This window comes from Canis aureus, chromosome 26 (assembly GCF_053574225.1).
Source record: "Canis aureus isolate CA01 chromosome 26, VMU_Caureus_v.1.0, whole genome shotgun sequence".
NCBI classification, from domain to species: Eukaryota; Metazoa; Chordata; class Mammalia; order Carnivora; family Canidae; genus Canis; species Canis aureus.
In genome coordinates, this window is record NC_135636.1 from 21,832,083 (window position 1) to 21,975,421 (window position 143,339).

The window sequence follows — 143,339 nt, forward strand, 5'->3', positions numbered from 1 at the left end:
GTTTTTTCCACCCTGTCATGACCTTTAGATACCAAAAGGCAGGGATGCCTGGGTGGCTCAGTGGTTGTCTGCCTTCGGCTCAGGTCATGATCCCAGTGTCCTGGGATCAAGTCCCACATCTTGCTCCCTGCAGGGAGCCTGCTTCTCTCTCTGCTTATGTCTCTGCCTCTCTCTCTCTCTGTCTCTCATAAATACATAAATAAAATCTTAAAAAAAAAAAGGCAGCCATTCCTTCTGTAGGCATATGGCAGGACAGTAATTAATTCCCCTGCCCCTTTCTCTCTGTGTACCTGTGGTCTGTGCCTGGCCCAGGCAGGAGGACATCCCACCCTCGCTGCCCTGGACAGTGCTGTGACACCACATCAGCACTACATCATCCCCACCCCTACCACTCCCAGGAACCCAGATGCACACAGTTGGAGGAACATTGGGTGATGGTAGGGGTGAAGGAGGGAATCCTGAATTGACCAAGTTGAAATCTGAAATGATCAAAACTTTTCAAGTGGGATGCCTGGGTGGCTCAGTAATTGAGTATCTGCCTTCAGCTCGGGGTGTGATCTCTGGTCCAGGGATTGAGTCCCACACTGGGCTCCCTGAGAGGAGCCTGCTTCTCCCTCTGCCTATGTCTCTGCCTCTCTCTGTGTGTCTTCATGAATAAATAAAATCTTTAAAATTTTTTTCAAGTAACTTTATTTACCTGAAAAATAACTAGATTAAATTTTACGTATTCAGGTGGGAAGTGAGGCTGTGTTGGCTTGGCCTCTTCTAGAAGCAGACCGCAAGGTGGCTTATTTAGGGGTGGTGTCAGAAGATCCCCGTAGGAGAGTGGGGAAGGAGACAGCAAAGAGAGAGTGGCTCACAAAGAATGTGTCAATGAGCAGATGCCCATCATCAGTGAGAATGAGGAAAGTGGGCCAGTCGATGGTTGAGTCTTCCCTCAGGCCAGCTCCTTGGATCTACCAGCCGATGCTGTCCTACAGGAGTAGCCAGAGAATATCCCCAGGGGAGAAGGTGTAGGAAGCTGTAGGGTTAGCTGGCACTAGAACAATGAATGTGAGGTGGCATGTGGGAGTGGGCATCAACAGTGTCTTCTACAGAGGCCCCAAATGACTGAGTTCATCGTTAGAAAACAAAGGAAATTTCAATTTTGCACTCCTGAGTTCTGTGGCCTTGAAATATAGTTTCAGGTTCACAGCAAAATCAACAGAAAGGACAGAGTTCCCGTATACCTCGAGCCCCCGCGCATGCCCAGTCTCCCCCATTGTCAACCCAGAATTGTCCTCTTGTTACAGCTGATGAACCCACCTGGACACATCACTGCCACCCAAAGGGCATAGTTTATATCAGCATTCACTCTTGATGTTGTATATTCTGTGAGTTTAGACAAACGTATAAGACACATATCCACCACCACAGGATGGTTTCGCTGCCCTAAAAAGCTTCTGTGCTCTGTTTACTCATCTCTCCCTCCCCCCAGGCCCCTGGCAACTGCTGATCCTTTTACAATCCCCATACGTCTGCCTTTTCCAAGGGTGTCATGTAGTTGGAATCACTACAAGATGCAGTCTTTTCAGATTGGCTTCTTTCACTCAGTAATATGCATTCAGTAAATTTTTTTAATAAATAAAAATTTTTTAAAAATGTCTTTTTCCTGGCCTGTCTTTCCCCATGTCTTTTCCTGGCCTGAGAGTTCATTTCAGTAAGATTCCATTGTCTGGGTGGACCACAGTTTATCCTCTCACCTACTACAGGAACACCCTGGGTACTTCTGAATTTGGACAATGAGTAAATGAATAAAGCTGCTGCGAACATCCATGTGCAGATTTTTGTGTGGATGTATGTTTGCAGCTCCTTTGGGTAAATGCCAAGGAGCATGATTGCCGGCTTGTATGGTAAGAATATGTTTAGTTTTGTGGGAAGATGCCATACCGTCTTCCCAAGTGTCTGTACCATTTTACATTTCCACCAGCAAAGAAATTAGAGTTTCTGTCACCCCACAACTTTGCCAGCATTTCCTCTTGTCGGTGTTCTGGATTTGGGCCATTCTAATAGTTGTGCAGTTGCATTTTAGTTATTTCATACTAATTTTCAATTTAATCGTTAATGTAATTTAAATTTTTAAAAATATTTCCGGGCATTAAATGTCTCCTCCTTAAGTGAAGGAGAAAGCTGGCCTCTGTCCTCCACATAAGAATTAAATGTAAGGGGGCACCTGGATGGCTCAGTGGTTGAGCATCTGCTCAGGTTGTGATCCGGGGTCCTAGGATCAAGTGCCACATCAGGCTACCCAAAGGGCGCCTGCTTCTCTCTCTGCCTATGTCTCTGCCTCTTTCTCTGTCTGTCTCTTACCAATAAATAAATAAAAATCTTCAACAAAATAATTAAATGTAAGAAGGGCACCCTAAGCCTGAGGGGTTATAGGAGAGGGCAGGAGGCATGCCCTCCCCACAGAACAGCTGGTTCCACCTTTTGGCTTCACCCTCCCTCTGCCTTCCCTCCTCCAACTGCCACTCAGAGGCTAACATTTATAGAACAGTTACCATACACCAGATCCAACAGATGTTAAGTATCACGATTATATTATTATCCCAGAACATTGCAAAACATTTGAAAACAACTCTAAATAGAAACTCAATGTATTTTAAGTGGCTCCATAAGGAGACAGTGAAAACAGATGCTCATCGGGAGAAAGTGCCCGGTAGACAATTTAGCAACATGATTCCATTCCAGAGTCCTCTGCTGTTTGTGGGTGACATCAAGTTATTGAAACTGCATTTGATCCACCAGCAAGTGAGCAGTGTTAATGCAGGCATTCGTGTGCTCCCAAGGACGCCTCCCTGGTTTGTGATCTGAAAAGCCTGGAGAGTTCACTGGCAGGTCAAGGGGCTAAATCACCAGCTCCTCAACCGCTGCTGGATGTGTATATGCACAGTAAAAGAAACGGCAGCAAGTTTGCATAAATTTTCAACTTGGTGGGCACCTGGTGGCTCAGAGGTTGAGCATCTGCCTTCGGCTCTGGTCGTGATCCCGGGGTCCTGGGATGGAGTCCCCGCATTAGGCTCCCCGAGGGGAGCTTGCTTCTCCCTTTGCCTATGTCTCTGCCTCTCCCTGTGTGTCCCTCATGAATAAATTAATCAATCAATCAATCAATTAATTAATTAATTAATATATTTTTCAACTTTGTAACCCTCTCAATTTTAAAAATTATAAGTGTGGGAAGAATATATACAAGAATGTGCATACACAAACAGACACATATACATACATACAGGGTTCATTGACAATTACTTTATTAAAACAAGATCACCTTATATATATGCTTTTCTACATCTAATTTTTCTCATTCATCAGGACCTTGGGGAGATACCTCCAAACCACCTGCATAACTCTGATAGACTCCTTTTAATGATGGCACAATATTCCCCAGCACAACCACACCATAGTCAAGCATGCCTCCATTTGTGGGCATTTACTTTATTCCCAGTTTCTTTGGGCACAACAAACAATATTGTGATAAGCACCTTGTTTTATACAGACTGGTGGTTTTAGTTCATGGGATAGAATTCTAGGAGAGTATTACTGGGCAAAAGTACATGTATTTCAGTAAAGCACACAGTTTCTTGAGTGCCTGACTCAAGAAATTTTTAAAGTAGAAATATTTTTTAATTGTAATAGATGTTGCCACGTTGCTGTTTTTAATTCACATGTCCACAGCAGTGAGGGAAAGTGCCTTTTGCCCTCACATCCCTCCCTGTTTTATCCAGTCTGTTGGGTACAAAGTGACACTTATTACATTAAACTGTATTTCACTGGTTGCTGGTGAGTTTCAGCATCTTGTCCCATGTAAGTTGACCACTTGAATTTGCTGTTCTGTGAATCATCTCTTATGATCCATTGCCCGTCTTTTTTCCCTTTGGGTGCTTTGATCTTATCCTTGTGGATTTAATAAAGCGTTTTTGAATATTAACAGTTTTAATTATGTCATGCGCATTATTGATATTTTTTAATCTATCATTTATCTACTAACATTTTCAATGGTTGTTTTTTTTTTCCATAGAAGCCTATTAACAATTAAGGGGAGGGGCAGTATATAAACACACAAGAAGGAAGAGGGAAGGGACAAGTGAAAAGGGGAAAAAAAAAAGACTGCATTTGAAATAAACCCTGTGCATTTATATAAAATTATGTATAAGTTTAAAGAAATTAAATACAGAGATAAAAATATTTTTAAAAGACATAGTGATACTGCTTTTCTTTATTTTTTTAAATATTTTATTTATTTACTCATGAGAGACACACAGAGAGAGGCAGAGACATAGGCAGCGGGAGAAGCAGGCTCCATGCAGGGAGCTTTATGCAATTGCAAGAAATTATACAGGTTCAAAATACCCTTTATCCTGTTTACCCCAATAATAACATTTTGCAAAACTATAGTAAAATATCACCAGGGGACACCTTCTATGTGCTAGACATGGTGTCAGGTGATGCAAAGAGGGGGAATAAGACACTTTCAGTGTTGACAAATTTGTGGAAGAGACAGTAAGAGAACAAAGCAGTGGGGCACCTGGGTGGCACAGTCAGTTAGGCATCTAACTCTTCAATTTGGCTCTGGTCATGATCTCAGGATCATGAAATCAAGCCTCACATCAGGCTCCACGCTTAGCACAGAGCCTGCTTGGGATTCTCTCTGCCTCTCCCTCTGCCCCTCTTGCTCCTACTCATATGCTCGCTCTCTCTCTCTCTCTCTCCTCAAATAAATAAATCTTTTAGAAAGGAGGGGGCACCTGGGTGGCTCAGTGGTTGAGCATCTGCCTTTGGCTCAAGTCATGATCCTGGGGTCCTGGGATCAAGTCCCACATCAGGCTCCCCATGGGGAGCCTGCTTGTTCCTCTGCCTATGTCTCTGCCTCTCTCTCTCTCTGTGTCTCTCATGAATAAATAAAATCTTCAATAAATTAATTAATTAATTAATTAAAAGAGAGAGAGAAAACAAAGCAGTGATCATCCAGAGTGATGGGTAAGCGTGTTACCAGACAGAGACCCTGTTCCAAACTAAGGTCACCTGTTCAAAGCTTGAAAATCAACACTTTGAGAGACAAGTGACGGTGGGAAAGGAAATATTGCTTTATTCATGAAGCCAGCACCCTGGGAAGGTGGTGGACTAATGTCTCAAAGACCAACTTTCCTGTCCATGGGGAGCCAGAGGGCTTTAAAGGGGAAGGCATGAGGAAGGAGGGGGGCTGCATGCAGGAGGAGGTGTTTGGGCAGTTAGTCCGATGTTGACATGACCCTGCACAGACTTGGTGGCATCCGGGGCAGCCTTGTTCGAATGTGGTCAGGCCTTACCTTCTGGGAAAGTCTGGGCCTTTGCTCCTCAAGGCCGGTGGTCTGCAAATCTCAGAGTAAGTTAGTCCTACTACAGATCAAAGGACTTAGGTCAGCAACAGGGTGTGTAGCTTGAAGTTAGCTAACCCCTAACATGGGTTGGAGTGCTATTACAAGTAGAAGTGAAAGCATAGAACACCAAGTCTTTTTTTTAATTATTTATTTATTTATTCATGAGAGAGAGAGGCAGAGACACAGGCAGAGGAAGGAGCAGGCTCCATGCAGGGAGCCCTAAGTGGGACTCGATCCCGGGTCTTCAGGATCACCCCCTGGGCTGAAAGCGGCACTAAACCACTGAACCATCCGAGCTGCCCGAACACCAAGCCTTTTGTAGGATCATGGAGCCAAGTGCCAACCAATCCATCCCTTCCTCCTCTTGCAATGGCCCCCAGTGACACATCTTCAGTTTCCAGGGCCCTGTGTTTCTGTTTCTGGCTCTTCTATCAGGCTTCATCACTCCAGTTAACTCTTCCATGACAATATCGCACTGCCTTAACGGCTCTGAACTTTCAATGTTGCGATATGTAGTAGAGCCGGACCTCACACTACCTTGTTCTTCTCTGTCAAGAGTGTTTTGACTATTCTTGGCTCTTTACTTCTCCATGTAAAATTTCAAATCTTTTTTTTTTTTTTTTTGGAATTACATTGTATTTATAGCTCAGTTCTGAGGAGATTGAGGCACGTGTGGCACTGCATCTCCCTAGTCATAAACATGGCATTTTTAGCAATCACTTAGATATTCCTTAACATCTTTCAATAAAATTTTATCTTTCTCATCATAAATCTTGCTTTGACAAATGAAAAATCTGAGTTTATACAGAAAGCTTCCTTGTCTTAACTTCCATACTGCTTGGGATCCCTGGGTGGCGCAGCAGTTTAGCGCCTGCCTTTAGCCCAGGGTGCAATCCTGGAGACCCGGGATCGAATCCCACGTCAGGCTCCCGGTGCATGGAGCCTGCTTTTCCCTCTGCCTGTGTCTCTGCCTCTCTCTCTGTGTGTGTGACTATCATAAAAAAAAAATTTCCAAAATGCTCATCTAGTTAACACTGATTTTCATTAGTAAATTGGCTGCTGCTAAAGAACTTTGAGAGGAGCTCTTCAATCTGAGTTCTCATCAGTGAGAAGCAAAGGCTGGGTGGGGACACCATTCCTAGGAGATTCTTAATTAGTTAATTTTCTCATCCACTTGTTCAAGGGAAAGAAAATGTTCACTGCTTAGGCAGTGCTCCAGGACTTAAGTAGGTTTTTAAAAGTTATATCCTTTCATTTTTCCAACAGACACTTACACTCCATGTGCTTGGCACCATGCTACCAAGATGCAGGTGGGAAATATATTGTGGAAACCAAATATATTGGTTTCCTTCCTGTTCTCCCAGAATTTATAATGTCCCTATAGAGACAAGTCACCTCTGAGCTGTTCTTAACCCCACAGCCCAGAGCTTCAAGCATCCCAAACATTGATTTGTTTGTTCTTCTCATTTGGCCGAAGGCAAAGTGATGATGATGCCTAAAAATATGGTTCTTCTTTATCCCCACAATGTACATTTAAAAAAAATGGAACTACTGGTTTGCCTCTCCTTCATAGAGAAGGAGCCAGTGGTCCCCTCAATTCATGGACTGAATTTTTTTCTTAGTATGTGTCTTTCTTGTACTATGTCAGGTAGTGTTTCTATCACCAGCCTTTATCTCTAATTGGGGAACAAAAGACTTTGCTTGCTGTTAAAGGATTTTTTTTTTTTTTAGATTTTATTTATTTATTTGAGCAAGAGAAAGAGATAACACAAGCAGGGGAGGGGCAGAGAGACAAGCAGAACCCCACCAAGCAGGAAGCCTATCCCAGGACCCTGGGATCATGACCTGAGCTGAAGGCAGACATTTAACAGACTGAGTCATCCAGGCACCCCTGTTAAAGGAATTTTATGTCAGCATGGAAGGCAATTTTTTTGTAGGAGGGGATTTAACAAAGGGGAAGATAGAACTTGAAATCTAGAGGCCATATACAGCCCTGAAGAAAAAAAGACAAGTTGCCCTGCTTGCAGTGATGAAATTATACTTCTAGAATATGAGACTTTTTAAAAAGGGGAGGGGTGCATCTCCCCCTGCCTAAAACTTCTCAAAGGAAAAATAATGTGAAACTATGAAATATGATTAAACTGTCAAAAAAGTATCTTGCATACACCTTTTGTAGGTGGTAAGTTGTGACACATAAGTTATATTTCCATTCTGCAACAGCCCAGAAATGTTAAATCTTTCTTTAAGGTAAAAAAGAAAATGTAAGAGCACCTTGGTATAACTCAGCCACCTACATCGTTCAGATTATCCCATCTCTACATCCCTGTACTCGCTTACTTCTTCACATTGACACATGTGCAGTTCTCCATTGCCAGGCTCCTGTATTTCTTCTTTCCCTGTGGTCACTAAATATTTTAGGCATGTTTGGCTGTGGGTCCTTTCTAACACTGCAATGTCTCAATACAGTAGTCATTAGCCACCTGTGACCATTTAAATTTTAATTGATTTAAACAAAATTTAAAATTCAGTTCCTGAGTCACAATAGTGACATTTCAAGTGCTCAGTAGCTACATGTGACCAGGGTCAGATGGCGCAGATAGAGAACATTCTCTTCATCATGGAAAACTCTATGGTACAGTTGTTCTTGGTAATTGGAAGAATTTGAAAATCAAATTAAAATAAAAGTCTCTCTTTCCTCCCAGACTCCTCTCCTCCTCCCCCTTTCCTTCCTTTTCTACCATAGCCTCTTCCTACATCTGGTTCAGAATTCCTGGAAGAGATTGAACAGGATTCTCCAGGGTTTGTGAGCATGAATAAACTTTCCAGCAATGACCTCAAAGTTGTTATACATCAGTAAAAATACTGGAGCTGGAACCAAGAGAAATTTTAAAAGAATGAACTAAACAGGAAATCAATACTTAATAAATGTTTTTAGAAATTTATGAATAGGCCAATAGTTCTCATTAAAATGTTTATTATTATTTCGAATTAAACATAACCTGATTCACCTTAATTATTTTTGGTAATGACTTAACATTCTGTGTAATATAATTTGAAGGTAGGTCTATCTCTTTCAACATGTTTTTGATATCCATTGTAACCGAAAAAGTTTCCTCACAAGAAGTAAATGTCGTAAGGACATCATTGGATGTGCTCTCCTAAATTGCCATGCTTATTTTTTCTCTCTTCCACCATCAATTATGCAGAGACTCTTGTCGACACTCTGCAAGTAAATCACTCTGTTCCCTGAGGTTCTTGGAGACTAAAGAGAGGGTGTTGTGTTCTTATGTATTAACAAAATGTTTCAGTTCAAAACCTACTGAAATACTTCATGTGGAAGCTTTTAAACAGCTCAACTATTCTGTTCCCATCTTTTCCTCCGCTTTTTCTTATGTAAAAAAACACATAAAACTTCTCATTTTAACCGTTTTTAAGTGTATAGTTCAGTGGTGTTAAGTACATTCACATTGTTGCAAAGGGATCTCCAGGATTTTTTTTTATCTTGTAAATATGAAATTCCACAGCCATTAACTCCTTTTTTTCCCTCTCCCCTGCTCCTGGGAGCCACCTTTCCACTCTGTCTCTGAACTTGACTATTTTAGATGTCCTGTGTAAGTGGACTCAAGCATATTTATCTTTTTGTGACTTGCTTATTTCACCTAGCATAAAGTCCTCAAAGTTTATTCATGTGGTGGCATGTGATAGGATTTCTTTCCTTTTTAAGGCTGAGTAATGTGTGTGTGGGTGGGTGGGTGGTTATCACATTCTGTTTATCCATTCAACGGTTGGTAGGTGCTTGGGTTGCTTCTGTCTCTTAGCTACTGTGAACAGTGCTGCTGTGAACAGAAGTGTGCAAATACCTCTTCAAGATTCTGCTTTCCATTATTTTGGATGTACACTCAGAAATGGGATTGTGGCATCATATGATAGTTGTTTTTAATTTTTTGAGGAACCTCCACATTGCTTTCCATAGAAATTGCACCAGTTCATGATCCTACCACCTGTGCACTACGGTTCTAATTTCTCCACATCCTCCCCAACTTACCTCACCTAGCTCTACTGTTTTCTATCGTTGTTGTTTCTTATAGTAGTCATACTATTGAGTTTGAGGAGATATTTCATTATGGTTTTTTTTTTTTTTAAAGCAGGGACAACTTAGAAACTGGGTATCTTTATTTTATTTTTTTTTAATTTTTTTAAATTTATTTATGATAGTCACACAGAGAGAGAGAGAGGCAGAGACACAGGCAGAGGGAGAAGCAGGCTCCATGCACCGGGAGCCTGATGTGGGATTCGACCCCGGGTCTCCAGGATCACGCCCTGGGCCAAAGGCAGGCGCCAAACCACTGCGCCACCCAGGGATCCCTCGTTTTTTTTAATGATTTATTTATTTATTTGTGAAAGAGAGAGCATGTGCATGCAAGTGGGGGGAGGGGCAGAGGGAGAGAATCTTCAAGCAGACTCCTCACTGAACATGAAGCCCAATGTGGGGCACAATCTCACAACCCAGGAGATCATGACCTCAGCTGAAACCAAGAGTCAGATGCTCAACTGAATGAGCCACCCGGGTCCCCCTTCATCATGTTTTGATTTCCCTGCTGATTCATGATGTTGAGCATCTTTTAATATGCCTGTTGGCCATCTCTATATCATCTTTAGAGAAATATCTATTCAAGTCCTTTCCCCACTTTTAAATTGGGTTATTTAAATTTTTGTTTTTGAGTTGGAAGAGGTCTTTATATGTTCTGGATATTAATCCCTCATCAGGTATATGATTTGCAGATATTTTTTTCCTGTTCCATAGCTCACCTTATCACTCTGTTGATTGTGTCCTTTGATGCACAAAAGTTTTTAAGTTTAATGTAGTCCCATTTGTCTGTGTTTGCTTTTGTTGTTTGCTTTTGGTGTCATACCCAAGAAATCATTGTCAATGTCAGGAGCCTTTCCCCTATGTTTTCTTCTAGGAGTTTGACAGTTTTAAGCCTTAAGTTTAGATCTTTAATCAATTTTAATTTTCATATATGATGTAAGATAAAGGTCCAACATCATTCTTTTGCATGTGGATATCCAGTTTTTCCAGCACCATTTGTTCAGAAGACTGTCCTTTCCCCATTGAGTGGTCTTGGCATCTTTGTTAAACATCATTTGACCATATACACAAAGGTTTATTTCTGGGCTTTCTATTCTATTCCATTGTTCTATTTGTGTTTATGCCAATGCCATATTGTTTTAATTATTGTGGCTTTGTAATATGTTTTGAAATCAAGAAGTGTGAGCCCTCCAACTGTGTTCCTTTTCAAAATTGTTTTGACTAGTCAGGGCTCCTTGAGATTCTATATGAATTTAGAATGTATTTTGCTATTTCTATAAAAAAATGTCTTTGGGATTTTGATAGGGAGTGCACTGAATTTGTAGCCTGCTTTGGGTAGAATTGATATCTTTTTTTAAAAGATTTATTATTTATTTATTTATTTATTTATTTTTAGAGGGGGAGAGAGAATAAGTGGGACAGGCAGAGGGAGAGGGAGAGAAAATTCCAAGCAGACTCTGGCTGAGCGCGGACCCCGACACAGGGCTTGATCTCACAACCGTGAGTCGAACCCAAGAGTTGTAAGCTTAACCAGTTGCGCCACTCAGGCACCCCTAGAATTGATATCTTAATGATAGTAAGTCTTCCTATCCATAATACAAGAGCTCTTTGCATTTATTTGTCTTCTTTAGTTTCTTTCAATAATGTTTTATAGTTTTAAGGATAGGAGTCTTTCACCTCCCTGGTTAAGTTTATTCCAAAGTATTTTCTTCTTTTTATTGCTATTATAAATGAAGTTATTTTCTTTTTTAAGATTTTATTTATTTATTCATGAGAGAGGCAAAGACACAGGCAGAGGGAGAAGCAGCCTCCCTGAGGGGAGCCTAATGCAAAACTTGATACCAGGACCCTGGGATCAATGACTTGAGCCAAAGGCAGACGCTCAACCACTGAGCCACTCAGCTTCCCCAATCCTGTTTGTTATAAAAATTTTTATTATGAACATTTTCAAATGTATGGAAAAATAGAAAAAATAGTGCAACAATCTTCTATATATGCATTACCTAAACTTAACGACTGTTAACATTTTGCCAGATTTGCTTCATACTTTTTGCCAAAGTATTTATAATAAATTACAGACTGTGACATTTTACCTCATAATACTCTCATGTGCATCTTTAAAAATAAGGACTTTCCTACATAAACCTATACTACTGTACCTAACAAAATGTGCAATAATTATTTTACGTCACTTAGTACCCAGTCCATATTCAGATTTCTCTAATTATCACCATAACGTCTTTTGCAGTTGGTCTGTCTGAGCCAAGATCCACACAAGGACCACACATTGCATCTGCTTCGTAGGTCTCTGAAGTCCCTCTTAATCCAAAGACAGCTGGACAGCACTAAATTCTGGAATGTGTCTGGACAAGGCTGTTAGCTTAGGATCCAAAGGGGACAACAGAAGGCTGTGTTCATGGCTGAGGGTACTGGGACCTATAATAATATTTCATATCATAAACTCCAAGAGTGATGAGGTGCTTCTGGCTCCAGTATAAAATTTACTGTGCAAGTCTGGAGCCAAAGAGACAGGCTTCCAGAACGTCTGTTGGAATCCTTACTTGATCAGATTTTGTCATCTGACATTGTGTAGCCTGGGAGAAGATTTAGTGCACAAGTTTACACCTCCGTGTGGCTCAGTTAATGTTCCTAACCTCTTTGCAGTGAATTCTGACTATACCAACTCCCTTCTCCATCCATGAGATGAGTGAGCCTTGCTGATTTACCCGTCCATGATTGTTTCTTGGCTTTCTGCCAGGCTGAGCCCTCCCATGTCATTTGTCAATTCAATTGATTGATGGTTACTTGTCTTCCAAGAATAGGCTCCCAGATTTGAGACATTTGTCTTGTTTTCAAGGAAAACTGTGCAATTTATCTTTAAGTGAGAAGATCTTTAACATACTTTGCCACCAGATAACCCATGAATTCTCATGTAGTTACATGCTTTTCATGCTCATCCTCTTAAAAATCCTCTTTATTCAGGGCAGCCCTGGTGGCTCAGCAGTTTAGCGCCACCTTCAGCCCAGGGCCTGATTCTGGAGACCCGGGATCAAGTCCCACCTCGGGCTTCCTGCGTGGAGCCTGCCTCTGCCTGTGTCTCTGCCAATCTCTATCTCTCATGAATAAATAAATAAAATCTTAAAAAAAAAAAAAAAAACCTCCTTATTCAGCAAGCTATGTCAATGGAGCACTTCCTATTTGCACCTCTTCGCTGCAACACCTAGCCTCTGAAACAATGGTGAATGCATTCTTTAAGAGGTGTTCAAGATCCTCACGCCAAAATCCTTCCTGTTCCCCTCTCAAATCAAAGCAGATGATCCTTGGTGGCTACAGGTTTTGAGGGCTTTCCTTTTCATCAAATACTGGTTTTATTCAAAAAGTCATTACTGCTGAGACTATTTGTCTAGTTCATCTTTCCTTTCCTGCTCATTAAAAGACACCTCTTGCATTTTATTACTGACAGAATCTAATAACCACTATACCCTGGGACACATAAGGAACAGCTCTCTGTACTTGTATCAAACTACATTGCAAACTTCCCACCTGTGTCATTTGTTTTAACATTTTCCAAATCTCCAGGAGTATTTTCCAAGTGTCCTCCACATATTTTTTGACCAAGAACTGCATTTTAATTTTGCTACCACATTGGTTTCATGTATTCTTTTAATCATTTTATTTAGGATGAGATGTTTTTACACAATGGCATAGTGCTTTCCATCTCTAAACTCTTAAATAGGAAATATTAAAAGTGGCTATTTGCCGTGAAATTTCATAACATTTTGTTAAGTTCTGAGTCCTGTTTCCCATGATTTCAATAACAAAACAATGAAAAAGTAGATCATTTTGGATTAGGGCCCTATCTTATTTCAGTGTTACTTCACCCTAATTACATCTGCAAAGACCCTATTTCCAGGTAAGGCCATCTTCTGAGGTTCCAGGGGTTATGACTTCAACATATCTTTGGGGGGAACACAATCCAATCCATCACAGAGCTCTAAATAGTTGTTAGAGGAATAACTGCAGACCCTCTGAGCACTAACGTCTTATGTATCGAGAAATGAGATGGAGTGTTTTCAAAGCAAGAAGCTATACTTGGAGAGAACACAATGACTATGGGAAGTGTTGTCAAAGCAAGAAGCTACACATGGGAGAGCACAATGACTATGATTTGTTACAGTTGGTACGGGTGATGTCAACCAGAGATGTCATTGTGATCTCTGGCTCTGTCACCAGATTTGGCTTTCTTTCTTTTTTTTTTTTTTTTTCCTGTTAGTAAAGGTTTTGTTTTTTAATTTTTTTAAAATTTAAATTGCATTTGCCAACATATAGCATAACACCCAGTTCTCATCACATCACGTGCCCTCCTTAGTGCCCATCACCCAGTTACCCTCTCCCCATACCCACTTCCCCTCCTGCAACCAACTCTTTTGTTTATTTCCCAGAATTAGGAGTCTCTCATGGTTTGTCTTCCTCTCTGATTTTTCCCCACTCAGTTTCCCCTCCTTCTCTGATGGTCCCTTTCCCTATTTCTTATATTCCATATACAAGTGAAACCACATGATAATTGTCTTTCTCCGACTGATTCATTTCACTCAGCATAATTATTGGGATCTAGCCAGACTGGGTTCTGGCTGCTGTTAAATCAAAATGTGTAACTGCACTCTCTAGCCAGAGGAGTGCTCCATGCAGGGATATTTCCTCCCACCTGTAGAAGCAACTGATGTTCGTAATAAGAGTCCATGGCCCTGCATGGTCAGGAAGTATCTTATGAATGATACTTCAGTATGATGAAATTGTCTTCTGAAGAATGTTTCTGCTAAATGCATTTGAGTGATTTCATTGAAATTCAGTCTCAGGGTAAGTTCCTTAAAAGCAGAGATGGACACAGGATTCAGGTACACAATTTATTGAGGGGGACTCTCTGGAGAAGGGGAGAGAAAGAAGTAGGAGGCAGCAGGGGAAGCTGCCAAGCAGGGATGTGGTCTCAGCTGGAGCGTTGCGTCAGCCTGGTCCATAGGGAGCTCTAGAGTATGAACTGCACCACATGGTCAGTCCCGTATTGAAGCAAGGAGGCTGGACTTTGGTACCCAGTATCAGTCATCATTAGCTGTGGGCTGTCAGAGAGGGGGTATAACATCTCCCAGGGAAGTTCCTGGACAAAGAAAGTTCTGCATGGAAAGGGTCAACTGTGAACTACCAGTTGCCAACAGTACCAGCAAGTGAGAGAGAGCTATACCAGCCAGGAAAGGGAGCCCAGCACTTCTGTGCTCTTGGTGATGTGCATTGGAAAGAGAAAGGGTGGGTGCCTGGCTAGAGTCACTGTTGTGGGCTGAACTGTGTTCCCAACACCACCACCACCATCAAATTTCTATGTTGAGGTCCTAGGCTCCAGCACCTCAGAGTAACTGGATTTGGAGATAGGCTCTTTAAAAAGGTAATTAAGGGGCACCTGGGTGGTGCAATTAAGCATCTGACTCTTGGTTTCGGCTCCTATCATGATCTCAAAGTCATGAGATAGACCCCCGCGTCAGCCTCTGCACTCAGCTCCTTGCTCAGCATGGGGTCTGGTTGAGGTTCTCTCTCCCTCTCCCTGCTCCTCCTGCTTGTGCATGCTTGCTCTCTTTCTTTCTCTCTCAAATAAATAAATCTTTTTTTAAAAGTAAAAATAAATACATAAAAAGGTAATTAAGGTTAAATGAGGTTATTGTATGGTCCTTAATCTGATATAACTGGCATCCTTATAAGAGGAAATTAGGACACAGATGCACAGAGGGAGGGCCATGTGAAGTCACAGGAAGAAGATGGCCATCTGCAAGTCAGGGACAGAGGTTTCAGAATAAGCTCTGCTGACACTTTGATCTTCGACTTCTAACCCCCAGAACTGTGAAAAAATAAATTTCTGTTGGTTAAGCCACCCAGTCTGTGGTACTTTGTTATGGCAAACTAATAGTCTAATATGGCAAAAACAGCCACTGATATTCATTAGCTCTCCAAAGGCCAGGATGTTTGGTTCACTGGGAAATCTCACCTCCCAATACTGCTAGAAAACCCTGACCATAGGGTTTCATTTTCTCCAGTGCCCAGAGGCCACCAATAAAAACAAATTCATCTAAGCTCTCCCTCTGTGGAAACATACTTACATTCAGGCATCTCCTCAGTGTATTTTCCCATACCCCTACAGGCAGTTTATACAGCCAGGAAGCAGGCTTTGTTTTGCTAGGAATTATAAATGTGAGAGCTGCTGCATTAGGGTGGTTTGAATAACAGTGAGAGAGAAAAGCTATTAGCCCAGGCATGCTTGCTGTCTTCTGTTTATAGAACATCTTCACTCTGTAACGGTGTCAGGGGATATTAAAACGTCATCGATGGACAAAGGCTTTGTAACAATACCATCTTACGCAGAGGCTTATGGATTGTTGGATTACGATGGAGAAGTACTCAAAAAGCTATTGATCTCTGCTGTGTTGTTGTATGGGGAAAAACATTTAGTGCTCTGATTTTACCATCTTCTCCTAAACAATTGCCAATGAGCTGCTTTTTGGTAAGGATTGCTGAGTTTGGGTATATGTCACTATTTGGAAATAAAGTAACTTTTTAAAAAAGATTTATTTATTTTATAGAGAGAGAGAGGGAGGGAGGGAGCACAGGGTGCAGGGAGGGGCAGAGGGAGAGAGAGAATCCCAAGCAGACTCCCCACTGCATGTGGAGCCCAACACGGGGCTCAATTCCATGACCCTGAGATCATGAACTGAGCAGAAACCAAGAGTCAGATGCTTATTCAACTGAGCCACCCAGTTGCCCCTAAAGCTACTTCTTAATGACCTTTTCCATAAGGGTGACAAAGGCCAAGATGAAATTTCCACAAAGGCAATTTTTGTTCCTTTCCTCTCCCTTCCCCACACCCTTAAAGCAAACAACAATGTTGCCTCCTTGGAGTCTCTTCAGTCTTTTTTTTCTCTGTTACTATCAGTTAGTGGTAACTGGTGGAAATACCAATGAAGAAGTGAGGTGGCAGGCTCAAGGAGGCAGGAGAGAGAGATGCATATCACAAATCATTCAATTCTCATTTTACTCTAGACCTCAGCTTTGGAGCTCCATTAGGCCCAGTGGCCCAATGACTCTGGCATTCACCCCCAGAAACCCCAGCCAGCCTTCCTCACCTCTCAGTGTTGTTCATGGGTCCTTGGATAAAGCCCTCTATCTGAGGCAGCTGCTCACCACTGCCCAGAGGTAACCCCAACAGCTGCTCAGAATCTTCTCCCTGAGACAGAACATGGAAGACTCCTAACTCTGGGAAACGAACTAGGGGTGGTGGAAGGGGAGGTGGGCGGGAGGTGGGGTGACTGGGTGGCGGGCACTGAGGTGGACACTTGACGGGATGAGCACTGGGTGTTATTCTGTATGTTGGCAAATTGAACACCAATAAAAAATAAATTTATTATTTAAAAAAAAACAAAGACAAAAAAAAAGAAATCTTCTTCTTGAACTCTGGGGGCTGGGGGGATGGTAGCTTCACTCCCCAGGGGACATGTGACAATATGTGGAGGCATCACTGGCTGTCACACTGTGAGGAAAAGAGGGATCGCTACTAGTATTTAGTGTGTCGAGGCCAGGGGTGCTCTAAGTATCCAACGCACTGGACAGTACTCCCCACCCCCACCCAACATACACACACACACACACACACACACACACACACATATAAAAAAGAATTATCTGGACCAAAATGTCAACAGTGCTAAGTCTGAGAAACCCTGTTCTAACTACTTTTCATCAGAACCCCCTGCTCTAGCCTTGTATCCTGCCTTGACCTACATCATCCACCTATGCAGCTATCATTTGGTCTATAAACACTCAGCATGTTCCTTGTCTACGCCTGGAATTATACCATTTGCTTTCAAACACACATGGACACATGGAACCAGAAGGATAAAGTTTTCAACTGTAGCTCGGTAACTAATGAGGGCAATAATTCAGAGAGTGATTTGACTTGTAGATATGGAGGAATGTTGTGTGGGACAGATGGGGGATGGCTGGGCACCATGGTGCTGGCTGGGCTCCCTCGTGCACTGCAGTCAGCCCGTGGTCGATGACCTCACTCACATGTCTGCTGGGTGTCTGCCAGCAGGGGCCTTAAAGGTCTGTTTATCAGAGCATGTGTTGCTCATGCAGCAGCAGGCTCATTCACATGGCGTAGTAGTAGGGTTTCCGAGAGCACCATGAAAGGGTGAGCTCCCCTGTTGCAAGGGCTTTGGAAGTGCTCTGTTTGCAACACAGAGCAAGCCCAGTGGCCCAGCCCAATTTCCAGGAGTAAGAAATAAGCTCCACCTCTTCATGGGAGGAGCTACAAAGTTACACTGCCAGGGGGTGTAGATAAAAGGAGAGGAAGAAGTGGAGCTATTTTGCAATCAGTTTTGCAATGAGAGTGACTCATTATTAATCTTTTTTTCTGGTGCCTCTCCAAGACCAAATACTGAGTTCTTCCCATTGGTTTGGGTTAATACCATTTCTCATTTTCACTTCACTTAATGCTCACCCTAATCCCATGTGGGTTGGCCAAACAAGTTTGGTTTCTGTTGTTTCTGTTTTTACTTTATAAGTGCAAAATTTAAGTCTCAGAAAGACAGAGTTCTAGCCTAAGGTCAAAGGCTAGTAAGTGACAAAAGTAGACTAGAGTAATGACCACGATGTGGTGACCAACCAGCAGCTGTCGGGCACTGGGCCACAGACTTTCTTCACCCTCACAACAACCCCCTCATGGATCCTATTTTGTAGATGGGTAAAGTGAAGCTCAGAGAAGTTAAGTAACTTGCCCAAAATCACACAGCACATAGCGTTAAAACTCTAATGTAGGAGTTAAATCCAGCTTTTTCTGGTGTTAAGCCAAGTTATATCTCAGTGTAACAGGATCATTATAAAAACAGGCTGAGCCTTTGTTGAAGCAGTAGGTGGCTCTGTCTCCAGGGGTGATGCTATAGTTAGCTGGGGTCATCTCTGTACTAAGAGCAATTTCCCCATTGTCTAAGCTGACACACAGGACAATGAAGAGCTTATAACCATGGTCAGCGATGTGTTCTGACAAGACTTAGAGGGCACATTGCTGTTTCTTCATGGGGATAGAGACCCCATCTGTGAGTAGCCTACTTTCAGGTCCGCTGACCTTGACCAGCACCTCAGCCCAGGTAAACTATGTTAGGATGAATGACAGAGTCACATCTGGGGTTGAAAGAAAAGCAACTGGGAAAAGGAGTAGTCTTACTCAATCTGCATCAACAAGGGCGAAGACAATATTCTTTTTCTTGATGTATTTTTCTGTTTACCAAAAGAATATGGTCAATTAAAAATGCTGTGAAAATACACCGATAGTATCTTCCCCTATATGCCAAATCCCCCCTCCTTCCAATGTACCCATTATGAATACGGTCATGTCTACTCTCCCCATGTTTTGTATATGTAGTTTATATGTGTAAGTAATTTACATGTATAATACAAGCCCGTGTTGTGTGAATGGGAATAATTCACAAACATCTCTATAATTTGTATTTGCCTATATAATTTATCAAAATGAGGACTTTCTGTACATTCTGCCTTGCAGCTTGCAATCTATTGTGAGCATTTACCCCTGCATGTCGATATTCTCTAAAATATGACTGTAAGGGCTATGATGTATGGTTATAACTTGACCATCTCACTGGATCTCAGGGTTGGTTGTTTAGATGGACAGATCTGCAATTAGTTGAGTTTGGGATTTTGTTTTGTTTTGTTTTGCCCCTTAGCATTGAGACAAAGACATCTGGGGTGGCCAAATGGAGATAAGGGTGAGAAGGAAGGCAAAAACCTCTCTGGTCTGTGCTCTCTCCCCATGCCTCCTTCTCCTGCAGTCCCACACAGGGGCCCACAGTCCTTGAGTTAATTAAAAATGCTTGGGGGTGTACAGAGTGAGGGTAGCACATTACATCTCTAAGGCTCCACGAAGCATGATGTTGCGTGGGATTGTGGAATGCATTATTTATTTTCAAATCCACCTTGCCTCCAGGTAAGGCAATTCAGTATTTTCAGTGTGTCCATACTGCTGGTCTAGGACATGGAAGCCAGATATTCAAGAAAAATTATAGGCTCAAGTGCGTGCTTGAGGTTGATTGGCAATTTGAGGCTATATGCCAATTTCTAAAATAATACTACCCAGAGTCCTCATCATTCCTCTTTTAGAGAGATTCCAGGAAGAAGGAACATTATCTTCTTGTACAATTTGTATCTCTGCTTGTCATTCATGTGACCAATAGAGAATATGCCTTACCCTGAACACTGTGAACAAACAGGACTTTCCAGCTGTGGCTTTAAGTCTCCTTGGTGTACCTTGAGCTCACTTTTTCTCATCGTGCCAGATATAATGAGGAAAATACAGTTTTTAGACTGTTTGTAGTGTGAGTAACAGCTAACAGCCAGAGAAGTAAGCAAAATGTGCAGGGTGAGACTTATTGTTTTGTTTAGCCAAGCATCTTGTTAGGTAGGGTTGGTAGAGAAAGTCAAGATCCCTGTGGGCATTGCTTAGGTGAGAGAGAGAGAAGGATAAAAAATAATCAAATCATTCTGCATAATAATTTGGGATTCACCTGCTGGGCCTGTAAAACAGGGTAGAGACTATGGAAGGGGAAATGGGACCAAAGGGGTCTCAGCAATATGGTGGAAGGAAGGGACCAGAGATAGGATGATGAGGCCAGTCCTGACATCAGTCCCAGAGAAAGGAGGACCCACAGAGGCAGCAGGCATAATGAGTGACTGAGCAGAAGTCAGAGAGCAGTGTCTTGGGTGGTCCCCCGGAAACTGACCTGAGACAGGACCTGAGTGCAAGTAGATGATTAGGGAGGTGATTCCTCCGAAACGCTGGTTAGAGGAGTAGGGTGAGAGAAATAGAGGTGGCAGGAAGTAGCAACAAACAGGACACCCCCTGCACAACCAGGACTCAGTCTTGCTAGGCAGCTCCAGGAGAGAGCACAGAACACACCTCAGAGTTAGCCCAGTGGCAGGACAAAGGGGATGGGCTGTTTATCTGCCAACTCTTATACATCATCAGCTGAAGGCCATCCTGGGGAACACTTCCTCCTCAGAGCTTCCAGCCTCCTCACTGTGGAAAGAAAAGCCTTATGCAAAAAGGTACAGGGGCCTGCAGTAGAATGCAGTCAGCATGTCCTGCACTGGTGAGTGCCAAGAGTTGGGTTGGTCACTGGTGGGGTCTACTGTAGGCAGCTGAGATTGAGACTCACCAGTAGGAGTCACTAAATACCCTAACAGTTTTGTTGAAGGCTGGCCACAGAAAGGTAGAAATGGAAGGGGAAAAAAGTCTAAGATTTAGGAAACTAAATTTAGGATTTAGGAGCCCCAGGATCATTGAGCTCAAACCCATTATTTTACAGGAAAGCATAGCTCAAAGGATTTCCTGGCATTTCTTGTCCATACAGCAAGATAGAAGCAGGGGATTAGGAAGAGAGGCCAAAACATCTAACTTTTTACACACCTGGGAATCCAGGAGGGAAGTAATCCCAGGGGCCAGCTGGGATGGTTGCTGATCAATTCATAGAATAAGCACTGCTAGCTTCCCATTGTTCACATCTATCTGTATTGCAGGACACTTACTATGGCCCAGCACTGTTCTAGGAGATTAGGACACAACAGTGAACAAAATAGGCAAAAATATTTGCCTTCAGGAATCTCACCCTTGAGAAGGAGAGATAGATAATAAATAAGTAAAATATACAATATGTTCGTGATGAGCACTATGGAAAAAAATAAATTAGGAAAGAAGAAGGGGGTGGTCTGATGTAGGTGTGTGTGTGGCTAGACAGGTGGCCTGATGAAGCCCACTAAGGAGGAGACATTTGTATAAAGATCTGAAGGAGCCATGTGAACATCTGGGGTGAGGGCAATCTAAACAGAGGGAACAGCAAGTACAAAGGACCTGTGGAGGGACATGCTATTCTGGGGGGCCGGTATGGCTGGTACAGAGTGTACAGAGGACACAAGGAGGAAATGAAGCCAGATCATACAGGCATTGTAAGGACTTCTGCTTTTACTGAATGAGAAGAAAGCTCCTGTAGGGTTCTAGGCAGAGGAGGGATAGGATCTGAGTGGGCCAGGTCACTCTGGCAGCTGTGTTGATACTAGAGTGAAGAAAGGGACAGAGAAAGGGAAATCAGTTAGGAGGGTGGCTCATTCCACAGTGATAGCAAGGGGCAAGAAGAGATTGGATGCAAAGTACATCATTTTTAAGAGAAAGTAGAGGTAAAACATGCATTTGTGCCAGAAGTGATGTCCTAGATACCCATGCCATAAAAACCTAAATGGCAAGAAAAGAGCCAGACAGGGACACTGCCTATGTAAGGTATGGGCTGAGAGGCGCGGGGTGGCATCCAATCATTCAGCCAGCGCTTCCCTCCTTCCTCCTTTCCTCATGGCAAAGACCGTCTTTGAATTTTTACTATTTTCCCTACAGAAGGCCCACCCATAAGGCACCCAGAGTGAGAGTTCAGACTGCAACTTTCCTGTTACATTATTTAAGGCAACTAGCTCACTCTTGATATTGAACCGCAGGGGACTCTGAAGTCGGCATGGACTTGTTACTTCCACACACCTCCTGAAGCTGGTTAATACTGTGGACTTTTGGGACGCCTGGGTGGCTTAGTGGTTAAGCGTGTGCCTTAGGCTCAGGTTATGATCCCAGGGTCCAGGGATTGAGTCCCACATCAGGCTCCCTGCATGGAGCCTGCTTCTCCCTCTGCCTGGGTCTCTGCCTCTCTGTCTCTCATGAATAAATAAATAAAATCTTTTTAAAAGGACAAAAACAAAAAAACTATGGATGTGTGGTAGGCTCCTGTGTTTCTTTCTGCCTTTTTTTTGTAAAGTGGAGGAGTAAGTGGTTATTTGGTATTTGTTATTACTATTGTTTTGAAGTAAAAAGGGTTCTTAAGACAGCTGATGTAACTTTCCACTCAGTCCTTCTCGAGTTAACAGTTAAATGTCGGGCCAAGCGTCAGTGTCCTTTGGACTAATGTGGGAAGAAATACGGCAGGTCCCAGAACCATTACGACTCAACTTCACATCCACACTGAACACCAACCAATACAGTGCCTTCATTCTGCCCAACGGTTGCCTTAATGACATACTGTGGATGTAAATCACTCTTTTCTAAACTCACTTTTCCTCTATGGTGCCTCCGTTAACTCATATGGCAACTTTGTACAAATTAGAAGATACATCCTCCAGGCAGGTTACAGATTTGTGTCCAGGTGTATCCAGACTGGATGCAACTCCTTGCTGGATGTTGGAGACTAGGTGAATGTAGCTGTTCTGCCTTTTGACCCGCATCACCCAGCATCCTTGTGAAGCATGCAGTCTACTCTATAGTATCCAGCGGACCGAGCCCACATGAGTCAGGTATCAGTGAATTAAAGCAAGCTAATTATTCTAGATATTGCATTCATGAATTCCTGGGAAAGATCTGCCACACCCAACCCATACCTGCTGCAAGAGTTGCCTGGGCTACACACAAGGTGGCTATTTCAAAGAACAAAGAAGTTGAATGAAACAAAAAAATTAGTGGACTGTTTTGAGATGGAACTGTCATGGAAATTATCTTGCTACTGTTTATAATCTGTTGTGAGGATCTCAAACCATGAAACTGCCACAGGCAACGATGGTATCTTTTGTGTCATGCCGGGAAAGACTGCCCTGCCAGTCATGGCCTGAGGTCCAGCAGCCCTAATCTTCCCTGAAAGCTGTTGTAGCCCAGGACACCAGGGCCCACCCTTACCCCCTTGGCCCTCACCATTCCCAGCATGCAATGGCTTCCTACACAAGAGCTTTCAACTCATTGCTCGAGAGCTGCCTCTGGCTGCAGTGATGTTCTTAGCCCACTGCACAGTGGGTACAGTATGCTGGAGGATTCGATTCCCCCAGAAGCTCTCCTCAAGTGGTGACAAAACAGGTTGGAGGAACCTCCTCACCTTTTAGCAGTGCCAACCCTGAAGACTGTGCTTCTTGTAGTCTCATGGATTCCTCCAGGTGGATTGAGTCCCAGCTGCCCCCCTGGCAGGACCTTCTCATAGATACGTGCTTCTCTGTCTGCCTCCCCCACCACCGTGGGTTTGTCCTGAACATGCCCCCCGATGACCTCCCCGCTCTCAGGGTCTGCTCTGGAGAAGCCCAACCTACAGCAGCTGCTTAAAGGACTAGCTAAGTTGATTCTTCCTTCAGACCTTCTAGTCCTTCAGGCTCCAGTGTAGACGGGGAATAATTTTCACAGTGGAATTGAACACATGCAAATGACAGGCAAATCAATCACACTCAGTGGGGAGAATAAGAAGTATGGCTATTTCTGCAAACCTAATTATGCCAACGCCCACCAATGCCAGAAAGAGAGAGGCTGTTAAAACAAAGATAACAGAAACAAATGCACCAAAACAGCCAGCCCTGGTCCATGCTCTCAACTCTCAGAGGAGACCAAGAGACTTCACCATAAGAAGTTCTGATTTGCAAAGGTGGGGAGGGAAAGTGGAACCATCTCAAGGGTTTCTCCTCTGAAACATCCTTCACACCCTTTACCCAGTTATGTGCCCACTCCCTTGGATCTCTCCTGCTCCCCATGACCACCTCTGTCCTATGCTAAATAGTGAGACTTTTACCAGGAAACAATGGAACCGGGTCCACAATTATGGGAAAGACCATCCTTTCCCCACCGCACTAACCTTGGTCATAAATCAAGTGATCCTGAGTATACAGGTCTGTTTCCTTGCTCTTTTTTTTAAAGATTTTATTTATTCATAGAGACATACACAGAGAGAGAAAGAGAGGCAGAGACACAGGCAGAGGGAGAAGCAGGCTCCATGCAGGGGAGCCCAACTTGGGACTTGATCCCGGGACTCCAGGATCACACCCTGGGCTGCAAGCGGCGCCAAACCGCTGCGCCACCAGGGCTGCCCTGTTTCCTCGTTCTTCATCCTTTCACTTTATTTACCAATTTCAAAATTACTACCTAGGGTGCTAGTTGATTCATCTTCATGCAGCAGGTATTTGATTGCATTGGTATACAGTTTATTTAGAAAAGGCAGGATCAATGCTGGATTCTGCCCCTTTGTTTACAAGTTCCAGAAATAGATTTCATTGACTAGCATCTTTCAGTGGTGATCCATTGAGTGTAAGTATCATGCTGATACTTCCCAAGTATTTAAACATAATTAACATATAAAACATAATTGATGATGTTTCAGTCAGGACTCTTTCCAACTCCTAACTCATGTCACCCTCCCAACAATACCATGGGGTGGGGGCTCTCATCACCCCCATTTCACAGATGAGGAAATGAGCAAAGAAAGGTTAAAGGATTTGCCCAAAGCCACCAGGTCACATCAGGAAATGATGGAGTTAGGAGAAAAAGTTGCTCACTCTCCTGGCCACAATGAAAAGGAAGACCAGCCATTCCTCCTTTGTGGATCTGTGAAGGACTCCATGGAGGGGGAGGGGTGGTCGCAGCACCGGGTGGGACTCTGCACAATGCCCTGACATGCTCAGTTGGCACCCCAGTGAGAATTCAGATCTAACTGACTTTGGGATGCTCCGTTATAATTTTAGTTCCCCCTGCCTTCCTTCCCAAGAGCCTCCTTCCTTTTATTTTTTAAAGAGTGTATTTATTTGACAGAGAAAGAGAGAGAGAGAACAAGCAGGGGGAACAGCAGGCAGAGGGAGAGGGAGAAACAGGCTTCCAGCTGAGCAGGGTGCCCCATGTGGGGCTCTATCCCAGGATTCCGGGACCACAACCTGAGCCAAACAAAGGCAGATGCTTAACCAGTTGAGCCACCCAGGCACCCCAAGAGCCTCCTTCCTCGTCTGTGCATCAGCTTCAGTGTCCCACCGTGCTCCTCCCTTCACTGGAGCATGGGTGCCTTTCCTCTGCTTCCCCCAGAAATTCACTTCTCAGATCAAGGGGTAAGTCACAAATCAATTTCTGATGGATGAGTAGTAGGTGCTAGGTGCCAGACAAGTGCTTTGCAGGTTTGCTCAATTATCTCCATTTTGTAGAGGAGGAAGCTGAATGGTTGAGTTTCCTTCAAGTCACAAAGCTGCGGACCATTGGACCAGGATTCCACCCAGAGGGATCTCACACCAAAGCCCTGTGCCTCGCTTATGACCCACTGCTGCCCTCTGCTGGGCTTACGGCAGCACTGCCCCGCGTGATGCCCATGCCTCTTGAGTGATTGCATCTGACCAGGAAGTGATGGCAGCGGTGGCGGGACCTGAGAAGGGCAGGGATGGTATTTCTCATTCTCAAAGCTACTGTCAGAACCAGTGACAATGACAAATTGCATCAGTCAAAACTATATGTATTATTTTGCTATGAAGAACATTATTGGGATAATTGCTGAAATTTGAATAAGGTTACAGAACAGTAAAGGAGCATAATGTCTGTAATTTCAAACAATTTGAAAAAGTGTGCGTGGAGAGAGAAAGGGAATAATTGGCAAAATGCTAATATTTGAGGAATCTGGGTGAAGTCTGGGGGGGGCGGAATTCTTTACACTATTCTTATTTTTTTGTACATCTGAAATTATTTCAAATAAAAAGTTAAGTAATTGTACCTTCAATAAGCCACCAACTACATCTCTCCTGAGATGGTATCTGGCAACTGATGAAGTCTGTAGGAGACAAATTTATGATCCACAGGGCTCCATCCTCGGCTCCTCTTGATGACGATGATCACAATCACCGTAGGTACAGAGTACAGGGACCCTTGAGATGAGTAGAGGAAGAAGCTGCCTCTGAGGCAGTAGTGGCTAGGGGACTTCAGTTCTCATAGCACCCCATGTGCCGCCCCACCAATGCACATACCTATTTACAACTACAGGCAACAAGTAGAGACCCTCAAAAACCATAGGCCTGTCTGTGCCCAGACACTGGCACTGGTCAGCACAGTGAAGGAGCAGAAGGCATTTCTCATAGGAGAAAGAAGGGCATAAGATGGGACAGCTACAGAAGAGCAGCCTGGGTGGCAAGGGCAGGAGCCACCTGGGAGTACCCGGCAAATATTACAGGCATTTGTGAAGCGAAATAGATGAAGACTCAGTCTCTGAGATACAGGGAAAAGGAATGAGCACTAGGTGGAGGCATGTCATTCCACACTGTAGCCATGGTGGGCAACACCATTCCAGGGATTAATCCAGAAAGCTCACCTCAGGGACCCTGGGACTAGCGACTGGAGACACTCCCCCAAGAGGGCGAGGGGATGTCTGGGAGGGAATCAACTCACTGGAGGGAGTTTCAACCACCGGTTCTCAATCTTGGCCACACATTGGAATCAGCCAGAGAATTTCTTTCAAACACCCATGCCAGGGTCCCAGCCCCAGAGATTCTGAGGTAATTGGCTTGTGGTGCTGCCTGGGCATGGAGATTTTTTTTCAATTTCCTCAGGTGATTCTAATGTGCAGCCAAGCTTGAGAATCACTGGCTTAGAAAGCACTACCTTGGGCAGCCCAGGTGGCTCAGCACCGCCTTCGCCTCAGGTCCTGATCCTGGAGACTCGGGATCGAGTCCCACGTCAGGCTCCCTGCATGGGGCCTGCTTCTCCCTCTGCCTGTGTCTCTGCCCCTCTCTCTCTCTCTCATGAAGAAAAGAAAAGAAAAGAAAAGAAAAGAAAAGAAAAGAAAAGAAAAGAAAAGAAAAGAAAAGAAAAGAAAAGAAAAAGAAAAGAAAAAAAGCAAGCACTACCTCTAAGACTCTTGGAATCTCAGAGAAATCAGGACCACATGAATAAGATTGGAGGGCCCATCTTCACTGAAGGAATAACAACTTCAAACACCCTCAAATAGAAATCAGACTTAACCCTGAACCTAGTCTCCAACGCACGTACATTTGACCCTGAAAATGTGCTGGGCTTTCTTGTTAAAATTGAGAAGAGGCAGGAATTAAGGGAATGGCAACATGGTTTTATTCCATTTGACAGCAACCTGGGCTTTGATTTTGGAACTAGCAATGGCTTTTATGGGGAGGTAATGGCTTGTGATTATGTCACGGTCAGGCCATCAGTCCATTCTCTGGGCTTTCTATCCCAACTGCCTGTCCTCTGAACATCAGAATACAGAAGTCATTCTTGCTTTGTTTCCCTCTGCCACTTTCCCCCAAGAGGCCAAAAAAGTAATGGCACCCCTCCTTCTTGAGGAAAGGGCCTCTAAAATTCTGGCCCTCTTCCCCAGGAGGAAGTTAGCAGCCACTTCTGTTATCAGGTGGGAGGGGGCCATCCGAAGACAAACTCCATACAGGTCTTTGTCTTGGCTCAAATGCTGGATTGTCTGAGGCATGAGACCATCTCATAGAAGGCATGAGGGGAAGGGCCCCAGGTGAAAAGAAGTAGATCCCTAAGTCCAGAACAATGAACAGAGGGCTTGGCTTTGGATCTGAACTCCTTCCCATCAATTGTCTCACCTAGTCTCCTGGCTCCTGGTACAGAATAATATCCACATCCCCTGGATTGGACATCCCCACATGGATATTTCAAGGCACATCAGACCTACTGTATCCAAAACCAAACTCCTGATCTTCCCTCTCTGCCCCACCTCCTACCCCAAACCTATTCTCCTGCAGCCTTCTTCGGCCCCCCAAAATGGTGCCACCACTCTTCCAGTTGCCCAGGCCAACAGCATCATAGCCATCTTTCACTCCTCTCCCATGCTATATAAAATCATTCAGCAAATTCTGATGATTCTGTTTCTCACTATACCACCTCTCATGCTGAGTCACTGTCTTCTGCTGTCTCGATTGTTGTGTCCCTCGCTCTGGTCCTCCTGCTTCCACCCCTCTGAAATCTGTTCTTAACACAGCAGCCAAGTGAGTTTGAAAACAAACATCAGATCAAGTCACTCCTTGGTTCCAAACTCTCCAACAGCTCTCATCTCGCACAAAGTAAAAGCCAATGGCTTCACCCTGCATAATAACATCCTATCTCTGGGACCTCATTTCCTACCACTGCCCCTCTCCACTCACCCTGCTCCATCACTGTAGCTCCTTGAGGACATTTTGCATTTTGCTGCACACCTGCCCCAACACCCTCCCCCTACCCTTCAATGCATCCAGTGGCCTAAACTTCACCTTGGTAGCAAGGCCTTCCCCAATTACCCTATTTAAAATAATCTCTCCCCATTGGCATTCTCCTCCCCTGGCTACATTTTCTCCAACTAACATACTACCTTTTTCACGTGTCTGCCACCCTCTCTTAAAATGAATTCCATGAGAACAGGGACTTTGTTGCTGCATTCCCAGCAACCAGATGGGTCAAGCACAGAGCAGGCCCTCCAGGAACGTTTGCCGAATGCATGGAGATCATCAAGACCTAAGCATAGAGGCTCTGAGGTGGAAGGTCACCAGATGCAGTCAATTGCAGAGGTGCCCACAGGAGATGGGCCCTGATGCCATTGACTGGGGCCTCCTCAGAGCCAGCAGATGGACCTCACAAGCCAGGACAAGAGCCTTCAGCACATGGACAGAGGACTGGGGCCCCACCGTTTCTCCGGTGGGCAGGATGAACGTAGAATGGTCAGGCTGTCAGGGCACCTGGGTGGTTTAGCGTCTGCCTTTGGCTCAGGTCAGGATCCCGGGATGCTGGGATCAAGTCCCGCATCAGGCTCCCTTCAGGGAGCCTGCGTCTCTCTCTGCCTATGTCTCTGCTTCTCTCTCTCTCTCTCTCTCTCTCATGAATAAATAAATGAAATCTTTAAGAAAAAAAACAAAAAGAATGGGCAGGCTGTGTTTACTGATGAGATCGCTCCTAAGTACTGGCTGTGGAACAAAACACTGGGCTAGGGCACGTGTGGGTAAAGGGTCAGGGTCTGGGTTTGGTCATGCAAACTCCACATGAAGAGGCCTCGCAGCCCATGTGGGTTAGGGGTGTGGACTTGGGAATCGTGGAGGTGAGTGTGGTAATCAGAGCCCTGGGAGTGGGTCAATACACCCAGGACAGAGTTCAGTTGTGGGGGGTGGAGAAAGCCTCAGGCAGAGTGCCACAATCTCAGGGACAGACAGGTGGAAAAGGATACTCAGAAAAGTGGCTGAGGAGGAAGAGTTAGGGAAGCCGGACCAAAGCCAAGAGAGCAGGTTGCAAAGGCCAAGGGCAGAATGTCTTTAGAAGCTGGCAGGGGTGGCAGCATTCTGGGAAAGGATGCTGGTTCCACACCGCATCCCCCCCGCCCCATTTCGAGCCAAGTCCCACGCACCCATACCCTTCACAAGGCACTCCTCCCCCATCAGAAACCACAAACAATACAGAACTTAATAGATGTTTATTTGTGTAACAGGAACATTCAGGTATATAAATAAGGTAAATATTTCCCAATGTACAATACATGATGTTCTGGAACTGCACTGAAAAAGAATCTACATGTACTGTTCCAACACAGATCAGAACACAGAGAAAGGTCAGCTGTGGCTAATACACATGGATTCCGCAAACCCCCAGGTCAGGTAAAGGGCACAGCCGCAGCACACCTATCTGGGGAGGCCCTAAGGACTGTCAGGTGGGCTCCATACACCCCCAAGAGCTGCTCCAAGGCTACCAGTGTGTGAGCGCAGGAAAAGCAAGTGTTAGTACCAGTTTACCCGTCTGACGTGACTGAATCACACCGCACGAGGGGAGGAGCAGAGACACTGACCTTGAGGAGGCAGGGTACACACAGGCTAATCTCTGGGTGGCACAGACACAGCTGGGATGGGCCACAGGTGACTGCCTGGCACTCCCCAATGGGGCAGGGAGGCGTTTCTGTCTGGGGGAGCTTTCGGGTTAAATCGATCCTCAGAGCAAGACAGAATTGAGGAGCAGCTCCACAGCTGTGCCCAGCTCCCCCAACACCCCAGAGCTCCTGGGGCTTCCACAGAGGGGCCCCCTACCTCACCCACTTTGGTTTTCCCCTTCCCTTTAGGAAAGTATGAAGCATCAATAAAAATTTGCTATCAGCATCAGCTCCAGAGGATAGTCCATATTCCGTGAGCTTTGAATCTTCCTGGATAGGCTTCTGAGCTCTGTTTCTGGTCCCTGCACCCACAAAACACAGGGCTGGCCCCCCGTTAGTCTGCCCTCAGCCACAGGACTCCTGCCTGGCCTCTCCTTTGCCTCCTGTGGCTTCTCACCCGTCTTCTGGGTGGAGGGCAACAAATCTCTGCATTCTGTCCTGACTTGTTCTTGCAGCTCCAAGTCCTTTGCTTTTATTGGCCATGATGTCCACTCATCTCTTCCCCTTTCTAACCAGTTCCCCAGATACCCAGCCAGGATGACCTAAGGAGTGACACGACACTCTGTGAATGAAAACAAAGCAGCACATGAAGGACATTCTTAGAAGAATATGGATATTCATTCTGCCAACTAGAATTCCCTTCCTATTCTGGCATTTCTAGGCACAAAGGCAGCAAGCCCAGTCCATAAACTGAATGAAGGGGAGAAGCAGATGTGTTCCGGGAGCCAAGGACAAAAACAGTATCAGAGACACAATTTCACTTGGGACAGAATCACCAGGTGGCTAAGTCCACTTACACCCTGTGAGTGTTACTTAGGTAAAGCCCTAGGGAGGCTGCAAGGAGCTAGGTAGGCCCTGCCCTGTGCCCAGGAGACCAACACAGGGCATTGTCGCCCCGATGTCCAGAGGGCCCCTGTCCCCAGTTGAGAGCCCATTTCTTCACAGACAGACGGCAACCTGTGTCCATCAGATGCAATAATTAGGGAAGAAGTGCCAGGCCTGGCAAATATGAGTCCAGGAGGGCGTGAGGGCAAACTAAGATCAGCCTGTCAGAGCAGATGCTTACTGAACACTTCTACAACCTTCTCCTGATTCCATTCATAGTCATTACTTCATTATTTAACTGAAGGGAAGAGACCATTCTTTAAATACAACGGGGCTTTGAGTCTAGTCTTCATTCCCCAACAACACCCAGGAAACAGTCCACGGTCAATTGGTAGTTATGATTATTCCATTGGCTTGAGACTCTCATGGATTCTGTCAGCAAGATTCCTTCAAAGCAAAGAACCCTCCACCTCAAACACATGCCCTCCCTCAAGTCCCCATCTCCATTTGGAAAACTAAGTGAAATATTGTTCACGCAATCCCAGTGCTTGTTTTCCGTTCATTCATCACACACCTATCTGATCCTTTAAACTAACCTTGATTCTAGCTAAACGAGACTCCACCAGAAACAAATACTCCATGCCATCTAGCCTCTCAAGAGGTCATCTGCTTCTAGCCCATTAATACCTTTTTTTTTTTTAAGAGATTTGATTTATTTGAGATAGAGAGAGAGCACAAGCAGGAGGAACAGCAGAGGAAGAGGAAGAAGCAGGCTCCCCGCCGAGCAGGGAGCCTGACACGGGGCTCAATCCCAAGACCCTTGGGACCATGGCCTGAGCTGAAGGCAGACACCTAAGCAACTGAGCCATCTAGGCACCCCTTGCCCATTAATACTTTTAAGAAAGCACGAAACACAAGGCCCCTGACTTATGTTGTGAGGGTATGGGCAGAACTTCTAAGATTTCCATCAGTACTATAATCTGCCACATAGGTTTCTCTTTTCCCCATTCTCCTTGGCCCTTGAGAGGCCCACCCATACAGGATACTGCTCAGGCCACTGAGCTGTGTACAAAGGAAAATGGGGTCCAGAGTGAGTCACAAGACCTCACCTCTCATGGAGTGGAGGCAGCATCAGGCAAGAGGTAAGAACCTTCTCCAAGGAGAGCCCAGGCCATGGGCAACAGAAAGTGGGCAAGACCTCACGGAAACCACTCTAACTAAGAGTGAAGAATTGCTGCCCATCATCATGTCTTCTTTCCCTTTGTCAGGCTAGCCTTCTAAATGAAGTCTGATGCACCCACACACTGTAGGTGGGTGTTAAAGTTGGCCTGCCTCTCTCAAAATCTTCTAGACTGTGAACACCCAGGCTGTGTGCAGGGCAAGTAACAGTGTAGTGACTAAGAACCCAGTCTCTGGCATTACACTAACTTCGGTTCAAATTACTTATTGAATTTGACAAGAACTACCATTTATTGAGTGCTTACTAAGTGCCAGGCACCGTGCTAAATGCTTACATGCATTAGCTCATAAAATCCTCAGAATAACCCCTTGTGGGAGGTGACTGTCAGACCCCATCAGATTTAGTAACCTGCCTAAACCTAGGGCTATTCGAGCCCGAAGTCTATCTTCTTAACCAGTGAGATCAGCCTGTCATGGTGCCTTGGTTTCCTTATTTATAAAATGAGGACAATAATATCTAATCAAAGGCTGTTTTCTGGATTAAAAGGGATAATGTATATAAACCCTTAGCATTATACCTGGCACATATTAAGCGCTATGACTATTATTGCAACTATTATTATTAATAATAATAATACACTGCTGGTATCTTATTTGCTCAAGAATAAAAAGGAGCCTCAGCAGATAGGCATTTGGTGGAGAGGGGAAGGAGATGGGACAGGTTCTTCAAAAGGCCAAGAGATTTGAAACCCACCACCCATAAAATCTTAAGATGCCACATATTCTGCCCTCTAGTCTCATAAATTACTCAAATATTCTACAAACCCCAACATCCAAAGTATATCTCCCAAATTGCCCTCATAGCTGTGAGCTCTTCGCTCTTGAAAACACAGTCCACCTACAAACAGGTGAAAGTCTTACTCCATTAAGAGACAGCCCCAGGTAAGAATAACTTCTAGCCACCTGAGAGCCCAGGTAGTAAGGTCCCTACTAGTCAACCTGAAAGGCGGTGACAGGGCAGAGCCAGGAGGAACAGAAAGACAGGAACACTGGACAGTGGTACAAGCAGTCAGCAGCTGGGACTCCATTCCTCACTGAGAATGCCTGCCTGCTGCAGAGATGTGGATGAGCAGAGTCCAGGACCAAGATGAGGTGGGCCTAGAAGAGACTGTTCACTCTTGATCATATGGGCCAAGAGCAGCACCCTCTGCAGATCAGGCCATCAGGCCCTTACCCAACAAGGGAAACCAAATCAGACAATGGGAGTGTCAAATGTCTTTCAAAAACTGGAAAATGGACAACTGTGTGGAGAGTGATCAAGGGAAAGAGAAGTTCCTTTTGACCAAGACAAGGACAGAACAATGAGACTCTGGCCAAGAATCAGCCCCTCTAGGGAAGAAGCTGAGGATTTGTTATAGCTGCTTCTTCAGAGTCCCTGCTGCACACAAGCACAGTGAGTATGCCCATGGTTCACTGTCTTGTGATGTCTAAACAGCCACCTGGACATCCTCCTCCTAGCCGTTCCTCCCCTCCCTGACTCTGGAAGAACGGGAACCCTGGGAAAAGTAAAACCACCCCCTCGCTACTCCACCTGATACTCAGCACATCATCACAATGGGAAAGGAAGGTAGGCCCAGATGGAGTTACTCTGGAAGCCAGTGACGGTGCCTAAAATATTATGGACACAGGAAGAGGTTCCAGAATGACGGATCACATTGCATAGAGTAATGGAAATCTACTTACTTAGAAATTGACCTAGGGCAGGTTCCTAATAGAGAAAGGCCATTGTTGAGTTTTCTGAGCAGTAACACTCTTTGCCCTGAGTCATTTACATCCTCCCGACCACCTCCATCGACATGGGGGTGCCGCTGAGCCTGCTGGGGACTCGTGGACAGTTTGAAGATCTGAACTCAGGAAACCATTAGGATCATCTTCCAGCCAACTCAGCAAGTAGCTTAGATTCAATTCAGGGTCTGTTTAATCTTTAAAATGTGTTATGCAGGAAGATTCCAAAAATATAAGTTACAGGAGAAGCGGCCCAGTGGGAAAAAACAAATACTATGAAAATGGCTCCAAAGTCCACCTGTATAAGATTAAATGTTACATTCCACCCCTTCTAAAAGTGAGACACTAATTTCAGACATACATTATAGAATTAGAGATACAAAATATAAAAAAACACTAAGAGTAAATAACTTAAAATATAATTATACTGTAGCTACTAATATGCTCAGAATATGAAACAGGCAAAAAATAATAAGCACAAATAAGATCCAGGTTGCCTTAGGGATTTCACTCTCAGAAGCAAAACATACATGTACACTTTCTCAATGCTGAGGGTGGTGAAGGGGAAAAGACTCAGGCATCCCATGAGCAGTCACGAGTTGGGCTCACCAGGGAGGATGCTCAGGCCCAGCCCTCTGCAGAACCCCTCCCCACCTCCAGGTTTCCAGGACACCCTTGCTCATCAGCTCCCTCTGTAAGTGCCAACCTGGTGCTGGGCCTCCTCGGCTTGAAGAACCAATGCTGCAGAATTCCAGGCACACTTAACACCATCTCACAAAAGCAAGTGGGGCCAGGGATCATCCCTATCCTGGTGAGCGGGGCAGTGCAAGGTGGAATGAGGCTTGCCTCTGCCCGGTGACCCTGGAGAAGCACTCTCGCTGCTCTGACCCTCAGTGACCTCACTAGTAAGGTGCTCAGGACTCCGACCTGAGGTGCCTCCAGAAATCACTAGATTCTGAGCAAAAAACAAAGGTTTCTAAATTAGGACTGCAAGATAATAATGATGCAGAAACAAGTGGGGAATGGAAAACCACACATGGGAGGGAGAAACTGAAGTCACAACAAGGGAGAGCACACAGTTTCGGTCACATTTTATTTCTCACACACACAAAAAAATGGATCTGAAGCAAGTTATGCCATTCATGAAGATCAGTCCAGGAGTATGTTAAAATAGTCTCCTACATCTTGACCATACGGTGAAATATCCTAACAAATGGGAGAAGGAAAAACACTGTGCATATTCAGAGACACAAGGTGGCTTTGCTTTCCTGGCTACTAGGCTCTAGGAAATTCCTCTTCTCTGACCAGAAAGCAGGTGGGGAAAACAGAAGATAAAACCCAAGCTGACCTTCTGGGCTTCTTGCTGAGAGCTCTAGTGAGAATCCAGCTTCAGTTTCCTAGGACCCCAGAGGCCCCCTCGGTGACCACTTCCACAGAGGAAGGTGCCAGGCACCCTGATCCCAAAGACAGTCTTCTGCAAGGGCTGCTGGGCTCCAGCCACCAAGGCCCCCACCATATGCCCACACTAAGGCAACAGAAACAACCAACCCCTTGTGTCTCTGGTTTCAGAAACCAAGTTCATTCTTCAATGTGAAAACTAGATTTGTTACTAATGACCTTCACTGTTTAAGATTTATCAGTGAGCTACTGACTCATCTCAAGGTCAGGCATTTAGTAATGGCCTGAAATCTCTTGCTGTTTGGGTGCCCAGGCCACAACTCGATACCCACAATTAGCCTCTGGTGACATGAACTTGCTCAGCCAGAATCACAGAACACTGGAATTAGGGGAGCACTCAAGATGAGGACCAAGAAAGTGCTGTGTCCTGCCAGATGGTCACATCAGGATCACACAGCCAGAACGGAAACCCCATGTAAAAACCCATTTTGTTTTTAAGGGGCCTCGGCCCTGAACCAGAAAAGCCATGTACTGAAATGGAAGTACAAGCTCAGAGGGGGGAAAGTGGCTTCAGTGCTGCAAACGTGGAGAAAGCCACGCAGTGATCATGAGCTGCAATGTTGAGAGGGGCCGGCTGCCCTGCGCCAGACATATCAGTGACCTAAGCTGACTGTGAACATCCAGGGAAGGCTGATTTAAACAGAAACAGAATGAACCAATAGCAGACCAAGGTGCTGAAGCAAGTCACTGCACCCTCATTTGGCAATGAGAACCACCATGGCACAGAATAACCGAACACCTGGGCACCAAGTTCTCTCTCCTAACCTCCCTTCTTGTCCTGACAAAGAACTTGTTGCCCCAAAGTCAACCTCACTCCTATAATCAGGCAGGGGGAAAAAAAAAATCACAGTTTAAAAGAAAAAAAGGTCCCTCAATAAAATACAAACTACATCTAAACTGGTCACATTATATATATATAATATTATATATATATATATATATATATATATATATATATATATATATATATAAATGTGCATGTAATCTTCAGAATAGTCACACCTCTAATCAGGTTAGGTTTTCCAGAGTTGTAAGCAGGATTTTGTGGTTTCAGTGAAGAAGTCATGGTACAATTGAAATCACTGTAAGAAAGAAGTGATTTTTTAAAACACACAGATACACACTTGCCGTAAGGGTAGTATATATACAACACAGCAGCTATTAGGGTGGTCGGTCAGGCAAAGGGTGAGTGAACAAGAAGCCCCCTGCTCCCTGCCTAACAGGAAAGCCCCCAGAAAGGATTCAGCAGCAACAAGTCTACAGCACAAACGTGAACAGTAGCGTCCCTGAAAAGACATAGCTGGACTACCCAAGAGGAGCCACTTGAGTCTATAACCTGTGGAAAAGGGCTCGGTTACAGTACATTCTACTGCATACACTTGAAATATTACAGTGTATTTTTTCAGACTATTATAAATAATTTCTCGTGCTTCCTGAAGAAAAAAATATTGAAGCCGCCTCTCGGTCTATGATGAAGTAAGGTGAACCCATATCAAAGCAGAGCTCACACTCCGCAGGACTTTGTGGGTAGAATGCTTATCTAATTAACAAACTTTTGTCCCTCCGGCGTACAGAAGGCAATTGTCCCATCATTCCAGGGCAGGAATTCTTGAGAAGCCCAGGTGAAAGCTCTCCAGTAGCAAAGACATCCAAGCTATGCACCTCTTCCCAGCTGGGAGCAGCTACAAAGACGACAGGCCAGGGGACCCCCTGAACTGATCAGACACAGATGAACATCCACTTTCTGATCGAGCCCAGAAACAGAGGCTCTAGCTTGGGAGCAAGAAGCACAAGCAGATGCACCCTGGTTGGACAACACTGTCTTTCAGGTTAAAACTTTTTTTAAAAAACCCAAATGGTCTTACCCCCGTGACTTCTTTCCAACTCAAAGCTGTAGTTTATCCACGACCCAAATCATAAGCACAAAGACAGTATATACAGATTGTTTTTAAAACCCACAAATAAAAAACACTCTAACCCCCCCCCCCCCCAAAAAAAAAAAAGAAAAACAGTGAGTTGAAGCCTCGTCATTGTCTGAATCACATCAGTGGGGCTTGCCTTGGAACCTGGCCCCTTGCTCCGTTTGCTCCTGCTGTCTCAGCCCCAGGGCCCCTATTCATCCTCCGTGGCAACTGTCAGCATCCCCTTGTCAGCCAGGTGAGATCTGAGTGTGTTGAAGATGTGAAGCTGTTGATCTGGACGCAAGGTCAGGAACTGCTGAATCAGCTTGCTTGGGTTGGGGCCCCTGGAAGAGAATGTGAGGAAACAGGAGCCCATCAGCCTGATTACCCAAATGGTTGCTGTTCTCTCTGGATTCTCTACTCATGGAGGGCAGGATGGGGGGCCCTTAGAGAATCCAGACAGAGTACAACTAAAAACTGCATTCGTGTTTGGGACGCTTTTCACTCCAACTGATTTGTAGCTCAAATTCTAGAATTTCACCACATTCAAAATTCCACCAACATGGTTCAGATGGAATGGCACAGTACCTGATAAAACTGGCAATGTACACGTTGACAAAGGTGGCCATCAGGTACTGGCAGTCAAAGCGATCCATGATGCCTCCATGGCCAGGAATGGTGTTGGCGAAGTCCTGTTTGAGGCAGAGGAAGGACTGGTGAGCCTGGGCTAGGCCAACACCAAACCCTGGCCTATGGTCCCTTGTCAATGCCCCACTAATGTCCTGAGTAGCTAAGGGCAATAGAAAGTAAGAAGTGTTGGTTCAGGGGGATCCCTGGGTGGCTCAGCGGTTTAACGCCTGCCTTTGGCCCAGGGAGTGATCCTGGAGTCCCGGGATCGAGTCCCAAGTCGGGCCCCTTGCATGGAGCCTGCTTCTCCCTCTGCCTGTCTCTGCCTCTCTCTCTGTGTCTCTCATGAATAAATAAATAAAATCTTAAAAAAAAAAAAAAACCAGAAGTGTTGATTCAAATGCTGAGTGTATTATAGAACACAATCTTATGGTAAAAGGTTTCTTCTGAAGAAAGATACAACATATATTAACAAATAAACTGAAAATCCAACTACAGTTGACCCTTGAACAACAGGGGTTTGAACTACATGGGTCTACTTATACTTGAATTTTTTTCAGTAAATACAGTAATGTAAATGTGTTTTCTCTCACAATTTTTTTTAAAGATTTTATTTATTTATTCATGAGAGACACAGAGAGAGAGGCAGAGACACAGGCAGAGGGAGAAGCAGGCTCCATGCAGGAAGTCTGATGCAGGACTCGATCCCAGGACCCCGGGATCATGACCTGGGCTGAAGGTAGATGCTCACTCACTGAGCCACCCACGTGTCCCTCTTTCTAATTTTCTTAATCACATTTTCTTTTCTCTAGCTTACTTTATTGTAAGAATACAGTCTATAATACATATAACATACAAAATATGTGTTAATCAACTGTTTATCAGTAATTCTTCCAGTAAACAGTTATATGTGAATTTTCTACTGTGTGGGAGAATGGGGATGGTGGAAGGGAGCAGTGCTTCTAACCCCTGCATGTTCAAGGGTCAACTATACTGAATTTTCTTGGAAACAATGTTACTCTTGTTTTGTTGTTGTTGTTGTTGTTGTTGTTGTTGTTGTTTTTTAGAGAACATAAGGCAGTGGGCAGGGGGTGGGGGTAGATGTGCAGAGGGACAGAGAGAAAGAATCTTAAGCAGGCTCCACCCATGGGGCTCAATCTCACGACCCTGAGAGTCATGACATGAACTGAAATAAACAGTTGGACACTTAACCAACTGAGCCACTCAGGAGCCCCAGAAACAATGTACTTTTAAATTAACCAGCCTAAATTCCACCCATAAGTGAAGAAGAGCACACATATTAGTCAGTTTACAGCTTGGTATTTTGAAGGAGGTGGTGGTTGATGGGGAGGGAAAGGAGGATATCAGGCTGAGAGACAACAAGAACAACAGAGAAGAGAGTTTTCCTACTTTGATTTTAAAGGCTCGTTTGAATCCACTTGCGAAGAAACCTCCAAAGGGGCCGATGAGCGAGGCAAAAGTGGACAGGGCAATGCTGTGAATCTGGAAGGGGTACATCCAGACTGTTGTCTGAGAAGAATAAATGAAATCAGTCAAGATGCCTTGTTAACATAAATAACTCTTTATGAAATGAACTATATTTTCTCCCCCAAAAACAAAATTAGTAAGAAAACTAGATTTTGTTTGTTTATAAATCTCTAATGCCTGGCTTAATAGAGAACATTTATGCATTCAGTCTGTTGCAATATGATGTTTTAGTTGAAGCATGTGGAAAAAATCCAGCCTTACACAGTAGCTGAAAGAAGGAAGAGTATTTTAGCATTGTCTTTTCAGATAATTATAGGTATTCTTCTCTGACACTACACCAGAACTGGACAAGTGGTAGTTTCTTAAAAATTTGGTGCAGTGTGGAATTTGAAATCCAATGAATGAACTTATAATACTCTTAACATTGAAATCCATGGGTCTGTCTTACACTTTGAATGAATCTTTTACCCCACCTGACAGTTTAAACACCATGCATTGGCCATTTAGAAAATGACAGTTCACTAAGTTATATAAATCTTCCAAATGTAGACACATTTTGCTATAAACAATGTCAAAACACATGTCAAAATAATCATTATGTTAAAATCATTATAAAAATCCCACACACAAAAATCATTGCAGCTCACATCCACAAAGCTTTGAAGTATTAGGAAGCTGTCAAGCTCCAGTGACAGGTATATGCTTTCCAAAATACTAATTTTCACTAGGAAGCCAAATTCTATCATTGGTAACAATCACTGTCAGGTGTTTTCCTTGAAGTGACAGGCTGACTTCATCCGTTTTCAAAGAAAATGTTTGTCAAATATGCAAAGTTGAAAAACTAGTCAGTTCAAGTAAAAATTATGTCCCTATAAAAAAGCAGCTAGCTCAGCTCATAATTCAAACAGGTACATGTCTGCTTTTCTTTAGGTAAAGGAAATGAATACTTTCTATTTGTGTGTGTAAGAGTACTAGATAGGTATGTATTCAAGGGTCAGGATTTAATAAAATGAATCATTTTATGGTTTCACCAAAGACACTCTTAAGAGGAACTACCTTATTCTTACAGCAAGTGTGTGGCATGAAGAATCCAATGTCTTAGTTCAGTTAGGTGCCACTGCCTTCACTCATGCTAGAGTATCAGCAAGTTTACCCACAACTGCTTTTCACCTTTCACAGCAAATGTCAACAAGGTTAAAAAAGGCAAATAATGTTATTATATCATTATGAAAATAACTGTGACCTCAGAGATTCCCTAAAAGGATCTCAGGGACTCCCCAGACCACAGTTTGAGAACCACTGGTCTAAATGAATTGAAGTGAGCTGAAGTGTTTCCTTCTGTTCTCACCCTTATCTGACTTGAACAAGTCTCCTCCACGCTGGGATCTGCAGCACTGTGGAGGGAGGAAGCAAGGTTTTTTCTTGAGGGAGTTGCCATGGTGGAGAGAGGGTTCGCTCTCTGCAGTTACTAGCTAACCAGGGATAGTTTGCCCAACGTGAGTGGCACATACCAAGCCAATGACTGACTGGATCACCTCAGGAATGTTGTACTCCTGCAGACGAAAGAGGTCGGAGGGCTCGCAGTCCACAGTAAAGCTGTTGGTGTCATTGTTGTATTCCACAGGGCAGACAAAGCATCTGTACCCGGACATCACATAGGACAGCTGAAGATAAAGAGCAGAGTTGGGCAGAAGATACAAGTCCCAGCCATCCTGCCTGAGCAGCTCGCATGGGGTTTCACTGCATCTCTCACAGCGCCTAGGACCCTGCTAACTGTGAGCTGTGCACTAAATCAGAGGTTCATGCTTTCCCACAAGTATTTTGCCTGAGTTTGGAAAAGAATTGAAAAAGAGGTTCATGGCCCACTGAGGCTTTACACATAGTTGCCCAAACACCCAGATCGAAATCCAGGAAAGACCTGAAGGAATTTGGGCAAAGGACTACAAGAAGCTTCTCCCCATTTAGGGGAGCAATGGTCCCTTTTTCTCAAGATCTCTTAATTTAATTTGAACTGGAGGCATGTTGTCAGGGAGTGGTATAGTGAGAGACAGCCAGCCTAGAGGAAGAATATAGAAGAGCAAGGAAGTAAAGGAACCAGTACTGGAGGACGGCTGGCACTTCTGAAAAGAGAAGCTGGCCTGATGGTCAGAAGCAGGGAATGCTCCAGAAAGGGTGGGAAGATCATCCTCCTCCCACAGGGCACACATGGGAGAGAACCTGGGCTGGAGTGACATAACTCACCTCACCTCCTACTCTCAGCTACCAAGCACTCAACCTTGAAATACCAAATGTGTAGATAAGGACATTACCTGCTGAGTGTCACCACGCCTTGGCATGAGAGGAGTACAGGTGCATCTGGCCCCCTGCTCCTCAACTACCAAGACCCTGTTTGAAAACTGGCAGATGAAGGACAGCTGACTCTGCTGAGCCAGTGACAGAGCAGGCCATGCTCATGCCCCTCACGGGGTGAGGTAATCACTCAGTGGGACAGAGTCCTTGGCCTCAGGAAACCAGCTCTCTAGCCCTCGGCAAGCTTTGATGGTAGGTGTGAGGTCTCTGTCCATTCCCCCAAGCAGCAGGGAACCACCACTTACCAGCAGGCCAAACACCACAGTAGCAAAGAATCCTCCAATGAAGCCTTCCCAGGTCTTCTTCGGGGACAGCTAGGGACAAAGAACAAATTCTTAACAAAGGGCATTTTGACAACTGGCTTTGGAAACAATGATTACTTGTTTAAAATCTTTCTACTATAAAAAAAAAACAAAAAACAAAAGAAAACAAAAAGCCCCACCTCATTCTGTTAACCACCTCCCCTTCTAAAATAACCCTATACTGGATCTCCTTACTCCACTCCCAGCCTCATACCCCTCAGTTTCCTTTCTGTCCCAATTAGTCATTCAAGTCAGATAATTAGGAAAGGGTATACTAATTTAATGACAACACTCATATTCAGACCAAAGCCCCCAAAATGTGCCTATTTTGTCTATAAACATTCTATTAGCTCTTTTCCTCTCTATGAATAGTTGTCAAATGTCTTCCTTTGGCTTTTCTCTCAAAACTAAGTCCTTGCCAGCTAGACTTTCTTTGGGATGACTGAAGATACACACACATACATAGGCTAGATTTCTTTTGTTCCCAAGCTGCTCTGCTTGTACTGAAAGCACCACCCTTCCCTCATGGCAGTACTTCATGTTAGGATGACCCACTTACCTTAATGAGAGGGGTCCGACCGAAGAAGAAGCCAAACATATAGGCCATAATGTCATTACAGATCACACAAGAGATAGGGACAATGAACCTAGGGAACAAACCAAAGTAAAAATCAACTTTCCCAAGATGGCAATACCTCAGATGTCTACAAAACAATGCCGTTCATCAATTCCAATACCAACGAAACCTGTAAGTACTTATCCATGAAAGAAGCTAGAAAGAAATAAAAAACAGACAAACTATACCTAGTACCAGGGACAAAGCAGACGTTCACATGTTTTCTGAATAACTCCTGAATAAATGATGGTGTTCTATAAAGTGCCATTTGCTTTTTCTTTTACAAAAGTAATATATGCACAGTGTAAACGTGGTAATACAAATTTGAACTGTAAAGAAGAAAACGTTTACCCGGTTTCCCTCATCCCTATCTCTATTCCCCCAAAATAATTACTTGTACTCATTCCTGACTTCTCTCCTTCTAGTGGTTACCTACATAATTCTATGCAGTGTATTTCATGTTTATTTCATAACTTACCTACTTTTTTTGTAAATGGTTTATGACTAACTCTAGCGAGCACTACATTTCCCTAGGGCTATGCTGAGTGCAGAACCACATCCCACACCCCACACAGCTAGCTATCTTCTTGACCCATCACCCCTGGCCTGCTGATCGCCACCACGAAAAAGGAGCCGTACAGCTTCACACCTGTACCATCGTTCTGCTCTCCTCACTCTCCATTATCACTTTTTAAAAATGTCCTCTATTTAAATTGCCTTATTTAACATGATATACATAAATCTCTGATTTCTTGACTCATCAATTAGAGGCAACATTTTCTGTTTGTTAAGAGAGCATCTGTATCGTCCCAAACCCATACAATGTCAAAGTTCTACTTTGTCGAGGCTTCTAGCACATATTCTCTGCTCTTCATATTTTCTACATCTATAATTAAATCCTATAGGTTGAGTGAAAACCAATAACCAGAAATTTTACTATGATTCACATACAACCAAGTGGTATGTTTGGCCCTAAAGATAAGGACTTATCATGGGCCATTCCTTAGAATTATCTAACAAAAACTCTGAAAGAAAGGGAAAGATTGTGTGCCTCCTTAGGCCATTATTATCATTGTTTTAAACGTTATAGTGCCCAAGGCCAACATTTATGTCTCTGTTCTAAGCACTTTACTATAGTTACTAATTTATTCCTCAGGAGGTAGGTATTACTATAACCTCATTCTGAGATCTGAAAACAGAGGCACAATCTGGAGTCTTAATCACACTTGAGTACCTCATATAAATTAGGATATGCCTTCATCTTCTCTCCAAGATCATCCAGCTTCCTCAGTCAACCTCCTGATTTCTGTAAATCCTGACAGATTTCTTGCTGAAACCATTGTACTTCTGGAAAAAAATCTACTAAGTAATGACTACTATATGGTTCTTTTGACACATTGCCAGATTCTATTTGCTAATAGTTTATTTATAATGGTTACCTGTAATCATTAAAGAAATCAGTGTAACATTCTTCTTTCTACCTCCCTCAGCTTATTAGCTTTCATATGAAGGGGTAGATAAAACTCTGCTATCATCATCGGTTGCTTTTTCCCATGTGTGGATTCTTAGGCGATTTTCAAAGTTCTTCTATAGTTCTTGATCTTTTCAAGTTTTCTTCTTCATGACTTTTGGGAGTTTACATTTTCCCAGATCATGAAAGTTTCCTTTAGTTTTTCCAACCTGTTGCCATACAGTTGCATTGTCTTTGATTCTTTAATTATCCATGTATTTGTTAGTCTAGAATATAGGTTCTCAAAGTATAGGTACTGGCAGCAGCAGCAGCATCACCCGGGAATATACTAGAAATTCTCATTACTGAATCTATTGAAGTAGAAACTCAGGAGGGAGGCCCAGTGATGTATGTTGTATGTAACTAGCCCTGCAGGGGATTTTGATGTAGCTCAAGGTAAGAACTCCTTGGCTTAGAAGGTAAGCTTGAGTTCTCAGCCTACTGGACATGAGAAAACCCACAAAATAAAAGGGAAAATCTCCCTCACTGACATCACTCACCAGATCATTCCTTCAAACAGGTTGTGAATAACGAGATGTGACTGAGTCACAACAATCAATAATGTTACATGGGTCCAGCCAAACTGCAAAAGATGATCAAAAATACATTTGACCTATATGTTACCCTGAAAGGAACTTCAAATAACAGCCAATAACAAATAGAAAATAGCTTAAAAAAAAAAAAAAAAGACAAAAAACAAAAACAGGTAGAATAGATGTCTGTACTTGTCTTACTATAAGTAAAAAGGTACAGAACAGGCATTTGGTATGAACTTTGCCCCCAGCTACAATTAGGGACCACAGATGAGCAAGTCTTTCTCCGCTCTGAAAGCCTAGGTTTCATCTCATTTTCTCAATAATTGTTGAGTGCTGGGGCATTTGGAGTGGCTCAGTCAGTTAAGCGTCTGCCTTCAGCACAGGTCATGATCTCAGGGTCCTGGGATCAAGCCCTGTGTCAGGCTTCCTGCTCAGTGGGAAGAGTCTACTTCTCCTTTTGTGTGCGTGCATTCTCTAAGTAAATAGAATCTTTGTAAAAAATGTTACTTGAGTACTTGGTACACTCAGTCAGGGGTTGTTTTCAAGTTGAAAGAGAGAGGTAGCAGGGCCTGAAGCTTCACCTTGAGCCTTACTTGAAAGCCACCTCCAGGTCCTAGTGGAAAGTCTGCCTGGAGTATAAATTAAGTAAAAATGATTGGGTCTATGTGAATGCAGAGCCACCTAACTTAAACAGAGACACACCTTCATGTTCTAGGTTCTAGATGCACACAAAACAGACTGCATTCCAGAGTTCCGATTTGTCACAGAAAGCAGAGTCTTGTTGAGTTTCTGCAGAACTTCACTTAAGCCAAGAATTCTGACACACATACATATATTTCCCTTACCATGTAGAACTGCAGTCGATAATGCTTCTTGACCAGACTCAGTACAAACATGCAGAATCCTAGTTTGAGGAGGAGAAAGGGCAAAATGAATCACACCCAGCATTATCTCTGTCCTAGTCATTTCCTTTAGATGTGTTAAATGGTCCTTTGGCCAATTTCCTGGCAGAAGTTAACCAGCACACAATTCCAAAGCCCAGGGGAATAAACCTAGTTATTCCAGTAAGAGTTAGGAACAAAACTGCACTCCTCAAGACAATCAAAGGAAGGCAATATTTTTAAATCTTGCAGACTACACTTGATTTAGAACACTGTTCACCAGATAGGAATGTTTTGATCCTAGAGCAGGGGTCAACCAACAAAGGTCAGGCCAGCTGCCTGTCTGCCTATTTATTTTATAAATAAAATTTTATTGAAACACAGCCATGCCCATTTGTTTATATATTATCTGGGGTTCTCCTTTCATGCTCAAGGGCGGAAGAGTTGCAACAAAGACTCAATGGTCCCCAAAGCCTAAAATACTATCTGGACCTTTATGAAAAAGTTTGCTGACCCTATCCTAAATTATAGGTTTGGCTAAGGGAGGATCTACCTAGTATGGAGTCAGGGCCTTGCATTTCTCACAAAAAAGAAAAAAAAAAAAAAATCTGCAGGCCCACACACTCCTCCAGGAAGGAAAGAGACTTTTACCCACAAGAGTGGCTTGGCCCCTCATGTGGCTATTCCAGACTCCTGACCTCCCACTGTGGGGGCTACTTTCAGGGTCTGAGGCATGCTCTTTGACTATGCTCAACAGCAACAGACTCCTTGGCAATGGATTTTCTGGTTTAATGGCCAGGTGTTATTCACAGAGCCCAGTATTGCTATCAAGCTGATCAAAAATAGGTCAGACTGAAATTTAGGTCAGAACAAATTTCTCCTGTGCCTCAAACTGGCTTTGAGAGTAACTACGAAAAACACTAGCATTAACACTTAACACTCAGGTAGGAGTGAGTTTAGACTGACACAGCACCTTACTGTTTGTCAACTTTTAATGTATCTGATTAAATCTTCACAGTACCTCTGCTGTTTTAGCTCCAGACTACAAAAGAGTCTCAGAGATTAAGCTCCCAGCTCCTATGAAGTCACACTCTTTTTAAACCCAGATAGGTAAAATTTCTACCACACTGTAATGGCCCTCGTGCAGCTCCTCAGGTGACTCCCCTAAAGGTAGCTGCTTGTTTTTATACCCAAACTCCTAGGTGGTTTTTGTTTTGATCACAGCACAGAATCTCTGCCAATAGCAGAGTCAGGAATGGACCGTGTTATGCTGTCCTCCATAGGAGGCTGGGACACAGGGACAGGTGGCACAAACTATAGTCCCTAAAACCACACAAGGCCCTCAGTCCCATTTCTTAGTCAAAAGCTGCTATGACTCACATTTAAGGCAGAGCCCTCAGCTCTGCTGTCCCACACAGACTTAACATCATCCAACCTGTGCATTAACCAAGAAGTTCCCCAACTTCTACTCAGCAAATGTACAAAAACAAGACAAACACAAGAACTGGTAAACCACTAAATGCCTACCTATTAGATAGAGAGTAAAGGAAATGAAGCGGTGGTATTTACTGAGAATCCGCAAAGGCTCCTCTCTCTGGACCAGAGTGAAGAAGTAATCTGTCACTGTCTCGCCATAGAAGAAGTAATTGACACACAGGAGAAAGTACCTGTAAATAGAGACAGGTCACCACCATGGGGAGCACACATGTAGCCTCTCCTTCACAGTGAGGCTGACAGGAAGCTCTGAGGATCAGAGCAGCAGTCCACCCGAACCCTCCCGTGGCAGCTCCCAGAGGGACAAACCAACCACAATTTCCTGTTCACTGGAGACCCTGTGGGTGAGAAGTTTTATCTGGAAGTCCATGGCAGTTTTCACTCACTCTCCATTCATCACAAACCTGAAACTCAGTTTTTGCCCCTTTTATAAAGTCACCATGCCTAACCTAAGAATACTCCAACCATAAGATGACCTTCCAGAGCCTGCCTCATCCTGCCTCCCCATCCTGTTCCCACTCTTCTGGGAACCCTGCACACCTATCACAGTGGTTTACTCTGGCTTTGCCACCATCTGCTTCACTCCTATCTCCCCCAGCCTGGGACATCCTCTTCACTTACCATTTTGTCACTCGTTACTCAAATACCATTTTCTTCATAAAAACTTGTACAACCAAAAAAAAAAAAAAAAAAAAAAAAGAAAGAAAGAAAAGGGGATCCCTGGGTGGCTCAGCGGTTTAGCGCCTGCCTTTGGCCCAGGGCGCGATCCTGGAGTCCCGGGATCGAGTCCCGCATCGGGCTCCCGGCATGAAGCCTGCTTCTCCCTCCTCCTGTCTCTGCCCCTCTCTCTCTCTCTATGTCTATCATAAATAAATAAATCTTTAAAAAAAAAAAAAAAAAAAAAAAAAGCTTGCACAACCTAGCATGGTTCTGCCTCCTCCATGTTTATTTCTATAGTATGTAGTATTTGGCCATTTCACTAAGCAATTAATTGTGCTCTGAGTATCTCCGTCTCTGAAGCCTCTCTGACACATAAACCTTTCACTGGCATTAATTCATTTGTTTATAACCTGCCTCCTCCACTGGACCTCTGGGAAGGGAGAGGCCATGGCTCATATACCCTGGCAGTCTCAGTGATGCTTTGGAGTATGGGCGCACACAGACCTACTCCAAATACTCAATCAGGATCCTGAGGTAGGAAAGAGAGTAGAGAGCCTCTCTCCTCTATTTTCTTTCTTCTTCTTTTTTTTAATTGTGGAAGTTCAAGAACTCTCGTATTGGATTTGTTTTCTGTTACATGAAAAACACTCCCTTAGGTCAGTGACCACAACAGAAGGTCAGAGATCCTGAATGTGTTTAACAAAATTTAAAATACTGCTTCTCAGCTATAGGACAGTCACAAGAGAGACCTACATCTTAACCCAGGTGACAGGCACAGGCCCATGCGGAGACCATGAGGCAGGCTGCACGGCTGGGTGGTAAGGAAGCATCTCTGGGAAGGATATGTCTGGCCCAAGTCTGAGCACTTCAGCTCCCTTGGCCAGAAGCCCTCATCTTGGGCTGCTAAGTCATGGAACCAATCCCTGAGTCCCAGCACAGCAGGTGAGAAGATTCTGTATTTGTCCCAACTCCTCTCAGCACCACACAAGAGATCTGTTCTTGTGTTCCCTGAGGATACTGAAGCCAGTAAAACAGAGTTTCAGATCAGGACAGGATCTCAGACATCACCTGTGCTACAGGTTTTAACTGTGTTTCTGCCTGAAGGCAGTCGAGCCCTTTCCTAGGACAAAGGGAGCAGAGTTTCTCAGAGGAGCCCAGATCCTCTACATTTGGATCCTGCGCACTCTGGCCCATTAGGTGCCTCCATCCTGAGGAACGGGGTGGGGTGGGGGTGTGGGGGTGGGGTGTCCAAAGTTGACTGACTCAGTCTCAACCAACTGTCTCAAGGACGAGGAAACCAAGTTCCAGAAATAGCAACACCAGCACTGACAACCTACAGATGACTCTTATGGGATGCTCAGATAGAGCATTTAAAACATGCTGGTCTAGAATTGGGGGCCACTGTGCAAAGTCTGATGAATCCAAACACCAAGGCAAACGTGCTCAAGATGTAGCCAGTATGGGAGATTCCAGGCCCCAGGTAAGTATTCAACACTCCTCACATGCCAGCCACATAAAATACTTGGGTCTTTTTTTTTTCTTTAGATTTTTTTAAAATTTATTTATTAGAGACACAGAGAGAGAGAGATTAAGAGGGAGAGAGAGAGGCAGAAACACAAGCAGAGGGAGAAGCAGGCTCCATGCAGGGAGCCTGATGTGGGACTCGATCCCGGGTCTCCAGGATCAGGCCCTGGGACAAAGGCAGGCGCTAAACTGCTGAGCCACCGGGGCTACCCAAAATACTTGGGTCTTAAAGGTGCCATGTGAGTTGGTGGCCATCACTCCCCACCTATCCACCATGACTGTAAATACCTACCAAAAAATGCTTTTCGTCCAATTCCATTAAGGGCCCCTGTGGGGTTAGCGGGCTTACCAGCTGAGGGTTCTGAACCAGGGCAGGTCATAGGAGTGGTAGACATTGTAGCCAATAGTGATAATCTCATGGAAACACTTAATCTGAACACACATCACCTGCAAGACATTAAAGAATCAGAACACCTGCTAATTCCCAGTTCTTAACCATCTTGGGAAGCAAAAACCCACACATGGGTCATGGGTCTTGGAGAGAAACTATCATATTTAAGAATGTCAATCCTACAGTGATTCTGCTCTCCTTCTCCTTTCTCACTCACACCGCTCCCCTTGGCAGTGCAGTCCTTTATGTCTCACATAGGAGATCCAATAAATACATACCACTGAAGCTTCAATTAACTTTTTATTGTTGTACCTCCCTGGACTCAATTAATCTCTTCTCCTTTTGACTTTGAATAGAAATACCTGAAAAGCCCCAACTGCTTTGCTCAGCAGTCAGCCACTAGTCATCTGACCCTGTCCATGACAGCAGGAAAACTAAGACAGCAGTGCTGTGGACTGGGATTTTTAAATCAAAGTCCTAAGCCCCACAGTGAGGCCCCAGGAAAACAAGAAACAAAAATCAGAATCACACAGAGTCATAGCCAGGGTCACAGGCTAATCAAACAGCTGAAATAATAGTATCAACTTTTAAAATGAAGAGATATCTTTAACCACACACAACTGGCCTGTGCCAACACCCTCCAGTTGGCTCCTAAAAAGGGAGAGGTCAGATATTCTAAGGCAGATGTGGTCTAAGGAGCCGGAACTCCCACTGATGCCCAGAAACCAACCCAATGCCCTACACTTCAGATGACTGATCCTGTGGGAAAAAAATGAAGGCAAAACTAAAATAGTATGCAAATGACACTTACAATGATCATTAAAACCATTGGTCCCAGGTAAATGATGATGAAGAAAAATGCAATCATGGCCAAAGTCAGGATGCCTCTCACCCACCAGTTCTTCCATCTAAAAGAGGGGAAGGAGAAAGCATGTTAGGAGCCCAGAAAGAAGTGCAGCACAAACCCAAGGGGGATGGCTCTTTGTGGAAGGAGAAGTCAATCCTTTCACCTCAACGGAGACACTAGCCACAGGCAGGCAGAAGAAGGGCAAACAGAGTCATCACTTCACCCATACCAAACTCAGCAGGTGCTCCAAAGCCTACAGAAAAACATACCCAGCTTTTTTTTTTAATTTTTTTTTTTTTAACTTTTTTTATTTATTTATGATAGTCACAGAGAGAGAGAGAGAGGCAGAGACACAGGCAGAGGGAGAAGCAGGCTCCATGCACTGGGAGCCTGATGTGGGATTCGATCCCGGGTCTCCAGGATCACGCCCTGGGCCAAAGGCAGGCGCCAAACCGCTGCGCCACCCAGGGATCCCAATACCCAGCTTTTATCTTAACAAAGCAATCAGGCAAAAGTCTCAAGGGAAATGTGGTGCCTACTTCTGTACCTACTTGGATGGTTTCTATGGCTCTCAGTCCAAAGAAAAAACAATGTATATATTTCCAGCAGCAGAATCCTACATCACTCTGCCCCTGCATCTTTATGGTGAGAACAACACTAACTGACGATAATAATGATCAGAAAGATGCATTTGGCACTTTTATAGGGCCTCTGTGTATATTAATGCATTTAACCCTCAACACTAGTAACTTTTACAGAAAAGGAAAAGGATGCGCAAATCAGACAGCTGGGATGTGGTCAAACTGAGATTTGAATCCTGGGAGTCTGGCACCAGAACCCATGTCCTCGACAACTGCACAATACCAACTTTCAAAGAGACATGCGTATGGGAGACACACATACAGCCACCTTCAGATGATGTTTTGGGGTCTTAAAGTTTGTGTTTTTCATCTGACCACATAGCCAGTGTTGGAGAATCAGTTTCAAGGGACTAACATTTTAACCCTGGATTCACTTGAGTTGAGATTTCTCAATTCTTCTGGGAGAATTTAAGGAACGTCCACAATGCATGTGTGTGGGTCAGGGAAAACTAAACTCTGACCTAGATAAGTTGGGCTCCTCTGTGAAAAGCAGCCTATTAGACACAAGCCCCTTTGCATGTTGTGTCAGCAACTTTGCCCACCACCACCCCTTTGTCCACACTTTCCCCACCTTCCTTGGATGATTGTACCTTCCAGCCCAGCCTACAGCACCCTTCAAGGGCCAGATCCTTCTAGACTGTGCCCATAGTAGCCAGTAAGCACTAGATCACATTTAGCGGAGACCCAAGCAGAAGCGGGGAGACCGTGGCCACTGCTGCTAGGCAGGCCCCTTACCCACATACTGTCATGGCTGTGGGGGCTCATGTCCTAAGACTGCAGGCTGTCTGAGGGCTCTGGGTCTCCCCTGGCACCTGGACCTGGAGCAAGGACCCCACAAGCATCTGCTCATGAAGCCAGGTTACCTTGAAGACAAGTTGGAAAGAGCCCTGTTGAGGACCTCTGGTGTATCATCTGTAGAGGCTGATAAAGGAGCAGCTTCTGCTCGGCTCTCACTGTCCGATGCAGTCTCTCCATCTACCTTTGCTTCTGTCTCTGATTCCTACATGGCAGAAAAACAGATGAGGAAAAGGTCAAAAATGCTTAGCAGGATAGTGATGAATACATGCCTGTCATAGGAGATCTGTGGGAAAAGACACTACCCCCACCCACTCCCGCCCCAACAAGGCTCAAGGACCTAGCACAATCAAGTGACAAAACAGATGGGACACACAGTGATCCCAACACTGTTGTGACATGTGCCAAGATGGCCAACTCTCTGCTGGAAGTGAGGCACGCATCTGTACCATGAGGAAATGAGTTACAGCCACAATCTGCTCAATCCCCCTTGCCTGGCCAGGGGCAGGAGAGGAAACAGTCCAGACAAGGGAGAAAGGGGCTCTTTTATATCCAAAGCCAAAGGAGAGGCAGGCCTGATTTCATCAGGACCTCATTCCTGACCCTGCCCTTGCTGCCAGGTTTACTACCTATTAAGGGTTTGGCCGCTGGCACCCAGGAAGACACATCCACCTCTAAAAAAACCCCTCTCCATCAACATCTATATCATGGAGGAAACAGTCCCTGCTCTGCTATATGAGGAGGACTCCTAGTGCCACCAGGGTGGCCCACGGCTCTGGCAAAGCTCTTAGAGAAAAGCTGGGGGTGCAGGCTGTCCCGCACTGGACCCCCCCAAAGTCCACAGTGCTACTTCCAGACTCCACAAGAGCACCCCATGGGGAGGCCAGCCCCAGTCAGTGTGGAAGCCACATAGTACTGCTTACTAGAGTCAAGGCTTCAGCAGGAGTGGTATGCCACTGTCCTTTCCCTGCCATGCAGCTCAGTGCAATGTCACTCAGAATTGCCATATGGGCTCTGGCTACATCAGAAACTCACCCTGCTTGCCAATCCCGATGAGGGGACCAGAGTCATGCCAGCAATAGGCTCTCTATCCAAAGTACCAAGGACAGGCTGCTCTGAATCCTAGGGACCCTACTACTCAGAGCATTTATCTCTTCCAGGAATTTAAAATTACTGCTGTTGGGGAGAGGAGAGAGAAATCAAATCGCTTCAAATTAGAGTCTAACAATACTGCTTCGTATTTGCAGAGCTCTCAACAGCTGTAAGAATGTTTCCCATACCTGTTGTGAACCTCAGAGAAGTTTTGGAAGGAAGGGAAAGGAGACCGGAGATCTCTACAAATGAAGAGACAGAGGCTCTGAGAAGTTCAGTGGTGGGTCCCAAATCTATTAACGAAGGTCTTCTGACTTCCAGGTGTTCATCCCACTAAATTTCCTTTAAGCATCTTGGAATCCATTGTTTTTCTGACACCCAACACTTTGTGAGGAGCCTTGATGTGGAGAAGGGGTGGGCTGGGATGGACAAGAAGTGCCCAGCTCAGGGGATTTTCCTGGACATCAGGCATTCCTCCATGCAAATTTCTAGGAAACCTCATCATGGATGAAATCCCCAAGGGGCAGTGCTGTGATTGCCAGGTAGCAGAGAGAAGAGGGGCACCCTAGCACAGCTCAGGCCCTGGGACAGCAGGGCTTTGATGTCAGGCTCAATGTCGTTGGTTGGAAAAGTGGGAGCTGCACTGCGCACAGGCACACCATCTGGACACACCAGGCAACACGGGTGTGGCAACCTGGAGGCCAGATGATGAGCTTGGGTGTTGGTCACGAGCACAGTGGTGTTGTCACTGGGGCCAGGCAGAGCCTCCCATGGGAAGGTGAAGAGAGGGTGCACCTGTGCACCCTCCACCTCGCACTTCTCCAGAGGCACAAAGGTGGACTCAAGCCCACCGCTGGGTCAGATGTACTTGAGGGAATTGAGGATCTCTTCATTCCTGGCATTTTCCTGATGCTTGAACTGGCTCCACGAGAAGCTGCTGCAGCACATTCATCTGAGTGGCGTTACAGACCACTGTGCCTCAGAACAATGCCACGTTCTCAATGAGGGGCACCTTAGTCCACAGGGAGCTGCAGGGCATCCAGGCTCACGGGCTCCCCACTGGCCAGTGCACACAGAGAGGGCAGACACGGAGCTGGAGCATGGGAGTGCGGAGCTTAGGACGGAGACCCCATCTTATTTTTTCAGTAAGACATTCAGGATGAAGTAAACTAGAAATGGTAAAAGGATGTTTCACCACACCTTCAAAGACTTCATTACATATGTGTGTGAACACAAAGAGTCACTTTTTTTGTTTTTTGTTTTTTTTTTAAGATTTTTATTCATTCATGAGAGACAGAGAGGCAGAGACATAGGCAGAGAGAGTAACAGGCTTCCTGGGGGGAGCCAGATGCGGGACTCGATCCCAGGACTCCGGGATCATGACCTAAGCCAAAGGCAGATGCTCAACCACTGAATCACTCAGGTGCCCCAGTCACATTTTTTAATAAGTTGAATAATTTGAATTTCCCTAATAAGTATATGAAATCAAGCACCATTTCATGTTTATTTGGGTATCTTCTTTTGTAAAGCGTCTATCAAGTCGTTGACCATTTTTCTACCAAGTTTTCTGCCTTCCTTTGGATTCATAGGAGCATCTGATACATCCCAGCCTTAAGTACACCGACATGTTCTCCCAGCCTTCTCCAACCCCACCTCCATCCCAGTCATTCCTTCTCCTACCCTCCTCCCTTTGGGCACTGGCCCCATTGAGAACTGATGGGGAGATTTTTCTAACTGTTGCTCCCTTAAGATAAGGACCACCTTTTTCTCACGACCTACCCATGCCTGGTACAGAGCAAAATACTTACTAATGGATGGAAAAATGGGAAGAGAAAGCCAGGAATTAATCCCAAGTGTGGTAAAGAGTTACCCAGCCCCTGCTCTCAGGGAAACCGCTCTTTTTAAACTAATTGTGATAACACCACAAAACGGGGCTTTAACTAGTGTGAGGCTGCTGATGTAAGACAGCTGGCTTTGGTAAAGGACCTGTGAAGATGACCTCATCAGTAGGATCTGAGGGAAGAGCTGTAGCTTCTGATGACAGGGTCACTCTTCCTTACTCTGCCACAGCTCAGCCAGGTAACTCTGGACAAGTCACACAAGTGCCTCTGTACTTCAGTGTCCTCACCTTATAAAACGCCCCCAGAAAGAGTCCTCCTTACTTGCGGGAGTTCCCTAAAGAGATACAGCAAAACTCTCACCCAGGGCTATGTCCTACCTACTCCAGCACCCTGAGAGGTTGTGAAATACAGCAATGCCACTGGGATTAATCACTCTCCAGTTAGACTAAATGAAGACTGAGGCATTCAGAAAGACCTCCCATTCTTTATGTGAACATTAACACCCACACCCTAGCGGCAACCATCAGCGATATGAAGTAACAATGCTGCAGTATTATCTAGATCCAACCCCTAAACCAAGGAGCTCCAGCATGTGACCACCTGGGCCCCACCAAAGCCTCCCACAGATGCTCACCAGGAGCATCTGGAAGCCACAGGGACTGAGCAGAGCCCAGCAGGGGAGAGGGCATGTATCTAGGCACAAGCACATGTGCACGCACACACACATGTCCCAGCACAAGGTTATTTTTAACTTCCATCCTGTTGTCAAGGAGACTCACAAAGGCTGCTGGTTTCCCCAGGAGGGGAAGGCAGGAAGGAGCCGAGGCAGAGCGCCTGCAGGGGAAGGGCAGGGAGCTCCAGCTTGGTGCGGAGTCTCTCTGGACCTTCCACAACTTTTGATGAGCATTAGCGCAGCACTGTGTCCTGCAATATCACCCTACCTGATTCCTATCTTTCCTTGCTAGATGGGGTGAGGGGCAGAAAGGTACCCTGAGATAGAAAATAGTTGAGAGGGAGAACTATCTATAGTTCTAGATACTATAAGGGGCACTTGGGTGGTTCAGTCGGGTAAGTGGCTGACTCCATCTCAGCTCCAGTCACACGAGGTCCTGGGATTGAGCCCTGCATCGGGCTCCACACTCAAGGGGGTAGTCTGCTTCTCTCCCTCTCCCTCTGCCTCCCTCTCTCTCAAATAAGTAAATCAATCTTTCTTAAAAAGACCCTATAACTGGGGTGCCTGGGTGGCTCAATGAAGTGTCTGCCTTTGGCTCAGGTCATGATCTCAGGGTCCTGGGATCGAGCCTCACGTCGGTCTCCCTACTCAGCGGGGATTCCGCTTCTCCCTCTCCCTCTGCCCCTCCCCCAGCTTGTGTACACTCTCTCTCAAATAAGTAAAATCTTTAAAATATATATATATATCGCAGCCCGGGTGGCTCAGGGGTTTGGCACCACCTTTGGCCCAGGGCATGACCCTGGAGACCCGGGATCGGGTCCCATGTCGGGCTCCCTGCATGGAGCCTGCTTCTCCCTCTGCCTGTGTCTCTGCCTCTCTCTCGTTCTGTGTCTCTCATGAATAAATAAATAAAATCTTTTTAAAATAATAAATAAATAAGTAAATAAATCCCTATAACTATTATTACTAAGATGTCAGGGGGCTTGAGATGAACTAAGAAATGAAGTTACCGCCCTAAAGGAACAAGCCTGAAAGAGATTTCTAGGTTTTACTTGTCTCTTAACCAAATAACCTCAGGGTCCTGAGCCTGACGCCAGGACACTGAATAAGTACCATCAGAGCCCTCACCTGGTGGCACCCTCTAGGTAGGAGGCCAGCATCTGGACAACCACTCCCTCACAAGCTGCAACAGGACCCAACAAGGCAGAAGGGCAAATCCCTGTGCAAGGCTCAAGGGCATAGCCCAGAAAACATGGACAAGGGGGCAAGACAGCTGGCTCTGGGTTCCTGATGCCAGTCTCCACCCACCCCCACCCCCAGGTGTAGATGTCACAAGAGAGCAGGTCAAAGGAACACAAACTTGAAAGAACCTGGAGGCTTATCGTGTTCTGACTCCTCTCCACCCCATGGGAAAAGGCCTTTCACCTGGATCACCAGGACTTCCTCTTTGGCTCTTATGCTGCGTACAAGAAGCCAAGTGCTAGTGGCAGTTTCCATGGTGGGCAGGGATGCTGAGGAGGCAGGGACCTAGAGCCCAAGTTCTTGCCCAAAAGAAAAGTGACATGTGCTGGACCTAGAGTCAGAGGTACTGAGAGGTATGCTGGTTTGCTCCTCCAAGGGATGGCAAGATAGGCAGAGGTAGAGATGACCTCCTGCAGAAGGAGGCAGTAGCCAGTCAGGGAGAGCAGGGCCCAGGACCCAGCTCTGATGCTCATTATGCTCCCCATCGGCCTCCGATCTCTGGTCTTGCCAGTGAAGAAAGGATCCCTTATCCTGGACAGCTTCTGGAATGATCAAATGCCACACCAATGCAAGTCTGTGAAAACTATAAAGGAGCTAAAAAGCAACATGGCCACACCTGCCGGAGCGTGGAATGGAAAAAATGGCAGCCATCAGGACTTTCTGGGGCCCATGTGCTCACCAATTATGTGAGCTCAGCATTGGCCTGCCCTGCTTCCTTTCTCATGCCTTTCATTCATCCAATAGACAGCCCCCCAATTCAATAAAAATCTACTTCCCAAAGCTACTGTGGAATGGGGTGGTGTGACACACAAAGGCCGCAGTATATCCTAGTGCTCTGGAGTGGGATGCATGCAACACAATCTACTGAAGTGTAGGAAGAAATATTAGAACTTACTCCTATTTATCTCTTTCGCATTTTCTTTCCTGTGCATGCTTTATAATGGAACTACCAATACACATATATAACTCTGTGCAAGCTGGGGCACAAGGCTAAAATATCACATACATGCCAGGCACGGCGGTGTCTCAGTGGCCGTGGGCTCCTTGTTTCTCACTGTGCTGAGCAATGCCTGGAACACAACAGGCACCCAAAGATTTGACCTAAGGGGCTAGTGAGAATTTTACTGCAGACCAAAGAATCCAGACCGCCCTGAGTGTGACAGAACCCACTGTGATTTCCAGCTCACGTGCCAAGACCCACGCCTCTGCCTCCCAGTGGCCCTCACAGCAAGACCAGACTAGTCCCACTCTGGCCCCCTCCCTGCTGGGAGGACAGCACAGGAAAGCTGCTTTGCTGCAGCCCAGCTCCCAGGCAGCTCCTCCTCCCTTTTCAACCCAAGGGCCCCGATCAGAGGCTAAGTGGAGCAGAGCCTACCTCTGAAATTCTATCTCAATCAACAGCCATTCTCCACAATCCCTTAGCCATTCCCCAAGGGGCTTGTGATGCTGGTGTAAACAGGAAACAAAAGATATTTCAAAAAGAAAGAAAAAAAGCTCTCTCCTAGGCCCTTCTGGTTCACTTAGACCATGAAGAGAAAGCAGAAAGTCAGTCTGAGGACAGAATGTCCTGGGTACTAATTGCTCAGCTAAGACCTATTGACATTTTTAGAGAAGCTCAAGCTCAGAAAGGCTTTCCCTACCAGCCTTCCAGGGCCTCTCTACCCCCACACTGCCCAGAAGCCAAGCCCAGCCCTGACCTGAGAGGCTCAAAACAACACAGAACATAAGTGTTGCTTCTATGGAAGCAAGAGAAGGCAGTGAGGGAGGGCCAGGGGAGCTGCAGGATGGGAGGGGAAGCTGTCTATGGTTGAGGCCTGGCTTTTCCTGGCCTGGGGAGGGACCTGCACTCAAAGAACTCATTTTCACTGTTATTCTCTAGGTAGAAAACTCTACCTCTTCCTACTCCCTCTTAATTCCCAGTGTTTGTTGAAGGACTGCCTTGGACTTATAAAAACTTATGAGGCAGCATTCTTTTGAGGCTCCCTTTTGGTTACCAGCTAGTGTCAGGGCCCACCCTCTGAACTTGTTGTTTCTCAAAACTCTATGGTGACACCCACAAGTGGTGATGGTCAGAGCTTGACCAAAAACGGTGTGGCTGCGGCCAGGCTGAACAGGAGCCCTTGGCATTGTATCAAGCAGGCTTCTGGCAGAGGGTACTCACCCCACAACACATTTCTTTACCAGATGCAACTCAGTCTTGTACCTTGCTAAAGAAAACATATTAATATTCTGTTCGTGTTTGCCGGTGAGGAGTATAAAACTAGGGAAAGAAAATAAATGGTTCCATCTACTAGGCTCTTTCTTCTCTTTTCCATTTTCAGGGAAATTTCATTACAAGGTAGTGCTCAGGGCACTGGCTGGTTCTGCTTCCAACAACTCTGTCCTTTCCAATGGCAATGCTTTCAAATTCATAAGTTTCATTTACTCGGTGACTCCATAACTCACACAAACTATGTTTCATGCTGCTTTAGATGCATATCACAAAACTTATCCAAGAAGAAAGTCATCAGGCTGAGCCTAACGTTTCTGCTAAATATTGGGCTTGCCATCTCCTTAAACCCTGTGGCAGCTGCTGGGCAATCCACTACCCTACTTATAGACACATCCCCAGGAGAGAAATTGCCAGAAATAGATTTATACATAAGAGTATCAGGGACCCATATGTCCCTCTTACTAAGAAAGTCAAGTAGGGGTGTGTGTGTGTGTGTCTAGTGTTAGGAAGAGCAAATATTTCCAGTTTTTCTGATATTAATGCCATTTAACAAGTTCACTTGTTTAAACAAAAGATCAAGAAAGAAGAGTTCTACTCTGAAAGTCACAATCATCCCCAATACAGCCATACAATGTCCTCCAAAAGCCTCATATGAATATGATCTACAGAAAACACGTTCAGCTACTCGAGATGGACTGTTTCACCTAAAGTACTTCCACAGGTGACTCCACTCCACACCAAAGAGCTCCGAAGAAAGGACATGAAAAGATGCATGCATGGGAGACAGCTATGACTCTGGCTATGAACCATTTTACCTCCAGACAACACTATTACCAGGGGGCTACTGGGGCCTTTGCAGAAAATATACCACTGATAGCCACAGGCCAACACACGGCTCCCTTGGAAGGACAGTCCCAGCTGCACTGGGATACACAGGCCCAAGCTCGCACCTTTGCTACCACCTCCTCTGAGTCCTCACACCATTGATCATCCTCTTTCCCATCTGGATCCTCCCCTCCCCCTCATCACAGGCCCTTACAACCAGGTAAACAGGCTCAAGAATAAAAAGCTTTTGACAGCTCATCCACCCGATGCACTTTCTTCCCTACTTCACAGGAGAATCTTTGGCAAGAGCTATGGCCACCCATTCCCCTCTCTGACTGCATCAGTCCTCAACCACAGCAAGCCACCTGCCTGCCCAGCCACTCTGCTGCAGCACTCTCCCCTCACCAATGAATGACCTAATCACTAAGCCCACAGCACTCTGTCCTCCGCACCTCCCTTTTTTTTTTTTTTTTTTAAAGATTTTATTTATTTATTCATGATAGTCACAGAGAGAGAGAGGCAGAGACACAGGCAGAGGGAGAAGCAGGCTCCATGCACCGGGAGCCCGACGTGGGTCTCGATCCTGAGTCTCCAGGATCGCGCCCTGGGCCAAAGGCAGGCGCCAAACCGCTGCGCCACCCAGGGATCCCCCTCCGCACCTCCCTTTGCTCAGGCAATGCAAAAGACACACCCTTCCTTTGCTTCCAGGCAGCACATCCTTCCCAGCTGCCTCTTCAGCAGGGCCTTCTTTAGTCAGCCTTGTCCTTGGCAGCTTCCTCTTCCAGCATCTTAATTTGGGGGTTCCACAGGGTTTCTTCTGAGGCTCCTATTCTTTACTACCCACTCTCCTCAAGTAATCTCATTCCTTCTGATGCCTCCAACTGCCTCTCCTTGGGCTGCAGGCCCATTCATCCAAATGTACTAGATGTTTCCCCTTGGGTGTCCCACAGATGCCTAAAATCCTCCATGTGTCCAAAACCAAATTATGTCCTTTCCCCTGAATTCTCAAGTGAGAAATGTGACCATCATCTTCGGTGGCTCCTCCCTCCACCCCTAGAACTATCTATCACTCAGGCTGTTAATAGTTCCAAAAAGCTTTCCATTCCATCTACTCCTTCCTGTCATTTCTGGAACTCCCTTTAATCTAAGCCAACACCATCTCTGCTCTGGGAACCTGCAGCAGCCCAACTGGCCACCTCACTCCAGTCTTGAGTACACTCCTACCTTCCCTTTACTGTTAACACTGCACCAAGAAGGACCTTTCCAGAAAGAAAATCTGATGTCACTCACTGTCCCGAACTCCTTCTGGAGCACTCCAATCTAAATGGAGGCAATTTTCTACCTCTAGTAATCTAAAGGATAGACCTACACTTTTTTAAATGGTGTACCAACCACTTTGAGATCAGGGTCTTATTGACCCTTCCACTGTCATTCCTAACAGCCATTCTGAAGTATAGTCAGTTCCTAGAACAGGTTGTACTTTCTCACCTTTAGGGCTTTTGTTCATTCTGTTCCTACCTAGAACACTTTTTGCAAATCACCCATGGACACCCATATCTCTTCTTTCTGGTCAATTTTAATTTATCCTTCAAATATTGGCTAAGAGAGGCGCTTGGATAGCTTAGTGGTTGAGCATCTGCCTTTGGCTCAGGGCATGATCCCAGGGTCCTGGGATCAAGTCCCACATCATGCTCCATGCGGGCACCTGCTTCTCCTTCTGCCTGTGTCTCTGCCTCTGTCTCTCATGAATAAATAAAATCTTAAAAAAAATTTTTTTTAATATTTATTTATTTATTTATTTATTTATTTATTTATTTATTTATTCATTCATTCATTCATTCATGAGAGACACAGACTGAGAGAGAGAGATGGGCAGAGAGACAGGCAGAGGGAGAAGCAGGCTCCTCACAGGGAGCCCGACATGGGACTTGATCCTGGATCCCGGGATCACGACCTGAGCCAGAGGCAGGAAGCCAACCGCTGAGCCACCCAGGCATCCTGACTTTTATTTTTAATGTTAACATTACTTGTGATAAGAAATGGGATCCAGGAAAGATCCGCCCTAACTCCAAAGCTGGTGGGCAAACAGGTGCCAGTATTCACAAGACCAAATGGACTCACTGCTTTCTCACCAACTTTGGAGTGTGAAGGTAAGTTTTTCTCCTGGATTCCGAGCTCCACTTTGTGTCCAAGCTCTTCAGGCTTTATTTGAGATGTCTTAAGGCCTTGTTTCTTATGAGAGTATTCTTTTGGCCTTTAGTCTGACTCCTTTTCAGAGTCAGACTTCCTGTTGGAACCCTCCTGGCCTTCGACCTGATTCCTCTGGAACCAGGCTGGTCCTGTTGAAACTGCGCTTTTAGGATTTTTTCTCCTTATTCTAGAGAAAAACCTCTATGATATAGGATTCTAGTCATCAAAATGCTTTGAGGGTGCCCCCTTTCTGGGACCCCAGCCAGTTTTATGTTTAAAAACTATGGTCCCAAAAAATAAATAAATAAATAAAAATAAAAACTATGGTCCTTCCACATGCACATTTATAACCAAATGGACTGACTTAATGAAAACTAATTTGAGCACCAATGGCCATTATGGAGAACTTTCGATCTCCCTAAATTTGTTTTCTCAAATTAAATTAGAAAGCTATGGCTCCTTAAATGAGAGAGAGAGGGAGAGAACTGAATGAGATGCCCATTTTAGTTGATACCTTGAGGCCTCCAAACATTTTCAGGATTCTATTTGCCTCTGTGCAAAATACTATTTCTAAATTAACTGAGGCAATCAAATCATGGAAAGAAGTCTAAATGGCTTCTGAGTCTTGTTTTCCTAACTAAATGGAGCAACTTAAAAGTAATTTAGAACTTCAATGGCCATTATAGAGAACTTTCAATCTCCCCAAACTTATTTTCTCAAAACTGAATTAGACAGCCATGGCTCTAAGATGTCAAAACTGAATAAAATTTTGAGATTTGGGGATTTTGAAGCTTCCAAACATTACCAGGAATCTAAAGTTGCCTCTCCTGGACTAATGGAAGCAAGCAAAGGAGATAAAAGGGGCTTCAGAGGCCTCTTTTTTCCTTTCCTGTCTTCTGTCTCAGGATGTATCTGGTGTGCAGTCCCCAACTTCTCTACATCACCATTCTACTAACCTTTTCATTGAACTTCCCGTTTCCTCTGAATCTCTCCCAATTCTCGCCTTTCCTGAACCTAATAAAACCTGCCCCTTTGAAGTTATGTCATCTGAGGATCTGAATAAACCCCAAATTTCTTATGTTCCCTGGACCAAGGCCAGACTGTGAGCCAGAGTTAAAGAGTTTCCTAAAGTGACTCAGAATTCATGTTAACTGGGACACCTGGGTGGCTCAGCAGTTGAGTGTCTCCCTTAGGCCCAGGATGTGATCCTGGAGTCCTGGGATCAAGTCCTGCATCGGGCTCCCTGCATGGAGCCTGCTTCTCTCTCTGCCTGTGTCTCTGCCTCTCTCTCTCTCTCTCTCTCTGTGTGTGTGTGTGTCTCTCATGAATAAATAATAAATAAAATATTTTTTTAATTCACGTTTATTAAAGAATTTCTTTTTAAGATTTTATTTATTGATTGATGAGAGACACAGAGAGAGAGGTAGAGACACAGTCAGAGGGAAAAGCGGCACTCCATCCCAGGACCCTGGGATCTTGACCTGAGCCCAAGGCAGACACTCAACCACTGACCCACCCAGGAGCCCTACTAAAGACGTTAACATACTTATTCCAACTTACTATCCCAGTTTCTCAGACTTGTATCAGCCAGGCCGTGTGCTTGTTAGTGAGGACCAGCCCAAACACCGGATAAAACTTGCTCCACGAAAACACCCTAAAAGATTTAGTGAAACAAACCCCTAACTTTTGGCAAGATCCTACAACACTCACTGGAAATCTCCATGTGGCAACCACAGTAGCTTTTCCTAAGCCTATTGATTGGAACAAAATTCTGGCTTACACACAAAAACCTAATGAACCTGGTCATCCTATTATCAACTCCAAACTGTCTTTAAAGAAGATTCTGATCTTCCTCTAGAGGCTGAAACCTTCTGGGTAGCATTTAGTTCTACGTTTACTAACAGGCTGAATGAACCAGGATCTTTTAGTTGAAGGACCAGCATGGAATGGAAAACTGTTCACTCCACATTTAGCTAGTTTTGCAAGCCAGCTCATTCACAGCCTAGTAGGGGTCACCTGCAACAAAGACTAAAAGTCTCAATTTTCAAACGGGGCAAATAAAGGTCCCTCAACAGAGTAAAACTCCCTGGTTTCTGTTATTGGTGCAAAGGGCCAGGGCACTGGGAAAAAAGACTGTTACAAAATTAAGCATTCCAGGGATCCCTGGGTGGCTCAGCGGTTTGGCGCCTGCCTTTGGCCCAGGGCGTGATCCTGGAGACCCAGGATCGAATCCCACATCGGGCTCCTGGTGCAGGGAGCCTGCTTCTCCCTCTGCCTGTGTCTCTGCCTCTCTGTGTGTGTGTGTGTGTGACTATCATAAATAAATAAAAATTAAAAAATTTAAAAAACAAAATCTTTAAAAAAATCAAACAAACAAACAAAAAAACAAAATTAAGCATTCCAGAAGCCTTAAGCCCTCTAGCCAGTTACCTACGTCCTCCTAATTCCCTGGTTTGGATGACATTACAATCCAGCCCTATCAGAATTTTTAAATCCCTAATACTTACCACTGTACATGCCTTAAACCATTAGTCTACTGACAAAATGATTGCATTCAAGAACCAATATGTTTTGATAATACGGATAAATATGTTTAGTCACAGTTTGTATGTTTTCACTGCACAAACTAATCACAGTGATTCCCTGAAGACATGACCTTGTCCATGGAACTTTCATTTGCTAGAAAATCCTGCAACCTTGTGAAAGAGAGCAACCAAGGCTTGGTGACATTTGATCCCCTAGAATTTTTTTTCTTTTTTTGAGACCCTAGATTAAATTAGGCCTAAAGCTGGAATTCCTGCGGTGTTTAAGTTACACGAGCCAATAAATTCTTTTTTCATCAAATTTGAGTGGCTTCCTGCATTTATAACTAAAACAGTCTTATTTTTTTTTTCCCTTTCCAATCATATCCTTTCTGTTGTTCTTCCCCACACTTCCTAAATGCAGGTTGTGTTTGTATGTTGTATCCTCAGCAAGTGAGCCACTGTCATCAGCTTCTCTTCTATGGACTCATCCTCCATAACACTAGTTATTTCCTCTCCCCCAAGCTATAGCACTACATTTCAACCTGCCAACAAGACACCTCCAATGTCCAACCAGCACCTCAAACTCAATGGGTCCAAACCCATCATCTCCTTCCCAACCCACAAAGGCTCTTCATTCTGTTTTACTTCAAGACCCTAATTTACTTGAAATATGCTCCATATGCTCCATGGGGAACACTGATCCTCACCATTATCTCCACCCCCTGTTGAAAACCACAGGCCCCAAATGGCATCACTTATACCAACTTCCCAAACCAGAGCCTAACACTTAATCTAACTGCAGTTTCAAACTCCTCCAGAAATGCAGTCTTAACGGGTCAGTCAGGAATTTTTGATCAGTACCAGTAAGTCTGCCACATGGGCCCTTTCTAACCCCCAAAGGAAGATAAGGTAATCTGCATGAGAAGACCCCCAACTTCTCTTCCTTTGTCTGGAACAATCCCTTTGCTGGTAACTTTCTTTCCCCCCATAAAAACCTTCCATTCCATACAACTCCTCAGAAGTCCCCTCCACTTGCTAGATGGGATGCTGCCTGATTTACAAATCATTTAATAAAAGCCAACGAAATCTTTTAAAAATTGATTTAGTCCAACTGTTAACACCTCCCTACACACACACACACCTCTCATCAGTTCTCAAACTATGTGATCTTCTCCCTACAGGGTCCTTCCTTATTCCTAATCTCACTGCTAGTACTATTGCTGAAGTCTGCACATCAACCTTTCTCTACTACGCTGGCCTCCCAACTGGTTTCTCCACCAATTCCTCCCTTCTCTAATTTATTCTGCACATATTCCCAGATTAATCTTCATAAAGCACAGCTCTGATCACACCTCTCCTCTACTCATTTTTGCCTAGTGAATTAAAGACAAACTACCTCTATTCCAGGCCCTCCACACCCTCCACACACCACATACTTCATCCAAGCAAAACTACTCGTTGATTCTCATTACATCCCACTCTTCCTTCTTCTCCTCCTTTGCTCCTTGCCTTTTCTCTTCCTTGCTCATCCTTCAAGTCCCATCTTATTTTTTTTTTAAGATTTTATTTATTTATTCATGAGAGACACAGAGAGAGAGGTAGAGACACAGGCAGAGGGAGAAGCAGGCTCCATGCAGGGAGCCCGATGTGGGACTTGATCCAGGGTCTCCAGGATCACGCCCTGGGCTGAAGGCGGTGCTAAACCGCTGAGCCACCCAGGCTGCCCAGGGAGAGAGAATCTTTTTTTTTTTTTTTTTGGGGGGGGTGGGGGAGAATCTTAAGCAGGCTCCACACCCAGGGTAGAGTCCGAGGCGGGGCTCCCTCTCACGACCCCAAGATCATGACCTGAACTGAAATCAAGTAGGATGCCTAACTAACTGAACCACCTTGTTGCCCCAAGACTCATTGAATTTTAATCAAATTCATTAACCTTTATCTATGAAATGCCTAAAATAATGGTATGCCAGTATTTGTGTGGAGAAGACCACCCTAAAGCTACAGCTTTACAAATCCAACTAGTGACTAAAAAGGCTGCATTTTCAGCCCTTCTCAACGGTTAAAATGACTGGGGTTGGGGAGGCTGGTGAGGGAGTCCTCAGGGAGCACACATAAAACCCAGAGTGGTCATAAACTGTATTTGCAGACAAATACCTGATATTGCCAGGGGTAATGATTATATGTACAGAGTAAAACTTTTCAGAGCCCTAAATGGTTCAGTCCTACCCTACAAAAGGTATATATCTCTGCGCATTTCCCTTGAATAATGGAAAATGCTCCAGAAAGAATAAAAACACATCTGTTCTTTGAGCCAATCAGATTCATTAGCAGAAGGGCCTTTCCAACATTAACACTTCAAAATGCTTCCATCATATTAAAAAATACCTGCTTTGTTCTTCATAACATCACTACCACCTGATATTATTAACATTTTAAACTGATATTATTAAACATTTGAAAAAAAAATAAAAAAATAAAAAAATAAAACATTTGCCCCCCCACCTCCAGAAAGCAACTCCATGTGGGACTTTGGTTATTCACTGCTACATCCCCAATGGCCTATAACAATGACTGATATATACAAGGTCCCCGATACAGGTTTCTTCACAAAGGGAAGAAGAGAGAGAAGATGACAGGTTAAGGAATAACAAAGGAGTTTCTCCACTCCTGAGTCTGTAGGTTAAAATGGCAAGCATAATTTCTCACATAGCCAGCCACTCTGCACAAAATGGTGCCAAGCTCACGGTGTTCACCCAGATTTGCAGATTTCATAAGTGAAATGAATGAGAAATTCTTAAGAATGTCCTAAGGGGGGATCCCTGGGTGGCGCAGCGGTTTGGCTCCTGCCTTTGGCCCAGGGCGCGATCCTGGAGACCCGGGATCGAGTCCCACGTCGGGCTCCCGGTGCATGGAGCCTGCTTCTCTCTCTGCCTGTGTCTCTGCCTCTCTCTCTCTCTCTCTGTGACTATCATAAATAAATTTTTAAAAAAAATTTTTTTTAAATGTCCTAAGGATGAGACCTCAAACATCTAGGAGACTAAAATGAGTAGTACAATGAGAAAATAATCTCCAGCAGCTGCTGACTGCTTTCTGTCCAACAACCTTGCAAAAGGAAAATACCTGCTTCCTGCAAGCTTGGACTTCCAGAAGCTAAGCCCCTGCCAAACTGGTTGTCACTCTGAGTAAAGACAGACAGATGCATCAACTGAAAAAATTACTCACCATCTTTGTAACAAGCACAGTTGTATAAGCCACTGCAGTCTTCACACTGTGGACAGGCTGGCTGTTGTCCCCACCCAACTCCATTCTCAGCTGAGAAGTTGAGGTTTGATGAATAGAATAAACTCTAACACCTCACTTTTCTGGTAATAAGGAAAAATCCACTAATTCACAGTGAAATTTCTAGATAACCAAAATGTACCTGCTTCATCAATTTAAAAAAAATGGTTTTCTTATAAATGTTTGAGGTTGCAAATCCTCTACCTAAAGATTATTATGCACCTCTACAATGAGGACGCTTAATGACATCATCCTAGGTTTCCTTTGTTAAAACAAAACAAAATTCATGGGACGCCTGGGTGACTCAGCAGTTAAGCGTCTGCCTTCAGCTCAGGTCGTGATCCCGGGGTCCTGGGATTGAGTCCCACATTGGGCTCCCTGCATGAAGCCTGCTTCTCCCTCTGCCTGTGTCTCTGCCTCTCTCTCTGTGTTTCACATGAATAAATAAAATCTTAAAAAAAAAAAAAAAATTCAGCCGAGTAAATTTTAAAGGTTTTATCGGCTTTATTCAATGATTCATGAATAGGGCAACATCCCACCTAGCAGACAGAAAGGAGCTCTGAAGATCTGTACAAAATAAAAGACTTATATAGGCAGAAAGGGGTAGGAATAAGGAAGTCATGCTAGGCCAAAGCAGACTGGTTACTGTGAGGTCATTCTCCTTTAGGGAATTCCCTTAGGGAAAGATAGGGGTGCATCAGGCAGATTATCTAACTAGTGCTGTCAGATAACTTCTGACTAGTTTAAGATTCCATTTGTGGGAGAGCCAAAGTTTCAGTTTGGTGATGTAAGGCTTAGCATAAGTGAAGTCACTTTGGGGTCTGCTATCTTGTTTTCAACGCCTGAAATCTCTACTGTTCTTCTGCCTAGGCAGGACTCAGGGGCTAATGAGTGAAGGTGCTATCTACCCCAATAGTACAGACTCTGTGCTTCAGTGCTCAAGTTTGAATCCCAGAGTATCCTCCCTCATTATCAGGACACTGGCTATCTGCAGACTTGTCTTCAAAGTGTTTCCAAAGCTGCCTCTCTCCCAAAGAACTCTAACAAGGATGGAGAACTCAGATGGCCCAGGCTCTCAGAACTAGGCCTGCCCTAAAAATGAATACAGTCAGTGAGCAATTCACAGTCTGAGAGGGTCCTCGGGCACAGTGCCCAACACAGGCTTCTAGGTGCGCACTGTTAGACCTCAACCCCTGCTGTTCTCAAAGCATTTACTTCAAGAGGTCCTGGCTGGGAGCAATAACCTCTCAATCAGAAACGCTTGAGGCTGACAGGACCGACAAGACTCTTAGGCCCTGCAGATAGGTATTCTGCAGCCTGAGGGAGACACGGGGCGAGAAGAAATCTATCCATAAGCTTGACACACAGAGAAGGAAACGCAAGTCAGCATGCTTTGCGGCTGGTGACAGTGAGGACCTGTAAACACCCAAATTCATCTGTCACACCTGCACGTCATCTATGCACCTGTAGTGTTTCATTCTATTAGGGAGAGGCAGAGGATGAATGCCATGAAAGCCTCCAAACTACAAAACTTCCAAAACAATGAGCAAATGTGTACTACTAATTTTCACAAAAACATTCTCAGTACTTAAGAATAATAATACTAAAAAAAAAAAAAAAAAAGAATAATAATACTGGAATTCACTAAAGCTACATTAATAAGGAAATCAATCCTATAAACACAAGTAAGAAGTGATAAACTAGGCAAAAAAACAAAAAAGAAAAGGTTGCAACCGATTTTCCAAAGAAGCAAGTCTATCTCAATGAGAAGAGTATCTAAGAGGCATGGGGAAAAGGGGAACCAGTACCAACTGTGTGATCTTAGGAGTGATTGTGTCACCCTCAGGCCTCAGCTTTTTCAAGACAGAAACAATTCCTATCTCAGAGGTATTAGGGAGATAAAGTAAGGTAAGGCTAAGTTTTTCAAGTTGTGGATTGAAACGTACTGGATCTTAAAATCAGTTCAGGGGATCCCTGGGTGGCGCAGCGGTTTGGCGCCTGCCTTTGGCCCAGGGTGTGATCCTGGAGACCCGGGATCGAATCCCACATCGGGCTCACGGTGCATGGAGCCTGCTTCTCCCTCTGCCTGTGTCTCTGCCTCTCTCTCTCTCTCTCTGTGACTATCATAAATAAATAAAAATTAAAAAAAAAATTTTTTTAAATCAGTTCAGTATATCACAACTATCAAAAAATAAAATATAGTGCCAGAGGGCAGCCCCTGTGGCTCAGCAATTTAGGCCGCCTTCAGCCCAGGGAGTGATCCTGGAGACCTGGGATCGAGTCCCACGTCAGGCTCCCTGTGTGGAGCCTGCCTCTCTCTCTGTCTCTAATAAATAAATAAAATCTTAAAAAAAAAAAAAAGAAAAGAAAAGGAAAGGAAAGGAAAGGAAAGGAAAGGAAAGGAAAGGAAAGGAAAGAAAAGAAAAGAAACTAACTAGAATCTGATTAAAAAAAAAAAAATATATATATATATATATATAGGGTGCCAGAAGTCACGCTACTCCTAAAAGGGGTACATACCATGTTAACATAATGTGGTACTTCAATACCAGAAATAAATACTGACATGCCAATATTTTCTTTTTGTTCTATAACTCTAGTTACTAAGCTCAACAAATTCCTCCCGAAACCAGAGGCCTAGTTCTCACTGCCCAGCCTGTTGTTAATCTTCACAGCTGACTTAGCACCCCTCTACCTTCTGACAACCATATGTGCTAGGAACAGCCAAGTCTGACAGCAACCAGGAGCTTATGACCATGTCGACAGGATGGCTGTGCTTTCAAGCTTGCTTCTCCCAGGGACAGTTAGTTTTGCCTCCCTGTCAGAAACCATCATAACAGATCAACACGCCTTTACTGAATCTCGTGGGAGCTACAGAACTCCAAGACAAAGAGCCCAAATCCAAACATTTTATTGCTGAGAGACAACACCTAACCAGAATTTGAACAATTTCCATAGAAGACTGGAGAAGAAAGGAAGATGAAGAAATGGGATGCAGGAATAGAGAAGGTTCCACAGAGGAGCTGAGGTAGGCATCAGGGGGTATGGGCTCCCTGGCACGCAGGCCTCACATTGGTGCAGCCTCCAGGGCCTGTGCGGAGATGCCCCTGCTTCCAGCATACAGGCCCCAAGGAACTCTGGTGCCACTACCCCACCTCCTCTCTCCAAGACAAGTACAGAGTGAGGCAAGTGCTCTCCAACTCCCATGGCCCTGTTGGCTAACCCTGAGATGCTCACAGGTCCTGGTCCTCTTGTGTTAGGAGCTCTTTGGCCAAATCATGGAAAATCAAATCATGACTAGGGAGATCAAGAAAGCAGAATGGCTAAAGCAAACAGCATGGAACTCAGACTCAGCCTACCTGGGTTCAAAGTCTAACTTGTGTTTTAGATCCTTTTGCTCATCCCTGTAAAATGGGAGTCAATATTCTGATAATCCAGGAAGCCTGCCTCTAGTTATAGATATACAAGTAGCCATGGGTCACAGCATGATCAGGCCTTACAAGAACTTCACAGCCCTGCTGAACAGGTGATCACTGAAGCATGTCTGTGAAAAATGAGATCTTTCAGGTTCCTTAACTATTCAAAATAAGAACAAAAAACTCTTGCAAATCAATAAAATGTGGTCATGCCAACAGAAAAAAAATCAGCGAGAAACAATTTGTCAAATAACCTGTATATTTATCTAACCTCACTAATAATCAATGACATCAAAAATAAAATGGACAGGGACACCTGGGTGGTTCAGCAGTTGAGTGTCTGCCTTTGGCTCAGATGTGATCCCGGAGTCCCAGGATCGAGTCCCACATCAGGCTTCTTGCATGGAGCCTGCTTCTCCCTCTGCTTATGTCTCTGCCTCTCTCTGTCTCTCCCATAAATAAATAAAACCTTTAAAAATAAGTAAATAAATAAAATGGCCATAGAAGCCATTTTCTCACATCAAACTGAATAGATAAAAAGAACATTCACAGTGGACTGGACCAGGCTCAGAGAAAACCAATATGCTCATATAGTACTCATGCAAATGTAAATTACCACCACTTTATGAAAGGCAAGTTGGAAATATGTATTAAGAACCTTTAGGGGCACCTGGGTGGCTCAGTGGTTGAGCATCTGACTCTGGCTCAGGTAATGATCCTGGGGTCCTGGGGTTGAGTCCCATATCAGGTTCCCTGTGAGGAGACTGTATCTCTCTCTGCCTATGTCTCTGTCTCTCTCATGAATAAATAAAATCTTAAAAAAAAAAAAAAAAGCACCTTTAAATGGCTCACATCTCCTCTGATCTAGTCATTCCTTGGTGAGAAATATACCCAAAGTGAGTATCTAGAGAAATACCTCATTTACAGGAGGATGTTCATCATGCCATTATGAGAAGAAACCATTTACATGACGACCTACTTAACAAAGATAGGGAGGGCCGCCCGGGTGGCTCAGCGGTTTAGCGCCACCTTTAGCCCAGGGCATGATCCTGGAGACCCGGGATTGAGTCCCACGTTGGGCTCCCTGCATGGAGCCTGCTTTTTCCTCTGCCTGTGTCTCTGCCTCTCTCTCTCTGTGTCTCTCATAAATAAATAAATAAATAAAATCTTAAAAAAAAAAAAAAGATAGGGAAAACACCAAGCAGCCACAGAAAAAAAGATTACCAGGGCACAATATAAATGATAGCAGCAGTTACATTCTAGGTGGTAAAATTAAAGGTAATTTTAAATGTTTAAATATTTTCCCATCACCTCCACATTTTCCACCAAACAAGTATTGATTGCTTCCATACTTTAAAAATGCACCAAATGGATAGATCTAAGCTTCTCAACTCCTCTGTGCTGAGGTGCTGAGCCACCTTTGCTGGCTTCCCCCTAAATTCTCTGGCCTGGCTTTCAGGGCCTTCCCCCTGGGACCCCTAACTTATTCTTCGTCCATCTTTCCAGACGCACTCCTGTTCCTCCAGCTAAACTGTCACCACCCCCCATAAGCCCTTCCCCTGCCCTCACCCAGGCAGTGCTAAACAAGTCAGAATGATGAGCAAGCCCTAGAGTCCCACATGGATGACCATAGGAGACAATATGATATTCTTCAAAGTAACCAAAACCACCAGCCCCTGAGGTCAGCTTCCATATCTATACTGAACTCATCAAAGCTAAGACAGATTTGTGATGAATGAAGATGGAAATCCTGGGCTAACTTTCCCTGGAAAAAAAAGGGGGGGGGGCTGAAAAATCTCAAACCATCCTGGTTTTCCATCCCTTTCTTGATCCCCTAGATACCAAAATGTTTTTTCAACTTCATATAATGGCTCCTTCTTGTATTTTAGATTTTCTTTTATTAATACAGTATTTATTTGTCTTCCCTCTGTCAAATCCTGAGCCAACCACTTTCCCCAGGCTGCTTGTAGAGGTATAGAAAAAGGAACATACAGGGCGAGACACAGGATAAAGACCTATGGGAGATGAGACACAGCTCCTTCACATGGTGAAGATGACAAAGACCACCATCGGGCAAAAGAGCCCCATGGCCTCCGAGAGGGCAAAGCCCAGAATGGCGTAAAAGAAGAGCTACTGCTTCAGAGACAGATTCCTGACATGACCAATGATGAAATTCACAAACACAGTCCCAATTCCAGCCCCAGAGCCAGCCACCCCTACCGTGGCAGCCCCAGCCCCAATGAACTTGGCTGCTGTGTTGATGTCTCTTGAAATGGCTGTGGTTCAGAAGCTATGGCTGGGAATAAGTGAGGTCAGGGAACATGGGGCTGCCAAGCTGTCGAGGCTCTCATCTGTCAGTGTCTCCCGTTGCTTTTAACATCGCTGCAGACATTGATCGGCTCAACAGCTGAGAGGTGCTCCTGCCCAAGGGGTTGGAGACAAACTTTGCACAGGTGTACATTTTCAGGGGATGAGCAGTTGTGGCAGGAGAGCTGTTCCCAGTGCAGAGAAGACAGAGAGCTTGTATTTTGGGTATTTTAAAACCAATGAGAAATATAAGAGCCATGTGTTACAACACCAAAGCCCATTATCGAGGTAATTTTTCCTTGAGATCTAGGAAACAAGATATCTAACCAGTTTCAGGACTCAAGCAGGATCCTCTAGATTTATGAGATGTCACTTGTCTGATAAAAAGCCTCTAGGAAAGGCTGATATCTTTAGAAGAAATGGTTCTTTGACAGAAGTGCTCAAAATAGTTACTGTCCCAAAGTGTTTTCAACAGACCACTATGTGAAAATTGAAAATTCTCTGTACAGAATTCTCTGTGGAACAGACAGAAGATAGAAATGGCAACCGTTCAAGAGAAAACTGAGTCTGGCTGACATCCCTGTAAAAAAACAAAGCCTATGTGGCCCTTGCTCTCCCAAAACTATAGGGGGTGACAGACATCAGCCTCAACATGGCATAGACCAGACTGTAGTGGAAGATTCTATTTAAACTGGCCAGTAAAGGAGGTGTTTGGGCTTCCACAAACTACCCTCATATTCAAAGTAGGATGGGACACTACCCACCTATAGTTGAAGGGAATACAGAAGATTTATGATTTATGCCTTCAGAGGGAAGCCCCTGGAAAAACTGGCTAAAGGTGATCAGAATGCAGATTGGCTGGTCAGTCCCTCCGAGCCCACTTCCATATATGACATAACGGGACCATTTCTCAACTGATTATTTTTCCACCAATGACCTCTTGTTTAGACGACTATTATTATTTTGAAGCCTAAATTTATCAGTAACTGATTCATTTCTCCAAAGAGAACTGCCACATTACACTAAGAACCTAATCATGGCATCCTTGTTAGGCCCTTCAGGCAGCAAGAGAACCCTGCCAGGACTTGCACCACCTCTGGCAAGTGACTGTTTCAACATCTAGGGAATGTACATTTCTGTTGCAATGATGGAAAGAGGCTGCATGCGTGATAATAATTTTTATCTAAAGTCATCTTGTTGGGCACCTGGGTGGCTCAGCGGTTGAGCATCTGCCTTTGGCTCAGGGCGTGGTCCCGCAGTCCCAGGATCGAGTCCTACATCGGGCTTCCTGCATGGAGCCTGCTTCTCCCTCTGCCTGTGTCTCTGCTTCTCTCTGTGTGTCTCTCATGAATAAATAAATAAAATAAAGTCATCTTGTTAAGGCAGCATAATTGCTGGCTATCTTTAACAGGTCATTTCCATACAATTTCATAAGACTTAAGATCATCATTTTAGGGGCATCTGGCTGGCTCAATCGGTAGACCATGCAACTCTTGATCTTGGGGTTGTGAGTTTGAGCCTCATTTTGGGGGTAAAGATTACTTTAAAAAGTGGGGGTAGGGTGCCTGGGTGGCTCAGTAGGTTAAGTGTCCAGCTCTTGGTTTTGGCTCAGGTCATGATCTCAGGGTCTTGGGAGCTACTGGGATGCAGGGAGTTTTCTAGATATTATTCCTTTGTTTACTAGACATTTACAGACCACTCAGCAACAGATCCTCAAGGCCTGTGCCTTGAGGGTTCTTTCTCTAAGCCACAGGCAACTATCTGTGCTTGGTCCCCACCATTCTTTCCCATTCTCACACCTGCAAAACAGTCCCGCTTTTCTCCTTGTCTGGCTGTCAGTGACCTGGCTGAGGAGGTACCACCACCTCCACCACCAAAGGAGACCACAACTGGACTCTTCTACTCTCTGCCCTCATCTTCCCACAGCTTTGCTTCTGTGCAGTGGCTTTGTAGAATGCCTGCCAATTTTTCATAGGCATCTTCAGGCCTCTGAAGTACTCAAAGTTTCTGTCTTGTCTCAACATCTATCCTCTTTTTCTTCCATTGTAATAGGAACCCCAGGGCTCAGTCAAGCACATGGCCACCTAGAAAGGGCATTTCCCAGCTTCCCTTGCAGCCAGGCAAGGACATGTGACAGAGTTCTAGCCAATGGGGTAGATGCAAAAACCATGCATTTTCTAGGAGTCCTTACAGGAAAGGAACAGGCTTTTTCTCTCTCCTTCCCTTCTTCCTGTTTCCTGAAATATGGATGTGATAGCTGGAATTCCAGCAGCCATTCTGCACTAGGGGTGGAAGTCACACACTCAGGATGGTGGAACAGCAAGAGAGAAGGAACCTGAATCCTTGACACTGTGAAGGTGCTGGAATGCCCACCTCCAGACTTCTGTGTGAGGAAGAAGTGTACTTATACTTCTGTCTTGTTTCATCCACTATCATTTTTAGTTTTCAGTCACTTGCAGCTTAACAGGACAGCAACTAGTTTTTGGTATGGAAACATGATACTTCGTGGTAATGTTTAAAGAAATAGGTTATAAACACACACAAGTACTGGTTATTTCATAAGATAACGGGCTTTTTTTTTTTTTAAAGATTTTTTATTTTATTTACTCATGAGAGATACAGAGCGGGAGTGAGAGAGGCAGAGACACAGGCAGAGGGAGAAACAGGCTCCATGCAGGGAGCCCGACGTGGGACTCGATCCCAGATCTCCAGGATCACACCCTGGGCTATAGGCGGCGCTAAACCTCTGCGCCACCCGGGCTGCCCAACAGGGGCTTAAAAGTATCATAAAAGCTTAGCAAAATCCATAAAATGGGAAATATATAAAGGTTTACTGTTCGGAAAAACTTAGGTCCTATCACCTTCTGAGATACCATCTTTCATGAAGGAATTTTTGGACCATTGTGTGGGAAATAATGTTGGCCAGGTAAAACCTTGTCTGCTCCTTCCACTTGACCTCTCCATGGTATTCAACACAGCTTTTCTTTCTTCTCAAACACTTGTTATTTCAGAATTTGGTCTCACACCATCCTCTTCTGACTCTTCCTTGGTCTCCTACCCAGTGTCCTCCCCTCCATCAGCCAATTCCAATCAAACACAGGCACTTATCATGGTCAAGTGTCAGCTCTTGTCCTTCTTAATGTAAAGAAGCCCAGAATTCAGAGGTGCCATGAGTCAGGAGGAACCATGTTTATCCTTCACCCCAAACACGGAACAACAAAAGTGTTGCAATGAGTTGCTTCTAATGTAAGATCAGCTCAGTCTCTCAAAACTGAAAACTTCCTGTTGATGAAAGCAGACAGAGAGCATGCCTCATATCCCCCTGATAATGAATGTCAATAAGCACAGTAAGGAATAAAACCATGATCTTTTAGGCAGAAATAATAGGGACAGGGACCAACCACAGATGAGATTTCAACAAATTTCTGGATAACAAAGTAGACTAAAGAACTAAGATGGAGGGGATCCCTGGGTGGCGCAGCGGTTTGGCGCCTGCCTTTGGCCCAGGGCGCGATCTTGGAGACCCGGGATCGAATCCCACATCGGGCTCCCGGTGCATGGAGCCTGCTTCTCCCTCTGCCTGTGTCTCCGCCTCTCTCTCTTTCTCTCTCTGTGACTATCATAAATAAATAAAAAAAAAATTAAAAAAAAAAAAAAGAACTAAGATGGAGGAAATAAAACAGAAAGTGTAGCCAAGAGTATATACTTGAAGAAGGCTCCAGAGAAAGTAAAGCCCTCTGTCCTCTGCTACCCCCTGGAGTTGTCTCTGGACTGAGATCTGATATATGAGATGTGGATGAGATTTAGGAGGTTCAGCTCCCTATCCACTCAACCTAAAATGAAGCCTATCAAGCACCAGGTCCCATCTAAGCACAAAGAGGTCTCAGACAAATTCCCAGTCAGGAGAAAGGCAAGGCAAGACACTGCTACTCATTCTTTCCTTGTCCAAACGGGAAAGCTTATTTGGGTTATCCTGCCCCCTCCATCCTGTCCCTCATCCACAATTGTCCTTGAAGAGGAGAGGGACAGAAGATAATCTTTAGTACATAGTCCCCTGATTCAGTAAGACTACTGGACATCAAATTGTAATACAAAACCCTGGGCCACCTACAAGGACTTGCAACTAAATAGGCTTGGTGTCACCTGCCTTGGGAGGAAGTGATGTGTTCTGCAGACCAGAAGAAAAGACTGGATTAAGCAAACACACCCTACAAACCCTCCCCAGTTAGTGTTTTCCTGGGAAGACACACACAGATTGTTAAAATGCAAACTTCGTAAAATGCACGTTTCTCAACGTGTTTTTAGTCAATGTTTACATAGGAAGCATCTGTGTCTCAAAAATCCATTTGACATTTTTTTTACAGACTTACTTATTTTTAGGAAGAGAGAGTGAAAGATGTTTGGGGGGAGGGGCAGAGAGAGGAGGATAGAGAGTCCCAAGCAGACTCGCCACTGAGCATGGAGCCAAACATGTGGCTTGACCTCATGACCGTGAGATCACAACCTGAGCCAAAATCAAGAGATACTTAACTGACTGAGCCAGCCAGAGATCCCCATTTGACATTCTAAACAAAACAGTGAGTGGGGAAATTTTTGAGTTACATTTCAAACAACAGTGGGAGGAGGTCAGAATCATTAGATTTCAAATCATTAGTCAAAATTCAAAAGGAATGTACAGTCTCTAAAATTACTGGTATTTGAGAGTCACATTGGCAACATATGTTTTATGAACATATGATAAGAGGCTTTATTTTAGAGAATAAAAAAGATCTGATGTCTTATAGCACCGTACAAAGAAATTTTTAATGTAACAATCAGGGGTGTAATAAAACTATATTCTGTAGTTTTTTTCATCCTAAAGCATGGTCTACAAGAAGATGAAAGCTTGCCAGTTCAGGAAGCTCTACTACAACACCAAGCAAAGGCGACTGGGTTACCCAGTCTGACGATCCACCTGATAATGGATCCCATTATTAGGGTGACCATATAAAGTATCCTCCAAATTGGGACATTAGAGATCAAAGGAGAGTATCACCCACCTAATCCACATCCATTGGCAATGACTGCTTCAACCTTTCTCCTCCTTGGTGAATAACACAGTTCATTAGAGCTGCAGGTCTTGCCATTTTTTTTTTTTTTTTTTTTTTTTTTAAATCTCAAGACCTGGGCAGCCCCAGTGGCCCAGCAGTTTAGCGCCACCTTCAGCCCAGGGTGTGATCCTGGAGACCCAGGATCGAATCCGACGTCGGGCTCCCTGCATGGAACCTGCTTCTCCCTCTACCTGTGTCTCTGCCTCTCTCTCTCTGTCTCTCGAATAAATAAATAAAACCTTTAAAAATAAATAAGTAAATAAATGTCAAGACCTCTTTACACTCTTAATTATTGAAGACAAGAGTGGTCTATGTAGATTACATCAATCAATACTTGCCATTATTAGATATTAAAACAGAAATTCCCAGAATACACAAGTGTGGTAGTTCCTCAGGAAATTAAACATAAAATTACCATATGATCCAGCAATTCCACTTTGGGGTCCATGCCCAAAATAACTGAAAGCACAGATCCCAACAGATATTTGTACACCCATGTTCATGGCAGCACTATTCACAATTTGGGTCATTTGCAGGTTGTGGCTACTATAGAGAACACTGCTTTCAATATTCTATAACTTGTTTTCTAGTGACCATTATGAACATTGTGTACAGATTTCTATCAGGTAATCACCTATGAATGTTCATAGGATTTGTGTAAAGTAGGTTTTATTTTCTGTTAAGATTTTATTTGAGAGGGATCCCTGGGTGGCGCAGTGGTTTAGCGCCTGTCTTTGGCCCAGGGCGCGATCCTGGAGACCCGGGATCGAGTCCCACGTCGGGCTCCTGGTGCATGGAGCCTGCTTCTCCCTCTGCCTGTGTCTCTGCTTCTTTCTCTCTCTCTCTCTGTGTGTGACTATTATAAATAAATAAAAATAAAAATAAAAATAAAATAAAAAAGATTTTGAGAGAAAGAGTGCACACATGAGGGGGTAGGGGAGAACAGATAGAAAGGGAAAGAGAATCTCAAGCAGACTCCAAGCTGAGCACAGAACTCAGCCCAACAGGGGGCTCAATCTCACGACCCTGATCATGATCTGAACTGAAAGCAAGAGTTGGACACCCAAAGGATGGAGACACTGACACCCCTATACACAGCCTTCAGTAAATATTTACCAAACAGTTTTCCAGAGTGGTAATACCAGTTCATACTCCCACAAACAGTATGTGAACTCCATATATTTGCTATCTCTTAGTATTTTCAGTCTTCTGAATCTTAGCCATGCTGGTGAGTGTACAGTGGAATCTCACTGGAGGTTTTAATTTTCACTTCTCAAAAAAAAATTTTTTTTTCACTTCTCTAATGACTAATGATGTCAAGCACATTTTCATATATTTATTGACCATTTGAAGAGCACATTTTTTTAGTTCTCTTTTTCATATATTTAGTTTGTAGGCTTTCCATAGATTCTGGATATCAGTCTTATGTCAAATATATTTTTTATTATCTTCTCATCTGTAGACTTCTTCATTTAGTTCAAAAAACATAAGTTCTTGATTTTAATTTAGCTCTATTTACCAATGGTTTCCTTTATAGTTAGCATTTTTATTAAGAGTTCTTAAATATCACTATACCATTATCACACCTATAAAAATTAACAATTCCTTCACATTAAATCTCCAGGATTTGGGCAGCCCTGGTGGCTCAGCAGTTTGGTGCTGCCTTTGGCCCAGGGCCTGATCCTGGAGACCTGGAATCGAGTCCCAGGATTGAGTCCCACCTCAGGCTCCCTGCATGGAGCCTGCTTCTCCCTCTGCCTGTGTCTCTGCCTCTCTCTCTCTTTCTCTGTGTCTCTCATGAGTAAATGGATGGAATATTAAAATCAATCAATCAATCTCCAGGATTTGAATTTATCCAAAATTTTCTAGTTTTTTTCTTTTCATAGCAGTTTGAATGAGGACCCAAATAAGGTCCAGAAATCATTAATACACCTTATATCTTTTAATGTGCAAGTTTTATATCTCTTGCTCCCCCTTTTTTTATAGTGGGGCAAGATGTCTCCTTGTCATGTGTTTTCTAAAGTACTGGACAATTTGAAAGGTGCAAAGTGTACGCTGTGAATTCCCCCTCCCTCCTCCCCAGTGCTCCACAGAGGCAGCCTCTTGAGCCAAGTTGCAGTGCTCATGAGTGCCTCCTGTTGGTGCAGGACCTGATATGTCCTTCCAAAGTTAGACATCTATTGTTACCTTTTGGCAGCAAGTCATTTGTATTAGGGTCTTGCAGGGCCAGCCTAGGGCTCCTCTGTGATGACTCTACTGTGTTTTTGAAAGAGCTGTTGAGATGTGGGATTTTCTTTTCTTTTTTTTTTTTTAAGATTTTATTTATTTATTCATGAGAGACAGAGAGAGAGAGAGAGAGGCACAGACACAGGCAGAGGAAGAAGCAGGCTCCATGCAGGGAGCCCGACATGGGGCTCAATCTTGGGTCTCCAGGATCACGCCCTGAGCTGAAGGCAGCGCTAAACCGCTGAGCCACCCAGGCTGCCCAAGATGTGGGGTTTTCTGGCAATAGTCTTTGCTCCTGGGTCCCTGACATTGAGGGGATTTCTGTCATGGACTCCAGATTCTTTTTTTTTTTTTTTTTTTTAAGATTTTATTTATTTATTCATAGAGATGCGGAGAGAGAGAGGCAGAGACAGAGGCAGAGGGAGAAGCAGGCTCCATGCAGAGAGCCTGATGTGGGACTCGATCCAGGGTCTCCAGGATCACGCCCTGGGCTGCAGGCGGCGCTAAACCGCTGCGCCACCAGGGCTGCCCGACTCCAGATTCTTTAGTGGGCGATTCTCAGAGCCTCCTCCCCACAATCTGTGTCCTGCTAGTCCTGGTGGTTTCATGACATCCAGGACATTCCTTGGTGCATATCCCTCAATCAGTGACTATCTCAAATCTGACTTCTCTTGCTCTAGACATTGACCCTCCTGTCTCTGCAAGTAGAATCAGATCTCTAAGTTGCTTTAGCTTTAGAGTACATTGTTCTCTATGTCTTCTCTCTCATCCCGTCCAGGTCACAGATTCTAGCCAGGTGTTACCTGTATTCCTTATCTGTTGCTCCTGAATATTTCACGTGTTCAGCACTATTGTGAAATCTTCTAATTGAGTACCATCCCTTTAGGATTTGTACCTAGTCACCTCTAGTCCATCTGTCCTTTCTATCTGCTAACAGCTCTGAAACCACCCTATAAATGATAAGGAAAAAAAGAAAAAAAGAATTCTGGACATAGAAGACAATACAGTCTTCTCTCTTAACCAGTCTCTCCTCTTGTTTGGTGCCCCTGTGGTGTCAATCTTGGCTCCTGCTATTTCCAACTCCTGAGTTGTGCTCTTTGTCTGTCACCCCTCTCCCTACCTCTACTTATTTAAATCTTATTTTCTCAAAATCTGTTTTAGCTCTTCTCCATCTCATTATTTCATCAGGCATATATTTATTGTAGAAATCACAGAAATGTATACATATGAGAATGAAATCCACCTATAATCCCATCATGCAGAGCTGTTCAAATGCATGCGGCTGCACCTGACTGTAATAGCAGTTACCACATATGATCTGATAGCTTGCCTTTTTACGCTGTCAGAAGCATATTCTCCACATCATTAAGGTTCGTTCTTCATAAACAGTATTTCAAACTTTTTCTTATTACGAAGAAACAGGTGAAAATAAAAGATATTCATTGTAGAAGCACCAAAAAGAAAAGAAATCACCTTAAGCCTGACATTGAGAGATAACCACTGTCATTGATGTTTTGGTGTGTAGCCTTTCTTTTTATATGCACTGCACAGTCCTGTACTATGTATACTACTGTTTTAGAACTCATTTTTTACTTAAGAATATGCTCTAAACATTGTTCAAATCTGTAAACATTTAACCACCATCATTTTTAATGGCTATGTGTCGTTTCATTGTGTGGCTGTGCCTTAACTTATTGAATCAATCAGGGTTTTTTTGTTTTTTTTTTTTTCAATCAGGGTTTTAAGTTGTTTTAAATTTTTTGCTATTATAAGCAAGCTGCAGGAAATACCCTTGTTAAAACAAAACAAAATGCAAAAACCCCTTTCTGCACATGGTGTTCTTAGAGAAATTCTATGTTTAGAACTGCTGATTTTAAGAAGGGATGTACATTGTCTAAACTTTTGATACAATTAATGTATTTCCTTCCTGCAGTAAATTTGTAGCCACCCTAACTGCATGAGAGTGTCTATCTTTGTGGTTTCTCCTCCCCCACAAAGACATATTGAGTATTCACTTGTTTCCTGATCTTAGAAGAGGCATTACAGCCTAGTAGTTACAAGCACAGACTCCTAGTTGGACTAGTTGGTTTATAACCTGGCTCCCCCCAATAATTTGCCTCAGTTTTCTCTTCTGAATAATGAGGCTTAGGATGAAGTTATTCTGAGGCATTATTATGTTTTTTGCATAGGAACTGTATCTTTGAGTAACCAAATAGTTGATTAGAAGTTTTACATTTCTTTCTTTTTTTAAAAAGATTTTAGGGGCAGCCCGGGTGGCTCAGCGGTTTAGCGCTGCCTTCAGCCCGGGGCATGATCCTGGAGACCTGGGATCGAGTCCCACGTCGGGCTCCCTGCATGGAGCCTGCTTCTCCTGCCTGTGTGTGTGTGTGTGTGTCTTTCTCTGTCTCATGAATAAATAAAATCTTTTAAAAATAAAAAAAAGATTTTATTATTTATTCATGAGAAACACAGGGAGGCAGAGACCTAGGCAGAGGGAGAAGCAGACTCCCTGCAGGGAACCTGGTACGGGACTCGATCCCAGGACCCTGGGATCACTAACCTGAGCCAAAGACAGATATTCAACCTCTGATCCACCCTGGTGCCCCTAGAAGTGTTTCCTTATTGAACAAATGGAAAAAGAGTGATACAATATTAATATATTCAACTCCCCAGGGAATTGATAGAATGAGACCATAACCATCAATGCTACCATCAGACAGCCAGATATCATGTATCTCCTGATGGAAGTACACAATACAACCAATGGAGCAGTCTTGTCCAAAAATCATACCTGAGCCTGAACAAGATGTCCGTTTTATGTACTAGTTTACAGGAAATTCAAGGGACAGGAAAACACATTGAAAAATATCACTGGACAAATGACAGGAGGGTCAATGTCTAGAGCAAGAGAAGTCAGATTTGAGATAGTCACTGATTGAGGGATATGCACCAAGGAATGTCCTGGATGTCATGAAACCACCAGGACTAGCAGGACACAGATTGTGGGGAGGAGGCTCTGAGAATCGCCCACTAAAGAATCTGGAGTCGGGCAGCCCTGGTGGCGCAGCGGTTTAGCGCCGCCTGCAGCCCAGGGCGTGATCCTGGAGACCCTGGATCGAGTCCCACATCAGGCTCTCTGCATGGAGCCTGCTTCTCCCTCTGCCTCTGTCTCTGCCTCTCTCTCTCCGCATCTCTATGAATAAATAAATAAAATCTTTAAAAAAAAAAAAAAAAAAGAATCTGGAGTCCATGACAGAAATCCCCTCAATGTCAGGGACCCAGGAGCAAAGACTATTGCCAGAAAACCCCACATCTTGGGCAGCCCGGGTGGCTCAGCGGTTTAGCGCTGCCTTCAGCTCAGGGCGTGATCCTGGAGACCCAAGATTGAGCCCCATGTCGGGCTCCCTGCATGGAGCCTGCTTCTTCCTCTGCCTGTGTCTGTGCCTCTCTCTCTCTCTCTCTCTGTCTCTCATGAATAAATAAATAAAATCTTAAAAAAAAAAAAAGAAAGAAAAGAAAATCCCACATCTCAACAGCTCTTTCAAAAACACAGCAGAGGGATCCCTGGGTGGTGCAGCGGTTTAGCGCCTGCCTTTGGCCCAGGGCGTGATCCTGGAGACTCGGGATCGAATCCCACGTCCGGCTCCCGGTGCATGGAGCCTGCTTCTCCCTCTGCCTGTGTCTCTGCCTCTCTCTCTCTCTCTGTGACTATCATAAATGAATAAAAAAATTAAAACACAGCAGAGTCATCACAGAGGAGCCCTAGGCTGGCCCTGCAAGACCCTAATACAAATGACTTGCTGCCAAAAGGTAACAATAGATGTCTAACTTTGGAAGGACATATCAGGTCCTGCACCAACAAGAGGCACTCATGAGCACTGCAACTTGGCTCAAGAGGCTGCCTCTGTGGAGCACTGGGGAGGAGGGAAGGGGTAATTCACAGCATACACTTTGCACCTTTCAAATTCTGAACCATGCACTGCCTAGTCAAAATGACACAATAAAGTTTAACTTTCTTGAAAAGGTCACTCAACTTGGTGGGCCCTATGCCATCCCTACTGTTGGGGCAAAGAGCATGAGAACAAAGATTGGGGACTGGACCGGCAAGCTGCCTAATGGAACCAGCCTACCATTGCTGGCACTGCACCACCCTGCCACCAGGCTTGTAAGGCAAGAACTCTGCCCAACACCAAGAGCAACTTGGTATTTTTCCAAGAAGACTCTGGCAAAAACACTAATCAAGAGTCAGGGTCTCTATGTCTCTTTCACAAATCAGAAGCAGTATAGCACATGAAAGTCTCTGCTTTCTCATGCCCAGTAGCCTCCAGCACCAGTCAGGAAAGTCGGGGAGGCTGTCACAGCACAGGAAATAAGAAACCGTGTGCAGGAGAGTTACTCTGCAAGCCTACTAGAAATGCAAACAAGTTTAATATACTCCACTGGTATAGATCTGAGAACAGAAGAAGAATGCACAGATCAGAAACACAAGAGTCCTCTTAGCAGCAGTTTTGCTTTTCAAGGTCAACCAGGGTCTGGAAGCAGGTGATCCTCCTGAGATATCCTCAAAAGGTCACAGTGCCTATGTAATTGACCTCACATCATCTCATCACATAAGCATTTCACCATCTCACATCACAAGAAGGGTGAGTACAGAACAATATTTTGAGAGAGAGAACACACTCACATAACTTTTATTATAGGATATGGTTGCAATTATTCTATTTTAATATTGTTAATCTCTTACTGTGCTAATGTACAAATTAAGCTTTTTCATAGGTTTATGTATTTTAAAGATTTTATTTATTTATTTATGAGAGACACAGATAGAGAGGCTGAGATATAGGCAGAGGCAGAAGCAGGCTCCATGCAGGGAGCCCGATGTGGGACTTGATCCCAGAACTCCAGGATCACCCCCTGAGCCAACGCAGATGCTTAACCGCTGAGCCACCCAGGCGTCCCAGGTTTATGTATGTATAGGAAAAAAAAACACAGTAGAGCTAGGATTCAGTAGTGATCTGCAGTTGCAGGCATCCACTGGGGTCTTGGAACAAATCCTCTACAGATAAGGGATGGGAGGTGGTACTGTATTGATGTTCACATTCTTTCAAACACTTTATTTTTTTAGACTTTATTTATTTATTCATGACAGATACAGAGAGACAGAGGCAGAGACATAGGCAGAGGGAGAAGCAGGCTCCATGTGGGGAGCCCGATACAGGACTCAATCCCGGAACCCCAGGGTCATGCCCTGAGCTAAGGCAGACGCTCAACCACGGGCCACTCACACATCCCTCTTTCAAATACTTTAAAGGATAATTATTTGCATCCTTTTGCAACATGAAATTAGTTACAAGATTCATTTTTGTGCATTTAGTTCTATTTCTTCAAATCAATGGAGAAAGAATGGAATATTTGAAGCCAAAACTGGTATAAAATCCTGAACATTTTCTTATGAACACAGACACCAGCCCTTCTTCAGAGCTAAAGGGACTGTATACAGCAGACACAGGATTCAGTGAAGGTTCTAAGGAGAAGGTATGCTGAATACTGAGTGACTGATTACTGCTGGAACAAACAATTCTGATATTAAAAGTCATCCGGAAAGCAACCTCATACGCAGCTCAGTGTGAGGAGCCCACACCACACTGGGACTTTCTTTCAAGGATACTCGAATGGTGGCCCTCAGGGATGGAGACTCCAAAATACATAAACCACCAGTACCTGGGAAAATTGGACCTAATCAGCTTTTTCTGCCAATTTTTTTCCCCTCAGAATCTCCACATTTACTGACAACTTGCACATATACATGTGCACACAAATTTTGAACACCTTTGCTATTTTTCTGATTTTTGTAGCCACATAAGAAAAATAGGTGATATGTGGGCATGCTTTTAAAGTCTGTAAATTAATTCTGTACCTTTGCAGGCAGCATTATGCAACATAATGAGAAAAAAAATAGTTAGGAAACCTTCATACCCTATGACCCATATCTCCCTCCAAGGAGCTGTGTGACCTTGAGCAAAGAAACTCTCTGGGATATGGTATCCTCCTCTATCAAATAATGACCTCTAAGACCCTTCTAGTTCTAATAACCAATGAGAACAATTTAACATTTTTAAAAGATACAAATTCTTCCAATGAAATATCACAAATGTGTACAAACACAAAACATCTCAAACCAAATCAGTTTTTAAAAAAATATTTTATTTTTAAGTAATCTCTACACCCAACATGGGGCTCAAATTTATAATCCCAAAATCAAGAGTTACATGCTCTACCAAGTGAACCAGCCAGGCACCCCCAAAATTAGCTTTTTAAAAAACCTAATGAATAAAAAAGCCTAATTTTAAGTAGTCACAAAATGAGAGTTGAGTTTATAAAATTATACACTTTAAAAAACTAAAATAAAATTATACACCATGATCAACATAAATAAGAAACTTAAAATGGTGGATTATGTAGAAAATCTTGTAATTTCTCTCCCTATTTAAGAACCATAGCCAAGGTTTACTAATTTTTCGATACCTGAAGTATTTCTCAATATAAAAACAAAAGAGTTGAAATAGAGCATTTCTCCTATATCTGTAGTTTTATAGCTCTTAAACTAAGATTTCATTATTTCAGTAATTTACTCTTAAAAATCAGAAAAACATTTTTAATTATTCACCACTATCCTAAAATAGATTATCACCAGTGCAATAAAGGGAAGATAATTGTGTATGGCAATGCTACTTCTATCTGTGTTTTGGAACACTAAAAAATTTGGCCTGAAAACATACATCACAGAGTGCAAGCCCTGTCTATAACACTTTCCTTAAAAAGTGATGAATAGGGAAAGACTATTCCAAACATTCATAACTTGGTGATTTAATCCTCTTACAAGAGTGGAAGGTGAGGGGCACTTGGGTGGCTCAGTGGTTGGGTGTCTGCCTTCGGCTCAGGGCATGCTCCTGGGGTCGAGTCCTGCATCAGGCTTACAGCAGGGAGCCTGCTTCTCCCTCTGCCTATGTCTCTGCCTCTGTCTCTCATGAATAAATAAATCTTAAAAAAAAAAAAAAAAAGAGAGAGAGAGAGAAGGTGAATGTGATTTTTTTCTATAAGAACCCTAGGTGGCTTGGGATCCCTGGGTGGCTCAGCAGTTTAGCGCCTGCCTTTGGCCCAGGGCACAATCCTGGAGTCCTGGGATCGAGTCCCGCGTCGGGGTCCCGGCATGGAGCCTGCTTCTCCCTCCTCCTGTGTCTCTGCCTCTCTCTATGTCTATCATAAATAAATAAATCTTAAAAAAAAAAAAAAAAAAAAAACTTTATTTCAGCCAGAAACAGTCTTAGCTAATACACCATCACAATGTGATGGCTTCTGCCCTATTTAACATTCATATTAATTTAAACCACAGGAGTATCCTCTGAAACACATGCTATCCTATCACCTCCATTTTAGGGATAGACAAACGGAGGCTTTTATACAAGTGCCTTGCTCAAAGTTACACAGCTGGTAAGTGGCACAGTCCCTGCACCTAACGACCACCTCCAGTTAAAAAAATTTTTTTTTTCCCTGTTAAAATTTAAACTCCTCTTTCTAAACAATGTCATTATTTCCTTCCCAGGCTGGTCTATCTATCTACAAAGGAAGCCTTGAGACGAGCAGAGCTCTAATTTAAGTAGCACTCCAGCACCTAAATACAGCAGAGCCTTCACTGTAACCTCCAAAACAGTCTCCTGAAATGCCAACCCAGACATAAATTTTAAGATGCCGATCTTTTGGCCCATGTTTCATCCTTTTCTGTCCTAACCTCCATTGGAAAAACATGGTTGGGCAGAAGGAGGATCATTCTCAAAGCTTAAATTCCAAGCTTCTTAAATTTGGCAACAATACTGTGCTTTGGGACTTTAAAATTATAAGCACGGTTCCCAGAGGAAAACATTTCCTTTATTAGCAATTGGCTTTGAAAATTCCATTCTAGGATGCTAAATATAACAAAATACCTTCTGACTTCTAATAAACACATTCTCCAGACTATTTTGAAACTAATGATTGTCTGCTTATTTACAAAACAATTTTGCCACAACCATTAAGCAAATGGAACATTTTAAAGAATCCTTCAAGTTTGTTCCAGTTCTTCTAATGAACTGACCTGATAATATTTTCTGAATTTTTCTATGAAAGAAGAAAGTTCTCATTTCACGATTCATTTTTTTTTTTAAGATTTTATTTATTTATTCATGAGAAACACGGAGAGGGGCAGAGACCTAGCCAGAGGGAGAAGCAGGCTCCATGCAGGAAGCCCAATGTGGGACTCAATTTGGAGACTCCAGGATCACGACCTAAGCCGAAGGCGGATGCTCAACAGCTGAGCCACCCAGGCATCCCTCACGATTCATTTCTTTAAAGAGATATCCTTGTTTTATCCCAATTTCCTTAAGTTTTAACACAAGAACATCAGCAAAACAAGAATCATGGAGATAGGTTTTTTAAACTATGAAACAGAGTAAACATTTTTAAAGACTCTATACATTCATCAAAGGCACATAAAGCATTTCACAGTTCTTAAAATGTATCTTTATTATTAAAAATACCATACACGGTAGTTCAGAAATACTGAGTGACAGGGTGAGGAGCTGACTGCCTTGTTGTGGGCTAATGGACTACATCAATCAGGCTTTTAACCGAATGCAGTAGCCGCTGTGTTTTAGGGAACAAGCACTTAGTAGAGCTCACAACCCCAGTCACTCTGTCATTGTATAAGTGGTTTAAATGCAGTTGCAAACATTTAAGGTACCTTCAGCTGGACAGCTCCTCATGGTCTCCCTACCTAAAACACGGAATATGAAAGTAATTAAGACTCAAATGGCACTTTTTCTCTGGGAGATGGATCCAAGGAGTTGAGTGGGAAGGGTAAAAACTTTTCACCTCATAATCCCATGGGGGCGGGGGGGGGTGGTGGTGGTTTTGTTTTCACCACTAAGTATGTCTATGACAAACAGCTTTTCAAAAAAAATATATCCCACTAGCTACCATGCCTTCTTTTGTCTCCAAAGTTCCATTAACATTAAGTCTCAAACAAGGCTACGCAATCTCTAAATATCTAAGGGGCACCTGGGTGGGTGGCTCAGTGGTTGACCGTCTGCCTTTGGCTTAGGTTGTGATCCAGGGGTCCCATATCCCCCCCTTAGCAGATTCACAGGGGGCCCCCCATCAGGCTCACAGCGGGGAGCCTGCTTCTCCCTCTGCCTATGTCTCTGTCTCTCATGAATAAAATATTTTTAAAATCTCTAAACACGCACCAACATGTATATGCAGGGTAGGGCAGAGTTCTTTTAGGCCCAACCAGGATATTTAATGGGAAGCTAAGAGAGTTCAAAGTACCTTTCTCTACAAATGACTCCTAAACTTGCGCTGAAACCCTAAATTTTCTCCAAAATGTATTCTAAAAATTAATACGAAGAGTTCTCCTTGAAAGATCCACTATTAATAGCAGCAACAAAAAAACTTGTTTAACACCCTATTATCCTTCCATGCCTCCTAGTATAACTACTCTGTTGACACCCTGTCCCCAAAATTTGTGCTTTCTCCCTTCCTGGTGTTTCCCTAATGTCCCTTTCCTCCAGTTATCAAAACCTCCAAGCTGCATCCGTAAGTGGGTGCTGTGAGGCCCAGTGTAGGACAACAGGGATTGGTGGCAACAGCCGTTCCTCAGCTCCCAGCCCCGTGTTAATCAGGTGGGACTATGATGGCAGGTCCTCCAATTATGCACATTGACCTGAAATTCAGGCTGTTAGGAGAAACCTTCTGGTTTTTAAAATAGCATGCGAGGGATAGCCTGGGTGGCTCAGTGGTTGAGCGTCTAATTTTAGCCCGGGGCCTGATCCTGGGGTCCTGGGATCGAGTCCCGCATCAGGCTTCTCCCTCCGCCTAGGTCTCTGCCCCTCTCTGTCTCTCATGAATAAATAAATAAAAACTTTAAGAAAAAAATAAAACAGCATGAACCAAAGAACACATGTGCAGGCCACCCGCTGGCAACCCTCGAGTTAACCAGCGTCTTCCATTCCGTCCAGGCTCCCTCAATCCATCCTTCGCATCACTGCCCGCTCAGCTTACCCAACACACGGCTCCTGAAGCCAAGTCCCAACCCTCCTGCTGTCGCTCGACGTCCACAGAGCCGCTCTCCGCCGTCCCCAACTCCCCTGCACAAACCCTTCACTTCAACGAAAGGTGTCTCCTCCCCCCCCCCCCCCCCCAGCGGCGTCCCCGCCAAGATGGCCTCTGATTTACCCTCCTGCTCTGCTCCATCAATGCCCACACTCGAGGCAGGAAACCCATCCTGGGAGTAACCCTTCCAACACCTGCGGACGTGAGTCAAGAAACCTGCTTATTTTAAAGCGAAAAGATTGAACTTTCAAGAAAGAATTTAAATCTCCTTAGAGGCAAATTCCAACGGCCTTCTCTGAATCGCCGCCTCCCCGCCCAAATATTCCCAAGGGGGAGCAGAGAGCTCTAGGCAGGCTCAGAGGAGGCTCCTGCCAGTCCAGGCTTTGCGGGGTCCCGCCGCCTCCACCCCAGGAAGGCCTGGGCGAGGTGGCAGACGGGCAGGGGACCCCCGCCAACCCTGCGAGGCCGGGCGCCGCGCGCTGCCTCCCGCGCCCGAGGGATGCCACCCGAAGCAGAGCCCGCAGCCGCGGTCCCGGCCGCCGCCCCCTCCCGCGCGCTCCGCCGGGGCGCTCACCCAGAGACCCGCGGCGCTGCCCAGGCCCCGGGCCGACAAAGGGTCAGAGAGCGAGCGTGCGCTCCGCGCGCGCCACCCGCCAACATCCGGGGGCGCCAACCCCGCCGCCGCCGCTACCTTGTCCTCCGGCGGCGCGTCCGGCTCGCGGGCCGCCCTCTGCCTCAGCTCGGTCATGCTTGGGGACCCCGGCGCGACGTCGCTGCAGGGGAGCAGCGCAGCCGCCGGAGCGTGCAGCTCAGCGCGGGCGCGCGCGGACTCCGCTCGGCCGCCCTGCCCCGCCCCGCGCGAGCGGCTCGCAGGACCCACCGCAGCCGGGCCGCGGGCGGTGGAGCTCGGCCCCGCCCAGCGCCGCCGCCGCCGCCGCCGCCCTTTCACCCGGGCGGAGCACAGTCGGCCCGCTCCGCACCGGCCAGCTCTCCCCTCCAGGGAGCAGGACCCCGGAGCGAGCGCGCACGCGCACCGCCGCCACCGCGGCTCCAGCGATCCACCAATGACGCGAATCCGTCGGGGAGGCGGGGCCGCGGGAGGCGGAGCAGAGCGGCGCGCTGAGGCGTGCATTGGGCCAGCTGCGCGAGGAGGCGGGCGTTTCCGAAGCAGACGAGCCAATGGGAGCGCCGGGCTGACAGCGGACTGGGGGCGCTGGCACTCGGGGTCCTAGAGGTAAATCGGGTGCCCCGGGGGGCGGGGCGGCATCCTCCGAGCTCTCCCCTGCTGGGTGCTTGCTGCTCTCGGCTTGGGGTCCTCCGTGGCCGCGGCTCGTCCCTCACGTGTACAGAGAGACACTCGTTAGGTCCTCGAGTGGAAAAGCCGAGGGAGCCGCGCTGTGTAGGAGGAGGCTCACGTGATAAGGAAGCGAAGCCCAAACTTCAGTCGGCTTGGCTTTGGCTTTGCCAATCTGTCTCTAGCAATTCCGGAGTGTTAGATAGGCTAGCCTCTGAGCTAAGTAGTCGCCTCATCTCATAAAGAGAGAAGTAGACACGGTGTTTATTTTACAGATAAGATCTTCCGCGGTTTTTCAAACTTCTGCCTCCTGGACTGCTGAAAGAGCTTTTCTTGGACAGGAATGCCGGCTGCCTCGTTCACAGGGGATCCCCCTGTGTACCGGACATATCCTTAGTACTTGAATGGATTTAAAGATTCTCCTAAAGGAAAAGGATCGACCAAGGTCTCGTAACTACAAAGACATTGCCCGCTAGGAATTAGAACACAGATCTGTTAGTTACCAAAGCCCACGACAATCATTGTCCATATTGCCTCGTTCAAACATCGCCTTCAGCCGTTCTTATTCTCAGCTTTACGAGGGGTGTGAAACAAGCATGAGATGGGGTCCCTTCCTGTAAGCATACCGTCACTGAACCCAGAGAAACGCGCACACGTAGGAGTGGCGATTTCATGTCAGCAATTTTGTCCTTAGCTGTGGCTTCTGGATAAGGTAGTGAGAATTCTGAGAAAGGCATTCTATTTTCTTGATTTCTGTAAGTATAGCCCCAAGTTTCTGTAACAATACTTCACAGTGACAGTAGACTAGGTATGGGGTGTGCTTGGTTTCCTACCCACAGCATTGCACAAATTCTTGGCGGGCTTTTTGTGGGAGAAGAAACAGACCGCTCCTTCCAGGCCATAATTTTTAGAAAGCTTTGCTTTTGTATTTTATTTTGTCTTTTGCTTCAATGTTATTTATAAAAAATAAATAACATAGTAGTGGTCATTTTAAAGCTCTTTTAATCTGTTGAGGACTGTGTGACCATCATATGACCAATGTCAGTGATTGCTTCTTCATCTAAAGATCAGACACCTCTTGAGTAAATGAAGCAAGGTTTATTACCTAAGAGATGTAGAAGGATGTCAACACAGAGAAAGCCACAAAGGTCATCCTCTGACATAGAGGTGTTAGTATCCAGATCCTCACGGTTAGGGTACATAATTATGAAAGGTACAACTGAGTAAGCATCGCATCAGTCCTTCCAGCTCAGCTGTTGACTTTCAAACCCAGCCTAATATAAAGGAGGCTGAAGAGCAGTGCATAGCAATCAGTTTCAGAGTGTACAGTATGATTACTAGGGTAGATAAACCCCTACAATTTGGCCTGAACAAATTTCTCAGCCATTGCTCTAAGCCCTTCCAGGCTAACTGAGCTTAAACCAAGTACATATCTAAAGTGCTGTAGAGAACCAAGGAGCAGGTATTCAGACCACTGAAAGTCATACTAATAGACCTTTAGGCAAGCATTAGGTTCTCTCTCTCTCTCTCTCTCTCTCTCTCTATATATATATATATACTGTAGATATATATATACTATAGAAAGAAATTAAAAGTAAGGATCTCCCCCATCTCCACCCTGAAGAAAAATTTTGATCCTTTACATTACCTTACACCTGCTCCTCTATCCCTGAGTTTTCCCTTCTAGTCCTCATATTAGCTCCTTCATGTAGCGTCATTTCTTTCAGGCTTGTGGCTTATCTTGTTTACAATGACTTCTTTTCATTACATTCCTTGATTAGTTCCCATTATTTTTAGATGTTATTTTGATTACTTGATATAACTAGCAAGAAATTCTCAAGTCCCCCAGAATGTTTGGGCTGTGAGTTCAGTATAAGTGGAAAGCTATTGTTGTAATTATTATTCTATAATAAAAATTATTTTATAATAAAAACATTTGAAAACTGTATTAGTACAAACAACAAGAAAATCCTTCAGTTCCCTGAATAGTGTTTTTCATCTCTTAGCTGGGAAGAATTGTCAATAAACAATTCCTTAAACAGCAACTTCTTTTAAAAATTGTCGGGATCCCTGGGTGGCGCAGCGTTTTGGCGCCTGCCTTTGGCCCAGGGCGCAATCCTGGAGACCTGGGATCGAATCCCACGTCGGGCTCCCGGTGCATGGAGCCTGCTTCTCCCTCTGCCTGTGTCTCTGCCTCTCTCTCTCTCTCTCTCTCTCTCTGTGTGTGACTATCATAAATAAATAAAAATAAATAAAAATAAAAATATAAAAAAATAAAAATTGTCAATAAATAGGTGTGCCTGGAAGGCTCATTCCGTTAAGCATCTTCCTTTAGCTCAGGTCATGATCCCAGCGTCCTGGGATCTAACCCCACAACAGGCTCCCTGCTCAGTGGGGAGTCTGCTTCTCTGGCCCTGCTCTTGTGCTCATGCTCTCTCCAATAAATAAATAAAATCTTTTTTAAAAATTGTCAGTAAACATAAACAGACTATCTGCTTTTTATCTTGCCCTTCAACATTGCCCTTTCAGTATTTACTTTGACAGATGTTCTCAGATAACTAAACTTCCTCAATTTAATGAGGCAACATACAAAATGGAATTGAGAGTGTGCTCTGCAGAATTGTCAAACTTCTTAAAGCTTCAAAAATGCAAATCCTGCCCTCCCACAAACTTACAGACGTACTCAATCATTAGTCCATCTAAACTAGAGTCTAGATGTCGGCAAAACTCTAGGTCTCATTTTTTCAAACCAATAGTCTATGTAGGGGCGCAGGTGGCTTTAAGCAAATATTCATCTATTGATCCCACATGATCCCACATGAAACAGTACTACTCAGTCTTGATTATTTATCAGAATTATCTGGGGAGTTTCTAAAAGATAGTAATGGACCAACTAAATAAGAATTTCTAGAGATGGAGCCTAGAGAAAATAGGCTTTTTTGCTGTTAATCTTCTTGGGTGTTTCTCTTTTTTTTTCTTTTTAAAATTTTATTTATTGAAGAGACAGAGCACTAATAGGGGAGAGCATAGGAAGAGAAAGAAGCACACTTCCCACTGAGCAGGGAGCTCGACACAGGACTGGATTCTAGGACTCTGATATCATGACCTGAGCCAAAGGCAGATACTTAACTGACTAAGCCACCCACGGGCTCATCCCCAGGTGTTTCTAATGGGCAGCTAGACTTAAGAATCACTCTAACATGGATCCCTGGGTGGCGCCGCGGTTTAGCGCCTGCCTTTGGCCCAGGGTGCGATCCTGGAGACCTGGGATCGAATGCCACGTCGGGCTCCCGGTGCATGGAGCCGGCTTCTCCCTCTGCCTATGTCTCTGCCTCTCTCTGTGACTATCATAAAAAGAAAAAAAAAAAATCACTCTAACAGATATCACCTTATAAGGAAAGTTGCCAGAAATCATATAAAATAGTTTACGGCATTTTCTCTCCAAACATTCATTAACATTTTCTTTTTTTAAAAGATTTTATTTTGGGACGCCTGGGTGCCTCAGCAGTTGAGCATCTGCCTTCGGCTCAGGGTGTGATCCCTGCATCAGGCTCCCTGCATGGAGCCTGCTTCTCCTCCCTCTGCCTATGTCTCTGCCTCTCTCTGTCTCTTGTGAATAAATAAATAAAAGAAATTAAATAAATAAAATAAATTAATTAAATTTAATAAATTTAATAAATTAAATAAATTAATTAAATAAATAAATGTCTCTCACAAGAGACAGAGAGAGACAGAGACATAGGCAGAGGGAGAAGCAAGCTCCCCACAAGGAGTGTGAGGCGGGACTCAATCCCGGTGCGGGTGCGGGGGAGATCTCCACTTGAGCCAAAGGCAGAAGCCACCCAGGTGTACCTCATTAACATTTTCTGATCAATACATGTCCCACGAAGAAAATTTGGAAAATGCAGAAAAGCATAATGGAAAACATTAAAATCATTCATGGTAGTATCAGCCACAGGTAATTAATTACTATTTACATTATTGCATTTTCCTTCTATTTTCCATGCACTTGCACCTAGTATAACAATTTTAGAAAATTGGAATACTACTATTTATACCATTTCATAACCTGACTTTTCTGTTTATCATTCAGTGCCCTTTAAGAATGGTATTTGTTTTTTTATTCATGAGAGACAGAGAGAGAAAGAGGCACAGGTAGATGGAGAAGCAGGCTCCATGCAGGGAGCCTGACATGGGGCTCCGTCTCCGGTCTCCTGGATCAGGCCCTGGGCTGAAGGCGGCGCTAAACCGCTGAGCCACCCGGGCTGCCCTAAGAATGGTATTTGAAAGGCTGTTTAGTATTCCATGTTATAGATTTAACATAATTTACCAATATTTTGTTAGACCTCAGGGTTATTTCCAATTTCAGAGGAATTTTTAATAATTCTACAAGAAACATTCTTTTGTTTGTGAGTAGGCTCTAGGCCCAGCGTGGAGTCCAACACAGAGCTTGAACTCACAACCCTGAGATCAACACCTGAACGGAGATCAAGAGTTGGATGCTTAACTGACTGAGCCACACAGATCCCCCCCTATAAGAAATATTCTTAAATGTGCTTCATCTTGGTAAGTATCTCTAATTACTTATTTAAGAAAATATCCTAGAGGTTGAATTTGTGTGTCAAAGAATAAATAAAATTTGAAGGCTTCATACACATTACCAAATTCCCACCAGAAAAATTACAATTTATACTGTAATCTTCAATGCATGAAAGTGTCCCCTTCCTTGATTTCTTCCTAACAGTGAATGTTTTTTTTTTTTCTAACAATGAATGTTGACACAATTTTCATTAATTTGGTAGATTAAAATTCTGTCTCCCATTAACTTACTTTTGTATATTAATGTGGCTAACCATTTTGTTCATATACTTACTAAGACTGAGCTTTGGACACTGCAAGCTAGCTACTTCTGGCTTTTGTTTGATGCATAAAGTCCTCTTTTTTCTTGATCAGTTTGACTTAGCTTCTCTGTCATGAAACTTAAACTGTACTAACCAACACAATGCTCTTAGCCATACTGAGTTTTAAAACATATGTAGTGGGGATCCCTGGGTGGCACAGTGGTTTGGTGCCTGCCTTTGGCCCAGGGCGCGATCCTGGAGACCCGGGATCGAGTCCCACATCGGGCTCCCGGTGCATGGAGCCTGCTTCTCCCTCTGCCTGTGTGTCTCTGCCTCTCTCTCTCTCTGTGACTATCATAAATAAATAAATTAAAAAAAAATATGTAGTAAAAATAAATAAATAAAATAAAACGTATGTAGTCATTCCTTAGTTTTATGGAGGCTTTCCTTTTATGTTTAGAAGCCCATAGCAAGATCTCATGGATATTTACCAAAAGACTTTCACACATTATATTGGGTTTATATTTATTTGAAAAAAAATTTTAAGATTTTATTTATAAATAAACTCTACATTCAACATAGGGACCAACCCCAAGGTCAAGAGTCACATGCTCTATTGACTGAGCCAGTATGGATTTGAATTTTGAATTTATTTATTTGAGTTTTAATTCTTTAATCTATCTGGAATTTATTTTGGTGAACAGTTATTAGGAAGAGTCTATACCTTTATTATTTCCTAAACATTTAATCAATTTTGATAATTCACTTAATACATTGTTTTTCTCACTGACTGGAATAGCACCTTTACCAGATGTTAAAGTGATCCTTTTAAAACACAAATTAGATCATGTCAAAGATCTTCTGATAATTTTCTCTCACACTTGCAAAGTCCTACAAGCTCTCCTACTTCCCTTTGCAACCTCACCTTGCACCAGTACCCCTTTTACCAGTGTGTTCCAGACATATCAATCTTTGAGTTCTATTATATGTCAATTATATCTCAATAAAACTGAGGGAAATTACCCATAAAAAATATCTTCGAATTCTAAAATGAAGTACTATCTGCACATCTTCTAAACATGCTGTCCTTTTTCAACATATTATTCTTTCAGCCCAGAATACTCTTTCTTCCACTCTCCAGACAGCTAGCTTTTCTGGTAAAATCCTACTACCTAAGAGGGCCTTCTACAACAGGTCATTGCCCTCCATATATCCTCATTTCAACTGACCATGTGCAATGTGGGTACCATATGGGTGGAGTTTAATCACCATTTAAAATGTCTTCAAGTTGATTACACTTAGATCTAGCATTAAACCAAAATGTAATTATGTAAGCAAAAAACCAAGAAATAGAGTAGCCAAATATACATTTATTATTAGTGAAGCAAATGTTCCTCCTTGGAATGAACAGATTCCACATTTTGCAAAGGAATGGAGACTCCAAGAGAACTAAGAAAGGAAAATAAAGATGGATAAAACTATTATGTTTTGATATTAAAATGTATGCAAAGGATAGTTGATCATACATAAAACATGAAGGTCCCCCTATCAAAATTTACCAATGGGAAACCATCAACAAAATGAAAAGGCAACCTACTAAGTGGGAAGAAATAATTGCAAATCGTATAAAGGATATAAGGGGCTAATCTTACATAACTCAATAGCAAAAACCAAACAATCCAATTTAAAAATTGGGCAAAAAATCTGAATAGACATTTTTCCAAAGACATGCATATAGCCAACAGGCATATAAAAGATGCTCAACATCATTAACCATCAGAGAGATGCAAATCAAAACCACAATGAGCTATCACCTCACATCTATTATCAAATAAACAAGAAATAGTGTTGACAAGGAGATGAATAAAGGGAACCCTTGTGCACTTTGGTGGGAATGTAAATGGTTGCCCCCCATGATGGAAGTATGAAAGTTCATGATGGAGTATGAAAGTTCCTCAAAATATTAAAAATAGAACTACGATGTAATCCAGCAATTCTACCTTGGGATAGTAATCCGAAGAAAATTAAAACACAGGGGCGGCCTGGTGGCTCAGCGGTTTAGCGCCGCCTTCGGCCCAGGGTGTGATTCTGGAAACTCATGATGGAGTCCTACATCGGGCTCCCTCCATGGAGCCTGCTTCTTCTTCTGCCTGTGTTTCTGCCTCTGTCTCCTCTGTGTGTCTCTCATGAATAAATAAATAATCATTTTTAAAAAAAAGAATTTGACAACCAAAACAAATTTTAAAAAAATGAAAACACTAACTTGAAAAGATAAATATATCTGCATGTTCACTGCAGCATTGCTTACAGCAGCCAAGCTATAGGGACAACCTGAGCATCCATTGATGAATTAATGGATACAGAAATTGTCATATGCACACATATACACATCAGAATATTATTCACCCACAAAAAAGGATGGAATCTTGCCATTTGCAACAATATGGTTGGATCTTGAGGGCATTATGCTAAGTGAATAAATCAGATAAAGACAAATACCATTTGATCTCTATATGAAACCTAAAACAAAAGCAAAAACAAAAACCGGAGCTCACAGATGGAGAACAGATGGGTGGTTACTAGAGGTGGGAGTGGGAGAAATGGGTGAATTGCTTTCTTGTTTTTATTCAAAGTGACTTTAAAAACTTTTTTAAAAAGGGGGTGGGGGAAAAAGGTGGGGGGAGGGGACGCCCAGGTGGCTCAGCGGTTTAGCGCCGCCTTCAGCCCAGGGCGTGATCCTGGAGGCCCCGGATCGAGTCCCACAGCGGTCTCCCTGCATGGAGCCTGCTTCTCCCTCTGCCTGTGTCTCTGCCTCTCTCTGTCTCTGTGTGTCTCTCACGAATATCTTTAAAAAAAAAAAAAAAATTTACAAATGGGGACACCTGAGTGGCTCAGTGGTTGAACATCTGCCTTTGGCTCAGGGCCTGATCCCGGGGTCCTGGGATTGAGTCCTGCATCAGGCTCTGTGCAGGGAACCTGCTTCTCCCTCTACCTACGTCTCTGCCTCTCTGTATCTCTCATGAGTAAATAAAATATTTAAAATCTTATTTATTTGAGAGAGAAAACATATTGGGGAGGGGCAGAGGGAGAAGGAGAGGTAGAAGCAGACTCCTCCCGGAGCCAGGAGCCAACCTTGGATCTAGATCTCAGGACCCTGGGGTCATGACCTGAGCCAAAGGCAGAGGCTCCACTGACTGAACCACCCACGTGCCCCCTGTAACAAGTTTTTAATATGCAGATCAGAATTTTCACGCAAATAAGCTTAGATTTTTAAAACAAGATTGCTGATATCTGTATTTAGGAAAATATTGTAGATTGCCATCTTTCAGTGGTCAGCTTAGCAACATTTATCAACACATCACTTCTACGATAGCAAAAATAAAATGCACTTTTAAAACAGCTGTATTCCTCGGGCCGCCAGGCGTCTTCCTCCCGGTGGGCTGGATTTGCCTTTCACTTTCACGGCCAAAGCCTCTCTAGTCCTGAAGCGGGAGGTTGAGGAGGCAGCACAAGGCTGTAACTCAAAGAACCCCAACCTGGGTCTGGCCGTCACAAGCCCAGACTTGTTCAGCGCCCGGCGTCGCGAGCGGGGCGGAGAAGGCAGTCCCGCGGGAGGCGGAGGCGCCCCGCTCCTGCCCCGCCCCTGCCCCGCCCCTGCGGCCGACCGTTCAGTGGACGTTCAGGGAGGACGGGCTGGAGCGGAGGCCAAGGACACTATTGGCCCCGGAGTCCGTCCGCCAGGGAGTGGGCGGGGCAACGCGGTGACGCGCCACGCGCGGCGCAGAGGCGGAGCGCGCGCGCCAGCAGACGCGGCGCTATTAAACGGTTGCAGGCGGAGCGGGCGGGCGGTGATCGTCCCGGCTCCCCGGCCCTCGCCGCTGCGTTCGCCAGCTCGCTCGTACCCCGTGACGCCAAGCCGGCTACAACTTCCTCTTCGTCTCCGCCTGCAGCTGTGTCGTTGTGACTCTGCCACCATGTTCGAGGCGCGCCTGGTCCAGGGCTCCATCCTGAAGAAGGTGCTGGAGGCGCTTAAGGATCTCATCAACGAGGCCTGCTGGGACATCAGCTCGAGCGGCGTAAACCTGCAGAGCATGGACTCCTCCCACGTCTCCCTGGTGCAGCTCACTCTGCGCTCCGAGGGCTTCGACACGTACCGCTGCGACCGCAACTTGGCCATGGGTGTGAACCTCACCAGGTGAGCCCCTGGGGTCGCCAAGGGCCGGGCTCTCTCGCACCCCCACCTCCGGCTCTTGGCGGGAGCGCCTGCGAGCTAGGTCCTCATTGGCTGGCGTGGGCGACCCGCGCCTTCTCATTGGCCTGCGGCGCCCAGGGGCGGGATCTAGCGGAGCGCGCGGTTCCGAAAGCCCGCGCTGGCAGCCGCGCGAACCGGCGTTTTCCGCGCCAAAGTCACAAAGCGGGTGGTGGCGGGAAAATGACGGGCTTCTTCGTGGTGCCGGGAAAAGACTTACACAGCACCTTGGCCACTAAGTGCCGGCGGCCTTGGATGAGAACCCTTTGGCTTGACTGCCTTTAACCGCTTTATAATGTGCCCGAGTTACGTCACCCTACCTAGGGATCATCGGTTGATTCTGGTCCTTTATTATTAGGAAGTTGCAGTGAGCACCCTAAGTTCCTGGACTTAAAATTTCTCCAGGGCAGTGGCTTTCAACTCTTTGATCACTACATGTCTAGTACATGAACATGTTTAAAGATTTTATTTATTCGTGAGAGACGCAGGCAGAGGGAGAAGCAGGCTCCCTCAGGCTCCACATAGGGAGCTCTATGTGGGACTCCATCCCAGGACCCCGGCATCACGACGTGAGCCAAAGGCAGGCGCTCAACCACTGAGCCACCCCGCCTTCCAAAAACATGTTCAAATATGAGGCTTATGAGAAATAGTTGACCTCGACTGCATGCAGTGTGTATTAATAAGTATCTTAGCTCATTTTTCTTGACCGTCAGGACCCAATAATTTGCTTCGCGCACCAAAGGGATTTGCAATTTGCAATGCGTGAAATGCTGCTCTTTTATTTGTATCTAGAAGTGAAATTGCTCATGGTAGGCTGTGTGCCTGTTTAAGAATAAATACTGCCAAATTGGGTTACAAAATGGCCGGATTAGTTTACCTCACTCACCAATTCCTCAGACGACCTTGGTAAATAAAGATGGTAACTCCTTGTTTTAATTGGGTCAGAAATCTTAACGATTCTGAGAACGTTGTGGCAATTTTAAATCCTGTGTCTTCCGTGTTCTAGCATGTCCAAAATACTAAAATGTGCTGGCAATGAAGACATCATTACACTAAGGGCTGAAGATAATGCGGACACCTTGGCACTAGTATTTGAAGCTCCAAGTAGGTGATACTCTTCTACTAAATTATATTAGAGGAAATTTAAATGCAGTGTAAAAGATTTCTCTTAGTTGTGAAAAACTTAAGAAAATGTTCCTAATGATTGTAAAACTTATTAATGGCATAGTTATAAACTTACATACTTTTCTTCAATCTGCTTTCTTTTGGTAGATCAAGAAAAAGTTTCAGACTATGAAATGAAGTTAATGGATTTAGATGTTGAACAACTTGGAATTCCAGTGAGTATTAAGAGTAGACTTTAAAGCAGTGTTAGGGGATCCCTGGGTGGCTCAGCGGTTTGGCACCTGCCTTCCGCTAGGGGCATAATCCTGGAGTCCCAGGATTGAGGCTCCCTGCATGGAGCTTGCTTCTCCCTCTTCTTGTGTCTCTGCCTCTCTCTCTGTGTCTTTCATGAATAAATAAATAAAATATTTAAAATAAAAATAAAGCTGTGTTAGCAGAAATTCATTCAGGTGAGGTTTATCAACATAAGAAATGTTGAGATGTTTAAAATCCTTACTATCTTATCTTCTTGTTTTGTTTTGGTAAGCAGTTGGGCCTGCTTGCACACGCATCATCATTTGTAGGCCATACCCTAATGTCCTCTTGATTTAGCCCTGGAGGGGGATTTAGGGGGAGGCTCTTTTCTCCTGGATAGTGCATTTATCATTAAAGATTTAAACTTTAATTTTAGTTTTCTTAGTATGATTATTCTTATGACATATTGTTTTAAAAATTTTTTTTTAATTTTTATTTATTTATGATAGTCACAGAGAGAGAGAGAGAGAGGCAGAGACACAGGCAGAGGGAGAAGCAGGCTCCATGCACCGGGAGCCTGATGTGGGATTCGATCCCGGGTCTCCAGGATCGCGCCCTGGGCCAAAGGCAGGCGCCAAACTGCTGCGCCACCCAGGGATCCCCATACTTGTTTTATATCTGCATTTATTTTTTGAGTTAGAGATTATGTTATGGAAATACACAATGAGTGATATTTTAAAGTAATCAGAAAACCTTAAATTCTGAATTCTTGTCTAAATGCTGAGGCTTCAGAAAAATGAGAATGCCAAATTTAGTTTCCAGCAAGTGAACTCTAATTTTTCATTTTAACAGGAACAAGAATATAGCTGTGTGGTAAAGATGCCTTCTGGAGAATTTGCACGTATATGCCGAGATCTGAGTCACATCGGAGATGCTGTTGTAATTTCCTGCGCAAAAGATGGAGTGAAATTTTCTGCAAGTGGAGAACTAGGAAATGGAAATATCAAGTTGTCACAAACAAGTAATGTCGATAAGGAGGAGGAAGCTGTAAGTAGTGTGTTAAGTAAACAAAATACTTTGAAGAGAATTCTGACCCTGTTTAACATTAGGTTGTCCTTAGTTTTTTCGGCCTGCTACAGCAAAATACCATAGACACTGACTTAGAAACAACTGAAGTTTATTCCTCACAGTTGTGGAGGCTGGGAAACTGGCAGAGTCAGGGTCTATGAAGACCTGCTTTTTGGTTCACAGACAGTGGGCTTCTCAACAGGTAGGGTCAAAGAAGCTCTCTGGGGTCTCTTTTAGAAGGGTATAGCATTAAGCAACCCCCCAAGCCCTACCTCCCAAGTACCATCACATGAAGATTTGGTTTTAACATGAGTTTTTGTGGAAACATTCAGTCTATAGCAAGATAATTGCAACTCAACAGAGGGATCTAGTTGGAGGTAAAAACCTACCATTTAGGAGCTCTTAGGTAAATCTTTATATTAGCTTTCTACACTGTATGCCCAGTAGGGGGCAATTAAGGTTTTCCAATATAATCAAGTGCTTTATTAATTTATTTTTTAAGATTTTATTTATTCATGAGAGACACAGGGAGACGCAGAGACATAGGCAGAGGGAGAAGTAGGCTCCCTGCAAGGAGCCCAATGTGGGACTCAATCCCAGGACCCCAGGATCACACCCAGAGCCAAAGGTAGATGTTCAACCGCTGAGCCACCCACGTGTTCCTCAAGTGCTTTTTTCAGATCCTCATTTATAAGCTAATATTTTGTAATTGCATTTTTTAAAAGGTTTGTAGCCTTTGAACCAACATCAGCTAATAATGGGACACATGGATGGCTCAGTAGTTGAGTGTCTGCCTTTGGCTCAGGGTGTGATCCCAAAGTCCCAGATTGAGTCCCACATAGGGCTCCCTGTATGGAGCCTGCCTCTCGTGTCTGTCATGAATAAATAAAAATTTTTTAAAAATCAGCTAATTTTGTAAATGAAAGTGAATTGATGGTTTTAACCTCACAGGATTATTAGGATTAAATATGTGGTAACATATTCAAAGTGCCTAACGTAGTATCTGGCATTTTATTTTATTTTATTTTATTTTATTTTTTTTTTTTATTTATTTACTTATTTATTTATTTATTTATTTATTTATTTATTTATTTATTTATTTATTTATTGTGTCTGGCATTTTAAGTTTACAGTAACTATATTAGATATTCTTGTCCCTTGCGTAAGTAGTCAACCCTCAGGTTAAATAAAGACTTAAAAATATTAGTAGCAAAAGTCCAGAGGCTAATTCTGCATTATCTGTCTCCTAAATCACATTGTAATTCACCTGCCAACCGATTTTTTGTTATAATCAAATTAATTCTTTTTTAAATAGTCTTATATCTGAAGGATAAGCATTTAATGACATTCATTATTTGATATTAAGAAATTTAGCAAAAATATAAAATGAAAAAGAAATTTAGCAGTGTTTCCTATTTTCTTGGTTATTTCAGAAATTTGAATCAAGATTTTAATAGGCACTATACATTTTAGTTTGTTGATAGACCCTCAGATTTCTTTATTTTTTAAATTTTTTTTAAGATTTTATTTATTTATTTATTCACAAGAGACAGAGAGGCAGAGACACAGGCAGAGGGAGAAGCAGGCTCCATGCAGGGAGCCTGATATGGGACTCAAACCCTCATCTCCAGGATCACGCCCTGGGCTTAAGCTAAACCACTGAGCCACCCAGGCTGCCCTCTTTTCTTTTTTAATTTATTTTACTTTTATTTTTTAAGATTTGGGCAGCCCCGGTGGCGCAGCGGTTTAGCGCCGCCTGCAGCCCGGGGTGTGATCCTGGAGACCCCAGATCGAGTCCCACATCAGGCTTCCTGCATGGAGCCTGCTTCTCACTCTGCCGGTGTCTCTGCCCCTCTCTCTCTCTCTCTCTGAATGAATGAATGAATGAATGAATGAATAAATAAATAAATAAATAAATAAATCTTTAAAAAGAAAAAAGATTTTACTTATTCATGAGAGACACAGAGAGAGCGGTAGAGACATAGGCAGAGGGAGGAGCAGGCTCCATGCAGGGAACCCGATGCAGGACTCGATCCTTGGACTGCAGGATTCACGCCCTGAGCCAAAAGCAGACCCTCAACCTCTGAGCCACCCAGGCATCCCTCAGATTTCTTTTAATTCATTGGTTCTCCATTCAATTCTGCCCCTCTCCCCCATTACAATTGTTGAAGCAAGTCCTTTGTCACTGAGTTTTCCCAAAGTCTGGATTTTACCCATTGTATCCCTATGTCAATTAATATGTTTATCTAACCTGTATTTCCTATAAACTGGTAGCCACAGCTCCGGAGGCTTGATGATATTCAGTGTTTTCTTTGTTTTGGGAATGAGAGCAAGAATACTCTACAGATGGTGGTGTGTGTACCTCTAGTAGGTGTGAGGTGTGTACATATATTTTCTTAGCCATAATAATCATTTAGAATCATTAGGTCATTAGGGTTATAATAATATATTTCATTCATTTATTAGCTGATTTAATTATTAAAAGCATTCCCATAAAGAGCTTTCTCTTATCACGTAATTTGTTTACCTGAGCTATATATAGTTCAAATGGGAAAGACTAAATACCTGAGTCTTTTGCTTTATTTACCATTACTCAAAATTGGCTACTTTGAAGAATGATATGAAACTAATACATGGTTTTTTTGTTTTTTAAATGTATATTCTAGGGGTGCCTGGGTGGCTCAGTCGGTTAAGCTCCCAACTCCTGGTTTTGGCTCAGATGATGATCTCCCTGCTTGGGCTCTTTACTTAGCTGGGAGTGTGTTTGAATATTAACACCTTCCACTTGCTCACTCTTGCATGCATGCGCTCTCTCTCTCTTGCTCTCTAATCTTTAAAAATAAATGTATATTCCAAACTAATGAGTTGTAACTTTCTTGATGTTTTTCAATATGATTAATCTTTTGTTTTCTCTTTCAGGTTACCATAGAGATGAATGAGCCAGTTCAGCTAACTTTTGCACTGAGATACTTGAACTTCTTTACAAAAGCCACTCCGCTCTCTCCTACAGTAACACTCAGTATGTCTGCAGATGTACCCCTTGGTAAGATAATCAGTTTGTTGAATCTTGTTTTGTAGATTGCATATGTGGTACTTCTCAATAATTAATTATGTTCCTGTCTTCTTTCAGTTGTAGAGTATAAAATTGCTGATATGGGACATTTAAAGTACTACTTGGCTCCCAAGATTGAGGATGAAGAAGGATCTTAGATATTTTTCTTAAAATCCAAGAAAATAAAATTAAGCTCTTTAAGAACTGCTTCTGAGATGCCAACATGTACTTATGTTTCTTCTGTCATCAAATTTGTACCTCTGAGTACATATGTAGATATTTTCTGTAAATAACCTATTTTTTCTTCATTCTTTACAATTTGTTTAAAGAACAAAATCAAATCTGGACTTGTTAACCTAGAAATATTTCTGCCTTACCTAAAAAGTTCTCGTGATTTTCATAACAAAAGGGTTTTGACTCTAAATGCAGTTTAAATAATTTTTTTCAATTTAAATAAAGGTTTTTTGAATTTCAAATATCAGAAGACCGTGCCTTCATTTGGACTGTTGCAAGTATCCTAAGGAATTCAGTTCAAGCTACCATTTCATGTAAATGAAGTATTCCAAATACAGTAGGTGACAAGATATTTTTGGGGATTCACTTGTCAAACTTATTTTGGTATTCTAACTTGAGTTCAAGAAATGAACAGGGGAGTAGACCAAACCCTATATATTTTTTTAGCAAAAACTAACACTTTTTTCAGAAGCTTTTTGTATCCAAAGCTGTGGGCTTTAGAAGACTAGCATTGCTATAGGCCAGTGTTTCTTTAGCCTAGGGAGCCTTTTAAAAGAATCTTGAAAGATTTAGTAGATTTGATAGGGCCCAAGCAATAGGTTTGTGCAAAAATGATTTTTCTAGTATAAATAGCCTTTTTTGGGACTAGTAGTTGTGAAACAGACTGTTGAAGTGTTACTAATTGGGTCACAAACTGGCATAGTACACGTTGAGAATTGCTTCATTAAAGTCCTTTATCCCAGTGTATTTTGTGCTGGTGGTTTAAATGACAGGTTTCTTTGTTGTAATACCTGGACTGAGTTCTAGTTACTGGACCTTCTGTGTGCCTGGGGGTGGGGAAGGACGTTGGCTGCCGAGGGGCCTGACGGGTTTTGGGAGTGATGTAACTTATATGACTGGTGATGATGGTTCCAAGACTGTATGCACTTCTCAAACTCATCCAATTGTGCTTTATTGTATGTAAATTATACTTTAATAAATCTGACATTTACAAAGCTTCATGTGCTGCAAAATGTCCCTTGTGGGCGGGCCTCTTATCTGGGTAAGGATCGACATCCTGATCGAGAGGAGAGGGAAACCAGCACTAGAATGTGGGGCCACGACAGTAGTGGTGGGGTACTGACCAGCAGAGCCCACGCGGCACGGCGAGGAAGGGCGAGGAAGGCCTACAGCCCGGGCAGTGAATAGGCGGCTCGGCATTCCAGTGGTTGCTGCACTGTCGGGGTTTCCGTCTCCCAGGGGTGCCGCTTGAGCTCCCAACACTGCGCCTGGGATCAGAGAAAGAAACGGGGTGGCCGGTCACCTTAGACACCCAGCGGGAGCGGCCGGCAGCAAGCCCGGGCCGCAGCCCCAGCCGCAGCAGCGACTCCCGCGACCTCACAGGGCGAGACTCCACCGGCGCCCCCCTCCCCGGCCCCAGCTCCCGGAGCCTCCGCAGCACGCTCCCCCGAGCGCAGGGCCAAAGCCGGACCTTCCAGAGAGCGGAAGGAGGGGGCGTCGCTCCCGGTGACGCCGCTTCCGGCGCGCTGCCTTTCGGCGCGTCGCTTCCGGCGTCGAGCTGGGCGGGTGGGGCGGGGTGACAGTTAGGCGAGGCGTGCCATGAGGCCTCGGGCGCCTCCGCTGCCAACCGTGAGTGAGCCGTCGGCGCGCGGGCGGCCTGGCGCGGCGCTCCGGTAAGGCGTGCGTGCGGCGGGCGGGAGCGGAGGCGCCCCCCTCAGGCGCCGGCGGGGCCGAGACTGCGCTGCCCGTCGAAATCTAGCTCCGCGTCCGGGATGTGGAGCGTTCGCCAGACCGGCCGATGCTGGCCTCTTCCCAGAAGCCGGTTTTGTTTGTTTTCCGCCTAAATTCGTGTCGGTTTTTCTTTGTCTTCCTGGCTGGGTCGGGAGATGGGCAGGAAGGTAGTGTGTGTGTGGAGGCACGTGATGCCAGGCTCTGCGCTGACCGCTTCACTGATGCTTTCAAGGTCTTGCAACATTGGCGTGGGCAGGGAGTTTGCAGGTTGTGGTGCAACCGGTTAAAAAAAAAAAAAAGCCTTTTGGGAACTTGGGCTGCTACTTTGAAAACCTCGATTTACGTTTTTCCTTTCTCTTGCAGAATTCTTACTCTTTGACACCAGTAAGCTTTCGTCTCCCTTGTTCCTTATTACACCCAGCGCTTTTTTATGTTTTGATGCAGGTGTAGGAATAGGTAATGGCAAAGTACGGAAACTTTTTTTGAAAAGAATATAAATCTGAAGTGATTAAATGCCCTCAAACTCCCACATACCGGTAATTTGGACTTTATAGAGTTAAATTTAGATTATCATGAAACCGAGATCGCAACACTTAAAAATCTAGTATTAGATGCAGTTTGAGCTAACTTTAGAAAAGCATATAAATTAGCATACTTGATTGAGTACTTGATTTCTGCACTGGTGTATAATTGCTAAAAAGGGACATTTGCATTTAGCACCAATTCCATCATAATGCTAGTTATTTGAGGTTGACTACAGGCCACTGGAAACAGCTCATTAATATTATAGATAAAATATATAGAAAGCACTTAGAATAATAGTACCTGGTAGGTACCAACACTGGGTAATTATTAACTGACGTTATTATAATGATGATGGTGTTTCCAAAGTGTCATACCAGAGGAAGGCAAAGTCTTTATAGTTTCTGGTTAGTTTGTTTTTTTAATGTTGCACTTATTGTAAAATACGTAATTTTCTCTTTTTACAGATACACTTCACCTTTATTTTTTTTTAAAGATTTTATTTATTTATTGAGACACAGAGAGAGAGATAGAGAGGCAGAGTGTGTCACACAGGCAGAGGGAGAAGCAGGCTCCATGCAGAGAGCCTGATGTGGGACTCGATCCCAGGTCTCCAGGATCACGCCCCGGGCTGCAGGCGGCGCTAAACCGCTGAGCCACCGGGGCTGCCCCTATACTTCACCTTTAGAAATAGCTTCACAATCAAAATAGATTTACTTTTTAATCATGATTTTGTGATTTAATGGAGGAAAAGTGCACAAATTACAAATGTTTTCTGATTTAAATGTCACTGCTTTTTAATCTTCCCTACTATCTCTTAAACTGGTGACAAAATAACTGTGATTTAATTACTGAAGTTGACTTTGACTATTTTGAACAAAAAACAGGTTTTATTCCTTTCTTTTTTTCTTTTAAGGAAACCATAGAAGTAATCTGGAAAATGAAATCACTACTTTAAGTGCTTGGGGTGGGGCAGAGAGGCAGGCAGATTGGCACTGGTACCGTGCTGACTGATAACCAGTACTGATAGTGCTGACAGCCAAATTTACAGGAAGCTCTACAGATATTTTGCATTAAAAGAATGATGCCATTAGAGGGAATCAACAAAATGCTGATGTGAGTGTATTCCATATCCCACCCAACTTCCTCCCTGGCAAATAAAAGAATCATTTGAGCATATGCTCCTCATGCCTTTTCCCGAAGCAGGGACTGGGGCCAGGCAGGACTAAAGCAGAATTTAAGTCACCACTCTTCACCTACTCTGTGTGAGGCTTTGGAAAAATTAGGAGGCAAGGGAACATTGGTGACAAGACAAATATGAGGCCTGTTTCTTGGCAAATGTTTTGATTCTCATTCTACAAGGACAAACCAAGGTAGATACATGAGAATGTTTTCACTCTGTCAAAGAAATACCATATTTCAAGTGCAATGGAACATTAATTGCCAGTTGCTTAGTATGACATCTCAGGCTCAAAACTCCAATATATGTAGCACACTGTTGTCACTTGCAACAATAACAGTTTTCTTTTTCTTTAGGCTATAGCTCTGTCAGTGTGTTATGATGCCGTCTCGTACCAACCTGGCTACTGGAATCCCCAGTAGTAAAGTGAAATACTCAAGGCTCTCCAGCACAGACGATGGCTACATTGACCTTCAGGTAGATGCGGAAGGGAGCTGGTGAGACTGGCTGGCTCTGTTTCTGTTGAGTTAGCAGGAAGACCTTCCAGGCAGAGGTTCTGCTAACTGTCCCTAGGGGTTAGAAGGAACAAGAAGGAAACTAAGCTCTGAGACCCTTTCAACCATAGTTTGCTGAAGGAGGGACCTTGGTAGAGCAGTTTCAAACCGATATAAATACTGTTCATTTCTAAGAGTTTTTAGTTGTAATGCCAAAGCCCAGTAATTACAAATTATATTTGGTTTTTCTGGAAAATACTCAGATTGTGTTTTGTTAAGTAGAATTTTTTTTTAAGGACTGTGTCATTGGTTCGTTTACACTTTAGTCAAAGCCAGTTCATCTTTTAAGGGAGAAACTAACTGCTAAAGCCAGCAAATTGTGGGAATCTTCCTTCTTTCCTGATGTCATGAGATCCAATTTATTAAAGGTATTCTTTGTGGCAAACAGTAAGTAAAACAGAATATTTGTTAAGTTTGTATCCTACCCTGATCATTAGTTATAAAATTCTTAATGGTGTAGCATCTCCTTTTGCCCACTTCCCCTTAGGATAGTTTAGGTGGACCCAGGGCCAAGGAGGAAAAAGCAGGAACCCGTCCCTTTAAATATAAACAAATCAATTACTCTGTGTTCTTTGGACTCCTATTTGAAGGAGAGAAGTTTGGGGGTTTTTTTTTGAAAGTACATCTGGGAAGCTTCCAGCCAGTTAGGTCAGATACAGAAATGAGGCAAATCTTAGAAAGCTTGTCTCTGAATCTTAACTTTGAATCAAACGTATTAACAAGTCGGGTTACTTGATCCAGGGGGTGGGCAACTAATGCTTTAGAAAAAGCTATCTCTAAGACCTTTGACTATGTGCTGGCTTAACTTTGAATGCCAAAAATCACATATTTTCTTCTCCAGAGCATGATGTTCACTCTTGAATTCCTGTAGATTAGTACAACCTTCCATGTGCCAGGCACTTAATAAACACATGTCTAATCAATGAATGACCATAAAGTGTCTTTTATTTTTGTAAAAAAAAAAAAAAAAAAAAAGTTTTCTTATGGTACAATGAATGGTATGGAATGAGATTAGAAGTAGAAAGAGTAACATTCTGCTGGGACTCCTCTGGAGACTGTTAGAGCAATAACTGGAGCTTCACCTCCGGCTTGTCCCTTTCCTTTCTCTCCCAGAACTATCGTGGGTAAGTAGGACTTCCTTCAAGACACACAAAGCATCTAGGTTGGTTCTTATTATTGTCCTTGTTTTAAAGTATCTGAGTCCTGGTATTTTCACAATGCTCTGCCTTCTTTGTTTGTTTCTCCTCCAGTTTAAGAAGAGCCCTCCTAAGATCCCATATAAGGCCATTGCGCTTGCTACAGTGCTGTTTTTGATTGGTGCCTTTCTCATAATCATAGGCTCCCTCCTTCTGGCTGGCTATATCAGCAAAGGGGTAAGCTGAAGGGTTTGTGGGAATGTGCCATGAGATCTTTAAAGTGTGAGTCTGGGCTCTATTGTTTTATATTCATGTCTAGTATGATTCCTGTACACTCTAGCAGAAAGAAGAAAAGAGTTTTCTTTTAGATTTTGTTCTCAGATGACAAAATACGTTTTGTTACGTTTTGTACAAAATACGTTTCCTCTTCTGAGTAACAGCATGCTTGTCCCACAGTTTCTAGGTGGGTGGGGACAGGTAGGTACATTTTCCCTCCAAGATGTAGAGCAACCTTCCCGGTCATGGTTTGAAACAGCAAAGCCAAGCCTAAAATTGAGGATTCCTGATTGGTAATGGCTGTAACTGGAGTAGAATGTGTTACTGTAATTTCGCAGTGCCACAGACATACTATTCCAGGTTTGGGGAGAAGCAGTGAGGTTTGTATAGGTCTGGAGCCACCAACTAAGCCAGGACTTGTGACTCATGAGTCTGATCCTTCTTACATTAGGTTTGGTTGGAATTCTTGTTGAGCTTCAAAGTGTTATCTTCAAAACCTAAAGTGGTATTTGGTGGTTCTTTTTCTCAGGCTATATACATACAGTAATAAACAGCATCCATGTTGATCTGAACTAGTAATGATGATCTTAAGTCATGTGTGTTCTTCAACACACACCAGGTCAGGGGATGATGGTCATATTGTTCTACACAGAGAACACAGCCACAACCTGAAAAACTGTGGACATGACAGAAATTAGGAATAGTAGCACTGTTATAATAAAATGGTTGTATATGGCTTTTAAGAAGTAATCTGATTTGCCTTTGGTCCCTATCTATTTAAAAGTATTATATGGTCACCAGATACTTACTTGGTATAGTCTGTGTTTGAACACCTAACTTCAGGACTGTGCCTTTGGTTAACCTTAATTGAAGCATGCAGTATCAATCCCAGAGGACTCTTAATTATATTCTAAAAATTGAGAGTAGAGGTGAGATCCACATGCAGCAAATAACCATTTTACTTTGTGTGGTTTATAAAACATTACTTTTTTTTTTTTTTAAGATTTTATTTATTTATTCATGAGAAACAGAGGCAGAGACATAGGCAGAGGGAGAAGCAGGCTCCTTTCTGGGAGCCTGATTTGAAACTCCATCCCAGGACCCCAGGACCACACCCTGAGCCGAAAGCAGATGCTCAACCACTGAGCCATCCAGGCATCCCTAAAAGACTACTTTTTTTTTTTTAATTTTTATTTATTTATGATAGTCACAGAGAGAGAGGCAGAGACATAGGCAGAGGGAGAAACAGGCTCCATGCACTGGGAACCCGACGTGGGATTCGATCCCGGGTCTCCAGGATCACGCCCTGGGCCAAAGGCAGGCGCCAAACCGCTGTGCCACCCAGGGATCCCCTAAAAGACTACTTTTTAAATAAGGATAAATATGTTAATTTTAAAAATCACTAATAAGTTTTGGGTTTTGTGAAGTTTTTTTACTTTTTATTACAGGTATTTGAAACAAAACAGAAGTAAATGAAATAATATTTTAAACCCCCGTGTGTCTTACCATTCATCATCAACAGCTATAAACATTTTGTTTCGTGTATTCCAACTGTTTTTTCTGTGTATGAAGCCAAATACCAAATTTACATTTTGCTGATGTTCGTTATTTTTTTTTTTTTTTTTTTTGAGAGAGAGTGGTGGGATGGAGGACAGAGGGAAAGGGAGAGAGAAAGAATCTGGGCAGCCCTGGTGGCACAGCGGTTTAGTGCTACCTGCAGCCCAAGGTGTGATCCTGGAGCCCTGGGATTGAGTCCCACATCAGGCTACTTGCATGGAGCCTGCTTCTCCCTCTGCCTGTGTCTCTGCCTCTCTCTCTCTCTCTGTGTGTTTCTCATGAATAAATAAATAAATAATTCTTTAAAAAAAAAAAAAACATTTAAAAAAAAAAAGAAAGAATCTTAAGCAGGTTCCATGCGGAGTCCAGTCTCACAACCCTGAGCTTGTGACCTGAGCTGAAATGAAGAGTCTGATATTAACTATCTGAGCCACCCAGGTACCTCTGTTTTGCTGGTATTCTTAAGTGTGCATCTTCAGTATGCATCTATAACAGTTTTTACTTAAGTTTAGGGGTGCTGTATTGATATTTTTGACCTTGTTCTTCATATTTTTTTTTTTTAGATTTAGGGACTTGCTTAGATTCAGGGTTTTTTTAGTTGATACTAAGATAGATTGCTGGATTTAAGTGTCTTCAGCTTAATTCATTTATTATAAACTTCCCCATCGCTGTTTGTTTTTTTTTTTTAAGATTTTTAATTTATTTATTCATGAGAGACACAGAGAGAGAGAGAGAGGCAGAGACACAGGGAGAGGGAGAAGTGGGCGGGCTCCATGCAGGGAGCCCAACGTAGGACTCGATCCCGGGACTCCAGGACCATGCCCTGGGCCGAAGGCAGGTGCTAGACCGCTGAGCCACCCAGGGATGCCCCCCCCCCCATCACTGTTTATACTAATGAATGCATTTCTATCATTTTCTGTAGTCATTAGCTGAAATTCCAGTATAAAGCACTTTCTCAAATCTACCATCTAGTTACCCCAAAATATAATCTGTATAGTGAAAATAGGAAAAATGTTTACTTCTGTTTCACAACTTGTATAAAAATATATCTAGCAATCTTAAAAGGGGTCAGAGAATGGTGAGTATCATTGTAAACTATTTTTTCTTTCACATATTTGTGTTTCAGTCATAGTCTATATTCTTTTTTTTTTTTTTAAGTAGGTTCCATGCTGGGCGTGGAACCCAAAGCAGGGCTTATATTCACAATCCTGAGATCAAGACCTGAGCTGAGATGAAGAGTCACATGCTTAACTGACTGAGCCACCCAGGTGCCCCCCATATTCTTTTTAATACCTAAATTGTTCCATATTTGATCAGTAGGACCCCTTCGTGTTACTCCTATGTCTTTTAAATGTGACCCATATAGCCTTTGATAGCTTTCTTGCTTTCTGGCACAGCAAATTATCCCAGGCTCATCTATATATTTCCTGTCTCCCAGCTTGTAAACAGCCATTTCTCTGAAGAGCCCTAGTTTCTTTATAGGAAGTAGATTTAGAGAGATCACAGACTGGGCATTAGTGGTGCTCCTGCTTTGGTTTTCATTGTTTCTAGGCCCTTTCTGTGATGGAATCAGGAAATAGGTATCTTTTAGAAAACAATTTCCAGTGTAAATTTAAGAGTAGAGTTAATTAGAACTTAATTTCTTTTGATTTATGTTTGTAAGTGAAACAGCCAAAATTATACTGAGTTAGATAACCTAACAATAAGGCTGCCTGGGTGGCTCGGCTCAGTGGTTGAACATCTGCCTTCAGCTCAGGGTGTGGTCCCGGAGACCTGGGATCAGGTCCCACTTCAGGCTCCCCTCGAGGAACTTGCTTCTCCCTCTGCCTGTATCTCTGTGTCTCTGTGTCTCATGAATAAATAAATCTTTAAAAACAGAACAAAACAAAACAGCATAAGATAACCTAACAATGTACGCTGTATAACTAGCCCTGTTAAAAGGAGATTTTTAGATTGGATTTAAATCTTTAGATGAGGAAAAGCTTAAAACCTGTGATAAAGGGGAGCCTGGGCGGCTCAGTTGGTTAAGCATCTGCCTTTGGCTTAGGTCATGCTCCCAGGGCCCTGGGATCAAGCCCTCTATCAGGCTCCCTGCTCAGCAGGGAGTCTGCTTCTCCCTCTCCCTCTGCCACTTCCCCTGTTTATACTCTCTCTGTCAAATAAATAAATAAAATCATTTTTAAAAAATGGGAAAAATCACAAAAGAAAAGGAGGATAAGTTTAACTATATAACCATTTAAAATTCTACCTAAAGACAGAGCAATTTTATAAAAGTGGATTCATTTATTTAGTACATTTATATGTTGGGCACAGCTGGGGATATAGGGATGAACAAAGTCTCTGCCCTCCTGGAACTCCCCAAATACCTGAAGCCCTACTGATAAAAACATTAAACACCATTTCTTCCTCTTTGACCTGTGAATTGTGCTCATGGGAATATACACTAAAGAAATAATCTGAAAGGCCAGGAAAAACAGTGACGGTTATTGTGGTATTCTGTACAGTTACAAAAAGTGAGAGACAACCAAAGTATCTAACAGTGAGGGAGGGGGGTGTAATTGACCTATGACATGTTAATTTCAATTGTATAACATGATTCAATATATGTATATATTGGGAAATGATCACCAGAATAAGTCCAGTTAGCACTACATAGTTACATTGTTTTTTCCCTCTGGTGAGAACTTTTAAGATATACACTCCCAGCAACTTGCTAATCCAATACAGTATTATTAGCTATAGTCCCCATGCTATACATTGCTTCTCCAGAACTTCCTTATTTTGTAACTGGAAGTTTGTACCTTTTGTCTGTCTTCATCCTTTGCCTATCTCCCACCCCCCAGTGCAGAACTTTTCATAGTATTTTGGCAATTGCTTGTTTTGTAATAAGAGACTAAAACAAGGCACAGGGTATGGTGTGTTCACAACTGGAAACTACAATGGCGAAACGGAAGGAAATAAGCAAAATATGGGTGAAGATGGACAATTGACTTTTTAATTTTTAGTGCTTTGCAGTTTTTCTGCATTTTATAATCAGGGGAAAAAGAGATGTAAACCTGTTCCCTTGGTAGCATACTACCCAAAGGAAATGCTCCAAAGACTGTAAAACCCTGATGTATGGCTGTGTTTTATTTTACAACTTATAATTTGTATCTTACTAATGTGTTTGCCTCCTTTTGCCACCAGGGGGCAGACCGAGCCGTTCCTGTCCTGATCATTGGCATTCTGGTGTTCCTGCCAGGATTTTACCACCTGCGCATTGCCTACTATGCTTCCAAAGGCTACCGGGGTTACTCCTACGATGACATTCCAGATTTTGATGACTAGCGCCCACCCTCAACCCTGAGAAGAAGAAACACAGATGGGACTGAGAACAGAAACTGGCTAAGGAATTCTGTAGTTTGCAGAAGTTAAACAAAAGAATGGCCAGATTTAAAGGTCCACCCTCAGATGTCAACCGAGCATACAATTACAAATTAACTGGCCCTGGCAAAAGCTGACAACTTTTTCCACACAAATATCTATCTTGGAAGAATAGCAATGTTAATGGTGTGGGAAAGCAGGAGGTTATTATATAGCGGAAGGTGTTACTGCTGCCACCCTTTTTAGAGTTCAGCATTTCTTTTAAATAGTCCTCATTGTCAGTTTGTTTTGGTGGCAAATGGAAGAATTCAATATGTCAAATTTCATATTACTAGTAATTTATTTTGAAAACATCTAAGTATCTTACCCCTACACTTATCCTCTAACTTTGTGTTCTAGTGGAAGACCTTGGCAAAATCAAATGTCAGTGTGGGTGCATCTGTAATATTTTTTACTTGCTTTCTCATTAATAGCCAGGACTTTTTTAAATCTCAGAGCAAGTTTCCAAAAGGTAAACATTTTCTCTGCTCAGGAATCCTTGGTCAGCTTTGATTTGGTCCACCAGTAAGTTGACCAGTGTTTAATTTGGGTCATTCTGTTCTTTGTAGATCAAGGTGTTCTGTATATCATGCCTTTAAGGACTGGACTTTGGCTGTTTCCTAAGGAAAAAATGTAGATAAATGGTTGTTACTTAGAGATTATAAACCTCTTATTAGCACCTTATATTATGATGTCATTCTGCTGAAGATTGCAAGACTCAGCCTGGATCCCTAGGTGGACCAGACTGCCTTAATTTGATTCTGCTTCCTAGCTTGCACAAAGTGACATATTCAAAAGAAATTAAAATGCCAAAATCTAAATCCTAGACTTAAAGTGAATTAATTTTAAGTATATTTCAGAAAACATTTTAATGATTATATGATATATTTGATCCCAATACTCAGGACCAACTTCATTTTTAGATAACTGACCATATGGGTCAGACTGCTTTTCAATCCTCCTCTTACTGTGAGCTTATGGACCTAGGTGACTAAAAGCCAGGAAGGGTCATCAACTGAGATTTGGAGGGCTGTAGGTGGAACAGGTTTATTGGGGAAGGTGAGTTCACTTTCAGATGTGTTAAATTGTAGATCTGTACTTTACATCCACATGGGACTGTTGAGTAGGCAGTTGCAAAGCATGGATCTAAAGTTCAGGAGGGAGTCTAGGCCCGAGATAGAAATTAGGGAGTCATTGTTGGGACACTAACTAAAAACTGGATGATACCACTCACAGAGTGAGTGCATATGGGAAAAAAATTAGGACTCACGAAGTGAGGGACAGAGAGGGCTGACCTGAAGCAACCTCCAAAGTTAAGTTCATTTGGTAATGGGAGAGCAGGCTGGGGAGCCCAGTACTCTTATTGAAGTTCCTATGTAAAAGAGATCTGTAAAGCATTATCCTTGGAACTGTTTTTATTTTTATTTATTTATTTAAGATTTTATTTATTCATGAGAGAGACACAGAGAGAGAGAGAGGCAGAGACATAGGCAGAGGGAGAAGCAGGCTCCATGCAGGGAACCCAATGTGGGATTCCATCCTGGGACCCCAGGATAATGCCCTGGCCCGAAGGCAGGTGCTAAACCACTGAGCCACCCAGGGATCCCCTGGGAACTGTTTTTAAAGTAAAGCTCAGACCAGAAGGCTTTAACCAAACCAAATTTTTTGTTTTTGTTTGTTTTTAAGGTTTTATTTGAGAGAGAGAGAGAGAGAACAAGCTAGGGGGCAGGGAGCAGAGGAAGAGGGGAACCAGACTCCCCGCTGAGCAAGGACACCCCCCCCCCCAATACTTTGCTTAATCCCAGGATCGAGATCATGACCTGAGCCGAAGTCAGACACTTAACTGACTCATTCACCCAGGCACTGCCCCTATTTGGTCCTTTTTATAAGGGTAATCGTGTCCCTGGTAAGGGGAAAACACTCAAATGGAACATGGTTATAAAATGAGAAGTAGGCGTTTTGCAGTAGAAGGTAAACATTTACTCCCTGATCCAGTCTCTAAGGTTGTCTAATGAAGTTTCTTAGACACCTATCCAGAAGTGTTGTAAGCACATAAACATATATATCCTTCTTCTTAAAACTCAGGTTCCGGGCAGCCCGGGTGGCGCAGCAGTTTAGCGCCGCCTGCAGCCCAGGGCGTGATCCTGGAGACCCTGGATTGAGTCCCACGTCAGGCTCCCTGCATGGAGCCTGCTTCTCCCTCTGCCTGTGTCTCTGACTCTCTCTCTCTCTCTCTGTCTCTATGAATAAACAAATAAAATCTTTAAAAAAAATAAATAAAAACAAACAAACTCAGGTTCCCATTGTATAGTTCTATAATTTCCCTTTTTTCCAGTTATTCTGTTGGGTGTATCTTTCCATATACATGAAGATCACAGCCTTTTTAAAAATCTACACTAGAATATAGTTTTCATGTTGTGCATGTAGTCTTAGGGTTCTAAGAGCAGAGATCATAAAGTTCTAATCCTTCCCTCTCTGATGTCCCCTAATGAGTGGTCCTTGCTGTTCTATTTGAACATTCACACTTACAATCTAATTCCAGGTGGGATTGTTATTAATTGTTTGATTTTTTTTTAAGATTTTATTTATTTAAAAAAAATTTTATTTTGAGAGAGTGGCAGGGGAAGGGGTAGAGGCAGAATGAGAGAGAATCTCCGGCACACCCACACTGAGCACAGAGCCCAATGTGGGGCTTAATCTCATGATCCTGAGATCCTGACCAGAACTGAAGTCAAGAGTTGGACATTTAGGTGATCCCTGGGTTGCTCAGCGGTTTGATGCCTGCCTTCATTTTTTTTTTTTTTTTAAAGATTTTATTTATTTATTCATGATAGTCACACAGAGAGAGACAGAGAGGCAGAGACACAGGCAGAGGGAGAAGCAGGCTCCATGCACCGGGAGCCCGATGTGGGACTCGATCCCGGGTCTCCAGGATCATGCCCCGGGCCAAAGGCAGGCGCCAAACCGCTGCGCCACCCGGGGATCCCTGGTGCCTGCCTTCAGCCCAGGGCATGATCCTGGAGTCCCAGGATTGGGTCCTGCATCAGGCTCCCTGCATGGACCCTGCTTCTCCCTCTGCCTATGTCTCTGCCTCTTGTTCTGTGTCTCATGAATAATTAAATCTTTAAAAAAAAAAAAAAAGAGTTGGACGTTTTACAGACTGATCCACCCAGGCACCCCTCAGGTATTATTTATTAAGACAAAATCAGACTCCCTGTAACTACACTGCCAGTAAATGTTTATTTTGGTTCTTTATTTTTTTTTTTAATATTTTATTTATTTATTCATGATAGTCACAGAGAGAGAGAGAGGCAGAGACACAGGCAGAGGGAGAAGCAGGCTCCATGCACCGGAAGCCCGACGTGGGATCCGATCCCGGGTCTCCAGGATCGCGCCCTGGGCCAAAGGCAGGCGCCAAACCGCTGCGCCACCCAGGGATCCCTATTTTGGTTCTTTATAGAAAACACCCAAACCTTCATAATAGTGAATGTTTCTTGAACTCTGTCAAATGTACCAAGCACTTTTATTACATAACTTTCATTTTAATGCTTGGAAAAAACACCGAGTTGGATGATATTCTTAGGTAATAGGTTGGATATTTGTAAAATTTTTTTAAAAATATTTTATGTATTTATTCATGAGAGACACAGGCAGAGGGAGAACAGGCTCCATGCAGGGATCCCGATGTGGGACTCCATCCGGGTCTTCAGGATCACACCCTGGGCTGAAGGCGGTGCTAAACTGCTGAGCCACACGGGCTACCCTAGGTTGGACATTTGTAAAGAAGTAGGGTGAGGGTAGGCAGAGCCATAAACTGTGGTGGGGACCAAGGTCAATTGTCAAATGTATATTTTATGTAAAAGCAGCCTTTTCCCTCCCTGCCCTTACTGTTAGCCAAACCACGTGCTCTAGCTTTATAAGGATTTTCTTATTTGCAACAACTGTTACACCTTTCAATAGTCATTTCAAGGCTAAAAATCATCCCCACTTGAATCAGCTGTTCTACCTATGATGGAAATTCAGACCCATTGCCCCTGGATAAGCTTCACCCAGTCTGTGCCAGCCTCATATCGACTGCTTCCTTTCTGCCAGGATTTGTTAGGTGCTAAAGGCATAACAGGAAAAATTGAGCATGATCAGCGGGTAGCAGAGGTTGCAAACTAGTGGACACAGATGTTGGCCTGCATTTTGTTTTTAAAAATGGAAAAGTTCAATGATCTGATTTGGGGCTTTTCTTGGAAACTCAGTATATTTTTCTTCCTTACTGAGAGGCTACAACCAACTGGAGCAGAATTCTCCAGTTCACCAAAGTTCTTATTGTTGCTTTACCTTTGTGCCTAACCTGCTAATTGTTTTCATTAAGGGCAAGAGTGTGTTTTAGGGTCCCACAAAGTCTAGCACAGTGTTGGTGGACACTTCAGGCTATTAGATGAAGAACCAAAGTTGAAAGTACGTTTCTATCCCAGGATGCTAGTTCTGTTCCTTTGAGGTATGGACAGTTGGGCTGGTACCGTTTGATTTAGATGCTCCTAAATGACCCTCCCGCCAGCTGCCTGGCAGGCTGCTCCCCTTCAAACAGATTTGGGGCTACCTGGTGAGTTCAGTCTCTGCCTGGCACCTTCTACTGAGGCCACTGCACCTAATTCACAACCGTCTGCACGTTCCCTCCTACGGGGTCTTCCAGTGTCCCAGTCAGCTGGCCTGGAAGAGCCTTCTGTTACTGGTTCAGTGAGGGAAGCTGGTGGAAAGACAACAGTTTTGACCTTTTGCTGACCGTCAAAGGGGTATAAGCCAAATTAACTCACCTTAGTTAGTTGTCTTGTGTCATCTAAACTATCTTGAGGCTTCTCTCCTAGACATGATCCATCTCCTAGACAGCCTCCTGGCCTCAAGTAAACTAGTTATGGTTTCATGCCAGGGTGGGAAAGGTAGAGTCCTGTTAGCTCTTGAGGCATTGGGCAAATTACATCTGGAGCTTCAATTTCCTTATAAAGTGGGGGTAAACCAGTTCTACCTCCTAGGGTAAATGTGAAGATTAAATAAAACTGTGGAAGTGTGCTTCACACAGAGCCCAGCACCTAGAAAACGCTCAGTAAATGAAAGCTGCTGTTTGAGAAAGTGAAGACTGTCATTCCTTTGGCTTCAGGGATTAGTGCTTCGGGTGAAGTTTATGAGGGGAGAGAGCCCATCTGTTATCCCTGGGGCCAACCTGAAGAGTCTGCTGGTCCGTGGTGGAACCACCATGGAGTGCGTGGCCAGAGCTAGCATGGCAGTCAGCCCCAGCCAAGGCAGGGCCCCCTTCGCTGACAGAATGGAGGGATAAGAAGATCTCCAGCCCCTGGCCCTTTGCCAGCATGCAGCTGGGATGCTGTATGCTCTAGTCCTGTGGAGCAAGAGGGGAAGGTAGAGGACCTAAGCACCCCATTCTTTCATTCTTCTCACTAACTGGAAAAGAGCCAACTAGAAAATGCTCCAGTCTTGGCTAAGGTGCTAATCCTTTGAGAAGGTTTTCTCTAGGATTAATATCCACAGAGTTGGCTCTGAGACCATCATCCTCAGGCGCGCTATGCCCCTACGACTGAAAAGGTGACAATAGAATCACCAACACAGCTAGGAGGGTTTGTGGCCTGGCAGAATGGGGAAGACGACTGGCACCAGGCAAGAGTTGTAAGCATGAGGAGCTGGGGCTGAGTCAGATCTCTGGATATAGCTACGGTTTCTGTCACTGTAGCCATGATCTGAACTTTTAAGTTGGTGTTTTTGTTTTGTTTTGTTTTTTAAGAATTTGACAGAGAGAGAAAGAGCATACAAACAGGAAGCAGCAGATGGTGGGTTGGGGGGGAGAAGCAGACTCCCCGCTGAGCAGGGAGCCCGATGTGGGGATAGATTCCAGGACCCCAGGATCATGACCTGAGCCAAAGGCAGACATCCTTGAACATTTTAAGAATTAACATGTCGGGGACCCCTGGGTGGCTCAGCGGTTGAGCATCTGCCTTCGGTTCAGGGCGTGATCCTAGGTCAGGGGATTGGATCCCACATTGGGCTCCCCAAAGGGAGCCTGCTTCTCCCTCTATCTATGTCTCTGCCTCTCTCTCTGTGCTTCTCATGAATAAACAAATAAAATCTTAAAAAAAAAAAAAAAAAGACTTAAGAGCATATTGACAGGGTACTTGCAGACAGCTCCAAGTTCCCCTTCTTGGGGATATCAGAAAATGCCAGGTATTTTCCCCATTTAATGGGAGTGAAATCACAGTGGGACCAAAGAGCATAGAATGGTGCCGGGCCAAGATCAAGAACTCCTGCTCATTCTGAACATGACCCAAGATAGTCTTCCACCATATTGCTCTCCCAGATGTTTGCATCCCACCTCCAGCAAGGGGCCAGGCCTCATCAATTGGCAGTAAAAGAAGTTAACTTCTCAAAGCGCAGAGATTAGGATTTTGCACTGTAGAAAAACAAGGCAGACACAAAGTCTCCAAAGTCACTTAAGTTTTTGGCAGGGTAGAGTACATTTACTTTCCAAGGCCCAGGTCACCAAAACTTGAAACTTGAGAGTACTTTGGGTGGAAAATATCTCTTTATTAAAACAACTCAACTTAAACATTAACCAAAAAAGTAGGCCACAGCGCTTTGAAGGCAGCTCTATCTTGATACAGTTAGGTCCGCTAGATGCCTTAACTATTACCAGTTACAGCTTTAATCTAACCTTAGTTTTATCTCCAGACTTTGTTTTAAATCTGTCTGTTAATTCACCTTGCATTCTACTTTTAAGTTTATTCATGAAAAAAATAAAAAAGTTTATTCATGAAATGTTTTTTGGGCACGTACTATAGACATTTGCCAGACATCAAAAAGGAATCATCCATTTCCTCCCAAAATTTGCAACTTACTTAGGGAGAAGAGACCCATATCTGAACTAGTTAAATGTAGTAAGTGATAGTCATCTATGAATAATTTAGAAAATTGTTGCTCTAAGGGGATTGGGGAGGAAAGGAGGCTCAGCAGGCTCTGCACAGGTCTGGGAGAGACAGGACTTGAGCTAGACCAAGGACGGGCAGGAGGGAAATTGGTTGAACTTGGGCTGGCCCCCAACTGGTAATGGGGGCTGTGTCCAGGCAGGGCATCGGGAGAGTTGGGAATTAAGGTTGCTAGGTTATATGGGCCTAGGTTGTGACCAGCTAAGGAATGGGAAACTGTGGTAGTTTTCTTTTTAAATTTTGTTTTATTTTTCTTGAAACGGTGCACATATCATAAAAGTTAGTTACATCAAACTCATTATGAAAATTAGTAGTTCTTAGCAACCCCTTCTCCCTCATTCCCCAAGGGACAAACCAAGAACCTTTTGTTCTTCCAGCTGAATCTCATTGTATTGACCCTGAATCTCCACATGACATATTACCACTTCACAGTTTTTCAGTACTAGGCCTAATTAAATGAACTTTATCTGCTAGAAAATGGTGATTTTGCTCCATGCCTTCTCTGTCTCCTGTCCTATTCACATACTCGCAGGCCGTCCGTTTTCTCCATATAATTGTGTGATTTTGGTTAGATCAATATTAAACGTTGTGAAATGACTAAGAATATATAAACCCTATTTGCAGCTTACCCAGGACATATTATGACTTACTTCTCCCTTCTGGCACAACTTTTAGTTTTCCCTGGAGTTGACAATCTTATTTTGTTTGTTTCTGTGATTTTCTTTGCAACTGTCACTCATTCAGATTCTGCCATTTCTTTATGTATCCCCTGGTATTCTGTCCATGTCATGGAGAACTCTCTCTCGAGCCTGCTGCCCTGTCCTCTACCTGCTTTTTGTACCCCCAGAGGTGAGGATGTGACTGCAGAGCCTTCACCTTTCCCATGTGACATTTGTGGGGATGTCTGGGGCCACTCTGATTCTGGGTTCTTCGCTTTGCTACCATTTTTTCATTCTGGATGCCTGTAGGATTGCATTCAGTGTTCTGACATTTCACAGTGACATGTCTTGTTGTTGGCCTATTTTTCTCCAGCACAAGTACTCTGGAAACTCATGTCTTTTTAAAAGATTTTATTTATTTTATTCATTAGAGACAGAGAGAGAGAGGCAGAGACACAGGCAGAGGGAGAAGCAGGCTCCATGCAGGGAGCCCGACGTGGGACTCCAACCAGGGTCTCCAGGATCAGGCCCTGGGCTGAAGGTGGCACTAAACCGCTGAGCAACCCAGACTACCCTTGAAATTAATTTCTTTGATAATTTCCTTCACTCTAAGGTCTCTGGTTTTTGTTTCTGGAATTATTTCTTTAGGTGTTGGTCTTTATCTTTTCTCTCCTATTTTTCACATTTTTGCCCTTTTTCCATATTTTGTCTTTTTGATCTTCTCTATGGAGGGCTTATTTAGCTCTGTCTTCCAACTCTAATGTTGTACTTTTCGGGTTTCTGCTGTCATAGTTTTAATATCCAAGGACTCTTTTTAATCTTCTGGGTGTTCTTTTTATGGCAATAAAATTTAATTTTGGGGCCATAACATATTTTCTTATCTCAATATATTAACATAAGTATTCACTGAATCAGGGTATCTGGCTGGCTCAGTCATTAGAACATGTGACTCTTGACCTTAGGTCCTGAGTTCAAGCCCCTTATTGGGTGTAGAACTTATTAAAAAGAAAGAGAGAGAGAGAGAGAGATAAGTGTTTACTTATTAGCAAAGCAGTCAGAATAGACCTTTAAAAATATGTCCTAGGATGCCTGGGTGGCTCAGCAGTTGAGCCTTTGGCTCAGGGCGTGATCCTGGAGTCCCGGGATTGAGTCCCACATCGGGTTCCCTACGGGGACCCCCCTTCTTCCTCTGCCTATGTCTCTGTCTCTCTGTGTCTCTCATGAGCAAATAAATAAAATATTTTTAAAAAAATAAAATAAAAATACGTCCTATCTTGTCATTCCTCTCAAAACACCACCGTGGTGGGATCCCTGGGTGGCGCAGCAGTTTAGCGCCTGCCTTTGGCCCAGGGCATGATCCTGGAGACCCGGGATCGAATCCCACGTCGGGCTCCCGGTGCATGGAGCCTGCTTCTCCTTCTGCCTATGTCTCTGCCTCTCTCTCTCTCACTCTGTGCCTATCATAAATAAATTAAAAAATTAAAAAAAAAAAACACCACAGTGGTTCTGCATCTGACTCAACAGGAGAAGCCTTTGTCCCTGCAGTGGCTGCGGTGGCCCAGTGTGATCTCTCCTCCCCTGGGCCTCCCTGGCATCAGCTGTTCTACCTCCTGTTCACTCTGCTTCAGCCACACCAGCCCCTCAGTGCTCCCTGACTTCTCCAGGCCCAAACTCCCACCCTAGCACCTCGGCCATAACTGTTCCTTCTGCCCAGAATCCCCCTCTCCTTCAAGACATTGCTCAGCTTGCATCTTCTCAGTAAGGCCTGCCCCGGCCTCCACGTGTAATACTGCAGCTTGCTCACGACCATGTCCCATCCATGCCTAGAGCACCAGCTCTCCTGGCCTCCTCTCTCCTCCTTCTTGACTCCTCCATAGCAAGTGTCGCTTTCTAACTTGCTGATTTTATTTATCTATTATGTGTTTTTCATCATTCCATTCCACTCCGTCACTCCACCCTACTTAGAAGGGCAGACATTGGGACACCTGGGTGGCTCAGTGGTTGAGCGCCTGCCTTTGGCTCAGGGCATGATCCTGGAACCCCAGGATAAAATCCCACATCGGGCTCCTGCGAGGAGCCTGCTTCTCCCTCTGCCTGTGTCTCTGCCTCTCTCTCTCTCTCTCTCTCTCTCTCCCCCTCTCTCTCATGAATAAATAAATAAAATCTTAAAAAAAAAAAAGAAAAGAAGGGCAGGCATCTGTTTTGTTCACCAGTGTTCCCAGCAACTTAGAACTATGCTTGGCACAGAGAGCAGCAGTAGTCTTTGTTAGGTGAAAAGATGAATGAATGAATGAATGAATGAATGAATGTCTTTGTGAATTTTCATGGTTTGGGTAGCCCGGGTGGCTCAGTGGTTTAGCACTGCCTTCAGCCCAGGGCCTGATCCTGAAGACCTGGGATCAAGTCCCACATCGGGCTCCCTGCACGGAGCTTGCTTCTCCCTCTGCCTGTGTCTCTGTGCTTCTCTCTCTCTCTTTCTGTGTCTCTCATTAATAAATAAAATCTTAAACAACAACGAAAAAAGAATTTTCATGGTTTGATTTTGAACTTTCCTTCTCCCTGCATGCTGGTCTTTTCTCTAGGTTGCTTTTTCTACTTCTTTGCTTCAGTCTCTATCTTTCAGGTTATCTAGGCTGTCAGCTCATACTAAAGATTAAGGACATAAAACCCAGTGCCACTGTATGCCTATGGAATGGCCTCATTGACTATGGGATGAATCCTCTGAGAGTCACCTACGTGGGCCATTCATTGGGGAATACTCATGGTCGGTAGCTTCAGATCTTTCCCTGAGGCTGGTCTTTCTCAGAGAGGGCTGGCCACCACTGCCTGAGAACCAACTTGGCAACAAAGGCCATGAGTCTGAGTCTGGACAGTCAGTATGTGGACTCTACTTAGCGCCCTGCTCTCAGTTTGCTGTTCCCACCTCGGCTGTGAGTGGTTATCTCCCTGCCTCTCCATCAAAAAGCCCGATTTCACAAACTCTCGCCAAAGTTCAGGCTTCCAGATTTCCGCCAGAATACTGGGAGTGATCTTTGCCCTGTGGCTTAGGGCCAGGGAGGAGAGAGATAGGGTTAATTTTTTTTTTTTTTTTTACTTTTTATTGAAGTATAATATACATACAGAAAAGTACACAAGTCAAAAGCTTGCTGTATTTCCATAAACACATAAAGTCTAATTCTTTTTTTGTAAAAGATTTTATTTATTCATGAGAGAGAGAGAGAGAGAGAGGCAGAGACAACACAGGCAGAAGGAAAAGCAGGCTCCTCGCAGGAGCTCGATGTGGGACTTTATCCCGGGACTCCAGGATCATGCCCTGAGCCAAAGGCAGGCTCTCAACCACTGAGCCACCCAGGTGTCCCAATGTCTGCCCTTCTAAGTAGGGTGGAGTGACGGAGTGGAATGGAATGATGAAAAAACACATAATAGATAAATAAAATCAGCAAATTAGAAAGCAACACTTGCTATGGAAGAATCAAGAAGGGAGCCTGACGTGGGAGTTGATCCCAGGTCTCCAGGATCACACCCTGGGTCAAAGGCAGTGCCAAATCGTCGAGCCACCTGGGCTGCCCCAAAGTCTAATTCTTTTTTTTTTTTTAATTTTTTTTCTAAAGTCTAATTCTTTTTTTTTTAATTTTTATTTATTTATGATAGTCACACAGAAAGAGAGAGAGAGGCAGAGACATAGGCAGAGGGAGAAGCAGGCTCCATGCACCGGGACCCCAACATGGGATTCGATCCCGGGTCTCCAGGATCATGCCCTGGGCCAAAGGCAGGCGCTAAACCGCTGCGCCACCCAGGGATCCCTAAAGTCTAATTCTTAACTAGATTTTTAGCCAGTCCACTCATGTACGCTTGACCTCTGTCCCTACTTTTATTTATTTTTTATTTTATTTATTTATGATAGTCACAGAGAGAGAGAGAGGCAGAGACACAGGCAGAGGGAGAAGCAGGCTCCATGCACCGGGAGCCTGACGTGGGATTCGATCCCGGGTCTCCAGGATCGCGCCCTGGGCCAAAGGCAGGCGCCAAACCGCTGCGCCACCCAGGGATCCCTGTCCCTACTTTTAGAGGTCCTTGGCATCACCAATTCCATGTGTTTTGAGGGGTCCTGCATAAAATCATGCTATTATTAGACCCGGTTGTCCAGCCTTTGCTCACACTTCTGACCTCGCCAAGTCAGGAGACCTGAGCACCACTTCCCTCACTGACTTGTCTAGCAAACGTACTCAATAAATATATGTTATGACACTCTCAAACAGAATAGCTTCCTTCCTTTTCAAATCTCTACCCTGGAAAGGACTCATTTTTCTTTTCTAAGGGAAATTGGATGAGAACTAATTGTATTTGAAGGTTTTTTTGGTTTTCTTTTCTAAGGCTGTCTTGTTGCTCTTTGAGATCCTTAGAAAGCCCTGTAGAGCCAGACCTGGCAAAGATTAGGTCCTGAAGTTCAAAACATGGTGAGTAATTGACAGTCTGCAATGAGGGTAGAAGGCAGCAGGTCAAAGGCTGCTTGTCTGTAGGTTGTCTGTAGTCCAGGAAGGAGACAGCTGCATGTTGAAATCTGTCTGGACATAGCCAAGACTGTGAGAGTGTCTCTGGTCATCTGGGGTCAACCTGGCATTTCTGGGCTACCTGGTCATTTCCCAGGCTTTGAAAAACTAATTTATTTAAGTATGGAGCTGTATTAAATAAAAAAACGCCCCCCCATTAATAGTTTGCCATTGTATTCTTTTAGAAAAAAAGTGCATATATAAAGCTACATAAATATTCTTTTTCAACTCTTTTCATTGTGAAATATAACGTACAGAAAAGCACGCAAAACATAAATGTATGGCTTAGATAATCATAAATCAAAAACTCAGGGAAGCACCTGTCAAGTCAGGAAGCCACACCAGCATCCTGGGCAGTGGGGGCAGCCCTGACAGCAAGGTGAGAGGCGGCAAAGCAGGTGCTGCCTGAGAACCACCTGACTCCGTTATGGCTGGTACATTGTAATAGGAGGGGCCTGAGAAGGGATGCAGGCAGGTGAGATCTTGCAGAGTCCTCTGTGCCAGGGGAAAGAGGGGAGCCTCCCATCTCTGACCCCAGATAGGGGTCCAGCCCTCCTCTTCACTCTCAGCTCATCTTCTAAATCTGGCAAATAACCCACAGAAAGTATGATGTTCCTTCTCTGAGGCTAGAAGATTAGAATAGAAAATCCCAGCTTTTGATCAAGCACATAAAACTCCTGACACTGGATAAAAACAGACTCTTTTAGGTAAAGATGAAAAGATTTGGGAACACAAAAGAAAATGGAGCGAGAAAATGAGAGGAACATTGCTTCCAGTAACGGGAAATGTATGCCAAGAGGAGTTTCATGTTTGTGGCGAGATTGGAGAGGACATCAGAGGGGCCACTTGGAGTCCAGGAATACTGCTTTCAGATGAACTCAGGACTCAGAGGTAGGCACTCAGGAAAGAGAATGTTAGGTATAACTTTTTATTTTAATTTTTTTAAAGATGTATTTATTCATGGGAGATACACAGAGAGAAAGGGAGAGACACAGGCAGAGGGAGAAGCAGGCTCCATGCAGGGAGCCCGATGTGGGACTCAATCCCGGATCCTGGGATCACATCCTGAGCCAAAGCAGACTTGAGCTCAACCGGTGAGCCACCCAGGCATCCCTTAATTTATTTTTTAGAATAGTCTCTTAAAAAAAAAAAAAAATTAGTCTCTTAGTTATTAAAGAAGTCACAACCCCAAAGTCAAGAGTCATGTGTTCTACCAACTGAGCCAGCTAGGTGCCCCAAGAATGTTAGGTACAGCTTGATGTGAGATTTAAACATGAAAATGAAATGTCCTTTTAGAATAAAATGTAAGTTACTAAAATTGGGGGCACTTGGGTGGCTCAGTTGCTTAAGCATCTGCCTTTGGCTCAGGTCATGATCCTGGGGTCCTGGGATAGAGCCTCGAGTGGGGTTCCCTGCTCAGTGGGAAGTTTCCTCCCTCTCCCTTTGCCCCTCCCCCTGCTCATGCTCTCTCTCTCAAATGGGTAACATTTCTAAAAATCTTTTTTTTAAGTTACTAAAATTGACTCAAAAGGAAATGGAAAACCCGAATAAACCCACTAACTCTAGAGGATAGGAGGAAGGTCCTCAAAGGTCTTATTTACCCAAATTTTGGACCCAGATGAACAATAGTATGGAAATGTAGCTAATCTTCAAGAAAGGCTGTTGATAATTTTTACATTCTAGAATCTAGAGCATGAGAAAATGTTATAAACCTAGTATAGGGATCCCTGGGTGTCTCAGCGGTTTAGCACCTGCCTTTGGCCCAGGGTGTGATCCTGGAGTCCCGGGATAGTCTCATGTCAGGCTCCCTGCATGGAGCCTGCTTCTCCTTCTGCCTATGTCTCTGCCTCTCTCTCTGTCTCTCATGAATAAATAATTAAAATCTTAAAAAAAAAAAAAAAACCTAGTATAACCCCCTTATCACAGCTTGTCCAAATGAATGATTTTTTTAAAAAGATTTTGTCTATTTATTCATGAGAGACACAGAAAGAGAGTAGCATAGGGAGAAGAGACTCCCTATGGGGGAGCCCAATGTAGGACTCAATCCCAGGATCCCTGAGCCGAAGGCAGACACTCAACCACTGAGTCACCCAGGTGTCCCCAAATGAATGTTTCTTTTAAAGATTTTATTTATTTATTCATGAGCAACACACAGAGAGAGGGAGAGACAAAGGTAGAGGGAGGAGAAGTAGGCTCCCCGCGGGAAGTTCAATGCGAGACTCGATCCCAGGACTCCAGGATCACACCCTGAGCCAAAGGCAGACTCTCAACTGCTGAGCCACCCAGGCGTCCCTGACTTCAGCATCTATTCCTGACTTAATAACAAAACTCTAAAGCCATCTTCAAATAGATAAACCTTAACATTACAAAAAACTTTGAAGAGGAGGCACCTAACTGGCTCAGTGGGTAGAGCTCAGTGGGTAGAACTCACAACCCCTTTATCGCGGGGTTGTGAGTTCAAACCCCATGATAGGCATAGAGATTACTTAAAAACAAGATCTTTGGGGCATCTGAGTGGGCTCAGTCGGTTAAGCATCTGCCTTTGGCTCGAGTCATGATCTCAGCATCCTAGGATCGAGCCTGGGCTCTCTGCTCGGGGGATGAGGGGTTGCTTCTCTGTCCCTCTGCTGCTCCCTCTGCTTATGATCTCTTGCCCTCTCTCAAATAAATAAATAAAATCTTTTTAAAAATGAAAAGATCTTTAAAGACATGAAGAATCCAATAGCAAATGCCAAACCATCAAATACCAGATTTATTCCCATTAAAATCAGGAGCAAGGGAGAGGTATCCACTAACACCTGTCATTGTGGTTAAACAAAATGAACATGGGCATGGATCTCCATCCATTGACTAAAGTTTGCAGGAAGTAGCATGCTCAATTTTTTTCTGCTTTTTAAATAATCCCCTTGAATTTTAGCAGTGAGTCCTCATTTCACCAGGCAATTGAAGTTTACTCTTGGCCATTACGGGAGCCTCCTTGCTGCCAGGGTTTACCATCTCAGTTGCAGGAGGGGAGTGTCCAGAGTGCCAAAGTCTCCGGGGAGGGCAAGCAGGTGGCCGGGGTTTCAACATAGCATTTGCCGAGATGTACTTTGGTCTAGTCATTAAGTGTTGGTCTCTACATGTAGCTGTGGTGTTGTCCGTTGTTCTTAGCTGCACATTTCCTTGCTTTTTAAAACTGAGGTGTAGTTGACACACAACGTTTCAGTTGTACAACATAGCAATTCAACAATTCTATGCATCATGCAATGCTTGCCGTGAATGTAGCAGCTGCATATTTTCTTTTTTAAGACTTTATTTATTTATCATAATAGACACAGAGAGAGCCAGAGATATAGTCAGAGGGAGAAGCAGGCTCCCAGCAGGACCGTCCTGTGGGACTCGATCCCAGGACCCCAGGATAACGATGAGTCGAAGGCAGATGCTTAAGTGACTGAGCCACCCAGGCACCCCAAAGATCTTATTTTTAAGTAATCTCTACACCTACCGTGGGGTTTGAACTCACAACCCCGAGATCAAGAGTTGCACGCTCTACCTACTGAGGTGCCCTTGCATATGTTCTTAAGGTCTCTTCGCTCAGCCCCTTCTGCACCCCATTTGGGCACATGAGGACATGAGGCGGCCCTGGTGCCTACCTAGTGGGAGTGCTCAAGGTTCTCCACTGCCTTTGGGCTCCTTCTGGACTTACAGTAAATTATTCCCCTGCTCCCCACGGCATGCTGGGGTGTGTGGGAACTGTATGGGGTGTCTCCAGTCCAACCGTCTGGCTCTGCCGAGAGCCCTTTCATTGCTCAAAGAAATGATAGAATCTTGCTGCTTCTCAGGCCCTCCTTAGAAAAGGGCAGGGGCCCCTTCCAATTCCAGCTGCCCAGGCTGTCAAGGATCTCCGTTGTTCTCCTGCTGGCAGCTTTCCTCTTCCACCCCGCCACCCCCTCTACTGGGGGGCAGTGCTTCTGGGGGTGGGGGTCAGATACAGCCACACACTGAGGCTCCAGACCCACTTGCTTCCCTCCAACTCTCTTCTTTTCTCTCCATCTGGAGCCTTTTGGTTAAAGAAGCACTAAACTATAGCACATCAACTAAAGAAGCAAATCTAAAGAGCAACAACTCATGTTGAAGAATCTTTCTTTTTACTTCTGGGTGTCATGGATCAGTATTTGCTGTCAACACACCGCTCAAGGAAGCCAGTGGTCTGGATCTGGGTATCGTGATGACATCAGATTGCTTTAAAAGTTTCTAAATGAAAAAAAAAATAAAAATAAAAATAAAAGTTTCTAAATGATCTGTACTTAATTCATTGTGGGCCAGCGTCAACCAGCTCATGGGCCAGCAGTGCTCAGAAGCCTCTCTGAGGAACCTGGTATAAAGGCTTAGTTACCTCCTCCTCTGTTCTTCTAAATCTGGTCAAGACATTCAAAACAAAAATTCCAAAAATTTGGGGCGCCTGGGTGGCTCAGTTGGTTCAATTCTGGGATTCAGCTCAGGTCATGATCTTGGGGTCTGGGTCATGGGATCGAGCTCCAGGGAGTCTGCTTGTCTCTCTCCCTCTGCTCCTCCTCCCGCACTTATGCGCTCATGTACCCACGGTCTCTCTCTCTCTCTCTCTCTCAAATAAAGTCTTAAAAAAATTCCAAGAACTTGACTTCCCTTTCCCGTGCATTCTGCTATGTCACCCCTTCCCTAAGCCAACGGGCACAGAACACCCTAGCTGCTGCCAGGCTGGAGAGAAGTGCTCATAAGGTTACAGAAAATAGTGGAAACGAAAATTGCATCAGTTCATGCAGCATATTTCTCTCTTGCTGCCAAAATGAGAAGGAAGATTGGGTTGTTGTTGGTGTTTTAATGAAGAAGTGAGAGATTAATCATAATTTATAAATAAACAGATTACAACCTACAAAACGTTTGTAATAAAGTTCAATAGGATAAAATGGCTACAAAGAAAATCAAGATCAAGAGCCCTTCACCTGAGCTAGAATAATAATTAGAAAACAATATAGCAAGGGTCTCATTCACAGTAACTATGGAACAAAATGCTAAGAGGTCAAATTAGTAGAAAGTGACTGAATATTCTTGGGAAACATCATTAAGACCTTACTGAGATAGATTTTCTTACTAGTAACTCTACGGTGTGAAGCGATGCAAATTTGTCTCCAATGCAATCCCTTTCTAATCAAAATCACACAGGAGGGGTAAAGAGGACTTGACAAAGGGATTCTCAACTCAGTCTAGAAATTAAAGGTTGACAATAGCCAGAAAAAATGTCAAAGGAGAACCTTGGAGAAGTACTTACCCTCTTTAATATTCAATGGCATTACAAAGCTATGGAAATTGAAACAGTACTCTGCACAGCCATGGAAAGGGAAATCAGTGGAGCAGAAAGACAATCCAAAAAGAGGCCTGAAGATCAAAAAAATTTAGTATGTGATAAATAGACCATGAAAATTAAGAGAGAAAGGATGGATTATTTAATAAATGGTGTCCAAACAACAGATTAACAAATCTGCCTAATTCTCCTGGGCCCCTCCCTGTTTGGATTGGATTTCCTTTTCCCTTCAGGCTGGATGTTGTCATGTGATCAGCATTGGCCAATGAAATGGGAGTTTGAGTGATGGGTGTCACTTTTTGCAGGGAGGAGGAGGGGCAGAGAGAGAATCTTAAGCAGGCTCTATACACATCCAGCCGGGAGAGGATGTGGGGCTCCATCTCAGAAGATGGGTGTCACTTCTGAGAAGAAGTTTTAAGAGCCATTACATATTTTCCCATGTCTTCACTTTCCCTCTGCCCCAGTCGGGGAGTGAAGATGACGCACAGCAGAGCCCCCAGCTCCCCAGCTGACCCACGAGGAGTACATAGTGTGAGAGGGGAATAAACCTTTGCTGTTTAGGGACACATGGATGGCCCAGCGGTTGAGTGTCCGCCTTTGGACCAGGGCGTGATCCTGGGGTTCTGGGATCGAGTCCCGCATGGAGCCTGCTTCTCCTGTTGGATTCCTGCATGGAGCCTGCTGGGCTCCTGTTGGGTTCCTGCATGGAGCCTGCTTCTCCCTCTGCCTGTGTCTCTGCCTCTCTCTCTCTCTCTCTGTCTGTGTCTCTCATGGATAAATAAATAAAATCTTTAAAAATAAATAAATAGGGATCCCTGGGTGGTGCAGCGGTTTGGCGCCTGCCTTTGGCCCAGGGCGCGATCCTGGAGACCTGGGATCGAATCCCACATCGGGCTCCCGGTGCATGGAGCCTGCTTCTCTCTCTGCCTGTGTCTCTGCCTCTCTCTCTCTCTCTCTCTCTGTGACTATCATAAATAAATTTAAAAAAATAAAAATAAAAATAAAAATAAAAATAAATAAATAAAGTGCTCTATACAGGGCCAGCTACATAATCCGTGCACCCCAGTGCAAAATGAAAATACAGGCCCCTTAAGGAGCACCTGGCTGGCTCAGTCAGAAGAACATGTGACTCTTGGCCTTAGAGTTGTGAGTTCAAGTCCCATGTTGAGTGTAGAGATGACTTAAAAATAAAATCTTAAAAAAAAAAAAAAAAAATACAGGAAAACACAGGTCCTGTATTGAAAAACTATTAAAAATGGTCAAGATGGTGACAGCAGAGCATTAAAGCATGCGTGGGGTCCTTCTGAGCCTGGGTCTCTGTGTGGCTACACATGCACAGATCGCACACCCACGAAGCTTGTCCTGGCCCTATGTAACTGATGTTTCTGCATCCTCCCTTTCTTCCCGGAACAATTTCCTCCCTGCTCTGCCTCACATTACACTTCCACCATCTTGCAAAACTGAAACTCTAGACCCTTTAAACACATTTCCCTCCTTCCCCCAGGGGAAAGTTTTCTTCTACTTCACCCTTCAGAATGTGTAAGGAACTTCTAAATCTCAAAATAGGGCCACTTCCAGAAACAGTCAATGAATCATTAAGGTGCAAATAAGGGCTCTCAAGGATGCAAATAAAAGAAAAACAATCCAACTTAAATTGGCTAGATAGTAAAAAGAAATTTGGAGACTCCATAACAGAACATTCTTCTACAGGGGGCTCTAATGATGTGACCTGACCTAGCTTCTCTTCCTTCACCTCTCAGCTCTGTCCCTGGGTGTTGGGTCCCTTCCTAGATAGGCAAGAGCACCACCAGCCCACCCTCTTTTTCTGGGCCTTGGGACAGGAGCCTCTTCCTTCCTGGCAACCCAAGCAGATGCCTCCTCAGGTCCCCATTGGATCAGTTTGGGTTTCCTGCCCACAACAAAACTAATCTCTATAATTAGAAAATGGAGTAGGTTGATTATCTCAAACTAATTGGGGTCCATGTGGGAGCTCAGGTAGGGATTGATTCCCCAAAGCTGCACCCCTGAGAATGAGAGAGTGACAATTTAACCAAGGAAAATTGGGTGCAGGTGAAAAAGGGGTAATGTGGGCAGCCCGGGTGGTTGAGCAGTTTAGCACCACCTTCGGCCCAGGGCATGATCCTGGAGACCCAGAATCGAGTCCCACGTCGGGCTCCATGCACAGAGCCTGCTTCTCCTTCTGCCATGTCTCTGCCGTCTCTCTGTCTCTCGTGAATAAATAAATAAAATCTAAAAAAAAAGAAAAAGAAAAAGGGGGAATGTATGCTGGGGCAACACTGTGATGTCATCACTGACATCATTATATATCATTGGATCAGTCAATGATTCAGTATTCAGTGAGTTCCAGTAACAAAGTGAGCATCCTGATGAACCTTTGGTTCAGGTCGATCCTGAATCAAGGATTCAGGTGCCAGTGATTTATGAAGAAGGTGCTCCCAGGAGAACCCTGTAAGGGGATGGGGTAGGGGGAGCAAGACCAGGAAGGAGAGGAGGCCCAGCAAGGATGCCACTGGGGGGACATTTCAGCTCCAGCCTGTTCCCTCCAGTACTGAGTATAAAGTTATACCCCCAAGAAAAGGAATTGAGCTGTCATCATACTTTCACCCCAATCTGTAGCTACTTGGCCTTGGTGAAGGGAGATTTAAAACTTTCAGTTACTTTCCCGTCCTCCAAGCAATCAGGGAGGCTCCTATGCCCAAGGGTGGTGGTATGCAGTTTGCTGGTGGCAGCCACTCTCAGCAAAGCTGGCAAGATATGGATGCACAGAGCCCATCAAAGGTGGGCCTTCGACAGAGTCCACTGCAAAGCAGCTGTGACCAGGATCTGCTGTGAAAGCTGATGCCAGACGGACAGGGAGCCTGTGAGCAGGGCAGGGACAAGTGGTGTACTCCGAGGGCAGTTGCTGCCAGAAGCGCCACACGAAAGCAGGAAGCTGCAGGTATGGCCAAGGACCACCCACTCTGGGCCTGGAGGAACGTAGCTATAGAAAGAAGATCAGGGATGCCCGGGTGGCTCAGCGGTTAACCTCACCTCTGCTTTCGGCTCAGGGCGAGATCCTGGAGTCCCGAAATCGGGTCCCGCATCGGGCTCCCTGCATGGGGCCTGCTTCTCCCTCTGCCTGTGTCTCTGCCTCTCTTTGTGTGTGTGTGTCTCTCATGAGTAAGTAGACAAAATTTTTTTTTTTTAAAGGTTTTATTTATTCGTGGGAGACACACAGAGAGGCAGAGGGAGAAGCAGGCTCCATGCAGGGAGCCCGACATGGGACTTGATCCCGGGTCTCCAGAATCAGGTCCTGGGCCAAAGGCGGCACTAAACTGTTGAGCCACCCGGGCTGCCCCAATAGATAAAAATCTTTAGAAGGAAAAGAAAAAAAAAATCTCTAGCGCACACAGATCCTCATTTCTGGGGATGTTTCTGGGTAATCTGACCTAAATTGCTATGCCAGTTGGCCCAGGTTACTCAGGCCATCAGTCCCAGGAGGCTGGAACTAGATCTTTAGGAGGCTCCAAGTTCATGTGCTTACAGCCTCATGACCAGCAAAGAAAAAAGCTCTTCCCTGTCAGCTCCAAATAGAAAAATTCTAGAGCGAGTTCTGCTTGGCCGACATGGATCACGTGTCCATCCTGGCAACCATCACCATGGACAGGAAAATGGGGTTCTGCAAATTCCCCAAGAACTGAGTGGCTCAGTCAGTAGAGCAGCTGACTCTTGATTTCAGCTCAGGTCATGGTCTCAGGGTTGTGGGATTTAGCCCCGAGTCAGGCTTCCACACTCTGCATGTAGTCTGCTTGAGATTCTCTCTCTCCTTTTCCCTCTGCTCCCCTATTCTGTCTGTCTGTCTCTCTCTCTCTCTCTCTCATAAATAAATACAATCTTAAAAAAAAATAATGAAGAAGCATTTCCTAAATGACAGAGATACTGTTCCAGTCACACAAAGCAATAAACAGTGATTGCATTTGTAAGAATATAGTTTTGGGGGGGCATCTGGGTGGCTTAGTTGGTTAAATGTCTGGCTCTTAATTTCAGCTCAGGTCTTGATTTCAGGGTCCTGGGATTGAGCCCAGTGTTGGGCTCTATGCTCGATGGGGAGTCTGCCTGAGATTCTCTCCCCCTGCGTCTCACCCTTCTGTCTCCCTAAAATATATATAGGTTTGGTTGCATGTGACAGAGACCAAAAATAATACCACCTTACACAAGATAGATACAGTTTTTTTCCTCTCACATAGAGGTACAAGGTGGTCTAGCATCTTAGCTCAGTAATGCTGCCAGAAGCTTCGGCTCCTTCTGCTCCTTCCTGCTCTATGTTGCTTTTAACTGCATGATTCAATATGGTTCCTTATGCCTCTGCATTGCGATCACTGTGCGGGAGGAATGGGAAAAAAGAGGGGAGACCATATTCCTTTTCTGTGTGTGAATATAACCAGAAACCTACAACCTTTTCTCTCATGTTCCATAGACCAGAACTTAGTCCCATGGCCATATCTAGCCCCAAGGGAGGCTGAGCAGAGTCAATTTTATTTTTGACAGCCACGTGCCCAGCTAAAATATCATGATTCTGGAAGAAAGGGAAAAGAAACTTTGGGAGACAACTGGTCTTCCAAGACTCCCTTCAAATACTCTATTTACGGGCATATAAGAAAAAAGCGACTGAGACTTAAAAACAAAACAAAACTGGGCAGCCCTGGTGGCGCAGTGGTTTAGCGCTGCCTGCAGCCCAGGGTGTAATCCTGGAGACCTGGGATCGAATCCCACGTTGGGCTCCCTGCATGGAGCCTGCTTCTCCCTCTGCCTGTGTCTCTGCCTCTCTGTGTCTCTCATGAATAAATAAATAAAATCTTTAAAACAAAACAAAACAAAAAATGGTGAGCAGGCCACCGTGAAAAAGGAACAACTTGAAAGAATGCTTCTCAGTCATTTTCTCCAAAACGTTTTTTAAAATGTTTTCCCCCAATGGATGCTGATGGGTGTAGCTGAAAATTGAGGTTCCGCAATCAAATGCATTTGGGATGTGCGGGGATAAATGCAAGATATTTTTGTAAGTTCTGTGGTTGTGCTTATTTTAAATCGCAGGACTTCTCAGAATTGGAAATGTGAGCATGCACTCTAGGACACTCCCACTCCCACGGGCGACACGGATGGCATTCACACCCTCTGACACTTCCGGGAGGGCGGGGTGTTTCAGGGAACCCATCAGAAATATTACCTTCAAAAAAAAAAATTACCTTCAGGGATCCCTGGGTGGCGCAGCGGTTTGGCGCCTGCCTTTGGCCCAGGGCGCAATCCTGGGGACCCGGGATCGAATCCCACGTCGGGCTCCCGGTGCATGGGGCCTGCTTCTCCCTCTGCCTGTGTCTCTGCCCGCACCCCCCCCCCCCCGTGTGTGACTATCATAAATAAATAAAAATTAAAAAAAAAATTACCTTCAACAGGTGTTATCTCTTCCTCAGCTCTCTCACTGGCATTTTTCTACCATAACCCCGTTTGCAAAGGTGTCTGCTATATATTTCACCATTCTTCAGTTTGTTTCTACTACAACTTTTGTCATAGGACCCAAACCCAGTCAGCTCTGGGGAAGCAGAGGGACCTGTGTCCACAGTCACAACATTGGGAGGCACTGGCATTCACCTCTACGGGGTGTTGATTAGGTTGATTTGTCTGAAGTCAGGTAGCTAGAAAGTTAGTGTCAGCTGATGACAGACTAGGAATAAAAAATTGACAATCCAGCAGGCGATGGGGAGTTCTTAAAGGTTTTTGAAAGGGAAGCTACATAAATAAACGTGTATTTTAGCAAGAGTATTGCAAGATGGTAGGTATGACTAACTGGGGATGAGGAGAGGATATGAGATCAATGAAAGTCACTTTATTAATTTTTAAAAATATTTATTTATTTATTTATTCATGAGAGACACAGAGAAGCAAAGACATAGGCAGAGGGAGAAGCAGAGGGAGCCCAATGCGGGACTCGATACCAGGATCCCAGGATCATGACCTGAGCCAAAGGCAGATGCTCAACCACTGAACTACCCAGGCATCCCAGTTTATTAATTTTTTAAAAGATTTTATTTATTATTTAATCATGAGAGACAGAGGAATAGAGAGAGGCAGAGACACAGGCAGAGGGAGAAACAGGCTCCTCGCAGGAATCCCAGTGTGTGACTCGATCCCCTGAAAGTCACTTTAGAAGCCAACTAAGTCCCGTGGTACAGTGGCCCAAATGTTTCTCTGTACCTTCCAGCAGTTCAGGCAGATTGGGGGGGAAGGGTGGGGCTTGAGCACAGGTGGCAATACAACTCAGCAGGTTCGAGGCACAGCCCTTTAAAAACATCCTCAGACAAGGATCCTGGGTGGCTCAGGGTGTGATCCTGGGGTCCAGGGATTGTCTCCTGCATCAGGCTCCCTGCGTGGAGCCTGCTTCTCCCTCTGCCTGTGTCTCTGCCTCTCTCTCTCTCTGTGTCTCTCATGAATAAATAAATAAAATCTTAAAAAAAAAGAACATCCTCAGGCTTCTATCCTCTGGAATTAAAGTAGACCTCGGTCCTGTTCCTCCCACCATTCTTAGTCTCAGCTCCCACTCATAGCTCTGTCTCTGCAAGAACCCCAGAGCTCCACAAGGACGGGCAGCCCAAGGGTATCCTGGGCGTGTAGGTGCTCCCGGCATAGACCACAGAGGACCACGCTTCCTGGCTTTTCGCAGCCCAAGCAGGAGGCTGTCAGGCCTCCTTAAATGAGGGAGCAAGGGCATGAGTGAATCAGTTCTTTCTCGTGTTTACTTTCTGGCCTGGTTTCCTACAGAAGGACTCAGAGAACCTCCACATGGCCAGCATCCGCCCATCATGATGCTGAAGTTCTGCCAGTGAAATAAGAGGCCAATCCTACTGTCTTTTCGTCTTGAGACACCGTAGAGGTAGCATCGACGCAGGCCACTGTCCCTGCTTGTGAGCCATCTTTTTATATTTCAATACTTAATTCTCTCTCCCTTTCCTTCTTGACTTTTGCTTTTCAAATGTTACTGAAAAATAGGACAGCCCGGGTGGCTCAGTGGTTGAGTGCCACCTTCAGCCCAGGGTGTGACCCTGGAGACCCAGGTTTGAGTCCCACATTGGGCTTCCTGCATGGAGCCTGCTTCTCCCTCTGCCTGTGTCTCTGCCTCTCTTTTTCTCTGTGTCTCTTAGGAATAAATAAATAAAATCTTTTTTAAAAAGTTATTGAAAAATAATGCAAACATAACATTAAAAGAATCATAAGTAAAAGTAATCCCCAACAACCCATTCCCTGAACCTGACCTTCATACATTTCACACATTTCATTCCAGATCTTGCCATTTCAGTATGAGGTTTTTGTATATAATTTGAATGCATTTTGTATGTAATTGTACACATGCTATTCTATATATCAATTTTCAAATTTTTTTTTTTTAATTTTTATTCATTTATGATAGTCACAGAGAGAGAGAGAGGCAGAGACACAGGCAGAGGGAGAAGCAGGCTCCATGCACCGGGAGCCCGACGTGGGAATCGATCCCGGGTCTCCAGGATCGTGCCCTGGGCCAAAGGCAGGCGCCAAACCGCTGCGCCACCCAGGGATCCCTCAATTTTCAAATTTGACGATAATTAATTTACAGGTTGTTTGACAGTTTTTATAACCCTAGTTTTTATTAATAAGATAACCTAACAACAATAATGAAATTTATAGGAATACTTTAAAAATGAGCAGCCCTCTTTGGGGCGCCTGAGTGGTTCAGTCAGTTAAGCATCTGCCTTCGGCTCAGGTCATGATCTCAGGAGCCTGGGATCAAGCCCCACGTCCATCCCAGCTCTCTGCATCCCAGTCTGCTTCTCCCTCTGCCTCCTCCCCTCCCCTGCTCATCCTCCCTCTCTCTTTCTCTCTGAAATAAACAAAACCTTTAAAAAATTATAAAATGACCAACCCTCTTCATAGTCTAGCCCATCTTGTCTCACCAGGCTCAATAATTTATGTTCTAGAGTCAATTGTTCCATGCTTCAAATTCAGGATCTGCTGCTTAACTCTCTGTGTGAAGTTATAGAAATGACTTAAGATCAGATGTAAATTGGAGTAAAATTATGGTTGTAGTGAAGAGCAACTAAGATAACACACCTAAAGTATCTGGCACCTGCTCGGTCATCATAGATTTTCAAAAATATTAGTTCCCTTTCTTTATCCTTCCCCTACACCTATTTCTGCATAGTGACAATCATGGGGTGCTGTCTCCCCA

At 44.1% G+C, this 143,339-nt stretch overlaps 3 protein-coding genes, 2 long non-coding RNA genes and 1 pseudogene across 11 annotated transcripts; 3 read left to right on the forward strand and 3 right to left on the reverse strand.

The window, feature by feature from the left end:
• Positions 1 to 29,787: 29,787 nt before the first annotated feature.
• CDS2 (CDP-diacylglycerol synthase 2) lies at positions 29,788 to 92,172 on the reverse strand. 2 transcript variants are annotated; one of them, XM_077872301.1, is made up of 13 exons: positions 91,813 to 92,172; positions 52,129 to 52,265; positions 50,589 to 50,685; positions 49,736 to 49,833; positions 47,236 to 47,375; positions 45,673 to 45,731; positions 44,792 to 44,874; positions 42,725 to 42,812; positions 42,109 to 42,177; positions 41,026 to 41,178; positions 39,437 to 39,556; positions 37,988 to 38,091; positions 29,788 to 37,743 (listed from the first exon to the last, which is right to left on the reverse strand). In XM_077872301.1, the coding sequence occupies exons 1-13, from the start codon at positions 91,867 to 91,869 to the stop codon at positions 37,611 to 37,613; spliced, it is 1,338 nt and encodes a 445-aa protein (XP_077728427.1). In that variant the 5' UTR covers positions 91,870 to 92,172; the 3' UTR covers positions 29,788 to 37,610. The 2 variants fall into 2 exon arrangements, with proteins under 2 accessions (XP_077728427.1, XP_077728426.1); XM_077872300.1 differs by having other exon boundaries at positions 91,696 to 92,172.
• Positions 73,229 to 74,081, reverse strand: LOC144298806 (ATP synthase F(0) complex subunit C2, mitochondrial pseudogene; annotated as a pseudogene).
• LOC144298005 (uncharacterized) lies at positions 92,096 to 97,667 on the forward strand. Its single transcript, XR_013365005.1, has 3 exons — positions 92,096 to 92,355; positions 92,691 to 93,170; positions 96,833 to 97,667. It is a non-coding gene; the product is annotated as an uncharacterized LOC144298005 (long non-coding RNA).
• A 3,383-nt stretch (positions 97,668 to 101,050) lies between these two features.
• On the forward strand, positions 101,051 to 108,217 carry PCNA (proliferating cell nuclear antigen). 2 transcript variants are annotated; one of them, XR_013365004.1, is made up of 7 exons: positions 101,051 to 101,451; positions 102,512 to 102,609; positions 102,778 to 102,845; positions 103,717 to 103,911; positions 106,207 to 106,310; positions 106,852 to 106,975; positions 107,063 to 107,191. XR_013365004.1 is itself a non-coding variant. In XM_077872302.1 (6 exons), the coding sequence occupies exons 1-6, from the start codon at positions 101,231 to 101,233 to the stop codon at positions 107,140 to 107,142; spliced, it is 786 nt and encodes a 261-aa protein (XP_077728428.1). In that variant the 5' UTR covers positions 101,052 to 101,230; the 3' UTR covers positions 107,143 to 108,217. The 2 variants fall into 2 exon arrangements, 1 of the variants encoding a protein (XP_077728428.1); XM_077872302.1 differs by lacking the exon at positions 106,207 to 106,310 and having other exon boundaries at positions 101,052 to 101,451; positions 107,063 to 108,217.
• On the reverse strand, positions 107,692 to 109,203 carry LOC144298006 (uncharacterized). The gene is made up of 2 exons (XR_013365006.1): positions 108,690 to 109,203; positions 107,692 to 108,486 (listed from the first exon to the last, which is right to left on the reverse strand). It is a non-coding gene; the product is annotated as an uncharacterized LOC144298006 (long non-coding RNA).
• TMEM230 (transmembrane protein 230) lies at positions 108,739 to 118,397 on the forward strand. Of its 5 annotated transcripts, XM_077872308.1 has the most exons (6): positions 108,905 to 109,068; positions 109,394 to 109,485; positions 111,008 to 111,128; positions 111,495 to 111,573; positions 112,456 to 112,578; positions 117,361 to 118,397. In XM_077872308.1, exons 3-6 carry the CDS (start codon positions 111,109 to 111,111, stop codon positions 117,499 to 117,501), a joined length of 363 nt encoding a protein of 120 aa, XP_077728434.1. In that variant the 5' UTR covers positions 108,905 to 109,068; positions 109,394 to 109,485; positions 111,008 to 111,108; the 3' UTR covers positions 117,502 to 118,397. The 5 variants fall into 5 exon arrangements, with proteins under 5 accessions (XP_077728430.1, XP_077728432.1, XP_077728434.1 ...); XM_077872306.1 differs by lacking the exons at positions 108,905 to 109,068; positions 111,495 to 111,573 and adding an exon at positions 108,765 to 108,891; XM_077872303.1 differs by lacking the exon at positions 111,495 to 111,573 and having other exon boundaries at positions 108,911 to 109,068.
• The last annotated feature ends 24,942 nt before the right edge of the window (positions 118,398 to 143,339 follow it).

Bases quoted from the DNA above. Each gene is read 5' to 3' on its own strand.
- CDS2 (XM_077872300.1), bottom strand. From the start codon at position 91,869: ATGACCGAGCTGAGGCAGAGGGCGGCCCGCGAGCCGGACGCGCCGCCG. The intron at 39,557-41,025 runs GTATGTGCCACT...TATTCTTCTCAG, and splicing joins TCCAGTCAGTCATTGGCTTG to ACAACAGTCTGGATGTACCC. The intron at 37,744-37,987 runs GTACTGTGCCAT...ATTCTCTTCCAG, and splicing joins TACATTGCCAGTTTTATCAG to GGGCCCCAACCCAAGCAAGC.
- PCNA (XM_077872302.1), top strand. From the start codon at position 101,231: ATGTTCGAGGCGCGCCTGGTCCAGGGCTCCATCCTGAAGAAGGTGCTG. The intron at 102,610-102,777 runs GTAGGTGATACT...TTCTTTTGGTAG, and splicing joins ACTAGTATTTGAAGCTCCAA to ATCAAGAAAAAGTTTCAGAC. The intron at 106,976-107,062 runs GTAAGATAATCA...GTCTTCTTTCAG, and splicing joins GTCTGCAGATGTACCCCTTG to TTGTAGAGTATAAAATTGCT.
- TMEM230 (XM_077872304.1), top strand. From the start codon at position 111,030: ATGATGCCGTCTCGTACCAACCTGGCTACTGGAATCCCCAGTAGTAAA. The intron at 111,129-112,455 runs GTAGATGCGGAA...TTTCTCCTCCAG, and splicing joins ATGGCTACATTGACCTTCAG to TTTAAGAAGAGCCCTCCTAA. The intron at 112,579-117,360 runs GTAAGCTGAAGG...TTTTGCCACCAG, and splicing joins CTGGCTATATCAGCAAAGGG to GGGGCAGACCGAGCCGTTCC.